Here is a 144179-nt window from a genome sequence, read left to right as displayed (position 1 = left end):
TATTATGTATGCATTGAAACTACACTTTAGACAGGTTTCGATGCAGTTCCTTTTGACCCTTTTTTTTAAAATGACCAGTTTGACCATTAGAGACACATTACAAGCCAAATTGACCTGTTAGGAAGTCAACAAGTCAAAATTGCTAACTCAACGAAAATGCACTAAGGTTGTGGAACTTGAAGAAATAATTTAGTATACTTACACTTCGTAAGAATGAACTAATCTCCTCTTCAGTGAGGCCTTCCTCCTCAGCCGTATCCTCCCAACCCAGTGAACGTAAGAACCTAGCCTCTTCCTCCTCTGAGCAACGAATGACAACAGAACCTGAACCGCTCTTCCCAATATTGGTAGATCCCATGGCTGCATCAGAATCATCACCGTTGCAGGTCAAATCAACCTTAGTGTCACTGGAACTGTTCACCACAAGATCACCAGACTCACCCTGGGTAACAAGAGAAATGGGTTCACCAGACTTGTCACTGGGTAAGACAGAAGAACTGATTTCAGGAGCCACCGAAGAATTACTGGACATGGATTTCTTCCTCATAAGTTTGAAAAAATTGCTTCGGCTCAAAGCTTGTGACGAGGGTCTTTTCTCCAAAGTAGGTACACCAGGTTTGATCAATGGACCAGGTCCACCAACCGAGGGTAAAGCAAGCGGGATATCTGAAAATTTACTGCCAGCTGTAGGGCTCTCCTTTACAGCCGGTGAGATACCATTCCTTTCTCGTGAGGGCTTAAGGACAAGAAGTTTTCCCACAGTAGGTGTCTTAGAAACCTCAAGCTTGTGAGGAAGGCTGGCAAGGTGAGAACTCTGAAGCTGTGATTGCCCAACCTTCAGTTTCGGCTTATCAGAAGAGTTCAAGGCCTAATATCAATGAAAGTTCAAAAAATTAGATGAAAATGTATAACGTCTAAGAAGGAGTGAAACAAAGTAATATTATGTTCTGACTGTATACATAAATCATATAAGAAAGAGTATAAGTGTATAACACTGACTGTATACATAATCGTGTAAGATAGTATATTTCAATGTATTCTTATAAGCTTTTTATTGAAGTACCATACTTGTTATAGATTACTTAACTTCTTTAGAATCATTGGGTAAGATTACTAGCCATATAGGTATAGCTTTGAAACACTAAATTTTAATTTACATTTAGTTGAAATCTTATAGTGGAAAATGAGACAAGCAACTCACCTAGCTGGTGACAGCACCTGAAATCTAGGACTGGTCAAGTTCAGTAGTTAAGAAACTGTCGTGTTTAAGTTTGAAAAAGATATAAAACTTAGTAATCTAACTTTAGCTTGGCAGAAAAAAAATCTAGCTTTTCATCTCTATAAAACCAACAAAAATTTAAAATCATTAAAAATCTTTTTAAGTTTCCAATTTGGAATATCATTGGTTCAAGAAGATTATTTTCAAAATGGAATTGGCAGGAGAAACTTAAAAATGTAGAATGGCAGAAACTCTGATCCCTTATTTTCTAAGTTATAGTTATAAATCCTAAAACAAGAGTTTCTGTTTACTATGGAAAACACAAACCAGCCAAACATGTTTATAAAAAACTGCTTTTTTAAACTTCGCCTATAAAAACCCAGTTTTTCCGCAAGTAAATGCAGCCTGCAGCCTCTTTTGTTATTGTTTTCTATTTTTCCTACACCTACACGACATGTAAACTGAAAGTTATCAATCTAAAAGACTTGTCATTTGTTAAAAAAGATCTAAGTTGAAATTTAAGCAATCTATAACACATCCGTATAAATATAAAAACGTGAGAAATATATTATAGATTCCAGTAAAATAAACCATAACACATCAGTACAAATAAATAAATGTCATGCATATATTATAAATTTCAAGAAAAAAAAAATTAAAACTACAATTAAGTCACAAATTAGAAGCTGGAACTTAAAACACTTTAACAAAGATTTCTAAGCATTGAACTTTCCCTTAAAGAATAAAATTTGTAGGGATACATGTAAAGGTGCTGTCACCTTTTTGGTCAATGTCTTCTTTTCACGTTTTTAATATAAGGCTAGTCATTTTGTACTATATAACAAAGAATCTTAAGTGAAAAGTAAGCCAGTAAAGTAATCTGTAACGCACATGTATAGAATGAAGACAAACAAATATTCAAAACTTCAGGATTAGAACATTAAAAATAAAAACTAGGCACAAACTAGAAACCCAAACTGAACATTTTATAGCTTAAAGGTTTCTAAACATGGAAACTTCTCAATAGTATGGAATATGGAGAAGATACACCAGTTAGGTCTAGATTGTCGGTGTCTGCTTTTCTTGTTTTCTGACGTAAGAATTAAACCACGTGTAAACTTGATGTGATTTAATTTAAAAGCATGGTCATTAATAAGAAAAGATCCTAAACTTAGAAGTACAACACAATTTAAAGACTGAATAGATAACACTTTGTAACTTTGACGTAAATTGTATGGAAACTTCCTAAAAAATGCAAATTGTAGAAGACACATGTAAACATTAAGTGTGACATTCAAGGTCCCTTGTAAGGAAAGGTTTTGAATAACAACCTCCTAATCATTACATCCTCCAAATTATACTAAGTATTAACCTATCCGTGCCACAGAATCTTTCCAATCTCCAATTCTTCGATATTAATAAATGCTAATCTGATTAGCCAACTAGGGTTGAACATAGTAACCAACTTCAAGTCTCAGAAAAAAACGTCTTTTTCTGCCAGATTATTTTTTAATTTGACTTCCTTCTTTCCTTTATATAGCTAAGCCTATAGCTAAGACACATCGTAGACTGAACACATTTCCTTATTGTACCCAAAATGGTATTTCCAGTTTTAAGATTATTAGGATAATGACATATACTAATGGATTTTGATAATGATGAAATCAAGACATGAATTACGAAGGAGATTGACCTAAGAATAATGTCGCTTCGTCAACTGTGATTCTAACGAGTTGTATATGTTGAGGGAAAGATAACCTTCCCCCACCAAAGCATATAACGACACAAACTTATAACTAAAGCTCTTACCAAATCAAAAAGACAAATGTAAGGTAAGTTTCTGAACATTTCCAGATTCCCCTTTGCATCCAAATGCATGTCTATTCTGTTTAGTTGTCTTAGATTAAACCAAGTAATCAACTTCAAGTCTCTGAAAGACATCCCCTCATCTTTCATTTTAACTACATTTTTTTTCCCTTTTTATAGCGAGGTTATAACGTAAATGGATTACTTTTCTTTATTGTATCCAAAACACAACTTCTAGTTCTAACATTGTTATTGCATGAACCAATAGGTTTTGTAACAAATGAAATCACAACAGTGAATATTTAACACAAATTTGTTAAAGATTATGGGCTATGCAAAAATCAACATGGGATAATGAATAAAACTCTTACCAAGGTTTTAGGCAAGGAAGGAGTCATGGGAATCAACTGTCTGGATTGCTTAACAGCAAGCTCTTCAAGTCTTTGAGTTCCAACAGCCACCTACAATGAATTTACAATTAAATATTAGCATATGCAATAACTCAAAATTGCCACATCTATGGAGAACATTAATGTTACCTGTGGAGCACTCTGAGTTCGAGGTGGACCTTGAGCCAAAGTCTCTGCCATGTTGCGACCACTTGTCATGCCTGTAGTTGCACAGACTGAAGTTGGTTGAGAAGGTTGTGCCAAGGATGCGCCATTTCCATTGCTACCAACAATTACAGGCACCTCCGCCAAAGCAGAGGTCCATCCATCCCCACCAATCACAGTCGAACTACCTATTGGCAGGCTTTGAATGGCAGAGCTCAAACCAGGTGATGCCATCCTTCCTATACCCGTATCAGTTTGCTTTTCATCTGCTGCAAGAGACGGAAAATCTCTCTCAAATGATGTCTTTACACTGCTGATCAAACCATTATTGTGACTGCTTTTGTTGGCAATAGCAAAATCACTAGCTGATTTTCTTGGCCATGACTCACCTCGTTTCTCAGATATACTTGAATGTGACCGTCTTAACCCTTCCTTTTCAAATCTACTAGGCAAAATGTTTCCTAAATGATCAGGATACTCCCTACGTCTGTTATCAGACTTTTCTTTATTTCTAAACTCATATATGTCCTTATCTAGGTCCCTCTCACGACGGTTGTTCCGATTAAAACTACTGTAAGATCTAGAAGAAGCTGAACTATTATTAACAGAAGAACGTCGAATGTATGAAGACGTTGTTCTATCTAATACAGAAGGACGTCCTAAATCGCTATTCAATGGTTTATTTCTCACAGATTTCTTCACCCCTTGGTTACCTACATCAACAAATATATCATCAAATATTGTAAAAGCTACCATATATCATAAACATTATAACCAACATTATTGAAAAACAAGCACAAATACAAAAAATTACCAAGGTGCAAAGAAGACGACGTGCTCAACCCTCCATTGCTCCTTAACCATTCCGGTACAAAGGTAGGCTCAGTTTTTTCCATAATTGTTACCGAACATAACAAACGAAAAATTCCCAATTTGCATTAGAGTAATAACTCTTTAAAAACATCCACTTCTTTCCTTTCTCTAACAAACCAAGATTGTTAATTTTCCTACTTAATCCGAACTACGAATTACCCTCTTCCAACTAAATTTCCTAACCCTTCAAAACTTCCTAACAAAAAGACCGAATAGTATCTCAATATCTCCTCAAAACTTAGCTCTTAGTTCCAATTTAGGCTATCATTATTGATGAAAACTAGGCCAAACTCATTACAAACAAACAAAAGAGCCCTAAAACCCAAAAGGGTATTGTAAATTTGTAACAAATTTAGCCACTAATCACCAACAATTAAACTAACCAACCCTTAAAACCGCTGAATTAAAGAAAACCCAAAAAAACCCTAATCCGGTTTAAGCTAATATGGTAATAAAGAATTCGTTCCGTAAGGAAGAAACCCAACAGTTTTAATCTGGGTAAATTTTTTTTTATAAAGATAGAGATATATAGATATAGATATAAAGGGTTTGAATGTATATATATATATATATATATAGATTAATATTGCAATGAGTGAAGAAGGAAAGAAAAAGATGACACCTTTTTTTGATTGTTTGTTGAGAAAGAAATTGTTATCTCACCAAGTCACAAGTGTATGTATGTGTTTTTAGAGGGAGAGATGGGGGAAGAAGGTTGTTTGGTATTCAGGAAGTTTTCTTGTGTGTTTGTGTTGTGGGACAATTTGATGTTGGTTTATGAATGTGGGTGAGTTTTTATGATCATTAATTGTTTATAATTTTCTTGAAATAAATGTCTAAAAGAGAGCTACAAGATTATGACTTAAAAAGAGAAAAGTTTAGTCATTTTTTTTGCATAAAGGTCTAACAAAGAAAAAGGTGTCATGTCATGTTTATTGAAAAGGATAAGTTTTCTCTTGGATAAATCTAATCTAATGAGATATATAATGGTCTTTTTTAAGTTTAAAATTAATAGATTATTATGTTTGGGAAAAAAAATTAATAGATAATAAGATATGTTTGGGAAAAAAAAATAATAATTCAAGCATTAATAGGCCTTTATTAGAACACTAGAGGTCTTTTTGGCAATGGGTATGGGGCTTTTAAAAGTTCTTAATTTTTTTTTTAGGGATTAGTATTTCATAATACAACCAACTTTACACGAATTGTTATAGTGTATATCAAACTTTAATCATGTGTATTGTATGTAATGAACTTTTAAATCATGTGCATTGGATGTATCCGATCAATAAAAAAAAATTTATAAGTGACAGTCTATATGGTTGCCACATATACACGAGTACATATAATGCACATAAATTAAAAATTCATTACATACAATGCATATAATTGAAGTGCGATATATATTACAGTATGACAATTCCTATAAAGTTGTTTACATACCAATGTACTAATCCATTTTTTTAAAATGTAAGTTCTTTTAGAATAATAACCTTGTTTGGGTATGTATTTGAGATCAAAAGCCCTAGTTTTAAAAAACTTTTAAAAGCCCCGAAAGGTCTTTAAAATATAAGATTGTATAAGAAAAGTATAAAACTTTTGTGTCAAACATACCCTAAGTCTCCAAACCATTAAGCCACAATGTTGATGATCCAACAATGTTGATGGTTGTAGGTTTGTAGCTAAAGTTGGTTGTTGATAAGTAAGTAGTTTAAATTTGTAGCTCGAGTTGTTACTAAATAAGTGTTTGTGAAATTAGATATATGGTTGAAGCTTATGCATCTAAAAAACATATCTTATATTAATAAAGTAAAATTGTTATAACATCATATTTTTTTAATAAATTGCTTACATGGTTCTACAATGTTCACTTACATCAATTCTTGATAGATACTAATTTTGTTAATGTGATGTCATTTCCCTGTTAATAAGGTTACACTAAATTCATGTTTTTACAAGTTATTCTTTTAACCCCAGCTTTTAAATACCTAAACAAAGTGTTATCGTTGGAGTTTTTGAAATAAAGGGTTAGTCGATTACAAAGTAATTTTTAGCAAACATATATTTGTATCCTAATCAAACTCTGTCAAAAAATAAGAAATTTAATCAAATGTTAACTTCAAAAGCTTGCTATTATATATTTTGAATCGTTAATTTGTAATTGTAAAAAATGTCGATGTTTATTTATTGTAATCTCATTAATGCCAAAGTTTATGTACAGTGCCACGTAGCCACGTGGCGCTGTTCTATTGGTCTCGCATGTATCTCGCGTTTTTTCCAGATTTTGTCATATCGGATTCTGTTAAGGTTATTTTTTATTCGGTTTTTCTTGGTTTCGTACATAGTTTTTTTTGCTTTTGTGTTTTCTTTCTATTGGTCCACCTATACCTCGCGTTTTTTTGGATTTTACTATATCAGATCCCGTTAAGGTTATTTTTCTTTCGGTTTTTGTTGGTTTATTACATAGTTTTTTTGCTTTTGTGTTTTCTTTCTATTGGTTCATCGTATACCCCCCATCACTATTTAGATTTTGCCATTTTGGATCCCGTTTGGGGTTTTTTCTTGGTGTTCATCATAGTTTTTTGGCTTTTGTGTTCTGAATTAATATATTGGAAACTTTTATACAATATTTAATTTTTCATTTGTTATTTCTATTTTCGTTAAGTTTATTTATCTTTTGGTTTTTCTTGGTTTTTTGATACCTTTTTTTTTTCTTATATGATCTCTTTTATTGGTTCATCATATACTCCGCATGACTATTTAGATTCTGACATTACGGATCCCATTTTGAGTCTTTTCTTTCATTTTTTTTTGGCATGGTTATCAATAGTCACCATGCTTATTAAAACTTGACACGTCGCATCGGTTATAAAGTGACACATCGCACGTTTCCTATAATTTGGATTTTGCCACATTGCATCCTGTTCGGATTTTATCACGTCTTTTTCTTTTTTAGTTTTGTTTTTCCTTTTCGGATTTTTTATTACGGGTTACTTCTTTTGTTTTTTTCACACTTTTTAATTGTCATTCAACCTTATTGTGATACATCCCGTACCACTACTTGCATTTTGCTATATCGCATCCACCTGATATCTGAACTAATATAATAATATTTTTGTCATATCACATCCCGTTCAGGTTTCTACTACGGGTTAAGTTTTGTTTTCTTGCATACTTTTAAACAAACATATTAATGACAAAATTATTTCTATTAAGTTGTCGAATATTCACGACATATATACTAAAATAACGAACCGTTTCAACAAAGGAATTGAGACCCCGCAACGCGGGGTCCAAAATTTTCTAGTTATAACTAGATACGTACATGCACGATGTGACCAACGCCAAAATACATTGTGCGAGGTGTCGTGACGACGTTAATTTTAAACCAGACATTTGTTTAAATGACAATATTTTCACCAAATTAGAAAAATATATATATATAAATTAGTTTTTATAAATTAAAAGTTAACTTCAGATTATCATGTTGAACTTGATTACAACCATAAAAAATCACATTGATTAAGTTGTAGACATTGTATTCATAAACGGTCCGATTTTACCTATTTTAACCTAAACATACAAACAACACAAAACTCCATCTTAAAACATTAAAACCAATAGATGTCATATGAAAAATAAAATACATTTAATTTGTCTGTTTCTAAATCAAACGGGTCAATAACTCAAACCATATTTTAAGGTATTCCAATACTTAGAGTAAAACTTATATAAATTAATACTTAATAAATTAATATTTGTCAAGTCACAACTTAAAACCGGTATAACATTGGAATAATAATGGTTTTGAAATCCTAATGTATACATATACTAGATTATATTCCTGCGTAATACGCGAGATAAATATATTAAACTTTCATAATAACATAATTAGTAATTATATATAAAACATGTTGATATATGATGATATTATTATTTAAAAAGTATTTGACATAAAAAAAAAATTGTTAGTAAAATGTATGCTATATATTTGTATAGTGATGATGTAAGTTAAATATAGACAATCGTGTAGATGATTCATGAGATACGTTTGTTAAATTTTTGTATGGCAATGAAGTAAAGTTAAATAATAAAGCATGTTTATGTAAGGTAGGTTCAAACGATTAACCAACTAACACACCGTTCTAATAATAATAATAATAATAATAATAATAATAATAATAATGAAATCTAATAGATAAAAATAAATATAAAAAAATAATAATAATAATAAATAAATAAATTCTAAAAGAACATATTTTCTACTTATTTATACAAAATTAAATTTTAAACTACTAATTTGAATCCACAATATTTATCTACTTAAAAAAGCAACATTACATTACAATGATCAAGATTATTGATTAAAAATATATAATCATGATAAACATCTTTATCATCTTATAAAATAAATCACCCATTTTTTTTTACTTTTGACCTTTAAAATACCCAAACTATTTTTCTTTTTTATTCACTAACTTAAATACATTCGCATAATATACCTATAACTCTATAACTACTCTTGTTAAGATTATTCACAACAATTATCTCCAAACCTTAAAAATAACTATGAGGTTATAGGTTTAAAGGTATCACGTGTGTTAATATGGTCTCTTTTTTCAATTTTTAGGATAAAAGGAACCAACTAATAGTCTTTATAAATTTTACTAAGTTTTAATATTAAAATGTGGCTTAAAAGTGTACTGTGTTAACATGGTGCAAAATCTAGTAGATTAATAGTTAAATATATTCTAATTTATCTATAATATAATTAAAAGAGGGGGTTGGGGGTACACTTGGCACCCCTAATCCACCTCCTTGAGTTAATCCTATCTCCTTATTAATCCTTTAATTTTTTTAATATTAATCTAAATTAATTTACACTTTTTGGTTTTCCATTACTAATTTACACTTTAACCTCAATCTAAAACAATTAATTTACACTTTTTAGTTTCCCATCACCAATTTACAATTTAACCCGATTTAAAATAATTAACTTACACTTTTTGATTTTTCATCACCAATTTACACTTTAATTTAATTAATATTTAATTATACTTTTATATATATAGTTTACACTTTTAGAATATAAGAAACTGTAATTTTTTTATTTAACTAAAGTTGAAAAAAAGGGGTAAACTAAAATCAATATTCATATGGAGGTAATTTTCGTATGTTTCTTCGTTGGGCGGATAATTTTTGGAGTATTTTGACCGATGGAGTGGCTATTGAGCTAGCAATTTTTCAAGTTGATTTCGGTATATCTATTTAATATATTTGAAATCCAATTTTTTAGCTTTGATTAATATATTTTGAGACTACCCGTCCATTGGACGGGCCTGACCACTAGTATTTATATATAGCGTATGTTTTTTTCTTTCCACATGAATCAAATCTTCCAAAATTAAAAAATGCATTTTTATTATTAGATGTATCTCACGTACAATACATAAATTAAAATATATGTTTTTGTTAATCTTTGACAGTATTAAGAGATACGACCCCTTAAATTTTTCTCTTTAGTGTGTCATTTAATTAAAAGGCTTTAATATATAAAATTAAAAAACTTTTACATAGGACTATTTTTGGGTAATGACATTATCAAGGAAATCAATGGTTAGATCATCATAACATTAAACCATCCAAAGGTTCTTATTTAATCATTTTAGAATTTAATAGGCTCTTTTATAATTATTGGTAGATTAGTCTTATAACAAAACTATAAGTCAAAGTTTATTACAGTATATTTTTTCAAATTCTATTATTGTTTAATAAAAAATACATCTATTCTTTTTTTTTTATAACAAAAAATTGTGAAAGAGTTATTGTCCATCCAAAATTTGTTTCTAAATGACTAGTTTCAATGATATTTGGTTATTCTCAAAGGTATCTAAGTTCTGAAATTCATAGATACATGCCTACATATATTAAAGATAGCTAAAGAAATGTTCAAAAATAATCCCGAAAAATCTCTTGATTAAATTGTAAATTTTTTTTTTTGTTTAAAAATGAACTTTATTCACAACCCGCACAATTAAAGAGTAACCAATATAACTTGCAAAAGTTGTATCGAACTAAAAAGAAACCTGAATTGTTTTAGTAGAGCCGCCGATCAAGTAGCACGTATGTACATGGTACATGTTATTGAACAAAATACATATATATATATACGAGTAGTACGGAACACAAAGTTAGAAACGAAACAAAACATAAAAAATACGTTCGTCAAACCAACTAACCGCGTCGTAGTTTCCTCCTCTGTATAATACAAAAAAATACATACAATCTATACATTCACGCACACCAAAAAAAAAAAAAACAATCACACGCCAAATTCTCATCTTGTTCTTCTTCCTGTCTCACCTCTTTCAAACCCCCCAAAACCTATAGATACACACCTATACATACACAAAAACATATACATACAGAATTACCTATATCTGTATGCTATATGTGAGCAGCTACAAACTCAGAAATGAAACTATACTCACGGCAAAAACACAGGCCGGCAACGGCAGGTCCAAGGCTAGAAAGACGAAACGCGATTAAAAACATCGATTACGACGCATCCACTTCATCTTCATCATCATTTGACAACAATAATCAGTCGACGTCATCAGCTCATAGAACTCGATCGCTGGATATTCCGGCTGCTGATCGAGTAACTAGCTTTCGGATTCAAGGTATTGAAGGTGAATTTGATTTGATTTGTAGACAATTAGGTTTAGGTCCTGATGATTTTTCCATTCCTGCTGCTGATTATGAAGCTCATAGGGCTAGTTATTCACCTAAGGTTTCGTATTCGACTCCGGTTTTACTTAGTAATAATGATTTATTAGATAATGATGATATGGATACACGTAGATCGTTTTCGCATAGGGTTTCGTATTCGACGCCGGTTTCGATTAGGGAATTGCCAGAGGATGATGATTTTACTGTATCTGCGGCTGTTTATGAAGGTGAGTTTACGGAGAATGGAAATGATTTGTTGGATGTGGATTTTGAGAGGAAGTTTGGTTTGTTGACAAATGGAGGTAATAAACATGATGATGACGTCAACAAGGGTAAAGTTAATGAGAACGGGTGTTTGGAAAGAAGTATTGGTGGTGGTGGTGGTGGTGGTAATAATGAAACGGAAAAAGTGCATGGGATTAAGGGGGCACGGCCGCCACAGCTTGCTCCGCCGCCGGCTTTGTTGTCTAGAGGGATGATTGGGGATGATTTGGGATCTAATTGGGACTTGATTAGGAGTTTTGCTCCGACGGATAACGACTGTGTAAATAAGGGGGTTGTGACTTCGAATGAAGTGGAGATAAGTGGGATGATTACATCGAGAATCGATAGAATGGTGTCACCATCTGGTTCAGAGAGGTCGAGTGATGTGGGTGATGAGGATGAAGGGTTAGGTAGGTCGGTTTCCCAGTTGCAGTATTCTGTTTCTCCTAATGGAACGTTTAGGTTAAGTATTAAAAATTGGCAGAAGGGTGAGCTTCTTGGAAGTGGTTCATTTGGGACTGTTTACGAAGGTTTTGATGAGTAAGTGAAGTTTAATTATATAGGATATAATCTTTTTTCTTTATATAGTTGGCAATAAATTATCGTGAACTCACACTAGTAGAATTAGACAAAAATTTGTGGGAGCTAGTGCTAAGCTGAATCAGATAGTAAGAAACCAGAGTTTTGGTTAATTCCATAGCTGAACGAGATGTCCAAATGTGATTTCTTTAAAACTTACCGTGTTATGCTTAGTTTTATTAGAAGTTCAAATACATAAAGAGTCTTTCTCATTTGCGTAAGCTTTAAGCCTTTAATTAGGTGCATATATATGGGTTCTTTCGAAAAGTAGTTTTAGGTGTGTGGTAAATATGCTTTTACTAAAGTAACATTTAGAGTAACAACCTACTTGAAATTCCCTAATTCCATGACTATAATTGTACTTGCTTGACTGTAAGTTGCCTTGCCAGATGTACATGGTACTGCAACTCTTTTCCATCCCAAGTAGGTGATTGGACTTGGTTGTTTGTGATGCCGGAGCTGTTGTGATGCTTTTTCACAATATTGCTCATGCAACATTTTTCCATGAATTTACTCAGAAAACTTTAGGGGAAATGCCCTAAAAGTAGATCCTTTTCTTCATTAGTTTTATCCATTGTCCTCAACAAAAAAGGGATTTATTTAAGTGTTCATCTAAATTACTATATAAATATGAATCATTAAATGTTACAAATGAAATAAATAAGATCTAACCACAATGGTAAAGGGGTAGTATTATCTTTAGCCTAATGAATAGATATGCCTATTTGAGCTGTTTTATGTATTTGATGTGGCTTTTTCACTGGAAACTATTTGTAGCTCTTCATTTTACATTCTCAGATAGTAACGTTTACATTATAAAGTATGTGACGTTCTGTCATAGTACATACACCATAATATCGAATGTACTATTCTGCAGATATAATGAACAGGGCTGCCTTCTCTTATTTGTTCATTTAATTTAATATTTGGGCTGTCTAAACCAGGCGTGAGTGCGTAACCTTTACTTCTGTTGGCAGATTTGGTTTCTTTTTTGCCGTAAAGGAGGTTTCTTTGCTTGATCAAGGTAGCCAGGGAAAGCAGAGTATTAGTCAACTTGAACAGGTGATTATTTTCTTCTAGCTATATATAGGTTCATATCCATCAGATTCTGACTTACTACTTACTAAGCCATATTTTTTCTGTATTCTTGTTCAGGAGATTTCTTTATTAAGCCAATTCCATCATGAGAACATAGTTCGATATCTTGGAACAGATACAGTAAGTATGGGCATATGTTAAATCATTTTATATTTATATTTATGGGCAAATGTTGACCTGAAACAATGTTTAGGATGATGGCAAACTATACATATTTCTTGAGCTTGTAACCAAAGGTTCTCTGGCAAAGCTCTACCAAAAGTATGAACTGCGGGATTCCCAAGTCTCGGCATACACCAGGCAGATTTTGAGTGGTTTGAATTACCTGCATGAACGTAAGGTGGTTCATAGGTAAACCTTCTTTCTAGGTCCTATTTTGATGTTACAGGTCGATGTTAGAATTCTCTAATCCGACACTTTTTATGTTTTTATAGGGATATTAAATGTGCTAATATATTGGTTCATGCAAATGGATCTGTGAAACTTGCAGATTTTGGCTTGGCGAAGGTATATAAAAAACAGACTTTTGTTACCCATTATTGTTTCGTTTTTTGTTTCAGATCTGTTTTTAACACATTTATCTGATTCGCAGGCAACCACATTGAATGACATAAAATCTTGCAAAGGGACTCCCTATTGGATGGCACCAGAGGTTACTTTTTTTGTTTATTTTTTTGATTGTAGTATTGTTTGGGACAGCTATTATCTATTGGATTACTGATCAGAAGGTGGATCCATCTTATGTTGCTAAACATACCACTCCTAGAACCTTATGTCTACCCTAAATCTGGCTCTTTACATTTAGGGATCATTCTACTATTGACTAATTTGTATTCGATGTTTTAAATTAAAACTTGTGTCTTGCGTTTTCAGGTTGTTAATAATCGAGCAAACAAGGGCTATGGTCTCGCGGCTGATATATGGAGTCTTGGTTGCACCGTGTTAGAGATGCTGACTCGAAAAATTCCATACTACCATTTGGAAGGGGTATGCATGTCATATAACTAATTATCTTGTTAATGTTTTCTTAGTAACAATTGCAATCTTGTATGGCTAACTGATCAAATCAGGTTTGTGTCAAGAAGGTTAGGTTTTTTGTATATATTACTTACTATATTAGATATCAGATTAGTAGGTTGTGAGTTGCGACATACTCTTATATTAGTCAGTTAAATATGTTTGCAAAAGCCATAGCATTACAAGGATCACAACTGTGTTAACTAAACGATTTAAGATGTGTAACAAGAGACATCATAACTAGATTGTACAAATCACATTGAGGAGATACGAGTGGTATACACACACAAATACCAAGTATTTACATTTGACATTTCAAGACCATAACATTTAATTTTTGGTGGGGGTGGGGGTGGGGGTATGGGGGGTTCTTCTTTTAAGTTCCATCCTTGTAATTTGCAATATAGATGGCTGACTCATCATCACATGACATGTTGATTGGATTACGGAAAATCCAATCTCACCCAATAAATTACTTAACTGTACAAGTTTAAAGATGGTTTGTCCCATAGCTCGGTATTCAATTCTGCACAGCTGCACTTGAGCAAGAGACTGTAATTTGTTTCTTACTTTTCCAAATGGTTGTAAATTTCGGTTATCTTGGTCAATATATCCCCGATATATCGCTTATCGGTGGTTGACTGAGATGATATATTCCCTATATATCAACGATATATCGCTTATCGGTGGTCAACCGAGACGATACTGAAAAGCGATATTTACAACCTTGCTTTTCCCATGAGACAAGTACCTCTGATGAAGACACAATATAGACCGCCTCTCCATAGTCGGTATTAGTGAACATTTTTATAGCTTAGATGCAATTATTTTGGTGGCACACCCTTTAGATACTTGTGAATATGACTCATAGCATCTTGGTGTGAGATTCTAGGAGATCTGATGAGCACTCTAATAGCTGGGTGTCCTAACTTGAAGTCAATTATCGTCGTTCTCTATCCAAGTATTTAGAACAGAAAACAAAACATATATATGTTATTCTAACCCATTTGATATTAAATGTACCCAAATCGACCCATTCATATGTAAACAGTTAGAAATGGCAACCTTCACTCTAAAATATTATATGCAATGATAGAAAATTGAAATGACAGTAATCATGTCGAACGTGTTCTGAGGTCTGGTGTATGAAAAGTAAAATTCAAGTTTTTCTTCCATAACCACACTTAGTGTGTAAGTTGGTAAATAAAATTCAATTTTATATGTTTATTATAACAAAAACTTCTTTTTCCCTCAGATGCAAGCACTATTCAGAATTGGTAGGGGAGAGCCTCCCGAAATTCCTAACACGTTGTCTACTGAGGCCCAAGATTTCATACTTAAATGCTTGCAAGTAAATCCAAATGACCGGCCTACTGCTGCTCAGCTTCTGGACCACCCATTTGTGAAGAAACCAGCTTCTTTGAACTCAGCGCTTGCTTCTCCACGCTACAGCGGTTCATAGTCATAGCAGCTTTGATAACCTCCTGAAAGACATGGGTTAGCTCACTTTTTTTGTAAATAGTTTATATTAGTTGGATATTTCATTTTAACAAAGTCATTTGATAAGCATTTATGCTTTGTTTAAAACGGTAATTTGATATGATAAGCATTATGTGAAAAAATGGGTGGGTTGGGTAATGGGTTAATACTTATGCAGGTCAAAACTGCTAATTTTTTTGAACATGAATATGGGTCGGATTTGGCACTTACGCATCCAATTATGTGAATGTTTTATATAACTAGTGAATTCAATGAGATTAAAAAAACTATATTTGTTAGAATAATAACCTTTCAAAATTAAATTTATATATTTAATGTTTAAGCTATTTAACAGGTCTTAATGATATAGAACGCTGTGGGCTGCATTCCACCTGTTTGATCCCTTTCTTAAGTTTCTAGAGTTATAATCTGTTGGTGATAAAGCACAACTCAAATCAACTCATTTAACGAGTTATAAGCTATTATTGCCACTTTTATATAAGCATTCTAGTAACTGTACTCAGTTTGATTTTCTTTTATGTTCTGAAATCCACCATTCCACCCATGCAATGTATATAAATTGATATGTAAATAAGTTCCTATAGCTATATCCAGGGGTGAAAGTAAGTAAATAAATACGTATAAAGTTTCAAACACCACGGGCAAATCCCGGTTAAACTGTTCATTGAGCGAAAAATGGCTCGCCATCCCAGGGTAACTCTTAATCGAGGGAAAACCTTTTAAAAAGAAAGTTTCATCCACGGATGAAAGTAAGTAAATGAATTGCCAAAGCTTCATCCAGGAAAATTTGATATATTATAGATTATTCAAGCTCTTTATGCTGCAAAACTTAAGCTGAGCTGTTTATCTGGTTTAAAGGTGGTTCTGTTGGATCTTTCATGTGTAAGTCATAACACAAATCTGTGGTATTAACTGTCACAGGAATATTTGTTCTGGTTGGAGCTTGCAGTTAGAGAGCAAGCAAATCTCGCTGGCTCCACCTGTGAAAGCATGTACGGTCAGTCTAGTTAGAATTATGTTGTTTCCATTTTGATGCATCTTTTTTTTTCATGTCGTGTCTATTCGGTCTCCTGCGTTATGGTAAGTTGTATTTGCAGAGGTGAAAGTCATGTAAAGAGTGGCATGAGTAGGCATATGTTTGTAGATGAATTTTGTAAATAATATTGGACAAAAGGGAAAGAAAAGAGTGCAGAAAAATTGTTTGATTGATGTAGTGGGCTCAGTTCTCCATTCAGTCACTGTCCATTAAAGACGCGCATAATCTTTGGTCCAGTAATTTGGTGCGAACTGCAAATTAAAACAGAAATTATAAACAAGATCAATAATCAGGTTATTGTAAAATTTGTGATGTGAATCAGTGAATGTATATTCTTTTATTTCTGGATGAACAGAGCCGTGCATCACTTAGCTACAAAATCAGTTCATATTTACAATGAAATAGGGATTTTATTTATATAGGCGGTTTTTTTCAAAGGTTTAGTTACCTGCGTCTAGCAGGTCGCTAGATGCTCATTTTTATTAGTGCATATTTAATATTTTAGCTGTTAAAACAAAAGAGAAAAAAAAAAAGAAGAAGAAATAGGCAATTTACAAATGCAAAACACCATTGAAAGTCTCTTTGCCATTGGTCACACCATAATGGTTGACACTATTGGATCTGTCACTTTAAGCAACCAGATCACTTTGACTATGCCTTGTATATATTTCCCACTTTCACTTGCAGCCTTATGTCGATAAGCAAACTACTTAAACCTCATACATCCAAACATCCATTACCTTTACTCACAATTTCTGCATTATCAGACCATAACAAATAGATTGCACGAGGAATTTTTCGTAATGGTCTCTTCCTTCTTTCATTTAAAGATTCTGCTTCCCAAGTTCACTCAAAGGCTACAATTCTGAGCAACTACAACAATGCACAACTTTGGCATGCAAGATTAGGACATCGCTCCTTTCTAATACTAAAGCGAATAAAATCTCTAGCTACTTCTATCAATTGTACTTCTGATACAATGTGTACAAATTTTCCTTTGTCAAAACATCATTTGTTAATAAAATTAAATAAATATAAAACTGAATCTATACTTGATAATCGGTGTGGTTGGGCATGTTCCCTCCTATTGTGACTACAATGGTTGATTAAGATATAAAAAGACAAACCGGATTGACAAACTAAGTCTTATGATCATTGATTTCTTGTGAGTTTATGGCGTAGGCCAAAATGTTCGTTTTCTATTTTAGAGTTTGCTTTTTTAATTAAAAAAAACGTCCATTTAAACCTGCTTGAACTAACAAAGTCAAGTATAGGGTTGCCTAGTATTTCCCAACCTTGTTAATGAGTTTTAAAAACGACTCATGTTAGTTCATTCAATCACAAGGTGGACGTCCTCTATTTGTGATAAAATTAAAACCTTGATAACATGTACACACTGAATGGTTGTATTTCTATCATCATGTTTTTAATACTTAAAAAATTTAGTTTCACTAATGATGATTAAGCTTGACATCCGATTTCAAGCTCTCTTTTCTCGCAATGGTCAAATGCACAATAAATAACCATCTACAAGTTAACTCTACAATCAATGATGAATAACAATTGAAATGAATCTGATGCTCCAATATATAATAAAATATAAAGAAAAAGGACGGACTACATATATATGTAGGCGAATCAGGTTCTTTTGGTGCTTGTAACCTTTTAATCCTCATGGGTCTGCGACATTAACCTTAGAAAGAAAGGTATAGTCAGTTCTGTCTTCGATCTGTGAGTGATGATGAGAGGAAAACTCGTGAGTCAATAAAAAGCAGGGAAACAACGACCGACCAATGAGAAAGCTGAGGCCGATGCTGCGTAGAGCGAATTTGGCCGACCCTTTGAGTGGTGATGAGAAGAAAACTGATCATGATCAGACGATAAAAAACAGGGAAGAAACAACAAAAGGAAATAATCATGACGTGAAAAGCATGCGAAAACTACGGTTTGGGTTTCCAGGTACATAGCTGGTATTCCTAACTTTCCAATATGACTTGCATATCGCCTATATATATTCGTACTGGATTGCCTGTTAGATATCAAAACAAAACTTTTTTTGCTCACAAAACATTAAATGTTAAAGGAAACTGAAACACATATTACATATCGTTAATTTGTTACCAGGGGCGGAACCAGGATTTCACGTTGAGGTGGGCTCAACCGTATTTCTTTCCTGATCGTTGTATACAATATAATGTGAAAGATATAATCATTTAATAAAATGTTAGTAAAATAGAATTTTATTGCGATGGTTTACTTTTATGGACCAAATGTAAAGGTTTTACTTGAACTGTCATGCCTAGAAATCATATATACATTTATAGATTGAAGATGACTTGCTTTAAAAAAACATTTATATTAGTTGGCTATGAACTAGCCTTACAATAAAAAACATGAATGGTTGCGAGGCTAAGCACCTCCAATCTCCCTGCCGTGTCAATTGTTACAAATACAATTTAACAGTCAAACACCAACCTATAAACAAAGAATACTTGATTAGTTCACATACTTTAATCTGTATTCCACACAAGTTAGTCAACCAAACCATCTGTCTAGGTCAAAGTCAATATGGCAAAAATATCCATCTATCTTAGTGAATGACTCTTTTTTCTTTTAACCTCTTAATTAAAAGGTACGACGAACCTATAGTCTATTCAATTAACCAAACATCTATCTGCCAATATAATAAAGCAACTAGGTGTTTTACCTGCGGATACCCCATCATTGTTAAGGGTGGATAACTACTTGCTATAAGTAATAATTTATTATGATGTAATACAGTATATGTACAATTTAGTTCATAGTTTAAAGTATTTTTCAAAATTACAAGTTCTCAAATTATAAGATTATTAATATTAATATTTAAAAACCTATATTGTAGTTCCCTTTATGACCTCAATGGTTGAACATCAGTTTTTCATGCTCGAGGTCTCGAGTTCGAGACATGAGAAAGACATTTTAAGGTTTTTCACAAATAAAGTCCTCTAGTAAAGCAGGTTTAGTTGGGCGGTTCTCCTCCTACTAGGTATTGAGGGTGAAGAGATTATCTAGCGCAGACTCGGTTAAGACAACGTAAGCTAGATCCCCTGTTGCGAGCTAATGATCCACACCTTTAGAAAAAATAAAAAATAAAAATAATTTAAAAACCTATTAAATAAGGGATGTTTATTTAAAAACCAAAATAACTTTTTGTCATGGTTGGTTACATCATAAAGCCCAAAAAACATAAATACATACATCATATAACTATCTGAGTAGGTCACTACATTACATAACATTTTCGTCATAGTTGGTTACATTCGTATACTATAATGTCATTATCCCAATTCCAGATCTATATGATCATCATGACTTCATGAGATTATCCGACATGTACACAGGTAAACCTCCAACTTTATCCGATTTTCATCACGTTATAATTCTTTTGCACTTTATCCTCAGGATGATCTGCCTTACAAAAAGGCCCCAAGTTTCTCGGATTTGATGACACGCACACAATCAGCTGCTTTTTAGATTATATAAAATAGGGATTAAATAAAGCATGGAAGGGTATTATACTTTATTTAGTTATGAGTTGTATGCAACTCTAAAAACCTCTATTATGTGTATTATACCTTATTTATATATGATTAAGGAATCAAACTTGCAACTCTATTTTGTGTATTAAAATCCATTGTTAGTTGTATGCATTCAACTTTGTCTATTTTTGCTATCACTTGTATCCAATTAATTTTCCTCGTTTTTGCTATTGTGTTTTAACCTGCATGGTACATGAATAGTGAAAAAATAAGAGTAGAGTACCTAATGGCATATTTGGTTACAGAAAACATTCATTGTTTTCCAAAAAAACATAGAAGACAGAAAACGCGTTCCAATCAAGGTTTTTTAAAAATACTTTTTAAGAAAACATAAAACAACGTTTTCAACTTTTCTATGAAATATTTCATTTTTCATTCCCAATTCTTTTCACTCTTTAGAAAATTAAAAATGAAAACTAGAAAACATTATCTACAACCAAACATACCCTACATTTTGTATTTTGCTAAATAGATTTTCGAGCACAATTAAAGTTTTGAATATCTCTCCATGGTTCGATTGGACCATCATCATATAAATTGGTTTTTAAGACTAAAAGTACATTGTTGTGGAAAACTTTTTCAAATAAATGAAAATAGATTTTTTCATCCTTACAAGCAAAACCTTTACAAACTCTTAAATCACGTTTAGTTCGAAAACAAAATTTTCTATTTCTATAGAAAATAGGTTTTTCCGTAAAGGAGGTTTCTTTAAAGTGGTTTTACCAAGGGACGTTTGGTTCACAGAATGTTTTTGAGGGATTTGAAATTTGTCAAAAGAATTGGAATTTGAAGGAATTGGAAAGTTTTACCACCAATATATCATTGGTGAATTCAGAGTAAAACGAGAAGTATCATTATATAAAAACATTTAATATAGTTATTTCAATATACTATATCAAGATTATAATCTATTAATTTTCATCAGTAGTTAAATAAAGGGAAAAATCCATAAAAAGGTAAATTATTTACATTAATTTCCTATTAAAGGTTACTTATTTTGTTTCCGTCTATTTAAAGGATCATATTTTCAAAAAATTCCTAATAAAGGGTATCTCGTTAGTTTTTTACAGACAGCAACTCGTTAAGTGCCACGTCATCAGTTTTGCTGACATGGCATTTGACTTTGACGTGACACTTGACTTGACTTTGACTGGTAAATAAACAATTTTGATGTGATTTCTCTTATAAAACATATTAGCTTTTTATTTTAAGAAATTCATCACTTTTTTCAATATCCCAAATTAACTCTAAGTAACCCTATTATTTTTTACATCAATATTTAACTACTTGTAAATAAATAATGAATGAATCTTTGTAAAATAACTTTAACAAAAATAAAATAAAATAAAATAATTGAACATACCTACTTTTGTAAAATAATGAATCTTATTCGTAGATTGGTGTGTGGTGATTTCAATCCGTCTCTTTGATTTGAGAAAAGAATCGGTGCCGATGGATGAAGGCGGCTGTTTTAGGCGAAAGGATGGCGGCGGTTGTGATGATGGTGATGGAAGGCGCTGGGTGGTGTTTGTGTGTTTGTGCGTGTGTTATGGTTTGACAGGAAGGGGAAAAAAGGCTGCCAAAATTACTTAATTTATAAGAGAGTGTAGATGTCCAAGGGTAAATATGATATTTCAAAGATAAAATTATCTAATTTAGAAAAGAGGGTTTTACTTTATAAGGGAGTAGAAAAATCTTAAAAAAGGTAAGTCCAAGGGTAAATAAGTAATTTTAAAGGCAGAAAAATTTTGGGGGGGGGGGGGATTTTTTTTATAAAGAGATAATTGTCTCTGTTGCCTCTCATTACGTACAATCATATCCTATATATACAAGTGAATATGAATTGTGCCCTACAACATATATGGGCTCTGCTATACAATAAAATGGGCCTAGCTAGCTTAGATATACATATACACATAATATATCCCTTAATACTCCCCCGCAGTTTGAGCGGGAGAGGAGCGAACACTCAAACTGGATCTAAAATCAGCAAAGAGATGATATGGAAGTCCCTTTGTGAAGATATCAGCATACTGAAACCTGGAAGGGACATGAAGAACACGCACCTAACCAGCCGCCACTTTATCACGAACAAAATGTATGTCAATCTCGATATGCTTCGTGCGTTGATGTTGAACTGGATTAGCAGACATGTAAACTGCACTCACATTGTCACAATATATCAAAGTTACAGAATGTAATGGGACGTGAAGTTCAAGAAGAAGGTTGCGAATCCATGATGTTTCTGCAACGACATTAGCAACCCCATGATACTCTGCTTCAGCACTGGAACGCGACAAGGTGTTTTGTCGTTTTGAGGACCACGACAAAAGGTTATCACCAAGGAACACACAGTACCCGGAGGTAGATCGTCGGGTAGAGGGACACCCAGCCCAATCGGCATCGGAGTAAGCAGTCAATTGTGTGTTAGTAGACTTGTAAAGCTGAAGACCAAGACCAGTAGTACCCTGAACATACCGAAGAACACGATTAAGAGCGTGAAAGTGAGGATCGCGAGGATCATGCATATATAGACAAAGCTGTTGAGTCGCATAAGAAAGGTTGGGTCGAGTAAATGTGAGATACTGAAGGGCACCTACAAGACGGCGATATAGTGTGGGGTCTGCAACAGGAGGGCCATCTGGGCTAAGCTTCTTCTCAGTGTCAATAGGGGTCCGACATGGGTTGCAGTTGAGCATGTTAGCCCACTCAACTATTTCAGTAGCGTATTTCGACTGAGAGAGAAATAAACCAGATGATGTACGCATTACAGAGATGCCAAGGAAATAGTTAAGCGGGCCAAGGTCAGTCATGGCAAACTCTCCATGTAACAGAGTGAGGATGCGTTGGAGGAGAGCAGAGGAAGAAGCTGTAAGAATAATGTCATCCACACACAAAAGTAAATATGCTATGTGATGCCCTCGTCGATAAATGAATAATGAAGTGTCAGTTTTGCTGTGATTAAACCCAACACGTAGAGCTCGAGGGGCCTGTTTTAGGCCATAAAGAGACTTCTGAAGATGACATACATAATCGGGACGAGTAGAATCCGTGAATCCTGGTGGTTGATGCATATAGACAGTCTCGTTAAGGTGGCCGTGAAGAAAAGCATTTTTCACATCAAGCTGATAAATCGGCCAATCTTGGGAGAGAGCGAGACTAAGAACTGTCCGTATAGTAGCCGGTTTGACCACCAGGCTAAAGGTCTCACCACAATCAATGCCTTGTTGTTGACTCCGACCATTAGCGACAAGGCGAGCTTTGTACCTGCTAAGAGATCCATCTGCATGAAATTTATGTTTAAAAAGCCACATGGAGCTAACTACATTCACATTGGGTGGACGCGGAACAAGTACCCACGTACCATTTTTAACTAAAGCATCAAATTCATCCTGCATAGCATTATACCAATTGGGTGTGTTAACTGCCTGCTTATGAGATTTTGGGATGGGAGAAATGTTGGATACATGGAGTGAGAGACGGTTAATGGGTTTTGTGATGCCAGCCTTCAAACGAGTGATCATGGTGTGCTGAGAGACGGTGTTATTGGGATGAGGAGGGGCCTGATGGGACGCCGAGAGAGGTATTTGGGTTGATGAGGTTGTGACCAGAGGCTGTTGGGTTTGTTGTGATTGAGCAGAGGTTTGGTTAGGGCTTTGTTGGTCAACAATAGTGGAGCCAGAGGAGGGCTGCTGATCAGATTGTTGTAGAGGGGCTGTCGGATGGCGAGAGGGAGAGGTTAGGAGTTTTAAATTGGCTGGTGTTGGTCCATTAATAGTGTCCAGGAAGTCGTAGGATGGAGTGTTAATGGGGATTATATTGGTGAATGGAAAGGATGTCTCATCAAAGTTAACATGACGGGAGATGATTATCTGATTAGTAGAAAGATCAAGACATCAGTACCCGCGGTGGTTTACTGGGTAACCGAGAAAGACACAAGGGGTAGACCGGGGTTGAAGTTTGTGGGTTGTGTGAATATATGGATAGCATAGACAACCAAAAATTCTTAGGTGAGTATAGGATGGCTGTTTGTTAAAAGGTTTGGTAAAAGGTATGTGATTCTTGATAGCAGAAGATGGTAATATATTAAGTAGATGAGTTGCCATGAAAAGAGCCTCAACCCAATATTGTGGTGGAAGATGTGCTTGAAATAAAAGAGTTCTTATTAAGTTATTAGTGGTGCGTAACATTCTTTCGGCTTTCCCATTTTGTTGAGAGGTTTTGGGGCATGAAAACCGAAATTGCATACCATTTTGCTGAAATAGTGTATGCTGTTGGGTGTTGTCAAACTCACCCCCATGATGACATTGAAAGGCTTTGATTTCCATATTAAGTTGTGTTTTCACATAAGCACGAAATTGCAGGAATCTAGCAAAAGCATCAGATTTCTTTTTAAGAGGATAAACCCATAAAAAATGAGAGAAATGATCTAGAAAAATGACATAATATTTGAAACCACTAACACTCGGAATCGGAGATGTCCATAAATCTGAGTGTATAATATCAAAAAATGTTCTCAACAACTGAATCGGAAAGATAAAAAGGATGTCTAGTATACTTGCCAAGCTGACAAGCATGACACAAAGTGGAAGACTTTGTTTTATTACAAGTAATAAATTTATTGGAAACTAAAAAACGAAGCACATCATCGCCGGGATGCCCGAGTCGTTGGTGCCATGTTGAGTGACTAGAGGACAAAAGTGCAGTAGCAGAAGACACAGCTGTAGGTGGGAATAAAGGGTAAAGTTCTCCAGTGCTATTACATCGGAGCAGAAGTTGTTTGGTCCAATAGTCCTTCACAGAAAAACCAAATTCATCAAATTCGATACTACATTTATTATCACGAGCAAACCGGCGAACAGAAATAAGATTCTTAATAATGTGAGGGGTGACAAGAATATTTTGTAAATAGAGGGGGCGATGTAAAGATGGTAGAGTGCTATGCCCACTACTAGTGACGGGGATTTTAGCCCCGTTACCAACGGTAATAGATGAATCAATGCTAGAATTAAAAGTGGAAGTGAGTTTACCTGCATCCGCTGAGAGATGTGAAGTTGCTGCAGAATCCATGTACCATCCCATGTCTTCATTATTGGGTGCATACTGAAGGGTGTCAGTGTGATGAGCTTGTGGAATCGATGTAGCTTGGTTGACATACTGACCAAAATTCTAGTAGCCTGTTGGGCCTGGATTTATAGCCCCATAAGAAGCTGGTGGTGGACCAAGTATTCCCGGGCCCGATGGGCCATAAGCTTGGACTGACGAGGGTGTGGCAGAAGGTAGTCCGTTCCAGTGAGGTCGAGCAGGAGGCCTCATATATGTCTGTGCAATGGGATTGGAGACCGGTTGGGCTCACGTAACCCATGACCACTGTTGGGCCGACTGTTGAGGAGCATGCCCTCGCCATTGACCATTTTGCATAACCTGATTAACCTGTTGTTTATTTGTCTTAGTATGAAGAAACCTGCACTTGTCACCATATTTGCACGTCCCTCTCTGAAAATTCCTACAAACTTCCCTAGACCCGCGACTAGTAGAACCCAGTTGACCATTTGAAGAACGACCAGAGTTGCTACCCGCCAAAAGAACAGTAGAGGATGACGGGTTATCACGACCAGAATTATTATTAGTGTTGGTGAAGGACTTACTCTTACGGTTCAGCCTCGACTTTTCAACCAAAAGCATGGATCTGGTTTCAAGGAGTGTTGGACGTTTGGTGCTATGGCGAATTATGCTTGTCACATGCTCAAACTTGTCATCCAACCCATTAATGGCATACATAACTAAGGTCTTTTCCTTAATAGGGGAATCAATATTAGCCAAGAGATCTGAGATTACCTTGATGCGTTTGAAATACTCAGATATAGACATGGAGCCCAGATCCAAAGAGCGTAACTCATTCTTGAGTTCAAGAGCACGTGCCTCCTTATTGTCATGAAACAGTTCTTTCAGACTCGTCCACACACTTGCAGCAGTGGCATTTTTCTTCAACACGGTCTGAAGAAGCGAGGTAGAAAGAGTGCCATAGATCCAAACCTTAACAAGTGAATCAACCTTTTTCCATTCAGGATCCACTGGGTCGGTGCTAGTTGTCGTCCCTTCAATATGATCCATGAGACCGAAACTGTCGAGATGAGAAACAAACAGTTCGTTCCATGCATCATAATTCAATTGATCCAGATCAAGGACAAGTGGTACATAGGTTTTGATGTTGGTGACACCAAAGGGTTTTTCGGTGTTTGCGGGTGGTGGAACCTGTGAATCAACAGCCATGAAAGCGTTTGAGAGAGATAGGGATTATTGACTGAAAAAAAGAGGAGAGACGATAGAGATTAGATAGAGATTAGAGAGATGAAGAGATATGGCTCTGATACCATATAAAGAGATAATTGTCTCTGTTGCCTCTCATTACGTACAATCATATCCTATATATACAAGTGAATATGAATTGTGCCCTACAACATATATGGGCTCTGCTATACAATAAAATGGGCCTAGCTAGCTTAGATATACATATACACATAATATATCCCTTAATATTTTTATTAGGTAGTAGAGATAATGTGTAATTATGGTTGATTTATCAAAATATATGGTACTATAATCAATTCTCAATAGTATACTCGTAGTATTAACACAAACAGACACAACTGTGAAAGCATTTGTCCATTTGTCAAGTCAAAGTCAATGACAAAGATATCTGTCTAGCTTTTCTTTTGCTTTTTTGAAAGGCAGATAAGCTTCTTTAGTTCTTTTTTTTTCTTCTTTTTTGAAAGACAGATATCTATTTAGGCCTATTCCTAAGACCGGATCGTCGACCCCTCATCCATGTGGACTCCATAGGGAGCAACTCGTCGACCGACTCTTCCTTCTTCTAGTTTCGTTGCATCGATGAGTGTAGACGAAGAAGTGGAGTTTGGGGTGGGGCCAGCCTAACGTAAACAAAAGAGAATAAATTGTGGAAGAGGTGTGGAAGAGGGGTTATAGGGAGTGATTGTGGAAGAGGTGGATGAAGAGAAAGAAAAACCGATGTGGCAATGTGGAAAATGTGTAGCTTAGGGAGAGGCCTTAGCTTTTTTTTTTCTTTCTCCTTTGAAAGGTAGAGATATATTTCAATAACAGTACATACATGCCACGTACTACGACTAACTTATAAAGTTATATACAATCTATTCAAAAAGACAATAACCCGGCCATTCATGGATCATAATAATGTAAATGATGATCATGAAATTTACGGTGTAATTATCTGCAGGACAAGTAAACCTCCAAGTATATTCGAATTTCCATCACGTGTTAATTCTTTTGATGATGATGATGATGAACCTTACAAGTCGGTTGTCTAGTTAGACGTGACCTTTACTTCTGTATGCAGATTTGGTTCTGTTTTTGTGGTAAAGGAGGTTTCTTTGGTTGAACAATGAAAGCAGATTATTAGTCAGCTTGAGCAGGAATTATTATTCATTTTTAACCGGTCAGTTATATATAGGTTCATATCCATCGGATTTGAAATTTCTAATTACTAAGCACTAACCCCTTTTTGCGTTATTCTTTAAATGGTTTCAGGGGATATCTATATTAAGCCGATTGCATCACCCGAACATAGTTCCCTATATAAGGTATGCATTTCCCCTCTTGATTATTTTCATTGAAGACTCGGACCTTATAAACTGGTTGTAGCAGATAATTAGGTAAAGGGTCAGAACAAGTAGTTGGAGTCATCTTTTGGGACAATGTTGAAATGGTTGAGCTGGGTTCCCTATTAGATACAAGTACTTCGGAAATAATTAGGGTGGCTAATTTGATCAACTGCGGGATTCCCATGTCTCGGCGTATACAAGGCAGATTTTGAGTGGTTTAAGTTACCTTCATGCACTTCACAGGCTCATAGGTAGAGCTTATTTTAGGTACTATTTTGAAGTTACGAATATATCCTACAGATTTTTCTAACATGACATATTTTTATGTTTTTATAGGGATAGGGATATCAAATGTGCTAATATATATATTGGTTGATGCAAATGGATATGTGAAACTTGCAGATTTTGGATTGGCTAACTTAGTAAAAGACCAACTTTTCTTAGGCATTATCGTTTCCTTTTCTATTGCAAATTATTTTCTTTAACTGTTATCTAATTCACAGGCAATCACATTGGATGACATAATATTTTGCAAAGGGACTCCCTATTGGATGGCACCCGCGAGAGGTTACGTCACTTTTTTTAATTTTTAATTCTTAACTGTAGTTTTGTTTGGAACAACTATATCTATTGCGGACCTTGCGGTTTCTGATGAGAAGATGGATTTATCTTATGTTTTTAAAAATATGAGAACTTTTTATCTAACAAGAATCTGGCTCTCCACATTTTGGGATTATTCTCTTAAGGTTGTATTCACATGGATTCTTAAGAAATGGTGGAAACCAAGAGACTAATCTAAGCCCTTGGATCAACCAATCATCAAAATCCAATCAAACATGATTGCCAAATCAAGCTTGATTCGTAATCACTAAGACACTAACGCCGTCGAATCTTCTCCGACGACTTCTCCGGCTAATCAATTTCGTTTTCGGGTGGATACGGAACGGGTCAGAGGCCCTTATCCATTCTAAACTGACCGTCAAGGGACGCATATGGGAATGGTATGGATTTGATGGACGGCGATCCAAGAGATGGTGGAATGTGATTTTTTCGGCGACACTGTAATTTTTCCGGCGGGCTTGAAAATAGTGTTTATTGGCTAGGGTTTGTGCGGAATGTGTTTCTGAGTGATTTGGTACAAGTTTCATGCATTAATTCGAAGAAACAACAAAGCTATAGTGTTTTTAATTTTTCCGGTGAGTTTTTCAAGTTTTCCAGCGAGTATAGATCGGATTAATTTCTGGTCAGGGTTTGTTCGCGATGTGATTGTGAGTGTTTTGGTGTAATTGTGATGTTCTAATTCGAAGGAACGAAGTTTTTATCGGCGTTTAAAGTTTTCCGGCGAAGTTGTTGCATTTTATCGCCGGAGAAGGAGAGGGGAGAAGGAGAGTGAGTGTGTGTTGGTGGTGGTGGTTAGAGATAACAGTGGTGGTGGTGGTGGCGGCGGCGGTTAAGTCGCCGGAGAAAGAGAGAAGAGAGAGAAAGTTGCTGGCCGGAGAGAGAGGGTGGAGAGAGAGTCAGATTGTGTGTGTGTTGATCGATGTCGTTGGACCGATCAAATATATAAACTAAATACCTATAAATAGTATGGGTAAGTCGAGTATCGTATCCACAGGGAATCAAGGGAAAGTGTTAAACAATTTTACAAAGTTGATTAAACTAGACATAAACTTAAAACCGATTGATTGTTGATTTGATTCGATTAAAAACTAAAACTGATTATGAAATTAATAAATTAAACAATGATAATAAAGGAGATCATTCTCATGCTTCAAATTATGTTTTCAAAAGTATAAGCTAACTTATGTTCGTTGGAAATCACATAGACATGATTCGTTATAAGCTTGGATTGAATGAATGCTAAGAACTAATCAATTAGGTTGTGATGATTCACGATAATGAAAACCGGGGAATTGACACAACTAAATTATCTATTCATTAACAAGATTACAAGTTCATAAGAGATTCTTCCAATAATAATTGATTAACAATAATTTGAAATCAAAAGATAGATGGAATTCATTCAAAGTTATAAACTAGTAATCATTCAAACAATCCAAACAACATTAGATGTTAAAAAGCTAATGAGAAATTAAACATCTAATCCAACATGAACATAAGAAAAGTTGAATACAATTGTCTTACATAATTGTTCACATGAGAATGATCAAAAGAGAATTAGCCTAAATGAAACGCCCGAGAAATTTTTTTTTTTTTTTATAAGACATTTATTACCTATTAATTCTCATAATAATAAGGTAAACGACCATTTACTTAAGGTGTATAACATTCTGCCATAAACATCACCTTTAAGTAATATATAAAAACGTGTAAAACACAAGACTATGATCATTAACGACTCGATAATTACCACCAGCAGAAGAGTATGTTCTATACGTAAACTCGAGAAGATAGTTTTAATCTGAAACCCATAAAATGACCACTTGATCGACTTTGGTAAGAAAACAATTTTCTTTCAAACCTTCTGGTAGTTTAGACAAGAACAAGCATGAGAAATATATGAAGCTAACTAATAAACGCCACTTTCATATTATGACCAAAAGCTGGAACATAACCTCGACAAAAGGCATCAGGTGGTTTATGATATAGACTACCAAGGGAAACTCTTTTAAAATAAATGCTATTTTGTGATGTACACTAAGAATATAGCTTGACAAAAACCATCAGGTAGCTTTTTAACATAAATCTCCAATTGTAACTATATGAGACCAACGGATAAACTGACTTTTGTTTAAATGACCTGAAGCTATATAAGTTTGGACAAGACCATCAGGTAGTTTAATTTGAACCCGCAATGAAAACGGCCCCAAGCTGCCTAAATGTCTGCTTCTCATTTTATGACCACGACTGAAGTAGAACCTAGACGAAAGCATCAGGTGGTTTTCTTTTGACATGGGTCACCAAGGGAAACTATACAAAACCTATATATACAGCTCGTATTTATGATCAAAGCTAAAAATATGAGTTGGACAAACCATCTGTTCAAATTTCTTTCGCTCACGAAGTGACCCGGGGGACTAACAATGACTAGTTTATCCTGTACAATGAACTTGCTGAAACATTTAATCTTATAACTAGTATACTCGACTTTTATCTTTTTCCCGACATCTATTCAGTACTACATAAGTGGAACTATTTACATACAATCTGACTGTCAAGGTTCAAGACACACATATATGACGGTTTTAAAAACTCGAAAGCTGGACAAGGGCCTGTTTACAACGGGTATACATACCAGCTCTCTACTAGTTTCAAAATGACCAGAACTAGGACTAGGATTAGACTCAGACCAGAACCATTTGTACAAACTGATACAAAACTACATTTCTACTTACTTACAACCGACCTTACATATTTGACGAAATCTGTTCAAAAAGCTTGTTATCAACTGGTTTAAACTTGCAACTTTATAAGTTGCACAAAAAGGGCGTAACTAGTATCAAAGAAAGGCATAAGAGATACTCGTTACCCATCCAACGAGCAACACCGCTAGTGCTAAGCTATACCCTTCCCTGGATCTTTTCGGGCTCCACTTGTCTCACCTAAAAAGAAAAACATATATAACGGTAAGTATAAATACTTAGTGAGTAAACGGGTTCTAGCATATAAAGAATGCATAATCTATAAATCTTTCTGTTGTGATCTGAAACAAATTCAGAGTCACATTCTAGTATGTAAGGAATTCCTTTTCTAGTCATTCTATGCATTCAACATTCATAAAATAAACGGCATACTCATACGAGAGATATCTAGATCAATCCCGTATAAAGTAACCTTCTGATAATGTGATAGGTACATACCCTCATACATATCTAGATGCATTCCGGATATTACCTACCATTCTATTCTATCCGTTACTCACCTTATGATCACCGTTAGCTATTAAGTGAAACTTGATTGATCTCTTGTATAACCTGTACATAAAGCATATATATACATGTCATGGAAGGTTACAATATAATCATCTATCCTCTCTAGTCTACTGCTCACTGCTTTAAAACATTCCCTAGCTAATATGACCCATTTCTGAAAATCAAGCTTTCTTTGAGGCATATCATCAAACACTTTGTCTACATAATTTTATTTACTATAAAATTACTTCTTTTTGTTTATGTAACCATCCATGTATTTTCTAAATCAAATTCCAAGAGTAGCTTGTTACAAATCTTTAGTTGATAATATAAAACAAAACCTGTATAATTGATTTTTACCAAATATAATTTTCTTTCAAAGTGAACTTGATACTACTAAACGGGTCATATCTTAAACTGATAAAACTCAATCTTGACAAGATTGAACTTCGGGTTTTTATATGAGCTTACTTTAATCTTAACTACTGATAAAAGCATGCCTTACTTATATTGAGGACTAGATGACTTGAACACAACTTTGAATTTAACAAAAATCTAACTCCTTTGCATTCCTGAGCTATAAAACCAGGCCCTTCTAGCACTCTCTTGCACCCTCTATTTCACACATCAAGTATACGTATTGTGTGTGGAAAGAACTATCAGAAAGGTTTTCTTAACTTTCTTTTTGATTTATATATCTACTTATGTTTTATTACTTAATAATAACTAGTAGAACTTTTCACCTATGTGACACAATTAGTCCCTAAAGTAATTTATTATGTACACTAAGGGCACTAACTAGTTGAGTGGTACTTCAGGCATATACTAGATATAACTTTATACCATAATGTCTATATTTTAGTTTACATAATTTAAGAATACTTATGTAAATTACCTTAAATTATGGGGTGTTACACTAAAATCTTCATCATTGATATCATCATTGATTCTTCAATTAAGACTTTAATCTCCATGGAATTGTGATTTGATGATGAATTTGGGGTCTTGGGAATGTTAGGAACTCCTCCAGGGATGAGAAAATATGTGTGGTAACTTCCCCAAGTCGTGTTGTAATTGAATATAAACTAAAAATAATTAAAACCCAAAAAATTTGAATTTTCGCACAGCAACTGGCGTAACCTACTACCCCCCTGGGCGTAAGTTACGCCCCTTGTATTTTCAACTGGCGTAACCTACTGCCAGGTCTGGCGTAAGTTACGCCCTTTGTTTCTTCAAAATTCCAGATTTTTGCTTCTTGGTTCCTTGACTCGTTTCTTGATTCAATTAGCTCCATTTCATCACCTAGTGCCTGAAACTTTCACTTAACAAACATAAAGGTACCCCTAATCGTCTATTAAGCTTCACAAAACAATTTGATTTTACATCTTAAAATCATGCATTCTAGGCGTTTATCATGTGTGTGTGTGTGTTTGGTGGGGGGAAGGAGACGAGGGGAAGGGGGAGGGGAGATAAAGGGTTGGGATTTAATTTTGAGGGGATAATCCAATGGCTAGGATTTGTCCCTTGGTTTCTATGGAAAAATCTAGCCTCAAATGAACAAAACTCTATTCTATTATACTCCGGACTACTTTGTATTCGATGTTTTGAATCAAAAATTGTGTCTTGCATTCACGGGTTGTTAATCAAGCATACAGTATTGGACTCGCAATTGATATATGGAGCCTTGGTTACACTGTTTTAGAGATGCTGACTCGAAAAGTTCCATACTACCATTTGGAAGGGATGCATGTCATATAAACTTCTTATCTTGTTAATCTTTTCTTAATGGCAATTGCAAATTTGTACAGGTAACTGTAAAACCAGGTTCACCCAAACTACTTTTTCTTCAAAAATAATAAATTACAATTTTGTATTTAACATAACGAGAGTAAATATCCGCTCGTTGCGGCGGTGAGATGGTGGGGTGATAGGTCATAAAGTGTGATAGGTCATAAAGTGTGATAGCCAAATGTCTTAACCGTACGGGCTCCACCCTCGGATTTAAAAATTCGTCAAAAGTATATCGAATGACATCTCTAATGAAAGAGCATGAAATTTTAAGAACACCCATATAGTTTTATAATTTATCGATGTACGGTTTTTGAAATAAAAGATTTTGAATGAATTAGAGGAATAAATGATTTATGGATGAGAGAGAAAAAAATGATTGGTTGAGATTTAAGGAGAGGAAAAATGTATTATAGTTATTTTAGGTAAATATAGAATAGATAGGGGGCATTTTGTAAAAAAAAAAAAGTTGAAACTTAAAATTTAGACAGAGAGAATTTACTTTTTAATATAATATAGATTAAGTAATACGGAGTATGTCAAACATGATTGAACCAAATGATTTATAAGAATTTATGCATTTAGAGGTAAATCACTCCTCATAATTAAGTTGACTCTTTTGTGCCTCTTTCTACTCGTCTTTGACTAATATATTTTTGTAACAACTAAATGTCGTTTGACTCCATAGGTGAAAGCATTATTTAGTATTAGCCAGGGGTAAACTTCCTGAGATTCCTGTAACAACTAAGGATGAGTTTCTTAAACCACCTCGACATCGTAATACAGTTGTGTACCAACCATCATTTGTGTATCTAAATAAATAAATAAAAAAAAGCGTAACCATATATATATTTTTTCTCGGTTAATATATATATATATTCGGTTTTTTAAACAAAAAGATAAATATATATATATATATATATATATTCGATTTTAACAAAAGAAGATATATATATGTATATATATATATATATATTTTGTTTATATAACAAAAATAAACACGAAATTTACCAAACATATGTCGCCGGATGTTTGGCCCAAACCCGACGGAGATTCAAAACTGAAAGCATATTGTCGAATCCACGACGTCCTTGGTCCCGACGGAGTAACGGGTGATACGACGACCATGCCACCAAGCATTTGATTAAAATCCGGGTTACTATGAAGATTGGGATCACTTAAATCGGGTTGGATGATTGGTCGTTGGTTGTTTCGCAAGTTCGGGTTGGTGTTCGTGCTAAAACCCCACTGCTTGGGAAACATTTTCAAAGTAAATGGAGATGTGTGAAGTATTTGAAAGAAAGAAGGGATAAGTATCTTGAAATGTAACAAACTTTGAACGAATGTCTATAGTAGGAAATAACTAAAGTTGTGTGTATTGTATGTAAATAACTCGAAAATAATGTTTATTGTATGTAAGAAAATGTATTCAACCAATTAAAATCAGACAAGTGACACCTCTATATGGTTGCCACGTATGTTTTCTTACATACAATAAACATTTTTTAAAGTTGTTTACATACAATACACACAACTTTAGTTATTTCCTACAATAGACATTCGTCCAAAGTTTGTTACATTACAGGATACTTATCCCAAGAAAGAATGTATGGAGATAGTTAGATAGATGTAGGAGAAGATATAGATATAGATATAGATATAAGTTGGGAAGATATATATATATATATATAAAGTATATATTAGGGGAAGATACATAAAAAGTTAACCTAATTATCTAAAATTCCTGATAAGGGTAACCTATTTAGTTTTCGTCTATTTAAATGATCCAGTTTTCATAAATTTCCTAATAAAGGGAACATCGTTAGTTTTTTACGTCAGGCCTTCGTTAAGTGTCACGTCATCAACTTCGCTTACGTGGCATTGACTATGACATAAAATTCATTAAAAGGGAAAAAATGAAAATACATAAATCAAAAATTCATATATACGGATTAAAGTGAGTATGAGGTTGTTATGCACCAACTTGGGTGAAAAACCCATCACATACCAATATTTTAATATTTTGAATAAATGTTTGCCCCCCCCATGATTTTTAAGGTTAAAAAAGGTATGTGAGGGTTTTTTACCCAACTTAGGTGCCTAACAGCCTCATATTCCCTTCCCCTACATATATATATATATACACAAGTTATTTTAGGACCACTTATTTTAGGACATGTGTTTTTTGTAACTTACACACCACCATGATCATCTCCGACCACCACCATGATTTTTCGGCCACAGCGTCGCTGGAAAATCATGTGTAAGTTACACATGATTTCCCGGTGGGCCCGTTGCCGGAAAGTCTTAGTGTTTTTACAAAAAAAGTCTTGTATATCGTTGTAGATGATGATGATGATGATGTGTAATTAAGTTACAAAAAAATACATGTCCTAATTGGTACTAAAATAAGAGGTGGTACTAAAATAACCCACCATATATATATATATATATATATATATATATATATATATATACGAGATGGGTACCCGCGCAATGCGGCGACGGTGGCGGAAACGGATGGTGTTAGTGGCGGTGGTGGTAACGATGTGATTATTAATCTAAAAGTAATAGATGTAAATGATAGTATAGTTATTTTATGGTTAAGAGATGCATATTTTATAAATAACTTTATTAAAATATTATAGAGATATTAGATGAAAATATTTTAAATTAATTAATAAAGGAGATAGATAGTTTGAAAAAATATGGGTGTAAAATATTTTAAAAATATAATGGGTAGATTTAGTGTGTGAGTTAATTAAGGGTAGTTTGTTTATTAATATAATATAGATATAGATTTAGGAATAAAATGTTTGGTGGTAGTGTAAATTAAAAGGGTAAAATAGGGATTTTAAAGGTAGAGTGTTTAATTTGGAAGGAAGTCGTTTGTTTATATAGGGAGTATAGATATAACACCTTATCTTCCCTTTTTTTTTAGTATAACAAAGCTTTCATTTGAGTATATCACTTCATGGTTTTGGAGGGAAAATAAAAAAAAAAGGGGGAAAGAAGAATCAGGGAAAGAGAAAGTGAAAAAAAAAAGTGGAAATAAGGTGTTATATATATATATGTATAATATATCCGTATATACGTATTTTCAATTTATGTATTTTTGTTTTTTTCCTTTTTAATGTATTTTCTGTTTTAATCAATGCCACATAAGCAAAGTTGATGACGTGGCATGGGTGACGTGATATGGGTGACGTTGCACTTAACGGAGGCCAGACATAAAAAACTAACGATGTGAACCATATGAACCATTTAGGGCCATTAGATTTAATTAATCAAACCGTTATAATGATGAATGGCAATTGTGTAATTTGTCATAAACTAATAAACGGGAGAATTGGTGTAAAACAGCTGGAAGGATGTGAATGTCAATTCACAAATAGTTTTTAGAAAATTAAAAATACTACGAGTAGTAATTTGTTTCTAGTCATTAATTACGTAAAGTTAGCTTCAATTGTTTTCAAATACAATATATCCATCTGCATTAGAACTCGTGAAACACTCCCTTGGAATAACAAGATAATAAAAAAATACAACCCATCATCAATCGACTAGCATTTGCGAAAAAGCATTCAGGTTTGATTTTATCAATTCTAAGTAATTGATTTTGTAGTTTACTAATTATTTAAAGATACACTTTGTCTAGGTTTTAGGGTTTGATCACATATCAGAGATGATGTCTTTGTGTTTATGCATCACCCATAACCATTCAAGGGCGAGAAGGAGTGGACGTAACAAAGGGTTTGACACCCGTCGGTCGCTTTATCAATGACGCGGACGCGGGAACAACGATCGATTTAAATCGTGATTAGTTTGTTCATACTTGATAGACATATGTATGAGTTTTTGTTCATATTTGTGCAGGCATGCCTAGTTCGCTTAAATTATGAATTACTCGTATTACAAATCTTGTATTGTAAAACTGAATTAAGAATTATTGTCTTCCTTCCAATTCCTTTTGTTGCACACCATGTTTATATGTGATGACATGTATTTACAAGTGAACGTTTTTATATTCTTGTGCGAATATATGAATGTTTCCGTAACGTATCCATGTTCATATATGAGCACATCCTTTTTACTGAAGAATGACTCGTGTTCATTCATGAACACCCATTGTTGTGTACTTGTGTGAGTATGGAAACATCATTTTTGGGTTTGTATTAGGATGTGCATTAATAAGGGAATATATTTAGGTTTGTTGACATATGAAACAGTGTTTATTTGGTTTTGTTCACATATATCTTGGTGTTCATTTGTGACAATGAATTGTTTCGATGATCATGTATGAATGTATCCATGTTCACATATGAGCACATAGTTTTCACACCAAGAATTACATGTATTCATAGATAATCATATATCACGATGTTCATTTATGAATGTATCCATATGTTCTATGATCATATATTCGTAATATCACCGTATTCATATGTGACAATGAATTAATATAATGTAATCATGCAGTATTTTTCACACGTATTTCAACTGAGGATGATGTACGTATTATAGTGCAATTATAAAAATATAGGAATAATTTGAATACGTGTTGTGTGTATTCCAGTTTTAAAAATAAAGGGTTTTTTTTTTGATACAATAAGAAAATGGGCGTCAAGTTGTATGAGATGGGATGATTATGATGATGATTACGATGCAGATGCTTCAAAATGTGATAATGATATGGAGCAAAATTAGGAAGAATACAACCGATGCATTTTTGTAGGGCTTTTCTATTTAATATATGTTAATATAATGAATGATTATTGAAGTACTATACTACCCTTATGTAGAAAAAGTTTTTAGAGTTGATAATGATATGGAGCAAAATTAGGAAGAATATAACCGATGCATTTTTGTAGGGCTTTTTTATTTAATATATGTTAATATAATGAATGATTATTGAAGTACTATACTACCCTTATGTAGAAAAAGTTTTTAGAGCCCCTATATATATATATATTATATATATATATAGGGGTGAGATATTTTAAGATCACCTCTTATTTTAGGACCAACTAGGACCATTGATTTTTGTACACCATCATCATCAACTAAGATATACAAGACTTTTTTGTAAAAACACTAAAACTTTCCGGCGACAGAAAAATCATGTACATGATTTTTCTGTGGGCTCGTCGCCGGAAAGTCTTAGTGTTTTTACAAAAAAAGTCTTGTATATCGTAGTAATTGATGATAGTGTGTAAGTTACGAAAATCAATGGTCTTTTTTAGACTTTTTTAAGTTGGTCTCAAATTATCTTTCCGATATAAAGTAATTATAGGAATAGAATTTTTTTTTTTTTGAAATTTACTCTTGAAAAGGATCACCGAACGGTAAAAATTTCAAAAGAATTCAAAACGCAAGATGCGTAAGAAATTGAACTGGGCACGCAAAATAAGGGAGCGGAACTCCCCAAGGCCGAAGTGAGGCGTTTCGGGGTATTCGGATGAAAAAAAGTTGAAGTAACAGGCTTGAGGCTACTGTGTGTAGTCTTAATTGTTTTTGGCCCCTAGTTTAAAAAGTCACGTTCCGCCCGATGTTTATGCTGTCACGATATATGTATTCTCTTTTTAAAATGACGAATTGGTTGTTAATGACCGCAATAAAATATAACAATAATATGGAGCCAAACAACCGACGCCACATAAATGTTGCACTGGGTCTCAATGGAAATGGTTCCCGGACGGCATGAAAGTCGGCGGAAAAACACTAATCCATTCACAACTTGATTCTTGAAACACACACCTTCCAGCACCAAGGTTTGTGCTTTTTTTTTTGTTTGTTTTTCACTTGTATCATATTATAACTATAATTATGATTTGATTAGCAATTTTAGTGAACTCTTTTAAGGTAGAGCATAGAAACTATAAAATAGTGATAGTTGCCCAGGGTGATTAAGAATATTTGCCTCTGATGTACACGGCCTACCCCTTATTTTATACAGTATCTATTTGCTGTTTCTGGAATTTTCCTTGGCCATCAATCCCGAGGTTTCTGATGGAGGTTTGGAAGCCGGGTTTTTTCCGAGCCCTTTAGGAACGCCTTACGACTACGTCACTTTGGAGACGGTCTAGAGGTTGCTAGTAGCTTATGAATTGTTGTAAGGAAAACGTGTGTGTGTGTTTATTATGGTTTTATGAGAACTACGATTAAGTAAGCAAAGTGATACTTGTACTTGCCTCTTAAGTTGGTTTTGGAGATCGGGGCATTTGGAAGTACACATAGGTTCGATCCTCATTTGAAGTTGAATGAGTTAATTGGACCCACCATTTTAGTGGACCCTAGGTGAGCTTAATTTTTATACTCGTGTGACGGGCTTTGGGCGTTTTGGTATGAGCTAGGTGGTGTTTGCCTGGAAACCAACCTTTTTTGGACTACATGTTCTTTAAAGTATAGTTAATTTGATTACGGCTGTATATGTTTATTACCCTTTTGATAGTTTGTCTATGTCGAATTTAGAAGTGAAGTGTTAATGAATGTTGCATGAATAGAATGATTGGTAGTTAATTGATCAAGTTTTGTAACGAAATAGGATCTAGAACTTAGAGTTTTAACTTAATAAAGAAGGGCAGTTGTGAGTCGAGGAGCAATCCTCTCGATTAACTATGAATTTAATGTGTCAGGTTTCTATTTAAGGGAAATTGTAGTACTGTTTATTTGTGTGATTGGCAAAATGTGAGTAGCGCCATAGCGGTCACGCTTGTTTTTGTGTGTTTAATATATGTAGTAGTTGGCCGACTAGTGTGATATGAATTAATTTGTATGTAGACTATCTATAAGATTACGGAGGTAGTAATGTCTTGTAGTAGTTGGATGAATTCTTTGACTAAGGGTAATCTACTCGATGTAGAAAGTAAGTTGAATAGTTTCAATTTGGAACATCACTCACCATATTGGCCAAATTTGATATACTTTTTTAGTGATTATGGAAAAAAAAATAAACATTAGGATTGACTGGTGTGAGTTGGCAGATACCATGTACCCAAAGAAGTTCATTTTAGTACAGTGACATTGTGGCACTTTCATCAGCTAGATTATGATTACGAATTATTAGATTTAAGAAAAGTGAGAACATGGTAATTTAGAACGAATCAAAGCAATGTCTTCAAAGGTTTGCTAAGGGTTTAAGATGGGGAATTAGAAGGCGGCCCAAAAAGTCACTGACCCGGTCTGTCCGTGCTAATAACCGGCCCATCATTATGTCACAAGTTAATTTTTAGCCATCTTTTGTATAACAAATTCCTAGGGTTTTCTCAAAGAGACAATTTTAGTCTTTACCCATTCAATTCTTGATTTTGGAGAAAAAGGTGCTACGAATTCGAGCAATATTTTTTTAACCTATAGAATCATGACGATCAAAGATGAGAACATATATCTGAGAAAGGAAGAGGATGAAACACTGGAGAATACGGATGAAACTGATGAAGATGTGGTAATCATAGAGGAGACGAGGGGCGTCGTGGTTGAGAGGCTGGTTAATGATGAATACAAAGATTGGAAGAGTACAACACCGTTTTTGTATGATTTGGTCGTTTCTCATGCATTTGAGTGGCCGTCACTTACCGTCGAGTGGCTCCCTGACCGGATAGATTCGTCTGAATATCCCTACTCTGTCCAGGAGATTGTCTTAGGAACATACACTACAGATAATGAGCCTAATTACCTTATTATTGCGCAAGTAAAGCTTCCTCTATTGGATGACTGTTTATGCGATGTAGATTATGGTAATTGTGAGGATAATACCTCCCAATTAAATAGTGTTGGGGGCTGCAAGGTTTGAGATTTCTCACTATAAGTAACTCTGTTTTAAATATGCATTTATGTTATCTTTGTGTATTCCATCTACTTTTGCCATTTGAATTATTGTATAGATTGATGTCCTTAAGAGTTAAGATGATGATAGATTATCTTTAATAATTCTACAAAAAAGCTAAATATACCGACAGTTTAGATTCAGTGTTATGAATTATGGATCTCTTTGAGAGAGTTGCTAGTTCTTGCTAATAGATGTGAGATAATGAGTAATGACCATTATTGAAGTAGGAAACTAGATCTTCTGAACTATGAATATAACAGTGCATCTTCTTATGGCAAAACTATATTGATATTCATGAGAAGATACTAATTACATTATATATAGCCATTGTATCTCTTTAGTGTCCTTTTTGAGCCCTTTTGCCTACTTTGAATATGCATATATCTTTTTCATTGTAATAAATCAAGTAGCCAAGACTTTAATCTCTAACCTACATTGGTTCAGCGTATTCAATTTTGAAAAGTTAACTAAGTGACTGGGAAGTTGGCTTTTTTTCAAGAGAAGCATTACACTTTTTTATGTGTATGATTTAGGTGAGCAAACGTTTTATAAGCATTTCTTCTATAGCTACAATCGGAATATTAGCTACAATCGGAATATGTTTTTCTTTCATCTTGTCCTTGCTATGCTGTATGTATTTTTTATTGCTTGCTTTTTCCTGCAGATACAAACACAACAGCAGATCCCTCATGATGGAGAGGTGCACAGGGCTCGCTATATGCCTCAAGATGCTTCCATCATTGCTACCAAGACTAACGACTCTGAAGTCTGTATATTTGATTGTAAGAATCATTCCGCTAAGCCTCCTCGTGGAGGAAAAATTAAAAGCAGTCCGGATTTAAGACTGATGGGCCACAGCCATGAAGGATTTGGCTTATCGTGGAGTAAGTTTAAGAAGGGTCTTTTATTAAGTGGCTCTTATGATTCCAAGGTATGCTTGTGGGACATTAATCAGATCCCGCAGAATAAAGCTATTGATGCATTGCAAACATTTGAGGTACGTATATTGGTTGGTAATATATTATGTTAAGGAAACTCAGCGTAGCATGAGGAAAGCAGCCAAAACAAGTCCTACTGATTGATACTTGATTCTAAACAACCCACCAACTCACCAACACATGCATACCAAGTATCTATATAGCATAATGTTGAGTATGGCTTTACATATAGTTGGAATTTAACAATTATCATCACAAGGTTTGGTTGATTTGTTGAAAACTTTAATTGGCTGTCCATTAGTTACCAATAATCGTAATGTGGTTGAGGATTTTTTTTTTTGGTATACCTTTTGGTTTAAGATACTCCATTTTGTAAATTTATGAACAGACAAGACACTATTTCTCCTACTAATCATCTTGATATATGAGCTGCTTTGTTGACAGTTTACACTTTTTTCAATCAAGTAATTGTATTAAAATCAAGTAGGCAATTCATAAACAGCTATAAATACAAACTCAAACAGCTCCATCTTTAGTTGCTCGCTCTACTGTAAATTTGGAAAGGAATCACTAAAATGAAATGGAAATTTTAGAGAAAAGTGGACCCACTACTTCTGTGAGTAAATTAGTCACAACACCAGTCTCATTAATAGTTGATGCTCCTGCATCATCCTTCCCCTGTAAATTGGAACTCGCCAGGATCTTAAAGGTACGATTAATTCAGTGATGTGATTAGAGATCCCATCTTTTGCCCTTCATCCCTGATTATAAGCTTCTTTTTTTCTCTCAGGGTTATCTTTATTTCTGCAAATGCTCTCAAAACCAGATCTGGTTTGAGCGCACCTTTCGCTATATGCTTCTTGTCATAACTTTGGGATTTCACAATCTTTTCAATTCACAGCTTGACCTCTTTATGCTCTCCTCAACTTGTTTTTTGAATTTAGTGTTCACCTTGACCACAATAGGTAGCGGCAGATAATGCCATAGTTTTTACCTCCAATGGATATAGCTGGTAAGAGGAAACATAGTTTTATGACCAACCTTAGATTAAAGGAGTATCTTGGTACCCCCTTGGCTAAACTAAATGAGATGATCTTAATCGACACTGGATTACTCATCCCTTAAGCCCCTCCAAAGTTGATTGATTGAGAGATCTATAAGATTTCTACTTATCTTCTTCTATATCATCTTGTCTGACTCCGAAACATTGGAAGAGGTGTCGTGTTGTCCAGGATATGGGCATCATTTGCATTAAGCAGATGACCGCCCATCTAGGCTTAGGCAGTTTTAGATGGTGTTAATTTTAACAAATACTGGATCATCTTGATGGCATGCTATTTGTTTACTGTGGTTACGGGTCCCTAAAGACTTTGTCTTGCATATCTGCTGATTTTTATTTGAAAAGGATGAAATCAGTGTTGCAGGATATAATGCTATTTATCATGTTTGTCATCAAGACTGAATATTTAGCCCAACAACTTTGTTTCAGCAAATTACTTTTCTGACTTTGGGTTTGGGCTAATGTTTAAATGGATTAACCACGGGTTGACACAAGACCATCTTTCTGGATGGGTATAACCTTATTCTTAGCATGCTCAGACATTCCTACCAAACAAACATAGTCAACCCATAGAGTCATGACAACTCAGTTTTGCCAGTGTCTGCTTTCATGGATTTCCATTATCTATGATGCGTAACCACACCACCTTTACCAGTCCTTTGAATGGAGTTGTTTCACTTCTGTGAAACCTACGTATTTCCATTGATGTCATTGATGAAGTGCTGATTTCCAGCAATTTAACTCCATAGGAAATTAGTTTAAACTTTAACAAGCACATTACTTTATACAAATATATTATTATTAATAATCTGTGACACAACAACTTCATCTCTGCTTGCCTTTATCTTTGATTTATGATCCCTTCTTTCTTTTCCTTAAATTGGAAAATTTGTTGCTTATCTGTTAAAATCTGACCTACACTAAAAAAGAAAGCTCCATACAAGCTTTTCCATACAGAAATGTTGAAGTATTAAATTAGTTCAACAGTCAACTAGCTTAATAAAAGATAACATATTACATATGTAGATTATAATGTGAGATATGCTGTTATTACATGTAAGTAAAGCTATTTGTTAATTTCTGAAATAATTTTCCATGTCAACAGTTTCATAAAGGTCCAGTGGAAGATGTAGCATGGCATTTGAAGCATTACTATTTATTTGCTTCATGTAGCGCTGACCGATACTTGCACATATATGATTTGCGGTCTGAATGCACCTGCAGACCTGACCAAAAGTTAATGGCTCACCAAAGTGAGGTAGGTACTATGTATCACAATTATGAATGATTTCATTTCTGTATCAATTTAGAGGTCTAACTTGGAAGAAGCTAGCCAATGAATGTAGATTGATATATAGCTTACCTGGGAATAAACTAAATTATTTCATCTTTCATAAAATTTTTGTGAACAACGTACTTGATGGTCCACCACAACTGAGAACTCCCTCTATCCATAGAGTTTTGCAATTGTGCTAGTACTCAGTTTTCTGAACGTGTAGTGACTATTGCTTAGGTGTTCAGATTATACATCAATGAACAGCAAATAGAAGCAGCTTGTAGGCAAAAAAGTGTTTTCTGTTTATATGTTATAAAGAAGGTTGTAAATATCGCTTTTCGGTATCGTCTCGGTCGACCACCGATAAGCGATATATCGGGGATATATCGGAGACATATCGGATTTATCGGGAATATATCATCTCGGTCGACCACCGATAAGCGATATATCGGGGATATATCGGCCGAGATAACTGAGATTTACAACCATGGTTATAAACATACTTTTCGGAGTTAAGATACAGCTGCATCTACATGACTTCAAAATGTAAGCCCCGAGAAAGGAGTGGGACTTAATTGGAGTGAGACTTACCACACCAATTTGCAAAACAATGTTGTAAATCTCTTATGAGAGTATGATATATATTGATGTATGTATAGGTGTGTGCTTAGGCACATGTTTCAACTTGCGTAGTTATTGTCCTAACAGGTAGTCCCATGTATTTGGAAAAATTAAAATACTGTAATGATTTTGTGGCTGATGTGAATTGTGCAAAATTACAGGTCAAGAATCGAATCGAATCGTTACCAGTATTTGTGTTCTAAGATTTAGAAACGGTGCTCAAGGAGCAACATATTTGTCGAGTGGTGACTCAGAATTTCTGGACTTGTCACTGGGCTTGTAACAGTGAATCAATTAAACTGTGTGCGTGAAAACTCAACGATACAGGAAAAAAAGGAAAAATAAATAACTAATAACCTAGTATGCAAGTCCTCGTTAACAGATGTCTATTTGTAATAGTAACTCTTTCACATCTGCCGAAGACAATGATGAAAGTTACGGTTAAAGTTGATGGATTTGTGTGCCTATGGCTCAACCTAAGTCAAACTGCTTTCTTCATTTGAATTTATGGGGTCACATGGATAGATCACTAGTTAAATGTGGATTTAATCATATCTAACCAAATATGTATTGTACATGTTATAATGCACTCCATCTATCAAAGTCGCTTGAATCTTGATTACTCGATTCTGGAGTAGCATCCGGCTGATGATTGATGCAGTGCTTGTATACACGCAGTAGAGAAGTTCTGTTTTGGTCCTTAGATCTGCTTTGGACCAGCTAGGCTCGAAAACTTTGAATATTGTTTTTCTAAAATCAAACTTATTTTAAATATATGTATAATGTTAATTTAGTAACAAAAATGTTATTAAGAATATATAGAGATTAGAACACAGCTTGATGATTAGTCAAAAACCTTTTATAAAATTCTGACAATAATTAAAATCCAACAATGACAACATTTTCAATTTCCAAAATTACATATTGATTATTCGATTTAGCTCTCTTGTTTTTCTTTTGTGTGTGTGTGCGCTATATATTGAGCTCATCACATCTTGGGAATGCCTAGTACAGGCTTGGGGAATTAAAACCAACCTACTCTAGTCTTTTGTCTCATTATCTTTTACATTCTTTTGTTGTAGGTTACCTGCTTGTCATTCAATCCTTTCAATGAATGGCTCGTGGCAACGGGGTCTACAGACTCCACTGTGAAGCTATTTGATTTGCGGAAATTCGTTGCTCCTCTACATACCTTCAAGCGCCATGAGTAAAATTTCATGGACATTTTCCTTTTTATATTGATCTGTTACCAGAAGCGTAGACCTTTTCCATCTTTCATCACCAATTGATTTCTTCTGTTTTTCTTTCACAGGGATGAGGTAATTCAAATTGGGTGGAGTCCACATGATGAGACAATTTTAGCTTCTAGTTGTACTGGTAGGAGACTCATGGTGTGGGATGCTAGTAGGTAGGTTTGTTCATAACTCTTCGTAGATCAATCTTAATTTTTATTACTTCCATAATACTTTGAACATACCTGTGTTTGATTTTGTCTCAAAATCATTTTGCAAATCCACTGACGGACGTTTTATCTTTTGCTTTACTTCATTCTCAAAAAGAGTTGCACAACATTGGTAGAAACTAGCTTTGTTTGGAAAATGGTTTAAGTTGGAATCATTTGGTGTTGCTTAGTATTTAAAATACCCTGCAAGGCTGCAATAAAGACAGATAAGGATTTTTGTGAACCAAAATCAACGTCATCATTATGCTTTAAGGGTGACTAATGGAAAAATGGGTTACTTTAACTTGGATTCTTTTCGAAACAGGAAATGTTGTGACATAAGCAGGACTTCCCAAGACATGATTTTAAATGTAGATGTCTTTAATAACTCATACCTGCATTCGTGTGGCCAGTTCTTTTTAGGAACTTGCAGCATACAACTCCTAACCTGACGATAGACCTTTAAACTGATAGTAATATAATTGAATCTGTTAACTCGTGATCAGAGGCACATATAATACTTAGAGGTGGCAAAACAGACTGGTCAGGCTGGTTGAGTAAAGGCTCAAACGTGGTTTGGTTTAAATCAAGTATTTTTTTTTTTTGTAGGGGTTGGGTTGGGATGTTGAGAATTAACTTTTATTCCGAAAAATAAGTTCTTTAAAAAATTCATAAAAAGTAAATAGCGTTTTAAATATGATTAGCAAAAATTATATATTTTGTTCTAAGGCTCAACCATAATCTAGGTTTTGAATGAAATCATTTGTGCATTGAAAATAAAGTTTGCACTATTTTGACCCATGAGAGATAATATAACCGAATCAAACCATTTGTCCCACTAGAGAAAACATAATGTGAATTGGCCTATTCATAAGTGGATTGGAAATGTCACCTCTACTTAATAGTTAACACCATCATATTCAAAAGGTGAACAACGATCAATTTTGTAAAACACAGGATTGGTGAGAAACAAACGTCCAAGGATGGAGAAGATGGTCCCCCAGAGTTGCTTTTTATCCATGGTGGGCATACAGATAAAGTTCCAGATTTTTCATGGAACCCAACTGAAGACTGGCTCATTGCTAGTGTTGCCAACGATAACATGCTCCAAGTCTGGCAGATGGCTGACCACATATACAGTGACTAATGCAATCAGCGTGCAGAGAATGCGAAAGGTGCAATGGTGCATCAAACACATTCACACATAATTTAAAACAAGGTGGTTTTAAGTCTTTCTTTTTAGGACATATTACCATTAAAACCTCCTCAATTTTATGCTGTTTTTACATTCAACTGAATTGCAGTAGGGCTTCTGGTATGAAACTAAGGTACAAATCTGAGATTGAAATCTTTAAAGAATGGATATTTAGGATGGAATTTTTGTTTTTTCCGTTTGCCTTTATCTTTGGTTCGTTTATGGGTGAATGTGGTAGAGTTGGTTACGGATATATTGGACTGCATCGCTCGTGCACTGCCACAAATGGCTGATGCACGTCCTAGACCATCTGTACTTTCTTTTTGGGTGGTTTTGAAGGAATGCATTGACTTGCTTTTCTACAACTTTTTATATCCCTCGAGGTTGATATGCGACTACCCACATGTTTGAAGAAAAATATTGATTGCAATTGTATCATATATCTCTAGGTAAGATGGGAATTTCAAGTTATGTTGGTACCATGTGAAAATGAGTACGAATTGGTTAATGATGATTCACAGTTTTACAAACAGGAACTTTTGCATACACAAGTTATTTGGCATCAAATCAATGACTTGTTTTAATGCCTCAACATTTTTCTACCGACTTTTTTTTATTTTTATATTATCTCCAAATTTGTTCGTATCATTTTTCATTAGAGAAATGCTACACTTACAAACAAATTACAAATTAATATTCCAAGTGGCTAATTGTAAAGCTTCCTTTTAAAAGATTTAAGACACAAATAGAGATTCATCTTATAAATCTAACATTCCTTGATTTATTTTTCCATTACTTACACGACCACAACAATCCTAACATGTCACTTCGATCCATTCTTTCCAAGCCCACAATCCAAAGTGGATACAAATTGGTCGATGATTTGGCCTTTTTAATTTGTTAAAGTAAATTCATTTTAAGTTACGTTTTTAACACCACAACTAATATCATTTCACCCCGGACACCGTCTTAACTCTTTCGAACCTGAGATTATGATCTTGACAAAGGCATTTACAGGATCCATGTCTTTTGCAGATGTGGATACCGATTGATATATGATAAATTGGTATCTATCACAGATACTTAATCTCATACTCAATGTATTCATACTTAATTACTTATTGGCCTTTTTTAGTTTATTCTTATATATTACTGTATCATTAGTGTTATTACTAACCTTTGTATACGATAACTAATATTCTTTGTAACAGGATGTGCGGTTATTAGAAAGTTCATCTATCCTCATTAAGAAAGTGTTAGAGACTTCTATAAAGAAGTTAAGTGAATTCTCTACGACATTCATTCAAATATTCAATACTAAAGAGAGTTACGCTAGCTCACGTCTTTAACTTTGGACTACCAATCAGATGAATGAATATATATCATCTTCATTTGAATTTCTTCAAAAGTCACGATCGAGGGGCACGCAAGTCAAGAGGGGCTACCTTTTGTAAATTAGTGCCGGAACAATACCTGAATTAGGATGATATATGATATTCATAGAGCGATTATTTCTGAAAAATGATTAATTTTTTAAAATAAGCATTTAAAATTCGTTTTAACAATATAATTATACCATTTGACAAAATCAATTGATAAGATTAGGGGTAGTGGAATACACTTGTTATGTAGTTTTGTTTAAAAAAATTATTAGGAGGATATATCATTTCCCTAATTTTATATAAGGAAAAGGTTAGGTAAAAGATGCAGCACTTATCTTAAGTAAAACATGAGAATTATGTAAAATTTAGGGGGGGGGGGGGGGGTTATGTAAATTCAGGGGGTTATGTATGTTTATCAAATTCAAAAGTTTAATCAGTAACCTTTTTTTAATGTGGCAGTACGATAGTTGTGAAACTCGTACGAGTCGAGTCAAAACAAAGGGAAAACGAGGCGACTCGATGGTATGACTCGCTTTACTCCAGACTCGTAACATGACTCGTGTTTTGTGGTGCAAGTCAGTCCGAGTCATGTTCCGAGTCACGAGTCACAAAATAATTTTTTTATTTTTTAAATTTTTTTATAATATAACTCTATTCTATGTTTTTAAACTTGATTTGATATTAACAGTATCTTCAATTTTTAGCTTAATACATTAATACATTACAATATGTTTACAATAAATACTTGAACATAATTGTAAAAATACCATATTTTCAAATATCCTGACTCTGACGATTCGAGTCACGTTTCGAGTCACGAGTCGAAAAATCAGATTTCGAGTCGAGATTTACGAGTCGACAACTATGGCAGTACCTAACTAAGCTTAGGTAAAGTCTGCAGTACGGATCATTTTCCCTTTTATATATAATGAATTGATATTCGTGCTACTAGTTTTGATTAATTTTTCACACATACAGTATAAGTAAATGGTGTATGAGTGTGGTATACAGAACTATAAAGCACCTAATTTCGGTGAAAAATCAATCACATATTAATTTTAATACATAATTATTATTAAAATTATTTTTAAAAAATCTTGGTGCTGTTTACTCAAATTAAGTGTCTAACAACCCGATATTTATTTTTCGCTTTATGTACACGAACACACGTAGATGTAGTAATAGATGATTAGATGATGATTTCAAATTGCCTTCTATGTTACTTTTTTTTTTTACTAAAATGTACACAATTTATCAAGGTATTTTATCATCGTTTTTAAATGTTTCTTAATATTTCTAACGCTAATCTAAAAATATAATAATTAATGAAATTCAAAAGTGATACAATTATACCTGCAAAATTTAACAAATTTACAAATAAGTATAAACTATGGAAAATGATTAATCAACCTAATTCATATGCCTAAAAAGCATCCTAAAAATCTTAAAATTTAACATGCGGATTCCACTAATTCTCTTTCCTAATCTTGCCCCTGATTTTTCCACATGTCATCATCTTAGTATTAGACATATCTTTATGTACACCAATTAAGTTGATTTATCATTATCCGTAAACTATATACATTTTTAACATGGGTTTTGCTAGATGGATGTTGTCATAATGATCCATCTCACGTTCATTTTTTCTTGATCTCATTCGTTTTAGCAGTAGTATATAAAGTCGTGTGATCCCACGTCCCAAATAGGCGCGTGAATCTCTCTCTCTCTTTCTCTCTTACGTACGCTTTCTCTCTCTCTTAAAATCGTAGAGGACGCACAGCACAGAAAAGGAATCGAATCCTTAAAGGGTTTTTTTTTTTTTTTGAAAGAATAAATATTTTATAAAACATTTCTTTTTTAATTTTTTTATATCAAAAAAATGCCCGCGCACCCCATCGATCTCACCGCTCATTTTCTCATGAATTTATATCTATAAAATAAAAAACTGTAATAATAATCTTATACTCTCTAATATATTTATTCCATCCCCTTATTCTACCATCAATTTTCAGGTATTTTTCTATGTAATTTAATTATCATTTTTATTGTTTTTATTTAACCAATTATTTGATTTTCTGAGATATGATTCATTTCTAATTTATTTTATTTTCGAATCTGAGATTAGGAGGTTGTTTACACTTCATATGCATGTGCTTTTTTTATTTTTTATTGATAAAAATATAAAGTCTGATGTTTTTTTATTTATTATTTTTTTATTTTTTATTTCGAATGAAAGAAAGAAGATGTTTGTATATATGTGTCATTATTAAATATTTATTTATATTAATTAAATAATAATTGATCTGCTGCTTAACTGCCTCTCGCGTGATTCTTTTGATCTAAAAATAAAAGTATATCTATATCTATATATCTATAGCCATGTTGTGTGTTGTGTAGCTAATAAGCTATCTATTCCCATAAAATATTTGTATATTATTTCAACCTATAGATACATATATATCTTTGTATATATCTTATCTCAATTGGGTTTGGTTTCAAGATCCAGATTTGCTTTCAATTTCAACTTGGTATGTTTCATTTTTCTGCAATTTTCCATTTTTTATACATTAATTTTATCTAAATTTTGAAAGTTATAGTGATTCTTGATAATGTAGTTATGGGGATGTTTATTTTCATTAAACATTACCAAGTTTGTTAATTGTATCCAGATTTTGAGAATTTTTGCTTTTAGACGGGTAAAGATGCGATCTTTTTCGTATTCGGTTGGATTGAATTTAGTCTTTTGATTCATTTTGTGGAAGCAATTTTGCAACTTTACAACTTTTTAGTGTTAATTGCATCTAAATTATTGGGAATTCTTGATATTATATGTGTAAAGATGCAATCTTTTGGATCATGATGTAACAACTAGCCTATCTTATCATTAGTCACAAAATTGAGTATTTTGATTCATTATGTTGAAAGAATTTTGCAACTTTACGATATTGAGTTCTGAATGCATCTGAATTATGATAATTTTTTGCTATGATATATGGTCAAGGTCAAGTTACTACTTATAAGTGTGTTTGGGTGATGTTCTCATAATAAGTGAAATCAACGTTGATGACATCGTGTGTTCTATTCATCTGGATTTTGATTACTAATTACTTTTGGCACCAATTTGGGTAAGTTGATCAGCAAAAGCAGATTGTCTAACGTAACATAAATTTTGAATTGGCAAAATTTAGATCAAATTCTGTTCTTCTGTTTGTTTTAACCTCTATGAGATTGTGATCATGTTCTAGCTACGATCTGTCCAATGACAAAGCTGATCTTGGGTTTTACTTGGTGCTAAAATTAGTCCTACAGATGTTCTTTCACATTAAAATACTTAGAGTTTGTTACTTGGATCTAATTTGTCGCCTTTCTTTTTACCAGCATTTTTTTTTAGGATATTGTCATCATAGGCCTATTTTAACATAAAGTCACAGTGTGGGTCTGGATTTTTGGCTCTGCTAATACAATTTTGGTAAGTACATTAATGCTTGGTTATAGAGTCTGCTTGTTCTTAATCAAGGTTGATTCTCGTATTTAGTTAGGGTTCATTATTTTTTGTTGGTTTGAACTCCTCTATCAGGATGCAATCACATTAGAGGTGATCTGTTTATTTTAGCTGTTTCAAACCTTCATCAGTGTTGATTCTGATTTTAATAGTTTCTACATTGACGGGAATATTAATGTCTGTAAATTTCTTAGATTGGTGAAATCAAGTCATTAGGTTGCAGGGAACATATTATTTAGAAAATTGGACCTTTTATGTAAGATGGAGGGTTGAATCTTAAACCACATCATTGTTTTTGTTTAACATCTAACTTCTATCCTTGAGTCTGAGCCCTTAAATTAGCATGACAATTATAACATATTATAAGCCTTTCCACCCGTTAGTGAAATAATATGGAGTTACTTAGGAATTACAGGGATCACATGTTGCCTTAATTTTTCAAAAGTGGATTTGCCTCCTGTCTCATTATCATATTTGCATACCTCTATATGTACTTGCTATCTGATTATCAAAATAGCTGCTTTATTTATCCTCACATTTGCTATTTTAAATAAAGTATTTATAATAGATGTAACTCATTGATCTGAAAAATTGCAAAAATGTGAAAAAAATATGTTTTGGTTGCCTATTCGGCCCGACTGGACCCTCACAAACTTTACTATATTTGACCTCTTAAACAACCTGCTCATACCAGCCATTTTGCTACCTCTAGGTCCCACAACCTTTTCCTTAACAACTTTAATCATTTAGTTCTCATATTATGTGGTAAGAACAGGTTCATCTCGACAATGGCAAAAGGTACCAGAGGAAGACGCAGAATGGCTTCAAAACGCTCCAGGTCAACCCCATATCCGATGCTCGCTTGCAGGCATTTGTCCAACTTGAAGGAGAAGAAATCGGCAATTGTCATGTCCAAAAAGGATTTGGAAGATATCACTTGCTCGGTATGCATGGAATATCCTCATAATGCTGTTCTTCTCTTGTGTTCTTCTCACGATAAGGGTTGTCGCCCATACATGTGTGGTACTAGCTCCCGCTACTCCAACTGTTTGGACCAGTACAAAAAGGCCTACACAAAAGTTACGTTTTCATCCCCACATAATTCACTACCTCTGACAACAGACAACAATTCTGTTATGGAGCCATTGTCAGGTTGGCCAGTTGAGAACTATGGAGAAGTGGCCGAGCTAGCTTGCCCGCTTTGCCGAGGCCAAGTCAAAGGGTGGACTGTGGTAGAATCGGCCAGGGAATATCTCAATTGTAAGAAAAGAACCTGCATGCACGATAACTGCTCGTTTATTGGAGCCTACAAAGAGTTGAAGAAGCATGTTAAGTCAGAACACCCATCTGCTAAGCCACGAGAAGTGGACCCTGATCAGGAACAGAAATGGAGGCGGCTCGAGCGGGAGCGAGAGCGGGAAGACGTGATTAGCACCGTGACATCATCCATGCCAGGTGCAGTGGTTTATGGTGATTATGTCATTGAAAGGAATTCATATGGGTCAGATTCGGATGATGACGAGGGTTTTGATGTCACTGGTTTAGGTCGGGGAAATCATGGCGGGTTGGATATGGCGTCTGATAACAACAGTCTTGTTAACGTATTTCTGCTCTTTCATGCATTTGGTGCCGGCGGAAATGAGGGCCCGTTTGGAAGAAATGACATCAATGATAATGATGACAGTGATGATGACGGTGGTGGTGGTGGGGGCACAATGTCATTGGTGAACCGCCTCCGTGGTAGGGTTTTATTGGGAAGGTCGGGGAGGAGAAGTAGAAGTAGTCAAACGTAGATATGTACATAAAATGGGATGTAAAGAAGGGAATCAGGAACATGTTTTACAGTTAGTTTTTAGGAACCATAAGAAGGGAAAATGGTGATTGGGAGTTCATCTGCCAATATTCAGTGACATGCCATTGCCATTAGCTCCACTTCAGACGGGAAAGAAAGTAAGCTGTTTTTTTTAATTCTTATTTTTAAGATTTCAGTCCTGACCCAGATTGTTGTAATTTGTGTTTGTAATTTACTGATTCCCTGCCCAGAACCTGTTTATTTCGCTTACTCAAAAGTTATTGAATTTGAACATTCTTTGAATTTGAAGTATACACCCTTGTAAAGATTTGATCCCCTCAACTAATCTTTTGGCTTTTTACATATTTGGATATGTTTGTTTGTAACTTTGTACTATCTTCTTGCTATTTTGTAGCAGTCTTGACAAAGTTTTTGAAAATTTTTATTGATTTGGTTATGTTACTGCAATGTTGAACCTAAATGCTACCAAAGTGGTCAAGTGCCCTATATCCACACAAGAGGTATCGGGTTTGAAACCTCTCTAGTTGGACATATTGGAGGTGGTCAGAGAAATGCTCGGAAACGGTAGTGGTTATACCTTGATTAGGTCGAATAAAAAGACTCGTCGTCCCTGTGCAACCCGTACTTGCATAATCTTATCTGTTAACTTTGAAGGTAGAACCTCATTTTATTGGGTTGATGTCATTCAAAATGTCTGCAGTTGGGGCCGACAATTTGTGTTTTTAAAAATGTGCTCCATTTAGTTAATCATGTTAAAAAATGTAAACATGAAACTAACCCATTTATTAAATGGGATAGTCGTGCTAAGGCCTAAATTATATTCATAAGAGACATGATAATTTAACTTTCAACTGCATTGGTTTTTAATATGTGTCGAATTCAATTTAAAATGTACGAGTGTATATAAATCCTTGAACAAAATGATATTCTACTCGGCACATGAATCAAAATACAACACCAAAAAAATGCAAACATGTGCTTAGGATAAGGTTCTCACTATTTAAAAGCATTATTAGCACAACTTCATAAAAGATTTTCGACTTCGCAAGAAAGATTTTGGCTTCCCGAGACAACCCAAAACCGATTTGCAAAATGAGTCTCGTGGCTAAATCACAACTACAAAACCCAAAAATTTTGTGAGACATAATGGGAAATTCTAAAAAAGATTTTTGTTTAAAAAATTTACCCAGAGGGGCAAAGCTTGTTTAATATGTAGTGGCATCATTTTGTAAGCTTTTACGAAAGAAACATTTTGACAATACAACATTTTTTCTATAGCAATAGCATATTTCAAAACAGTAAATATTCAATGAAGTTTTTTTAAAACGCCAACCTTCGAATCTTATCCCTCATCATTCAAACATGAGGATCTTCTCAGACGGTTTTCTTAATCGAGCCTTGTATATCCAACATTGTACAGACATCCATCCAACGAAACCCTGCACACCTTAAAATGATTATGGTTCTTAAATATTGGGATTTGATCTACCATTTCCAGTGTGGATCCTAATGACTAAACCAGCTTAACTGATAATTACTGTCAAGAAGTCGATAAAAACATTTAAACATATTAGCAAATTAGTTTGAATGAATTGGTGATGAACTGATGATGCTACTTCAATGTCGATTTGGAAGTTTTTTTTTTTTTTTTTATATTTGTAGTTGGCTGGGTTGAATCAGTGGTTGTAGCCTTGCCTCTGGAGACAGAGGTTAAGGGTTCGATCCTCATGCCCAGTAAGGCTGGAGGGCCTTTTCTACCTATGGTAGAACATGGAAGCAGCCTCTCTACCTTTGGTAGGGGTAAAGTTGTCTACATCTCAACCTCCCCCATACACCGTCTAAAACGGTATTGGGACCCAAAACCCGTAGAAGACGGCATTGGGAGTTATTTTTTTTAAGGAAAATGTCATTTCCCTTTCTAGATCCTTGTACATACACCCATTACTTATCAATATTATTGTTAATAAATAGTACCTTGCTGTGAGTATATCGTAAGTATATTGGATGGATAACATTTCGTATTATAAGAGAATTTGCAGGAACATATAGCAATGGTCATATATTTTTTTATCATACACGAAGTGAATGTTAAATTTTATTTTTTTTTTGAACATTTAAACATGGTTTATTTTCATTAATCATAAAGCAAAAAGCTAGTGAGTGACTAGCATTACAGAGTATATGAGCTATTTTACTCGGAATAAAAACAGAAAAACATGTCAACAATGAACATCAAACTGGTTCCAATTCGGCCATTGAATGCGGAGTTTGTGAGCTCTGTTGGACAACCACAAGTAACTTATTCCTTATACTTTCTTTCAGAGCAAATCGTAGGGACGGCTCCTTGCTGGCAAAGATGCAATCGTTTCTTACCTTCCAATAACCCAACAGTACGCTAACATAATGAGGTTAATGAGTTTGCCTTTCGCAGGAAGAAGGTTTAGGCTCTTGTGTATTTCAAATAGGCCTCGAATGCTAGAGGGATTGGTGATCGGAAGTTTGCACCATGAGGCCACGATAGTCCACAAGCAATCTGTAAAAGTACAATGTAGGAGTAGATGGTCCGTTGTTTCATCATGTTAAATTACACTACAACCAAAAAAATAAAAACACTTAGGTCACATTCTCATTTCAAATATCATCCACCGTCACATCTCAAAACCCAAGCAGACCTTACAATCATCATAATTTGAATACTTATATCAATCTTAACATGTGTTAAGTGGTTGTCTAACTTGATTTTGTTGTCTTGGTTTATATTTGCAGAATTGATAAGTAGATAAAAGTTATTCAAAAGGACTACTAAGCAGATTTTCTAATAGACCAAGGACCAATGATGTATTAGTTGTAAATATGGAGGGTCTGATATGAAGTCGGTGAAATTTGACTTATATCTAACGAATTATATCTAACGAATTATGGTTCATTCAACCATCATTCTTTCATTCACATATTGATCATTTTTCACCTACTCTATATCTTCTAGGGTTATATTTTCTAACTTGATAATAGATCATCTTGATATTTTCTTGATTGTAATAATAAACACTTTAAGTAAGTCTAGCTAATCAGATGAACTAATTTGTTGGTTCTTATAAATAATAATTATTATTTTCTGGTTAAAAAAAACTATCTTTAACTTCAGTCATCGTATCCGACAAAATATTTTTGTTGCTTAATTGCTTATGCTGGTTACAATTATTTAGGGGATATTTTGTTTGAAACGTTACTTTTTCCTCAAGCAACCTGACAATGTTATGTAGAAAAATATAATGGGTGTTCTTTGGATTTACCTCTCGAGAAGGTAAGTCAACGATAGATTTCAACTCTTAAAGGTTAGTACTAAACAAACAACGACTCAAGTAACCTGACAAAAAAAGGGAAAAAGAGTAATAGAAGTTTTACAATGTTATGTAGAAAAATAAAGAAGATGAAAACTTTAGTCCTTCTACTTTATATATATAAACAAAATATAACCTTATGTATTAAATTATATAAATCTTTATACTAAATAAAAGACAATTGTCTTTCAAAAGTATTTTTAGAAAAAATATGATTTGGCAAGTCTACATTTTTTCTTAAAACCTTTTTATTTTAATTATGATGTCATAAATAATTTACAATATTTTTAATTAAAAATAGGTCACTAAATACTTATTTTAAGTTACTAATCTTTTATTACAAACAAGAAAATCTTTTTATAATTATTATGTTTTCAATTCATTATCTTTATATCGATTTATAATTAATAACAAAATTTACATACATATTTTATAGTTTTATAATTTTAACTAAAACGCCCGGATTAAACCCGGGTAAATTCACTAATATATAATAATAATAAAATAAAAGTATCAATATGTTTTGGTTTTCGTCGTACAATCTAACATAATATTTTTAATCTAATGTTATTATCAAATATGTTAATAGTATATACTATGTATATATGATATGAAGCCTAATAAATATATCCATATATTTTTTATTTTTCTCATACAATCTAATATAAACTTATATTTCCTTAAATAATAAAATAATATTTTATCAATCTAAATCTCATGTTATTAAATAACTTAATATTCTACACTACATATGAAGCTTTTTCCATAATTTTTTGTTTTTTATTAATTTATTGACAAAACTAATTGGACTTATGAAAATAATAATTAAAATTTCCTTTATTAATTTATTAATAAAGTTGACTTATGACTTATGAAAATACCAAATTATAAAAATCATATAAAAATAACAAACTAATAAAATTAACCCTTTTGATTAGTTAATAAGTGATTAATTATAACCATTAGATAAAAAATGATGTTATTATTGACCAATTAAAACCTTACACGTGGCAGCTCATATGAATTGTCACATGTACGATGTGACATGATTTAGACAATTTACTAAACTATTAACATAGATAAGTGATATTCGTACCATAAATTTTAAAATATTTACTAAACTTTATAAACATTATAACATATTGTACAAGTATCTAATGTACAGTATTGGTAAATTAATCTACTTTTTTGGTACTAATATCATCTCCCGTTAAAAAACTTTGGCCAATTTATACTATAAACTTTTCGTTATAATTAGTTACATTATGAGATACTTAACCCTTAAGGCAAACTATACATTAGTTATATATATAACAAAGTCTTAAATTGTTTCATGCATTTAAAATAATTCAAACTTTTAGTCACAACCCTTATATCAAATAATGTTATTATTACTGAATTTATTATGAAGTAAAACACAACATTAATTCTTCTACTTTATATATTTAGACAAAATATAACCTCATGTATTTAAATTATACACAATTGTCTTATTTTGTCTGAACACGTTGCAATTTGATAACAATCTTATACTTTATTTTATAGAAGCATCTCAATAAATATGGATGATAATAATGTTTTATTGTTAAACCATAAAATAATTCTTTTCGCCTAATACGCGGTATAAGCATAAGTTTTCACTATAACAAAATTAATAGTTATTTAGCAGGTGTATGAGGTTGCCTTGTAAAATACATTTTGTGAAAAAAACAGCGTTTTGAAAAAACATGTCCAACCTGCTTTTCCAAAACTACATTTGTCTCTATGAAAAATCAAATAATTTAAAATGAAATCTTTGATAATGATTAGATATGTTCAAATAATACTACATCACGATTGTTTGTACCATTTAAAATTTCAAAACTTCTAAAAAAATTAACTATAAATAAATAAGCTAGAAATCTCAATATATTTGTAAATTTACTTTTAAAAAGGTAACTATAAATACAAAACATAGACCTTTTGAGATTAAAAACGTGAAAAAGAAAATCTATAGTTAAAAAGAAAGATGGTTTTAATCTGTTAAAAAAAATGGTATTTATAAGTTTTCTTGAGAGTAATCAAATGATTATTAGATGTAAGTGTAATCCTTAGATATTGCTATGATGCTTTGATATTTTATATAAGGTTATTTTTGTTTTATTAGTTTTTCTTTATGCTTGTATTTATGTAAAGCATTAAACTACGTGAAAGATCATAAAAAAAAGACTAATTTATTTACACGACTTAAAGAGAAGGCAAATCTATACTTATTTCTTAATTATATTCCGCTAAACAAATTTGGTTATCTTGAATTTTAAAATTATCACTTGATACAATAATTTTAAGTTTCAGTAATTGTTTATGAAAAACATGAAATCATGAAATTTTATGTTTTTTTTCTTTTTATAAAGACATATCTTAACTTTGATTGTAAAATGCAATAGTTTTCAATGAAACTATGTTTATTGTAATTAACTCATTTTAGCAAGATATTAATTTACATCTTTAGCATCATGATACTATTTAATTCATTTTCAACATCTTTTATTTATAATTTCAATTTACGATATTATAAACTGATAACATGTCATTAATTAATTATAATATCTCGCGTATTACGCGAGACAATAATCCAGTTTTATCAATTAAACTAAAGTTATTTAATGATAATCCATTTGTCTAATTAATCAAATAAACGTTAATCTTTGTGATTTACTTATGTAGTTCAACTTTTTTTTTTTTAATTAAAATAACAAATAGCTTATATAACCAATTTATTTAAATTAAATAATCATATTATTTTGTATGTTCATGGTTGATTAGATGTTTTATATGTTTTGACCATAAGAGATCAAAGATCTGAAGACATATAATTAGTCGGATTTATAAAATTTCACATAATATTAAAAATATTAACAAAGATAAAAGATAAAATTCCTCTTTGAATGGGAAGAACCAAATATCGAATGGAATGTCACTTAATTTAACTAGTTTTAAAAAAAAACCAAAAAATTAGGGTTAACGAAAGATTAGGGTTTCAAACGAATACCCCGGAAGTGGCCAAGAAACCAACTTATTGTTTGATTGAGAGACACCGATTAAAATTTTTTTCCTTAGTGAACTTATGGAGTTATGGGTTAATAAACCATGGATATAGTAGGCCCATTGAAGAAGTCCAAGAAAGTTTAGGAATTGGGCTCCAAACTTAAAAGAAATCAGCCCAACTTAACACATAAAAAAGGGGCTTATAAACCCTAGAGAAACAAAATATTTCTTGTCATAATTTTCAGGGTTTTATAAACTTCCTCCTCCATCTGAATAAAAACTCTCATACTCTGTCTTTACACACGGCAGAGTAGACATGCCGAAATCCAAAAGAGATCGCGCTGGTAATATATATATTTCATTATCATGATTTGAATTACTTAACTTTAATGTAATTTTAATTATAATTGTTATGTTTTTGATGGATTTTGTACGTGTTTGAATAAATAAACAGTGACACTATCAAAGACAAAGAAGAAAGGGAAAGAGCATAAAGAAACAATTGTCAACACGATTAGAGAAGCCATTGAACAATATAATTCTGTTTATGTTTTTACCTTTGAAAATATGAGGAATCTTAAGTTTAAGCAGTTCAGAGAACAGCTTAAATCCAACACCAGGTACTACTACTTTTCATTCTTCACATTATATATATATACTAGTCCTAATACCCGTACGATGTACGGTAGCTATATAGATTGTATCATAAAGAAATTCGAATATGCCTCATACATGATTCGTGAGTATAATATAACTTGTGGTTAAAGTAAATCGATGATCGAAGATAAATTATAATGAACAGTTTTGATAAATATAATATATGTTTAGTTAGAATTTTGGATTTACCTTAAATTTTTAGAGCCACATCAAAATCGGAACTTGTAAGCATAATTGATGATGACAAATAGCCTTGTGATTTCGGATCGTAAACTCAAATTTTTGATGTCTGTATGTTAATAACTTATTATAATTAATATAAATAATAGTATTTGAAGAATTGAGAAAGAAAAATAGACAATCTATTCATGAGAAAATGATCAATCAAATAATGTTATAATATCTTTTGTATTAATAAGCAAGAGTTGGAGTTTAAGTCTAAGTCTAATAAGGAAATTGAATTTTTATACAACTAAAAAAGCTAATTTAACAAAATAAATTAATTAAAAAGACACATGTTGATCAAGTATTACGCCATGTGTTGTTTCAAGAATGTCAATCCTGTTTTAGTTTATTGGTAGATATAATATATGTGTGTGTGTGTGTATGTATTCATGTGTATCCATGTATAGAAAGTTGCAACCTTTTTAATTTACACACACCAACACATGTAATGTAAGGATATAACTATACAAATTGGGATATTTTATATGAAATATTATAAGCAGTTTTGATTGAATAGTACTAAAGTTTTGAGCTTTATAATCACAATAGAGTTAGATCATATATATAGTAATATAGAGACTTCATAGGAGCCATTTTATAATTATATTAACATACCCACATCGATACGTGCTATGTGTATAAATTGGTCATTTGTCTGCGTATATCGTTCAGATGTGTGTAAATTTCTTTTTATTGACTTGAGTATATGTCGTTATATCATGAATAATATGTTGTAGTCCATCATTTTACTAATGAGTGATAGTGTTTGATGTGTTTTGTGATTTAGATTCTTTCTCGGGTCAAACAAAGTTATGCAGGTTGCTCTAGGCCGATCTGATTCCGATGAGATAAGACCCGGGCTTCACAAGGTGTCAAAGGTACATCCTTTTCAATATTTTGCACAGTGATTTTATTGCACTTAATGTACTTTGTTTAATAAGCCTTTCTTTTTAACTATACGCACACAGCTTCTTCGCGGGGATTCAGGGCTTTGTGTGACCAATATGTCTAAAGAAGAGGCCCAAAGGTTACCTCTAAACACATGTCCTAGACATTTTTCTATATGCTGATACATCGTTAATGTAAATCAGCAAGCACCAACAATTGTTTCATGAACATGAATCACTTTCGGCTTCTTTGTATGCTCTATCTTATGTTATCCATACATTTGTACTGACTCTCACATTCATATCTTTGGCAGAATATTCAATGAGTATGAAGATTATGATTTTGCCAGGACGGGAAGTATTGCCACAGAAACGGTTGGTATTTATAAATGCTCTTTTCTCAACTCGTTTAACAGATCTGATAGGTTTTGTTCTGTTGATTCTTTATGCTAGATATACTGTGGTCATCTTATTTTCTTTTTGATAAACCTTTTTCTTGTTGTGTATGCCTTACTAGCTCATTAACTCAGCCATATCCTCCACTATCGACATTATTCGCAATACTTGGCTGCACAAATACTAAGAGCGTTTACTTTCAGCTAAAGATATAAGACATTCTCTTATCTATATCTATCTATACTTCTATACTATATTATAAAGCGGATTTCCTCTATATTTTCAACATTGGACTTAAATTTTCAATATTGAATTTAAGTATTTCCCCAAAATGCCCCTCCCATTTATTCTATATCTACCTAAAATAACTATAATACCCTTTCTCTCTCCTCAAATCTCAACCAATCAATTTTTTCCTCTCTCCTCCATAAATCATTTTATTCTTCTAATTCATTTAAAATCTTTTATCTCAAAAACCGTACATCGATAAATTATAAAAATTATATCGGTGTTCTAAAAATCATGCTCTTTAATTAGAGTGGTCATTCGATATACTTTCGACGAATTTTTAAATCCGAGGACGGAGCCCGTCAGGTAGATCACCCCATCACCACCACCGCCGCCGCCATTACATCACCCCGTCATCGATCACCTCCACTGCTGCAACACGCGGGTACCGTTCTCGTTTACCTAAAAAGTATTAACTAAAAGGATTAACTCCTGATTTCCAAATCATGGAAATTGTTTTGGCCAAAGTCAACATCGTTTTTGTGATTAATGATTGAATGCACATTGACAAATTCAACGTAACCAGAAATGTGAACTAATACGGGACTTCACAAAGTAAAAGCGTTGAAATGTAAATGTAACAGGAGTATATTAGTATTACAGAATCTTGTTTGCTTTGCCCTTATCATGTATGTGAATCCATCTGTCTTAGTACTCATTTTGTATGTTTGATGTTTTCCATTGCAGGTAGAACTCAAAGAAGGTCCTCTGGAGCAGTTCACCCATGAAATGGAACCCTTCTTGCGTAAGCAAGGAATGACTGTGCGGTTAAACAAAGGTGTGCCTTTCATTATAAACTCTCTTATGTAGCACATCACACGCAACAAAGTTAGGAAGACAGCCAAGCCTTCTATATGCAGAAATAAGAAACGTTTCTACTATTATCCTTTTCCCTTTCTAACATTTGGTTTTTTTGATGTTTGAGCAGGAGTGGTGGAACTTGTTGGTGACTGCGTTGTATGCACAGAGGGGAACCCCATATCACCTGAATCTTCCCGTATTCTGGTTTGTTCTTTCTTGCTGTATATTGTTTGTCGTATATGGTTTCTGTGTTCTGTCTCAAATGTCATTTCGTTTCAATCTTACATCCCTATACATCAATCTTTGCTTTCATCACTATACTTGATCAAGGCATCATGCAGATTGCGTTAAACAATCACTTATCTCTTTTGCAATTAAACATTGAACTAGTCAGCTTTGCCAGTCCAATAAAACAATTTGAGGTTTTATGCATTAATAAGCACTTAGGGCCACATCAACCTGTTTGACCTGTGGGAGATCAAGCATAATCCAAATAGGCCCACTAGTAAGTAAAAGGGCCATTTTACCATTTCTAGCTGATTTTTCTATCTTAATTTAAGGTCGGAATTCGTAGGGTTCATTGCACATATATATCACACATTTATCATACAGTAGTCTTATACCTACTCAATACAGTAGATTAACCGACGGCCTTGGAATTTTTTAAAATGCAGCGCTTAATGGGAATCAAGATGGCTACTTTTAAGCTACACTTGATATGCAGATGGAGCCCTGAAGATTTCGAAGTCTATCAAGAAGGCCTGGAAGGTTCAGATATTGAATCCGCTTAATAATACTTCAAATTTATGTACCAAGGTTTTGTTAGATCAGGTTTGTATTGACGTGTTAAATGATTAAACTTAACACAGTTTTGTGAGACTTCATATTATTATGACTGCTGGATTGTGTAAAAGTTCCAACATAGATATGTCAGTGTTCTTAATTGCATTGCTTTCTTTTTCAACTGTTGGAATCAAAATTTAATTTTATGTGCATTATTTCCCTTCATGTGAGAGTTGTCCGTGCATCAGGGTTTGGGTTAACACAGCGGGTCAGTGGTAATAGATTAGGTCGAGTTGGGTTAATTCACTATTCCGTTTTCACATGTGATCATAACATAAGCAAATAGTTAAATCACATGTGATCACTACATAAGCACTGCTTGTCATCCAAGAAAGATTGAAATATACCTCATTCTCAAGAAGCTGATGTCGACTTGTTCGTCTGCAAATCAACCACTAGATGATTCAAACTTCAAAGAATGAAATATACTCATTCTGAAAAAGTCATGGGTGAAAATGGAAATTTAAATGAACTTGAGGTTCTATATAAAAGATTAGAATAAAGAAACTAAGTTATGGCCGTATGGGGACATCTTCCCCTAGGCTGTGCACCGAAGTTATCACCATTAAAACAAAGGTTTTAACTTAATGTTTCGGTACAACTATTGCTACTTTAAAGTTTAAACATGTATTCACTATCAGAAAACACTACTTATTTGTACTAAAACTTATGTAAGTGAGTCTAATACTTCAGGAGCTTTAGAATTTGGCGCCCTGCACTTACGTACATAATCATAATCTTTTATCTATATATATATAGTCTACTGCTGTAACCAAATAAACGACTTGAACCAGAAAAGTAACTGTAAGTCATGAAATAATTCTTCCTTTTATAATTGGTTTATTATAATTTTGTAATGTTTTTGATGAATTTATAGTATTGTTCCTTTATTTTATTTTTCCCCTGAAAAAAAACAACAATAATTGCTTATCAAACTAGTTATTGCAATTTATTTATTTATGTGCACGTAGTAGTCAAATCATGTTTGTCTGTCTGAGCACACCTAAGTAATATAACTTAGTCTAGACAATCATGTCTTTGACAGACTTGGTTAAGAAAACATAATCTAGTTTGGTCGTATCTAGAAAAAGAAAAATAGTATAATCATGATTTTAATCATGATTTTGAACATATATGATTTCCCTGTTGTTTTATTATTTTCTTAAACGGCACTGTCAATAGTTAGTTTTTTGCTTAGTTTTCCATAATTTAGTATTTAAACGTAATGTCTGGATTTGAACTCGAGACTTCAGACAAAGCCATTAATTAGTATATCTTTTGAAAACTCAATAACTCATCCAATATTTATACGAGTATTATTTTTAGATCGTCAAACTATCATATTCTTAGTCCTAAACTTACCAACAGGCCACTAACGCATTGGTATGCACTTAGCTTAATTCATATGACCATAATCGTGTAAAGTACAATAATTTTCATGCTTCTAATTTTGTTTTGTGAACAGAGCTATCATATATCGTTGAAGATGTCTAGTTGGAAATATGATGTGTTTTTAAGTTTTAGAGGTGAAGATATTCGTAAAAGCTTCATTGATCATCTATTAAAAGATTTTAAGCAAAACAGAATTCATGCTTTTAGAGATCATATTGATATGCCTAGAGGAAAAGAAATATCTCCTCAACTTTGCAGAGCCATTGAAAATTCGAGGTTCTTGATAGTTATTTTCTCCAAAAATTATGCTTCTTCATCATGGTGTCTCAGAGAACTTGTGAAGATTCTCAATACCAAGCAAAATAAAAAGCCAATGCATGAAGTTCGGATCTTATTTTATGATGTTAAGCCCGAAGTGGTGAGGAAACAAACGGAGAACTATGCTGAAGCATTAGCCAAACATCAAGTATCAAATCAAACGGAGGTAGATGAATGGAAGGAAGCTCTGACCATGGCATGTAGCTTATCTGGATGGGATCTTAACAACATGACAAATGGGTAAAAATTATCCAACTCAACTAGTGTAAACCACTTAATTTGTAAGGCTATTAAAACTCTTCTTATGTATTTCTTGTGAGCAGGTATGAGTCAAAGTTCATTGATTGCATATCCAAGGACATCTGCAAAACCTTATGTGATGTGCCTTTGCATATTGGTGAGAACCTAGTAGGTGTAGATGCTCGTGTAAGTAAACTGAACTTGGTGCGCTTTATTGGCTCAAGTAAGGTAAACATGATTGGTATTTGTGGTATTAGTGGAATAGGAAAGACCACCATCGCAAAAGCTATTTATAACTCGATGTATGCTTACTTTGAGGGAAGTTGCTTCTGTGAGGATGTCCAAGGAGTCACCAAACTACAAGGGCTACCTCAAGTCCAGAAGCAATTTATTAATAAAATCATGAAAACTGAAAATGTGAAGATATCTCATATTAGTGAAGGAATTATGGTAATAAAGAAAAGGGTAGCATGTGAGCCAATCTTACTTGTTTTAGATGATGTGGATCATCGCGAGCAACTAGAAGCACTAGCAGGTTCGCATCACTGGTTTTGCCCCGGCAGTTTAATTATTTTAACTAGCAAAGACAAACAGTTGCTAAGATCTCATAGAGTAGATGAAATTTATGAAGCGGAGTTTTTAAATGATCGTGAAGATATTATGCTTTTTTGTTTGTATGCTTTTGGCCAAACATACCCTACACATGATTTCAACAACCTCGCGCTTGAAGCTGTGAAATGTTTACAAGGGCACCCTTTGGCTCTCAAAGTTGTTGGGAATGCTTTGTTTCGAAAGCCTATACGAATTTGGAGAAGTGAATTGGATAAACTCCAAATCTATCCAAATACAGAGATACAACAAAAATTGCGACCAAGTTTTGATTGTCTAGACTTTGATCAGAAAAGGATATTTCTTGATATTGCATGTTCCTTGATAGGGGAAAGTATAGATCTTTCTGTACGTGTACTTGACAGCATTAGTTGTTTTCCGGATGCTAATATTGATGTTCTAGTGGATAAATCTCTAATTAAAGTATCTCATGATTTCTCACTTCAAATGCATGAACTAATTCGAAGCATGGCAAGAGAAGTTCTACGTGAAGAAACCGACAGTCCTATCCGGTTGTGGGGTCCGTCAGAGGTTTATGCTGTACTTAGTGAAAACAATGTAAGTATAAGAATTGTAGATGGTGCTCTTTTTGCTATAAGCAACATACGTTACTACTCAAACAATCTAATGATGTTATTACTTATATTTAGGTAACAGAAACAGCTGAAGCAGTTGAAGTTCTTGTCCTTTTGTTAGAGAAATCTACTAAAGAAGTTCACATAGGGTGTAAAGCTTTTTCCAAGATGAAAAAATTACGGATCCTTAAAATAATTCATCCTGAACCAAAGGACTTTGGACAGTCATTTCAGTTGTGCATGTCGACGGACTTCAACGTGAACTTCTTTGGGAGTTTGGTTTTTTTATCCAATGAGCTAAAATTGATTTATTGGCATGGATATCCTTTCAAGTTCTTGCCATCAAATTTTTATCCGGAGAACCTTGTTGCAATTGACTTGTCTTACAGCAACATCAAAAGCTTTTGGACAACACCTAAGGTATTTACATTTTCATATATACATGAGTTTTCTTCTTAACAGCCAATGGTCTAAAATCTTTCCCTCTTGCCCTTGATTATAGTGTTTTAAAACGTTGAAAGTGATGAAGCTGAGGCACTGTCGTAACCTAACAACTACCCCTGACTTCACAGAGATGGCCAATCTCGAAAACTTGATACTTGAAGGCTGTGTGAATTTGTTTAAGCTTCACCCATCTATTGGAATGCTTAAGAAACTTGTCATGTTAAATATGAGAGACTGCATACAAATTAGAAGTTTTCCCTGCAAACTTGAAATGGATTCTCTTCAAGTTTTGATTCTCTCTGGGTGCTTAAAAATGAACAATCTGACTCAGGTTTTGGGCACCCTCAAAAGTTTGGTGAAGCTTTACGCCGATGGAACAGCCATAACAGAATTTCCTTCTTTCATATCATCTCTATCCTACCTTGAAGAACTAGAGATTGGTAGATATGAACAGACCAAGTCTCCTACTTGGTGGGCATCAATCTTCCAAAAGCAACCACAAAGTTTGGTGTTGCCTTCTTTGGCAAGTTTACGATTCCTAACGGTGCTAAAAGTTAGAAACTGCAATATATCCGAAGTGTGCTATGACATTGGAGCCATATCATGTCTAAGACGTTTAGATTTGTGTGGTAACAACTTTACTAAGTTACCTGGAAGTTTGAGTCAACTTTCTCGTCTTAATGTTCTACTTCTTGTTGGCTGCAAGAAGCTAAAAGTGTTACCAGAACTTCCACCTAGATTAACTGCTTTGGCAATTGAATGTACCTCCTTGCAAGAACCACCAAGGCTAATTCACAGACAAAGTATTCTTCAATGTGGTTTCCTTGATTGTCCCAAAATGTTTGAGAATGTTACCATTGATTGCCAGGTGTCTATGGCGCAGACTCGACAATCATCTACAACTTCACGTGTGTCTACAGGCCAACTTTCTTTATTTGTCAATTTTTTGGGAATCCAGAGAGGGATTCGTGAATTCTTAGGTGGAAGTGGTTCTTTGCGTGAACATAAACGTTTGGGAAAGAAATTTAATTATAATGGTTGGAACAAATATATACAATTAGAGATAATATCTAATGGATATACGATTCCAAGGTGGTTTAAAAGTAAGAGTAACGGAAGTCATGTAAAGGTGGAATTACCTCCAAATTGGTGCTTCTCTAAGTTCAAGGGATATGCATTTTGTGTTGTATTCACGCTTAAGGAGCCTTGTATCGGTCCACCAGGTTTCTGTGTGAACAACTTTGATGGAGCCTCTCTTGCTGGAATTCCTGCAGGATTGTTAGAGACCATACCAATTTACAATACAGATAAGAAACTGATATGGTTGTGTATAAAGACATGTGATTGGGGATGGCAGGAAGCAAAGAATTTTGTCACGTTTTCATTCGGGGATAACAAAGATGTTGAGGTGAAGAATTGTGGTGTAAGACTTGTTTGTGATGATGATGAAGATTTACAAGAAGAAGAAACGGTTTTAAGTATGATGACACAACACCTTCAATCTAACAATCCGCATACTGCAATTTTAGCACATGTAACGGGGGATGGAAAGAAGCGAAGAATTTGGTCACATTGTCATTCAGAGATATTAATGGAGATAAGTTTGATGAGATTTCAGGGTTTGGTGTAAGACTACTTTGTGATGATGATGATGAAGAACAAGAAGAAATGGTTCTAAGTGTGATACAAGCATACAACACCTCCCATTTCTGATGATAGTTCACCTTAATCAATCGGGCTCGAAGTGATTTCTCAAAACCAGTGCAAGCAAACAAGTTGCAAATCAAATAAACAATCAATGTTGTAACTTAACAATATAGATTCTCATCTCATCTGAAATGAGAGTTAACAACATACACTGACAAAGGTTAATGAACTTGTTAATTAGATTTGTGCGACAGAAACTGGACTCACTCTCTTACAATATTGATTTTTATTTTAGTGCACCTGACCACAAGCCTAACGGTCATCCTTATATCTTCCCTACAGCACCAAACAAACAAAACTTCAAGGAGATGGTATAGACGTGCAGAACAGGTCACATCAGACCAAAACAAGATATCATTCAAACTTTTGGCTTCCAAGCCAGTGGCCGAGTTGTATACAACTCCCTACATCACATGAATGCAAGTATGCAACAGTTTAACGTTTCACTTTTGAAAAACAAAGTTTGAGATAGTTCAAATTCTATAAGGCAACTGCAAGCTATCAAAAACATACATGAATTCCACTAACTAATCAAGTGATTTTTTATAACATGTAGAACAACACAAAACGATTAACACAGAAGGTAATAATGTCGTGGTTTAAACGGAAAACAATTGATACACGTTCATTTAGTTATGTTGATGGTTTACAGATTCTTCACATTTAAGCACCTCGGGATTCCTCGGCAGGCATATCATCTTCATCATGGTATATATTTTCAGCCATCTGCCATATTTGAAGTATGTTATCTTCTGCAACACTAGCAACAATCCAGTCTTCACATGGGTTCCATGAGAAATCTGAAACTTTACTTGTGTGTCCACCATGGATAAAGAGCAGTTCTGGTGGGCCATCTTCAGCATCCTCTGGTGTTTGTTCCTGGTTAATCCTGTGTAGTAAAACAAAGGGTTATAAGTAGAGTATTGATGGTGGCATGTAGTGTTAAAAAACAGGGTAAACAATAATTGGCCGGTTGTAAAAAGATCTATGGAATGCTTATCATGAGGCATGAGATGCTGTGTCACACAACTAAAGCAAATTGTATAAATGTGAATCCTAGCATAACATGCATTACAATTTTACCACATTTATTAACGAATGGGCTAAAGTTTCATCTTTTACTAGAATAATATAAAAAAATAAACAAATCTAGAAGAGCCAGTATTGACACTGAAGATGCATTTGAAAGTATCTTTTGGTTTAAGTATATAATTTTCACTTTTTTCTGTACAAAAAACAAGGACGACAAAATATGTTGCAGGCCAACCCTGCACATTACCCAACTGACCTACTTTATCTCCACTACTTGTAATATTACATATAATATGAAAACTCAAGATATAAAACTATGACGTTGTCAATGTGAAAACACAAAAGACTAATGCAGCTGTAGGACTTAAGAGACCATGGTTTGTTTGCAGCTTAATGAATATAGAAATACATGTATAGACAAAGACAAGACTATCCCAGATAGATATAAAAGGTTTGCTCAAGATTATCAAAAATGCATGTTCTTGTTTCCTTCTACAGAAGCCTACCGCCATACAAACTCTAATGTACAGCTTGACTAGCTTACTGCAGGTTGCACCGTACAGCTTGACACACGTTAAGGTTTTTGTTTTTAACTTGCATGAAATGCATATTTGCCAGTTCAAATGTTTGGCAAGCCTTATTGGTAGAGCTACAGAGGTGTGGTGACTGCAACCCATATACTTATGAAATGATCGATTCGAACAATGTTTTCTCTAAATAATTAAATTAGAAAGAAAGGAAAAGCAGAAGAATTTTACATAAATGTAACACACCTAAAGAAAACATAACCCCTTTAAACAAATATAGTTCCTAACAGCAAAAACCTAATAGATTTGATGACACTTCCTCTCAGATAGGCAGCATCTAACAATGATGTAAAAAAATAAACAAGTAAGAGCATCCATGAACCATTATGTAAATAGAAAACAGCAAGCATACAAACATACATATTACAGAAAGTATTTTCTCATATGACATATCAATGTTCAAGTGTTGACCTTTGATATAAATATATCAAATAAAGGACCCAGCCACCCATTACAGTACAGAAACCCTGCTTTAGTGATAAACTTATAACACAAGCATTTAAAATTTGAATTTGAATGCCATTTTTAGATATCAATGTAAAGTAAATCTTTAACATGCAATTTTTCATTGTATAAAATTTAATATAGAGTTCAACAGCAACGTTATAGGATAAATAAAGTGCTTACCTACTAAGATCCCACACCATGAGTCTCCTACCAAGACAGCATGAAGCTAAAATTGTCTCGCATTGTGGATTCCATCCAACTTGGAACACCTCCTCCCTGTGGTAATATAATACAACATTTAACAGGTGCTGGAGAGTATTAATTAAAACAAAGACAACGTATATGAAAGTTATGGAAGAACGAACTTGTGAGAATCAAAGGTGTGGAGAGCAGAGTTGATTTTTCTTAAATCAAACAGCTTCACGGTCTTGTCTGTTGATCCGGTTGCAAAAACCCACTCGTTAAAAGGATTGAATGATAAGCAATTAACCTACGTCAAAAAATATGCAAGACATAAATCATTGTATACTTGTGTGGTTAATCAAGCGGAATGGGTAATATTAAAATTTATGGGTTGCATGGTTTGCCAATTGTAGTGTCTATCTACTTATATTAGAAGTAAGCTGGTTGGTAACTGCTTAAATGAACACTTGAATATGCAATCCCAAATATCCCCCAATTATCCTATTCCAAGAACTTGAGTTTCAATTTACATTTTGAAAATGATCACCTGATTATCGAGACTTGAGATTGAAATATTCATATTTGAATAAACAGACTCGGGCATATTACCTTATTAGTTAGGAGTCAGATATCTATTTCACACCAGCTACAGATCGCTGTAACAATATCAATTGTCTAGAGATAGCTAGAACTCACATGTTTACCTGGTATAACCCTGATATAAAAAATATGTGCCCTTGAATCAATTTTTAGTTATTTTATCAACTATTTCCTTGTATGATAAGAATTTGCCAAACACTCAAACATTTAATGATCTAACTATTACAGCTTCAGAGAACTAAAGCACATCCAAAACTATTTTCGACCTCCCATTTCTCCAGAGTTAAACTGATTTTAATTCAGATTGATCAATACCAGATTATCACTCTCAATAAGCACACAATAACCACCTGCCGAATATCATTCCCAGAAAATGTCCTTCACTTTTACACTAGCCGTGAGGGCTTAAGCATGCACCCCCAAAATCCCAAACAGCTATACATGCTACTTGTTACATGTTCAAGAGACATGAAAATTTTGGCTAAAACCTGTATAAGGATACACCAGTGCACAATCTTTGGTGCCATCATACCTCACTTTGATGAGCCATGACGCTTTGGGAAGGCTTGGTAACTGATGGAGATCGGAGATCCCATATGTGCACGTATTGGTCATCCCCACATGAACCAAATAAATATTCATGCCTCAAATGCCAAGCTACATCTTCTACAACACCATCATGAACCTATTGAAAATGAACAAACCTGTCAAATTTAGTTATATTCTTGTGTGTATTTATGTGTAACAAGTTAGAAGATCAAATCTAACTAGATTGGCCAGCACTACAAAAAGAGGGCTTTATAATGCTTAAATGGCCTATAAAAGTCTACATGATGGTAAAAAGATAAAGACCATCGAATTATGCATTTGAATATGTAAACGAATACGTAATTCTAGAGATCTAGAGAAAATAACTAAATTAGTGAGATTACAATAAATACGTGTAGCAAGGTAACCATTCTATGACAAGTGAGAGTACCTTGAATATTTGCATCGCATCAAGCGATTTATTTTTGGGGGTTCCTTGAATGTCCCATAAGCAAATCTGAGCATCATCAGAACCGCTCAGCAAATGACCCTGCTTAAACTTACTCCATGATAGGCCATACCCCTCAGTGTTGTGGCCCCGTAATCTTAAATCAGGACTGCACGCTCCATCTAGAGGAGGCTTAGATGGGTGTTTGCTATAATCAAATACATAGACTTCTGCACTGACTGTTTTTGTGGCAATAATGAAAGGGTTTTGAGGCATATAACGAGCCCTGTTCACCTCTCCTTCATGATTTATTTGCTGTATAATTTGTACCTGCAAGAGAAAGAACATATACACTAATAAGTACCAAAAGAATTCAGATTTCAGAAAAAGCAGAAAAATTTAGTATCAAGAGATGATTTGCATGTAAAGCACTGAAACTTAACAAAAGCGTTAAATAGAATTTCAACAGGTGGGGTCCACAAAGATGAAAAAATTACAGCTAAACTAAACTGTGATTACATCATTATAGCTTAAAAACCCGCCCATGTCAGACTTTTAACTTGACTATTAGGCTAAAGCTAATTTAAACAGAGATTGTGGCCATACTAACTTTCAGAGTTGCTCCATTATTTACATGTAATCACGACATAGTATCAAATTTACTCCCATAAATATAATGATGTGAACCCTACTCAAGTTTTTTCTACTCCTAACAACTGCTTTCTACTTTTGTCTTCACATCTAAAATAAAATCAGATAATCATCTACGGAGTTCGCAAGCAAATCCAGATGCATTTCACATTAAAACTAATCGTATTTACCAATACAACACCTCAAAGAACGCTAAGAATGCTAGGAACCTAATTATAAATTTACCCTTTAGGCATATAAAAGACCTGACCCAGAATACTTAATAATTAGCTAGACACACACAAACCATAACATAAACTCCATTCGTTAGCCCTAAAGTGAACAACAGAATTTCATCACTATAGTGAGCACTAAAGTGACTATCAAGCACTCACGAGGAGATTTCACGTCTGAATTGTTACTATATATTTGAACTACACTACCATAAAACCTTTTATGATCCAACTTCACCTGAAACAATTCTTCTCCCTGCCATGGTACTAAACCGAATCCTAGCTTCACATAAAAAACAATAACTACAACACAAAATACAATTACTTCTCTATTCAATGTTAGAACTTGCTCAGCATGACAGCATACAATGCTGTTTGAACAATAAAACAAACCCCAGATCAGATTCTGATTCAGTATTAATCAGCATTCAATTGTGACCACACACAGTAAATCAGATAGACTGACATAGTTGTAAACCATGAAACTCTTGTCACAAAATAGTAACTGAACACATTGAAATTACCATTACCAGTTTACCACTCAAAACAACTTGGCAATATTTGAAGCTAAACAACCTATACAACATCAAACATAAGAACCTAAACCCCAGCCCAAATTTTGCTAAATAAACACAACCCACCACCCGGAAAACAAAATTAACCAACAGAAGCCGACACACACACACATACATATGTATATAATGTGAAAAAAAGTGCTAAGGACTGTGTAAAATCTTCTTAGATGTTAAGAGGTAAGTAAGATTGATTGTATACTGTGCAAAATAAGCTAACATTTTTGGTAAAACATACATAAAAATATGATGTGAAATCTTCTAAGTTACAATAAATAGCGAGTATCTTATATAAACACATATCCTATCATTAAACATCACAAAATCTTATGACCATGTATACAGAAAACGTATCAGTCAAGTGCATCTCACAGGAATTTACTTCATTTAACACATAATCACCAGTCAAAACAAAAACTAAAATGTTCCTGAAGTTGAACAACTAGATAACCAAATCATTAAAAACATCAACCTTTTTCAGACTCTTATCACTATGGCTATGTTTGACACAAGTTTTTCAAGAGCTTTTCAGGAGCTTTAGCTTTTTGTTTTAAACTAAAAGCTCCTAAAATTCTAAAAGTTTTGGTTGGTAAGAAAAGCTTCAAGCTTTTAAGCTTGGTGAAAAGCTCTGTTAGGAAACGTTACTAATACTAGCACAAAAGCTCCAAGCTTTTCATATAAAAATTACTTAAATGACCTTACTTTGATATGATAGCAGCTACATACATGGCAGAATGACAGATGGTAATATGCTCTCACTCAACTAGTATATAATATACCAAAAGTTTGTGTAGATTGTACGTAAAAGTAGATGTGGTTATGCAATGTAGTTGCCATTCATATATATGTCAAAGTTAAGGTATGAAGAATTTTTTACTCTTATATATGTAAGTTAAGTTGAGTATGAGTATTTTATTTACTTATATATACATAAAATAGTTTTTTTATATTCATTATATATTTTTTCGTTACAGCTACAGCTACCATATCAAACACCACTAAAAATAAAAGATCCTACTAACAGCTTTGATGAAAAGCTACAACTTACAGCTCTAATTAAAAGCTACAAATAACAGCCACAACTACCATCTACAGTTACTTTTGTCAAACATAACCGATATATATGTATACGTATTAAACATATAAGCACCACTCAAAAGTCAAAACAACGATTACCGACTTTTGAAGCTAAACAGCCTAAACAACATGAAACATAAAGGAAAAACCTGACCCTAATTTCACTTATTAAACACAACACCATACTTGAAAAAACAAAATTAACCAACATGACCTCAATTAGACACACATCTAAATACAAACAACAGACATATATACACATATAAATCAATATATTCCAAACAAACAATGCAAAGTATACAGAACACCAAAAATGCAACATAAACACAAACATGACTAGAACATCAAAACATAAGCTAAACGGTAGCCCTAATTTCACAAACTAAACATAACTCACCACAAAAAAATAAATAAATAAAGTAACCTACTTTCATCTATAAACCACAACATAACCTCAAAATACATACATATACAGTTATGAAGCTACAGAACAATAGAGAATCAGAAACACCGACTCCTTATTTCACAAGCGCCTGCAAACCTAAACCCTAACTTACTTTAAATATATACAAAAAGTCTAGAATGTAACCAATAGAACACCCACATACATACAATCACATATTCCAAACAATAACAAAAACACCAGAAATCACAACTAAAAACACTATTTAACCTGTTTTTATACCTAAACCAAAATGTAACCCCAAATACATACATTACATATATACAAACACACATACACATATCCATATAATCCAAACATTAATAAAAACACCAAAAATCACCACAAAGTACATAAATTAACCTGCTTTATTACCTAAAGTCCTAAACCACAACATACCCTCTAATAAATCCATATATAAACATCCACATTATAGATACAGATACAGATATATAATATGATAAAAAAGCAAACCTTGCCATTAGAGCAACCAAATCCACCAAAATCAGACCTGTCATCATCATAATGTCGAGCATCATATTCAGCATCTTCAAGAGGCAGCTGAACCTGAGCCAACATTAAATAATTAGGCTCATTCTCAGAAGTGTGGGTCCCAAGAATCATCTTCTGAACAGAATAATCTTTGCCAGCTGGCTCGTCGCGGTCGGGAAGCCACTCGACAGTCAACGAAGGCCACTCGAGCGCGTGGGTGATAACCAAATCGTATAAAAAAGGGGTGTTTTTCTTCCATACTTTGTATTCTTCGTTTATTAGACGCTCTTCCATTTCACCCCTCATATCTTCTTCATCTTTCCCCATTGATGAATTTAGGGCTTGATTTGAATTGGGTTTTTTGTGTAAAGATTTGATTTTTATTTGTTTTTTTCTTTGAAAAAGGTTGAGAGAAACGGAGGGAAGATTCGGGAGAGGCGGGTCGGTGTGTGTTTGTGTTTGTGTGTGTGTTTTGGGTTTTTATTTTTTTTTTTACTTTTTTTTTTTGGTGTGTGTGTGTGTTAAGGGTTTTTTCTTATGATTTTTGGGCTGAAATGTGTATGTATTTCTGGGCTATATGTTATTAGTCTGTTACCAATTTCTTGCAATTTTGTGAATGAAAAAAAAAAAAAAAAAAACCTCCTTTTAGATTTCGGTTCGAGTATAAGTTGACTAACACAATATTTCGATAATGCAGCGGTAGTTGTGGTGGAGACGGTGTGGTGGTGGGGGCAACTGTGCTGACAGAGACGGCATCGAGTGATGTAAATAATTGATGTAAAAGTAATTGATTTAAAGAACTAATGATAATATATTAAAACATTATAGATTGGTAGTATAATTTCATCATTAAGGGTATTTTAAATAATTTTTTCATCTGACTTTTAAAGAGGGGGCTGTTTGTAACCAACAAGTTAGATTAAGAAATAAGGGAGCGTTTGGTTCACGGAATGTTTTTTAAGGAATTAGAATCTATCAAGGGAATTGGAATTTAAAGAAATTAGAATTCAAAAGTTTTAAAATATATGATGTGTTTAGTTGATAGAACTTAATGGAATGATAAAAATAAAATAAAAGACATATCATATGTAAATGACAAAATAACCCTTGGTAGATTACCATTTACAATACCCATGTCAATATAAAAGCATTTACATCTGTCTTTTTCACTCTGACTTCTTTTTCTTCTTTCTTTTGCATCGCCTAACTTCTTTTACTTCTTTCTTTGAACCACTCTCACACACCCATGACTCCATGGGCAAACTAGAATCATTTTTTAATTAAATTTCAAAATCATCTCATGTTTAAGAAACAAGACGTGTCCATTCAATCAGCTTAAAAGGAGAAAAAAAACACACGACGATACGGGTTGGGTGGTTGGTGGCGGTGGCGGTGGCTGTGGTTGGTCAGGGCCGGTTTTATTAGCGGTTGTGGTTGGTGATGGGTCTAGTCCAACAGAGATGATGGCCAGGGCCGGTTTTAATTAGCGACGGTGGGTTGGTTGCGGTGGCTGCCATGGCTGTGGTTGGTGGCGGTGGATACCATAGCGGTGGTTAGCGGCGGCAAGGGAGCTGATGTCGTCAGAATCATGATGTTGGAGAACAAATAGGTTTGTATACTTTGTGGGGGTTTTTTTGTCAAATTGATTGAATTCCATTGGATTTGGAAACTTTCCATGGGTTTAGTGAAGGAATTGGAAATTCTTTGTTTTAAAGAATTTGTAGGAAAGTTTTGAATTCGAATTCTAATATTTTCCCAACCAAACAAGCTCATGAATGAAATTCAACATTTCAATTCCAATGAATTCCTTAACATTCCATGAACCAAACACCCCCTAAGGGTATTTTGGATATAAAAAATAGTGGGTTTTCTAAAATGTGAGATGTCATTTTGCTTTATAAAGGGTTGTAGAGTTTGCTTTATAAGTGGCTATAATTTTTTGTGTTAGTTGGAATTATATCAATAGAATATTGTTTGATTGTATTTTATTTTATACGTATAAAGACAGTTTTAGTGATATATTATGAGTTTTATGTGTAATACATTAGAAACACTATAGATGGTTAATGAAGTTGGAGTTTATCTACACCCCTCCAGCCCCCAGTTATATAAAGTGGTCCTTAAATATTTTGTCACCCTATCATTTTGATTATACTTTGTCTCTCTCCTCTCTCTTCATCTAGCTCTTTTTTTCCCCCATATTTTAACCTCATCGTAGCATATTTCTTCACACAATTTAATTTCCAAAACATCCCTTTCTCCCAAACCTTCCTAATTACTACCGGTGAACTTTATATATTTTGATTTGTTGACTTTTAGTGATGGTTTATGTTTTCCGGCTATGCTAAGTTTTTCTGACGAACTGTAATTCGAATTTCTTTTGGCTTGGTTCTGAGTTGATTGCAACAAGTTTTTTGTTCTGATTTGAGATAACGAAAAGGTAATAGCATTTTTATTTTTTCCCGCGAGTTGCCATATTTTCCGGTGAAAGTTGTAATAAGTATATCCGTTTATAAAAAAGATGGGAAAGAGGAGGCAGCTAAGGAGAACCCATTTGTATAATCACATACAACAAATTAACAACAATTCACAAAATGATGACTTCAATTACTCACAATATGAATTCCCATAGAAGTTGAAAAAAAGAAGCTCAACAAAAGTATGAAAAGGAAAAGCTTGTTGTTTCCTTGTATTTATAGTAAAAAAAAGAAAAAAAGAAACCCAAATCAATAAAAACGAAAATAAAAAAGTTGTTTATTGTTGTAGTAATGTTGTAAGGATGAAAATGACGTGAAAGAATCTTGTGGTCCAACACCTATATTTTGTTTATTGGAGGGGTACAAATAATAGGGTCCATAAATAGGCTAAATCATCTATATAAACTAATTGAGGAAGGTATTTTACAATTTAGAGTATTTTTTAAAAACTTTTCAACTTGGACAAAATATATGTGGCTTACAGTGGAAAAGCTCACGAATGGTCCTAACCCAATTAGTTAACGACTTCTGGCTGGCTAGTGGGGGCTTAATGTGACAGACAAATTGGGAAAAGGGAATAAATATTATATTCTATTATCTTTTTTACATATATATATAATAATACTAAATTGTCAAGTCCTTCTTCTTCTCATTTCTTTTCTTTCTTACCTTTCAAAAAAAAAAACTTTCTTCTCTTTCTTCCTCATTCATGATTTGGCCATAAAACTCATTCTCAAACAACAAAAGGTCTTTTTTTTTCCTAATATGTACATGTTATGATCATTCGTCATATTTAAAGAAACGATTATAGAGTAGATAAAACACGATTTTAACATCAAAAAATGAAAAGAGACCACATGTGGTAACAATAATAATATATTTATTGATGCATTACGAGAAAACAATATTTGAAAGAAATTTGAATTAAAATATAGGAAAGACACGATCATGAGAAAATAGTTTGATATTTATGTATAAATAACCAATAATCATTGATAAATTCAACAAAGCAAAAATGAAAAACATGTTGAAGGTATACAAACTCCACTCCATATTTAAAAGTTATTATGATGAAAAATGATCTAGCAGTCTCAATCTTATACGCACTTTGTCAATGGGATATGATGGAAGACAGTATAAAGTAAGACATTCATAAATGTAGGGTATGGTTAAACTCCACGTAAGACTCATAACTTTTATCACACATAATGCATTATTACTTTAAAACAAAATAGAGAACGGGACCACATAATGTTTAGATATTTTGCTATAGAATGATGTATATGTATCTATGTAAAAGATACACAATTATAATACATATTCTCTTTTCTCAATCTAACTATAATGTACATTGAGCCCCACTAGCCAGATGTCATCACCTAATTGGATTAGGTCCATCAGTGAGTTTTTCCACTGTTGGCCACATATCTTTTGTCCAAGTTAGAAGGCTTTCAAAAAGCAGTTTAGTTTGTAAAATAGCATTTTCAATTAATTTATCCAGGTAATTTACTTTGATAAATATTATGAATTTCAACATATGATGAGTTTTTACATATAATTAAGTAAGAAGTACTTAGCTTCCAACATTTTCATTATGCATTTAATGTGTCTTTAAATATATAATCTATAATATATTCATATCATTTAGTAATTCATTTTTCGTCAAAACAAACTTCTTCGTCTTGTTAGTATCAATTCAATTACTGTAGTTGACTTCATTATTTAATAAAAATTGAGTAGTTAAAGTTTTAGATCTTTTTCATTTACTTGCAAATCTATAAGACTAGAAGAGTATATCAATTGGTATCAGAATTATCCCTAGTTTACGAGGTTTCAACACTTAGAGTGGTATATTATGGATTGGTGGCTTAGATAGGGGGAAAAAAGGTTTCAACCGTGATCGACATAGGCGTGAACAACGAGCTTAGAGTGGTAGCTTATGGAGTGCTAACTTGTTCCCAAAAAAAAAGAGTGTTAGTTGTAATCAATGAGGACATTGGCTCTTCCAAAAGGTGGGACATTATAACAGGCTTATATCGTCGAAGTATGAAATTAATCGATAATTTATTATTTTAGGTGTCTTTTCAATATATCTTTTTAGAGTGAGTTCTATACCTAGTTTATAGCTTAAAGTATACATAATATTGGTTGATAATTTATAAGTCTAGGTGTTTCATCCCCCCAAAACCTTAATTGATAATGAATATTCGAGAATCGTCACATGTCTGAGTTACTAATTGTTATAATTCCTCAAATATTATATCTAGAATGTTAGTTTTTGAACCCATTTGTATTATTATTATTATTATTCAAAGTTCAGTTTTTCAACTCATTTTTATTATCATTTATCTACATAAGTGCATTCTAATGTTGAAACCTTCTTGTAAAATCTTGTATAAACTTCTTGTTAATTATTTGGAATAGTTTAATGTGTTGGCATATGAATAGAATTCATGTAAGTGATTTAAAGGATGTCTTTTGGTATAGTCATATCGTATTAATTTTGGATGGTACATATAGCAAGTAAGGCGCATTAAAAATGCAACTTAACGGAGTTTTGTGTGATGAAATTTGGTTATAGATAAAGGTAAACAATGAATGTTACATATGATCACAAAAGAGCCCCTAATGTAACGGAACTCTAATCAAGGGTGTCACATTTTTTTTGCAATAAGTGATAAATTTATGAGATGTGTTGCATTACTAAGTCGTTCTGGAAAATTAATTTATTAATTGGTTCAAGTGTCATTTAATGTTGTGTCGGGTTATATATGTATTATAATAATGTGAAACTATTTTAGTAGCAACAATACATTGCAAAAAAAAAAAAAAAACACCCAAAACTAAAGGTAAATTTTATGCATGAAAAAAATAGTGTTTTATATATCCATAACATGAAAAAATTTAACCTGCTACATTTTTTAAAAATATCCTTATTATTCTCTTAGTTCAACTATACACATATTTATATACATAATAAAACAATAGTTATCCTGATTTTTTAAAGCTATCCATCTCAAATTAAAATTATCTCTAAACATGCCACATAGGATTTATCCTACGTGGCACATCCATATTTTTTCACACTAATAGATTTTCATTAAATAATATAATATAATTATACATATATTTTAAATATGGCATATAGAAAAAACATATATATATATATAATTTATATTTATATAAATCAAATATATATAAAAAATCACGACTAACCACATTTTTTAACTTTTTTATTTTAATTATAAACACTTCATAATTCATGACTCATAATCCATGATATTTTATTACCTTTTATTTCTTTTTCTTTTTTATTTTCTATTTACTATATACACTTCATAATCAAACTATATATATTACGTTCAACACGTACACCTCAAATTACATAGCCCTTTATAATAATCTATCTATACATATATTATGTTTCACAGTTTTCTTCGTTGTTAATTTATCATAATCATGAAGTATTTTTCAATTGGTTTTTAATTTATAAAGTTATTCTTAATAATCTATCTATACGTATATTATGTTTCATAGTTTTCTTCGTTGTTAATTTATCATAATCATGAAGTATTTTTCAATTGATTTTTAATTTATAAAGTTATTCTTCTGCCGTATACCAATCTATATATATATATATATTAAAACGGTAAAAATTTTAGCCTTTTAAACCCTTCTTTCAACCTAAAGCTAGTTTTAAACATTACCACATAGAATTGTATCCTATGTGGCATCTCCATACTTTTTTTACAATATTTATCTTATAACCTCTATTTTTTCTCAAACCAATGTAATTTATTTTATTAAATATAACATAAAATATTAAATCAAAACTATATACACAAAATTTTAAAAAAAACTCAAAACCCATATTAAGATATAAGAAGACGTCCAATACATCTATTAATTTGGCAATGATATTTGACATAAATAATATTATTTATTAAAATATATACAACTTTGAAGACTATATCAAATTTTAAAATTTATTTACAAATATTATTAGGCTATACATGACCAAACAATTTTGTTGTTTCTCCTTCGTTCTCTTGGCCGAAACCTTAACCAAAATTGGTTATTCTAGCCACAAAAAATGTCTATTTTATAATGATAATAGTAGTTATTTTAAGTTTTATGAATGAATTTCTTAATTGTTGGAGATAAAATACTTTATTTCCTAATTGTGTTTAGGATTATTTTTTTCCCGTCACTACATAAGGTTTTTTCTCCATCTTTTCAGCATAACTGAAAGCAAAAATTATAATGATTTTCTCTTATCATTTTATTAGTTTTTTACTTATTCGTATTGTATTTATGTGTATTTTATATGACTAAATTTTTGTCATATTTAGTTTTTTTTACTTTGTATATATTATTTCATTTGATGAATATATAGATATCATGTTACATTATCGATTTACGTTTGATTTGTTGATGATATCAAAATATCTTAGGTTAAATGTTGGTGTGTAATCACTATAGTAGGTTTAGTGACTGTGATATCGATATGTCAGAAAAGACAAAAGATGACCAGAGTAATACAGAAATTAACCATTAACTATAACATAATCAATTTCAACATAATAAGCCTATAGAATAGCTATTTATTAATGCATAAAATAACCTTTTTAACTAGCCGCGCATCGCGCGGGGTAAAATATCTAGTAAGTTAACATAAAAATACTCATTGCAATTTATGTCGTTCAAAAAAGAAATACTAATTGCAAAGAAAAATCACATAAACCCATAACATGGCATGGTTTTTTAGAATAAAAACATAACGAAAATCTAGTATATGTCAAGTTGATGATGAGTCTCCTTTATCACTTCCATTTGCTGCTATGACAAATGCGATTGTTTCTTTTGCGTTGGAGGACGACACGGACTCTCTTGGTTCAAGATTTTTGGGTGATGATTGTAGGAGCTTTGCACCAAGAAGAGTCTCGGGTGGAGTAGACATCATAATGTTAGCATGATCAATCAATACATTTTCATTCACAGGCTCCATAGAAATTACTCCTGGGATATGAGCGATGTCATAAAGCTGCTTGTGGAGCCGTTCCACTTGGGATAAAACGATTTGATCAAGATTCGATCTTTTGCGTTTAGGGATGTTTTTAAACTTTGGCTCTTTATGTTCTGCAAATATGAGAAATTAGGTAATGCTTATAGATCTTCGAAGTTACAACGATTATATAATATGGATCTATTTCAAATGATACATGCCATATGAATCAAATTAATTACACTTTATGAAATTTATGCATATATTTAAAAACATTTATAAATGTAATAAATTTAGTGATTTTTTTTACATATACTAAATACCAATACCTCATTATTCATGCATTTATTTTTGTATGGCTAAGCTAGTTTATTAACCCATTCGATCTGGTGAATGAACACTATGAGAATTAGTAACAATTTTTTTTACATATACTAAATACCAATACCTCATTATTCATGCATTTATTTTTGTATGGCTAAACTAGTTTATTAACCCATTCGATGTGGTGAATGAAAACTATGAGAATTAGTAACAATTTTTGGGTAATGTAAGTACATATATAAAAGCGATTGTTTTTCTATAATCTTCATTTTTAGTTGAAGCTCTAAAAGATAAGTTCGAGAAAGTTTTACTAAAACTTTAAAAGCTAAATATCGTTTAGCTACAATGAAGATACCCTAAAATTTAATTAAGTCTATCGTTCAATTATGATGAGGAAATCTCCGTTGTGAAGATTTTTTCGGTAGGTAAATCTTCAATTTGCCGTTTCAAAAGTAAAAGTTAAATCTTCAATTAAAATTTTTGTTTCTAATACAGTTTTGTTTGAGAAATATTCAGTAGAAGATTCATCCAATCTTTTTTTGAAAATTTATTCACTAAAAATAAAAGTTTATTATCATTAAATCTAAATAAAGAAATCTTATAAATGTAGACGATTTCTTTATTGAAACCGAACGAGTAGTCGTTAAATTTAGAAATGACAAAAATTGACTTATTTATAATATTATCATCACGTTTCTTTTTCATTGAAAATGTCATAAAGTTGATCCAATCACAACAAGCTACATAAATTGCCTCAATTAAACATATCACAATCTATGATCTATCAGTCTATCACAACTTATGACCTATTACCTTACCATCTTACCACCGAAACGTGCGAGTAATTACTCTCCTTTTTATAATATTATATTATATTATATTATATTATATTATATTATATTATATTATACTCTTTATTAAGAAAAATGTATGTGAATAGTAAATGAAAAAATTTAAAGCACAATGTATAATTATTGAACCACTAATGTAATGGGCTTTGTGAAGACTCATGTAGGCCAACATTTTTAACCTTTAAGCCTTTTCTTAATTTTAACTAACAAATTTTTAAATACGAATTATTTTGGATTTAACTTTCTAAATCAACCATCGAATATATGTATTTGATATGACAAATTTGATTTAGTTTTTATTCTATCTACTATGCTTTGAACATTTCATTAAATATATGTATTTTATATGACAAAAATTTCATTTAAAATATCAAGATGGCTATGAGTAGTTTTTTTTTTTTCTTGTTTTTAAAACAAATTTAATTATTTATTGTTGAAAGGCAAACAAATTTAAGTTAACAAAAAAATTTTATTTTAAATTTTTTTAGAGACAAACGAATTTGAATTAACTAAAATCAAATTTTAATGCATTATTATAATTTAAAAAATCAACATAAACAATAAACATAAAGAAATTAAGAGAAACTAAAATACATTTTAATGTTGTATCTAAAAAGAATATTTAAAACATCAGATTAGACATAAAGGTAGCTTCAAAATGTTCTCAAACTACTACAGTAAAATTCAGCTCAAAATAATACTTCAATAAGCTCAATCAGCAAAAAAGCTCATTTGCACAAGAATTCGCAGAATTTATACATTACAAAGGTAACCCATCATTTCATTTCAATCAGCTAATTTTTTATTCTATTACATGGTTTTAATTTTATTTCCATATATAATAATGTTTGTGTTTATATAGAATTCCTTTATTATAGCTACCAACAGTTGTTAAATAAAACTGTTAGGGTTTAGAATTTATTACCAGAAATGTTTTCGGTATCATCGGAATTGTTTTCGACGTAGAAGCTGTTGTTTGGTGAAGAATCTGAACCCGAGTAGTTAAATGAATCAGTTTGGTATTCTTTCATTGCATGTTTAGGAATATAGTCATCTAACGTTCCCCTAATCCGCCATCGGGATCCACACGCATTGCATAACACTGGCTTTTCCGGTGGCCCGTTTCGCCATAGCGGAGTGCCTGCTCGACATGCTTTAATCCGTTAGTGTGACATACACTTTACATTTAATATGTATGTGTGTATATATTTATATATATATACACATTATGTGTAGTTAGATACTTATGTGAGGACTAAATTGATTTTCGATAACCCCAACTGGACGACTCTTGACCTCCTAGGGCCATAATGTTAGAGGTAAATCAAGCCCACCTCGCGGTCCTCTCAGACGGTGGTCTAACTAACTAATTTTTCTAGTAAATTAGGTTGTTACTAATATCCGGAAAGGATTGGACTTGGAACACTTTCCAAATGTCCGTAACCAACTAGGACACACACCGTTAAAAAATGAAAGTCTTGCTCAAGATAGTTGAATTTCTATAATTTATACTATGTGGGTTCAAAATCGATTATGTGTATAGACAGATTTAGAATATGGGTAACGGTGTGTTACTCTCATTATAATAAGGGAGTTGTTTCTCTTAAAAGACTATTCCTTATATAGTAACAACTCGTTCTGCATACCAATTTTGGGAGTATGTGTATATCTTATTGCCTATAAGAAATCCCATTAGCAAAACTAGAAGAAAAAGAGTTATGTTCAAGTTTGCTGAAAGGCGATCATGTTTTCGCTACTAGTTTTACTACAAAGGGGCTTTTGCTTCCCATTTAATCTGAACTGCATGATTATTTTTATCAAAAACTAAGATTGTAGCTTAAAAATCAATACTTTTCATGGCATGAATGTATTGATGAGATATGCATAGCTTGCTACTTTGCTAGCACATATATAGTTTCACACTAGGTCACTTTGGAGGGCAACAGGGGTCCAATGTGTCAGCATACAGAGTGTGTAATTGGGAATACCTCTCGGCATAAGAGCTGTTTGGGATCGTAGGCGTTTACAAATAGAGTCAACGTAGTTAACTACATAATTAGTTATATGAACAAATCAGTTTATCCCCCTCATTCCAGATCACATCTAGCTCACTTGCATACAGTAATGTGTAATTCTGATGGCAATGACTACGCAAATAGAGATTCCGCAACACTTCTGAACATTTAAACTTGTATATCAGGCGTTTCATTGACAATATTCTTAGTAGACTTATCTATAAAGTTTTGTAACTTAGTACACCTTTCCTTGCTCATAAAATATCCAAACATGATCCACCCCTGATTCCCCTTATTGATAAAGTATTTAAGTATTATGCAGAGCAAATAAATTTAAGGGAGTTAACTTATAACATTTATGAACTAAATAAGGGAGTTCTTATGTGTCATAATATGAACAAAAGTTCTGACTTTTTTTTGAAAATAAAATAGCATCAACGAATTTCTTACCGAAACATCAAAGTGTTTATTTTCATGTTAGTATTACATATGGAAAATAATCTGTATATAATACTATATGAGATATAAAGCATGGTTAAAAGTAGGTTCAGATTGTACGTAAGAACAGTGTAATAGATTTATTTGTGTTCAGTATATATATTCATTTCTTTTTAGAATTGTATATATTACATTAGTTATTAAAGCCTTTGTGATTTTCACAGGCACGTGTGTCCTCGATTTGTGATTGGTCTGTTTCACCAAATGAGACATTCTTTAATTGTGTTAATCTACTAAGGATTCATAAATCATATTGCATGTCGTCATCTTAACACGTAAAACTTAAACCGGGATTTACATGTGCCACATTTTAGAGCCTAATGTTAAAAGGTTTTATGGGAGGTATGTTTAATAGGTTTAACCGTACAAGTACCTGCCATCTGCATGACTCTGAAGATTTGATATCCATTTCTGTATTGTAGTGGGGATTTGAAAGAAAATTTGAGTTACATACTGGTAGTTTAGATTTTCAGGATTCTGCGATGATTATATTTCATTAAGAGAGTATGTTTTTTTATGAAAACATGACTGCTCAAGGTAATCACTTTAGAATTCTGTAGCTAATGCACAGATATATTTTTCTCGATAGTTTTTTAAAATTTCTTCCTAGCACATATGTCCAAATTTTAGTTTTCTTTAAGTATTCACGCGCCAAAAGTTTACATGTTCAGAGATAGGTTTAGTGTTTGTTGACAAACGTTCTTGTGTTATTGAAGTTACACCTTCACGCCATATGCATAAAAAATATTTGGCTATAGATATACTGCAAGGATAGTAAGAAGCTTGAGATAGGCATTGATTGTTCGACTCTAGCAAATTTGATTTGTAAGTGTAAAGTAGTGCACCAGCTTTACACTGACGTTCTCATGCTTCTTATATGATTCTTTTGTATTATATATGTATGTGTCGTGTGTGCTGTGTGTTGTATATGTATAGGTGTATTCAAGGACAAACCGGCATTAGTTTCCAGAGATGGAAAGTATTTCCAGAGCGAGCAAGCCATATATGTACATTATTATAAAATCAATTTTAAACAGTATTCGGCCTATATGACAACACATTAACTAACAAGAGATATACTACAAGTACTAGAAAGGTAATAAGAAGATAAACATCATAAATGTAAAATTCGAAGATCATACAAAAGTTAGTAGAGAAACCCTTACTGTCAATTCCACAATGAAAACAAGGTCCTTCTTTCACCATGATATCTGGACCGTTTGGGAAACTTTGATACTACTACCTAAGAACCAAAATTGAGGAAACCATAAGAAACTAAGATACATATAAATGGAACTCGGGGTTAAAACATATATATAAATTGTGATAGAATTAGGATTACCTTTGGGCTCCTGCTCTCCTGCTCTGTAATGGTGCTCTTTTGCTCTAGAGGTGGTCAAGTATAAGTGTATAACAATTGAAATTATAGGCATGTCTCTTAATGAAAAAGAGCACTAAATTCCATAAAAAGTAGCCATTAATGATCTTTTTGGAAGAAAAAGAGAATTAATCTGGCCTTCAATTTTTTATTTTGACTCCTGCCTTTTGTCATTTACTGGCACTTTTCAAGGATTAGAAGTGAGGCCATTTCTGCATTTAAGTTTATATTTGTACAAAATTTATTTATTTTCCTTACAAGGAGTTCAAAAATAAAGTATAATGTAATTAAACTCTCTATGCTAAAATTAATATTTCTTCCAATTGTGAGCAATTAAAATTTATTTATTTTTAGGTGAACTTTTATATATAAGCAGAAAGCATTTTAGTATGAAGCAAGGCTAGTTCGACATGTTTTAACATTTACTTTTGCTGCTTTTTAATGTGGTTTCTTTTATATATTTTTTGCGTTCCGGCTTAATCTATTTTTATAATACTATAACTAGCACTATAGATTAGACACAAAAGTATAATTAGCTTAAATTGCCATTTTTTTGCTTACATGAAATAGTGTGAGGCGAAGCCTGGATTGATCTTTATATAGTGCTGATGCACTTTCGTCACAATTGTTATAGCTGTTCGACTGATCTTTACAAGTTTTAGTTTCCGTATTCTTTATAAGCTATGCCACGAGTGTATATAGAAATATTTTCATGCATGTTTATAGAATATGGAGCTACATGGGTTATCCCCCTTATTATGACTAAGTAACGAAGATTTGATTCTGAAAGTAGGAAATGCTAGCTACAGTAATAGATATTATCATAAAATTCTGGTGTCATCATCCCAATATTGTAATTTGTGTTTTGCAAATAGTACCTTTCACGGTATTAAAGGGATGGTTATACTCGAGTCATCCAAGCATGTTTAATGAAACTAATTTACTGTAAGACTGCAACAAACTATCTTTAAGGAACATACTGAACATTACACTAAATTCATGGTAATGAATATAACTTTCCAAATTACACCATAAAAGTGTGCATGCATCATACAAATAATAAATTAAAAAAAAAGATAAATGTTTCACCTGATAATTGTTATGCTATTATTGTTATATATATATTTTTATTAATTTATATGTATTTATAGTATATATGATTACCGATATATCATTGATAATAAATATTTATATTTATTCAGTTATGACTATTATAAATGATTCTAGCAAATAACATATCATTATCTAGTTTTGTAAATACAAATAATTTGATTGAAATAAGATCATTATGTAATTATAAGTAATAAATGCGAAAATGTTAGTGTTCACATTGGAGTTCAAATGGCTTTGTTGTAAAGCATAAGGCCAGATTAAATCCTTCCTAAACTAATACGAGTATATAGAGAAATCTTAGGGGGTGTTTGGTTTGAAGATAGGAATAACTATGGGTGGGTTTTTTTATAGGCATGCGAATGGGAATAAGTTCTCAGATCCACCAACCTTGATGGGTTTGAGTGTCTCTAAGTTGGTGGGTTTAATTCCAATTTTCAAATCCCTACCTCATTAACCAAAAACTTATATTGGAAATGACGAATGTGAGTAATTTTCTCATTCGTAGACGCATAGACCAATGTATACCTTGGAGATGCATAACACAATGTTTAAAACAGAGCGTTAAATCCATTATTTCAAATGAAAGAAATCCATCATGTTCCAAAAGGCCGGACAATACTAATTACAAGGGTTCTTTACTTGCTATTGCCAAATGAAAGACTGAAACTTAACTAATAGGTTATCCGGCCCGATGACTTCTAGTTTTAGTGTTTTAGCTTTTGTTATGAGATTAGTAATAACCTTTGTGGTCTAGTATTGTTAGACAATATGGGAAATGATGGATTATAGTCATCTGAATTATGAGCTGTTAGATCATATTCCCTTTTGTCAGAAAAAAGTCCACTAGCCTTCTTGCTACTGAATTTAGGAGCTATATGTTGGTCTCAAGCTGTAATTGCAATTGCAGACTATTTGAGCTGAATCGTGCAAGTTTACAATCTAGTAAACCTTGCCAATAGAACCAGCAAAATCTTAAGTTTCATCACAGTTTTCCAAGATTCTTTGTCTTTATTCATTCTAACTGATATAGGTTGGATAGAAATCATCTAATAAAATTATTTTTCATGAAGTTCACCTTACGCATAATTTAGCTTATAAATTGCTTCTGACATGTTGGATTGTTGCTATGTCTCAGCTTCATCAACAGGAAGGAGCGAAGGTCACAATAATGGCTACGATGAGAAGGCAGCCTAAAGCTGTTTTTATGGCCTTTGGGACAAAAGGCGACGTGTACCCAATAGCTGTAACTCTCCCTGTATTTTGATCTTTTTATATTAAAAACTTTTCTAAGTCTAGATATACCTCCATTGTTCCAATATCAAGACCATATAGTTTCTGCTTTGATTTCTTATATCCAATTTAAAATGTTGAAAAACTGCCGTATTATATCCCCATCATTCAAAAAATTGAGGGGCTTTATGTTTCTTTATGTGTTTTGAAAATAATAAAAATAAGAATGATGTCCTGTCTTCTTTTCTTTTTTGTTTCCTTTTTCCTTATTTATATTCTGTTTGATAACTTACATCTACTGTATCAACATTTTGATCTTATCTATTTGATGTCTTGACAATGATTTGCAGGCAATCGCCACAGCTTTTGCATCTGACCAGGTGCAGTACCATGTGGTTTTTATAACACATTCTGCACATGAGGTTTGTTCAATACTTGGTTTTCAGTTATCTTTTCATTTATAACTGATCTTATGTCACTTCGTTCTGTGCTTGGTTCTTGAAGTAGTATAAGTTTTAGTACGGTAATCCTTTCAAATTTAGAAATTGAGACATTTACGGAAAAGTTTTTGGTTGTCATACAGGGACAGGGACATGCTTGGTAATCTGTATACATTTTTGCTATTTTGGTTCTAGAGGAGTTTTAATGAGATATATTTGAAAATCCAAAAAATGAGAATTTGTTGATAAACAAACATGTTCTTTATTCTGTTCTCAGACGATGTATGCTACTGTTACTTTGAAAAATAACCATTAACGTTGACAGTTCGACACATAGGAAATATGACCAACTATGTGCATGGAAATTTGTTGCAAGTAAGAACTTTACCTGCAATGAAAATTGCTGCAAGAACTGTACCTGCAATAAAAATTTGCTGCAAGTAGGAACAATCTGTCTGAGGCTACAGTTTCATCTGTTAACCATTATTCATTTACCTTTGTTCTTGGCAGGACTTAAGAGAGCATCTAAGCAGTGAAAATATATCATGTTTTACTGTTTCATCTCCTCCTGCTCTTTCTCCCTGCGAAGATAACAATACTTCAGGTTTTGGTAGCAAATATTTTCATTGTCACTACAATAGGACTATTTTCACTGGAGAGAATAAGCAAGAAGTTTGCAATTCTATGCTTTGACCAAGTTTTTGTGTGTGTTGGTGTTTCTAGGTTCTGTGCAGTTTTCCTTCAATGAAAAGAAACAGAAATTTAAAGCAGAACATAGACAAGAATGTATCGTCATATTCGAAAATATATTTGGTGATATCCCGTCCATGGAGGGCGATCTAGTTATAATAAACTTTTTTGCATTGGTAATGTCTACTTGTACCTAAGAGGCAAATTGGCCCGTAGAAACAAAAGTATGCCACAATGTTACATGATTTTAACACATTGAGCAAGGGAAGGGGGTATTCTGACTTTGTCATACAAGTAAAGGGTTTTCAGTTTGCTTAAATGGTCTATACATTTAAAGTATCTTTGTAATAGTATCATGCACAGAAATCTACAGCTCACTTTTTTGCTACAAGTCTGATGATGCTATAACTGAGGAACACTTCTGTTTTCCTTTGCAGGAAGGTTGGAGCCTTGCCGAGCTTTTTAAAGTTTGCTGCGTAGTAGCAGCTCCTTATGTTGTTCCTTATAGGTACCTGATAGAACCCAGAAATTACATAAGAACAATTGATTTATTTAGTTGCTGGAAACTGAAATATTACAAGATAGAGCACCCAATTCGAGATGGGTTAATCTCCAGGAACAAAGATTTATCACCCTAATTTTGTATCAATATATAATTTAGAATTTCCTGGATTTCTAGAAAAGATCTATGTGAAATATATATATTTCTAGAAAAGATCTAAAAAAGAAATATATAATGTAAATTCTGAGGCAGTTTCAAAGGCAGTTTCTCTTCCTATCTTTCAGCACCCATAACCGACTAAAACTCCCTGTTAATTCCAGCCTCTTCTATTGGGTTAAATGGGTATTAGGTAAGGTTCATATCAGTACCGCTTACATTTTTTACTGGTTATCATATTATCGTGCAAATTTGTTACCATCTATGTGGACTGCCATCATACGATGGTTCTCCATGGTGCCTGGTATACTTTCTATGATCAAATTGCACAATAATGGTCCACAAAGGAGATAGTCATTTTGGCAGTCAATGACTCAATGTACAGATATGTATACTGTATATATTGGTTCCTTAGTCTTTTATATATTTGTTTATTTTCTTATCTGAACTCTTTTATATATGATAAAGGAACTTATCACAGTGTTATTCTTTGGCTTGCATGTGTGTATTTATTGTATATCTCTGGTGCAGTGCTCCTTCATCGTTTGAACAGAAATTTAGTGAAGAGCTTCCCCTTTTATATGAATATCTTCAAACTGCTCCAAGTGAGAAGGTAAATCTTATATAATATATTAAGCACATCCTTCTTACTTAAAAATTTAAAATGGGTTTCTTCTCTCCGTTTCCAGTTTTACATATATCGGATTTCGATGTGAAATACCCACAAAGTGTATATTTCTGACAGATGTATGGTTTTATAAATTTGTGTCAAACAAGATTGGCTGGAAAGATGTTGCCCACTGGATGTGGCCTCTTTTTACTGAAGATTGGGGAACATGGAGAGCTACGAAGGTAAAGCTAAGTCCCTTGCCTTTCACTGTAAGTCCCCTTTCCATCGATTTACTTCCTCACAGAACTTCTTCATACTAAAAATGATACTATCTGATAGAACCTGAGTTATATAATATTAACAGAAACACCAATTATGAATGATTTACAAAAGAGCCTGCTTAACCTATCCTTTGATCAATAATAATCTGCATTTATTGATTTGCTTCCTTACAGAATTCACAATCCTTGCTAACAACTTTACATCATTTTAGTGTTGGAAATGGTTTTGGATGGGGGCCTTTGCATATATGATGCTTTATTTATTTATGTATTTTGCGTCGAGCACAGTCATCTCATCGTATCTTCGTGCACCCAGGATCCAGTTACAAGTCATCCAGTGTGGTACAGCAGGCCACCTTCTCCTTTGCTACTGTAAGATCAATACCGGTGTGTGAATTATTTTACATGTTCAATTTCATATACGTGTGTAAAATGTTAGAGTGGGTTTCAGGAAATGTGTAAAATGCTGCTATCACATGAGTCATGACGTCTCTTTATGCTCACTTTCCTAGAAAATTACAACAGATTTGGATACTTTCTAATTTTTGTCACTTCATAACAGGTATGGTTTCAGCAAAGAAGTTGTAGAATGCCCTGGTATGATAATTTCTCCTGATCAAACACATTGGTTTTAGTACTGAGTGGAAGATTACAATGTGTAGTTGGGTTTTCCTTCCTTCATGACTCACATCATTGAAGAGTTCCAATATTAGTTATAGAGCTTTAAAGAGTCACATATTTATCCCGTAAAAGGAATATTAGAAGTGGAAATTAGGTCAAGTTACTTATAAAGCATTTTTTGGATTTTTTTTACCTTGAGCTGGTAAATAGAACACATAAATAGAGAAGCGGGTTCAATCCTTAGGGATGACCAAACCATGGATGGGTAATGCGTACCAGTTTATCAACAGATGGAGTGGTGCTCATTACCAATTTAGCTTGGACACGCATGACATAGGTGAAGTTAAGAGACGCGGGTTCAATCCTTAGGGATGCCTAAATCATGTAGGTATTAAGTGAAGGTAATTCAGCGGCTCCAAAAACCTTACGGGGAGGTCATGATGGATTGATGGGGATCCAATGTGGTTCCATGGACAGGGTGCCCTCCTTTACCCTTTTTTTCCTTTTAGAACACATAGATAGTGATCTTGTAATAATTCTTATGCATTAATCATTTTGAAAATGGATATAAAGAAAGTGTTTCTGGGTTAACACAACCTGGCCATTCTGCTTTAAGACATTACTTAACCAGTCCGATCCACCTGTCTTGCTGCTTAGTTATTGTAATTTCTGTATTTTTTAAACGAAGACTTTTTGTGCATGATTTATAATTATGATAATTTACACAATACTGATCATTAAATTTTGCTAGGCTTTTCTTGTAATTACAGAATACAAGCATATTACTTAAAATAACAAGTTTGCTCTTTTTCATCATTTCTGCACTCTTGGGCTGTGCCAGGTTATTGGCCTTCAAATGTTCATGCTTGTGGCTTCTGGAGTCTTCCTATGGAGTGGCAGTTCTCTTGCAAAGAATGTGCAAAAATTCCAGTCTTAACCTCTTCAGAGAATTTGAACATGAAAGCTGAGCTGTGCCCAGCTCACACTGAACTGCAACACTTTTTAAATGCTCCAGAATCACTACCACCGATTTTCATTGGCTTGAGTTCTATTGGAAGGCAAGGTGCTTAAGGTTTACAGAATAACGATTGATACTTTAGGGTTTAGACACCAGACTATTGACACCAGTTTCACCACACGATAGCATACTTTGCCACATAGAGTTGATAAAATGGGAAGTCTGTGTGGGTTGATAAAATGGTGACTTCCGAATTGTTTGGCCCATCTTAACAGTTTTCCTTTTAGCTAATCTTTCCACTTAACCCATTAAATATTAATCATAACTTATTGACTCGTTCAAAGGTAAATGGACCGCAATTGCTATGGTAGATGTGCGCAGTTTGCAATAGGTCATCATTCAATAGCATGTATTTAGCCTAGATAAGTTCATTGTTAGGGTTCGTATACACCTTGGGAAAGACAATGGTTTGGTTACCACTTCTAGAATGCAACTATAATCATTGTTCTGAATAATTAAACTTTTGTAACCATGGTTTCTCTCTTGCATCTTCTATTCCATTCATGGTTTTCATAACTTAAAATGAAAAATATATTTCATTTGGATCGCTTTTGCTGGAGGGGCATATTGAGTGGCTTGGGTAATAGGTAAGAATGGGTTCAGGACTCAGGTAGATACGGGTAATATTCATGTGTGGGTCAAGCAGACCGGGTGATCGCTTTTAGTGGTCTGTTTTTTCCATTTTTGAAAATAATTAATCTATTAAGTAATGATTTAAAAGACTATATTATCAAAAAAAATAGAAAGAGATAGTATACTTGTTTTCTTCAAATACTTATTAGAATACATCTTAGACATCCTTTTCTAAGTTTAACTTGTTTAAATTATTTGACCTGTTTCATTATTTGCCATACCTCTATATTTTATCTCATTGTCAAACATATACAACCTGAATTGACCAATCATCATATAAACAGGTTGAAGTTCTCATATGTACTTATCACCTCATATAATCTTATTCCGAATTCTGAAACATGATACCCTTCTGTTTATAGCATGGGCTTTATGAGAAAACCTCAGTTGCTTATTCAAGTTCTTCAAAGTGTGATAGAGGTAACCAGTTATCGGTTTATTCTTTTCTCATCTGGACATGGACCACTGGATGCTGCAACAAGTGTGCTTGCTGCAGCAACATCATCACTTTCAGAAAAAGGAGAATTTACGAAGGACGGAATTTTGCTGTTTAGTGGCCGCCTTTTTTGTTTCTCAGGGTAAGCAGTTTGTTTGAATTTGTTTTGTTTCCGTTGAAAACAAAAAAAAAAGGGGGGGGGGGGTTTGTTTCTATCGAAAGTGTCTAGAACATTTTGTTTATTTTGAAGAGTAAAATATCTGGTTACTAGTTGTATTTTATGGTTTATATATAACAAATTTTCATTCATGTTCTAGAACCTGGAAATTTAGTGTAGAACTTAGATACCTAATACCTTTTTCTACATGTACTTAGTTCTGTACCTTACAAGTGGTTGTTTCCGAAATGTGCTGCTGCTATACATCACGGGGGCAGGTAAACTCACTGCTACTTCCTCTTCCAGTTTTTGCTTTTTAACAAGTTTTAAGATTTTAGGTCTTCCCAGGAACTATTTTTTTTCCATTCATCCTTTTCCTTCTCTATTATTCATTTGTGTCATTTTACCTTTGTACTTATGTACTATTTGGCACATAATTTGGCTCGACCAGTGGATCAACCGCAGCAGCTTTACATGCAGGAATTCCACAGGTGAGTTTAAGTAATCTTTCTACATTTCCAGTTGAGTTAAGTTGATGCTTGTTTGACTGCTTAGTTCTAGTAGGGTTTTTTTCTTTAACCTTTGAATAAAGTTTCCAAGTCATAGAATGCAGATGACTTCATGTTTAAGTTGAGATATAAGAGATACAGCTTTCAGTTATACACTCCCCATCTGTAAAAGGATTCTGCTTACAATTTACAGGGATTTGAATATTTTACCTATGATCATTTTATTAATAAAAAGACTTGTTGTCTAATACATGGAAATTTGGAATAAGACGCAACTAATGAGTATAATACTTTTAATCACATATGCAGATAGTGTGCCCGTTTATGCTTGATCAATTTTATTGGGCAGAGAGGATGTTTTGGGTGGGAGTTTCGCCAGAACCTCTAAAGAGGAATCAGTTGCTTCCGAATGAAGATGATGAAATTAGCATAAAGGAAGCTGCAAATTCTCTTGCCAGATCAATTGATTATGCTTTATCTGCTAAAGTGAAATCAAAAGCCTTAGAAATAGCTCGAAGATTGTCTTCTGAGGTAATGCTCGCTCTTTGAATCTATTTGATTAGGCACCACGTCTGTCTTTTTGAATGAATTGCATCTTTACCGATCATTATCACTGGTTATTACAAAATGCTATTAGTATTCGTTGTCACTTTCAAGCCGTAAATGAAAGTGACAATGAATGCTAATAGTATTATGTAATAACCAGTGATAATGATCGGTAAAGATGCAATTTATTCGAAAAGAGACGTGGTGTCTATAGTCACTGTTTGAAAGTGTCAATCTTACTCACCAGTGATAAAGATTTACAGAGACACTTTCATTTACGGCTTTAAAGTGTCTATAGTCACTGCTTTCTTTTGAAAACTTTGGAAAGTTACTCAAATAGTAATCTTAGAAGAAACTCTCTCCTCCTATTCTACAAGCTGTCTTTCCACTTCGAGCTACTATACTCTTTTACTTGCTTTCACTTGAGGATTAGAGGATGATATGGTAATTTTACACAATGCATTGCTCATACTAATGATAATATAAATTTACTACTTATTTGATCATGTGCCGTTACATTCTTACACGTATAGTTTTGTTGGATGTGACAAAATGGGCGTGATGGGTAATGGATGACTGGTACAGTCAGTCTAGACAACACCTCTTTTTTGCATTTTTATGTATTATAATACTACGAGAGAAAGTGCCCGCACATTGCGGCGGTGAGATGGTGGGGTGATAGGTCATAGGAGGTGATAAGTCATAGAGTATGATAGTAAATGCTTTACCCGTACGGGCTTTACCCTCGAATTTAAAAATTTGTCGAAAGTATATCGAATGACATCTCTAATGAAAGAGCATGAAATTTTAAAAACACCCACACAATTTTTATAATTTATCGATATACGGTTTTTGAGATAAAAGATTTTGAATGAATTAGAGGAATAAAATGATTTATGGAGGAGAGAGAAAAAAATGAGTGATTGAGATTTGAGGAGAGAGAGAAAAATGAGTGGTTGAGATTTAAGGGTATTATAGGTATATTAGGTAGAGATGTTTAAATTAGTGAATAAAAAAGAGGGGTAATTTAGGTAGTTCAAATCATCTTTTGAGATTTTAAAAAAAGGCAAAATGCTTTATAAGGTAGTATAGATATAGATATAGATATAGATATAGATATAGATATAGATGTAGTTTTACTATGTAGTTTATTAATTAATGAGAGCTGAGTGACTGTGGTCACGATGTGGAGCCATGGAGGATTGTTCGATTTTATATGGAGTATTATACTATTATGTGGTCTAATTTTCAGTGTGATGGTTGGAGTGAAAGCGTGTTCAATGTGATGACTGATGCTGATGTGAAAGCTTTTTGTGTGATGGGTGGGTGTGACCATTTGGGGACGTTCATGCATATATGCACTTCGACAAAATTTGACCTGTACTTTACCTTGCTGACACATTACCAGTAAATTGCAGTATGAAGTGACTAATCTCTATAAATTTGGGTCAAAATTGCTACATAAAAAAAATTGCATTTAGTAAGGAACTATAAATGCCAGGGAGTTAAAGATTGACAGTTTAACGTCGGCTATTTCAGGATGGCGTGGTGGAAGCAGTGCAGATATTAAAAGCAAGTATTTCGAGCCAATCTTTTACCAGAAGACCATAAACTTGAAGCTTGAGAAGGTTATTCAACAATACACTCTAAACTTATGATGTTAAAGATTTAAATGTGGCTTGGAACTGAGCTTAAGTCTTCAAACAATGTTGTATGTTAATACTGTTAATATTTGTGATGCATAAAACTCGGTGTATACTGTTAATGAATTGCATTAGAAGATGAAAAGAAATTACTATAGCTAGCTTCAAGAGGATTACAACACAACTCACAAAAAAAATAAAACTGATTTGATCAGCGTACTAATAACAGAGTTACATCTCAAATTACACGTATAATTTAGTATTAGAGGTTGTGAGTTCTTACTGGACGTTGTTTGAGTATTAAAAAAAATTGTATATGGCTAATTATATCAAGAAACAACCAACCAGTACTAAAAAAGATATATGCAAAGGTTCGGAACGTAATGTTAAAATGCGGTTTAGACTTCTTTTAACCTAGTGGTTGGGTTTTTTTTTCATAATGTGGTTTCCTCTGGCCGATGAGCACAGGCTCGCCGGAGTGCAAATGATGGTATAGCAATGAACATCAGGATGGGGTGACTTAGGTTTGAATCTTGCCACCTGCAAATGTGGTGAGGGGGACTTAGCAATGACCTATTTAACACATGGAGAGCAAACCTTTTAGGGCATTGCCAGTAGTTGAACCGACGTGGGCGCATTCGCGTGGAGGATATTAGTCATCTATCCGACGTGGGCGTATTCGCGTGGAGGATATTAGTCATCTATCCGTTAGCTGTCTTTCAAAATAAAAACATGTAAATAAGTGCATGCTTTATTTATTGAGATACGATGTGTTTATTGATATAATTAAGCTTATGATCATCACAGCAAAGCCAAAGCTAACACAAAATGTCACTCAATCATGAAACTAATAAGAATTTCTTATATGATCAGATTGACTGATAAAATGTTATTTCTTCAGACGAATTAGAAGTTTAACAGGGAAAAATCATATCGGTAATATTTACTATCTGCTGCAATCACAATATTACCCCGGGTGTACTGCAGATTGTTATTTGCAGCAACCAACCTGTTTAAAGACCAACACAAAACTGCCGTGACCAAGTCACAAAGCCAAAATTAAATTAAATAAAGTACCTCTAAGAAGAAACATCATAGATTTTGATTCTCGAATTAATTAATTTTCGTGTTTTTTTTGGGAAATGTATTTAGGGACAACTTTGTCGTCCCAAAAGTCGTCCCTAAAAGTATGGCGGGAAATTTTTGTTTAGGTGGGAAAACGAAAAAATAAAAAAATAAAAGAAAATACATTTGGGGGCGACTTTTGTGACGACAAAGTCGTCCCCAAATCTTTTTTTGACTTTTTTAGTCAAAGTCTTCAATCTTTTTCGGTTTCAACAAAAATTTAATTCAGAAAGAAATTCCGAAAATATTTAGGGACGACTTTTGTGACGACAGTGTCGTCCCCAAATCTTTTTTTTTTTGAGTTTTTAGTCATAGTCTTGAACTTTTTGTCGTTTAGTGGCTTTTTGGTGACGACATTTGTGTCTTCCCTAAAAGAGTCGTCCCCAAAAACCAACTTTCTTGTAGTGACCAAGACGGACACAGACAGAATTAGATTCTCAAGTAAGTAGAAACACGTCATAGAAGATTTGATTTTGTTTCTCAAATTAATTAATTAATGCATAACTAATTACTTTAGTATCAGCTTCTTGATGAGATGCGTCAACCAATCTCGAATGCCATGAATTTCTTCTTCGCTTGATATTTTAGTATAGTTGGCGTCTATAACTGTTTTACTTGTTTTGTTACCTGTGGACATCACCTTGGCTGAGACATTGAGGATACCGTTGGCATCTATGTTAAAGCAAACCTTGACAGTTTGTTTATATGCAGGGGCGGCTGGGATTCCATCTAGAGTGAATGAGTCGAGGAAGATGTTCTCTTTCACTTTTCTGCTCTCACCCTGATATATTTTGATTTCCGCGGATACTTGGTTGTCGTAATTTGTATCATAGACACACTCCTTGATGGTAGGAATGGGTGTGTTTCTTGGGATCGCAACACTCATGTCAATTAGACCACTCATATCACCCCCTTTTGTAGCCAAAATGCCAAGAGAAAGAGGAGTTACATCTAATAGTTGAAAAACTTTCTTGCAATATTTACCATCCAAATTTGCAGCCAACACTGCTGCACCATAAGCCACAGCTTCATCCGCATTAATGCTCTTGCAGAGGGTTTTCCCATCAAAGAATTCTATCAACATTTGTTGTATCTTGGGAATCCGTGTTGATCCACCAACAATAACTATATCGTCAACATCCTTCTTGTGCATATTAGCGTCTCTCAAGCAATTCACCACGTGTTCAATACACTTTCTGAAGAAGCCGGCGTTCAAATTCTCAAATCGCGCTCTGGTGATTTTCATTGAAAAGTCAATTCCCTCGTACAAGGAATCGACTTCAATTGATGTTTGAGTTGTCGACGACAAATCCCTCTTTGCTTTCTCACATGCAACTTTCAACCTCATCATTGCTTTTGCATTCTGGCTCACATCCTTGTTTTCTTTATTCTTGAATTCTTGGACACAATGTTTCACCATCGCCATGTCGAAATCCTCGCCACCTAGATGAGTGTCACCCCCAACGGCTTTGACAGTAATGTTACCAGCCGCCTTGTTGTTGATAAGGAGAAGAGAAACATCAAATGTTCCCCCTCCCATATCAAAGACAAGAACATTTTTTTCTACTTTCACAGTACTCTTATCTAGCCCATACGCAATTGCAGCAGCTGTTGGCTCGCTAATCAAACGCATGACGTTAAGGCCAGCAAGCATACCGGCATCCTTGGTTGCTTGTCGTTGCTTGTCACTAAAATATGCTGGAACAGTTATCACTGCATCTTTAACTGTTGTTCCAAGGAATGCTTCAGCAGCTTCTTTCAGTTTTTTTAGAATCATGGAAGATATTTCTTCAGGTGAAAATAACTGTATCTGATCTTCCGATTCATGATCATGGCCGTCAAATACAACCATTGGCTTTTCCCCATGCCCTTCAACTACCTTAAAATTAAAGGCCATGATTTCATGTCCTCATGCACTCTGTTGTCACTGAATTTGTTTCCCATTAGACGCTTAACATCTGCAAATTAAGAAAAGGGATAAGTTTGCTGGAATGTAACAAACTTTGTACGAATGTCTATAGTAGGAAATAACTAAAGTTTTGTGTATTGTATGTAAACAACTTAAAAAAATGTTTATTGTATGTAAGAAAACATACGTGGCAACCATATAGAGGTGCCATTTGGCTGATTTTAATTGGTTGAATACATTTTCTTACATACAATAAACATTATTTCGAGTTGTTTACATACAATACACACAACTTTAGTTATTTCCTACTATAGACATTCATTCAAAGTTTGTTACATTACAAAACCAATTAAGTTCATCAATTAAATGAGGAAATAAAATATATATGTATGAGATTCTAGCTAGCTCAAACGAATGTACTTACCAAAAACCGTGTTTTTTGGGTTTCTGGTGATTTGATTTTTTGCGGCCTCGCCAACAAAGACCTCAGTGCCGTTCCAAGCAACGCACGATGGGGTAACCTTGTTACCTTGTTCATTAGGAATGATCTCAACACGATTGTGCTCATGAAACCAGGCTGCTACACACGAGTATGTCGTACCAAGATCAATGCCAATTGTTCTAGTTGACATGTTGCTGAAATTAATACCTACTTACCTGTAAAAGTACAAAGAATATATAAGTGATTAAAAAACACTCGACGATCACTTTAAAGCTAAAGATTACGGGGAAAGTAATTAAAAAACACTCGACGATCACTTTATAGCTAAAGATTAATAGTTTAATTAGGCTTTAATTATTGATATATCTTCGTTGGTTTAATTATAATTAACCCTAACATATCTAGATACATACATGATTTCTCCCCGATATGATATCTTCAAATAGATTGAAACCGATTTGCATGCTTAACAATTTAACATCACAAACCATTTTTTATTAATAGATCAAATCAATAACTTATATGAAAAAATTTCTCGTTAGTTTTTAAGATTACAGACCTTGATTTATGAGCTTGATCGGACTTGTAAACACGAATTTTTTTTTTTTTTCTCTTCGTTATGACAAAAATAACTCCGGATTAAACTGGAGACGAGAATGTAATTATAATTAAATTTTTGCTATAATACCAGTCCTAACTCTACTTTTTAGCCATTATTCATTTATGGTCCAACAAAACCTTTTATTTATTTATTTAGCTACAACAAGCATATCTACTCAGAAGAAGAAAAAAAAACTATCCTGACAAAAGTTAAAAAACATTAAGCCGAATTATAGATAAAAGTAAAGAAAATGATATTTTAATAACAAATTTAAAAACAGAAAAAAAAAATCAAAACTTAAGGAACTTAAATGTGAAAATAAACTTTGTTTGGCGAAAGTTTAACAAAAGTTATGTGGTAAAAGATAAAAGGGAAAATGTAAAATGTAAAAAAAAAAAAAGTTTTCGTGGAGAAAAAATAAGAAAGAAATAAACTTTTGAAAGGAAAAACATAGAAACCAAAAGTTATGTGATAAAAGTTAAAAAATTTAAACTTGAAAACAAACTTCTTTAAATTCTCTTTTGTGACTACCGTTAGTTATCCAAGCAACACTTAACGGTCATTAAGGTCGTTTTGTGCAGTAGCAACTTGCACCTCATGCATAGTTTAAAAAGTAAAAGCCATGTGGTAAAAAATAAGAAAGAAAAAACCTTTTGATAGGAAAAACTTAAAAACTAAAGATTATGTGGCAAAAAATAACTAAAGCAAAACTTTAGTGGCAAATATTAAAGGGATAAGTATCTTGTAATGTAAGAAACTTTAAACGAATTGAATGTCTGTAGTAGGAAATAACTAAAGTTGTGTGTATTGTATGTAAACAACTCGAAAATAATGTTTATTGTATGTAAGAAAATGTATTCAACCAATTAAAATCAGCCAAGTGGCACCTCTATATGGTTGCCACGTATATTTTCTTACATACAATAAACATTTTCTTAAGTTGTTTACATACAATAAACAAAACTTTAGTTATTTCCTACTATAGACATTCGTACAAAGTTTGTTACATTCCAGCAAACTTATCCCAATATTAAAATACTTAAGCTTGATAACAAACTTCATTAAACACCCTTTTGTAACAACCGTTGTTTATCCAAGCAACACTTAACAATCGTTAATTCTGTTAGTTTAGTTGGTTGTGCAATTGCAAGTTGTGCCTCATGCATGAGGGGGTGTACTTTTAGCTAGAGTAACACCCCCTAAGAAGCCGACCTTACAAAGTAGTTATATATAATAGAGCCCCTATGGGTGCGTTTGGCACAAAAGTTTCGAGCTGAATTGTGGCTAGGGGCTTGGAGCTATAACTTGGAAATTGAGATAGGGGCTAGGGCTTCTATTTCAATCATTCTTACACAGACTTTTATTTTAGAAAAACTTTTGAAGTTTTTAGGAGCTTTTAGAAGCTGAGCTTTTGATTTCAAATGAATATACAAACAAGGTTTATATTTAAAAAGTGGCTTATATTTAAAAGTTTGAGACTTTTAAGCAGGGAGCTTAAAAGTCTCTTGCCAAACAGACGACTAATGTAGTCTTTGATCGACATGCGTCTTTTTTATCTCCTTTTAATTAAATATGTATGTGATAATCTATACTTAATATAATCATAAAATAGTACTAATATTTAAAATATACTCATATTTTGATAACACTTTTTTAAAGATATTTATTTGAAATAAAATGAATGTATTAACATATATAGATTTATTAATTAACTAGAGTAAACATGTTCGATATATAGTGTTGATATAATATACTCATGATATCTTTATAACGCTATAATTATATTTTTTTTCTAAAAATATTGATTTTCATAAGATATTGTAATAATATATAACTTGTAGTTTCTAACCAATCTTACAATACAACATGTTCAAAAATACTCGTAACAAAGAAAATAAAAATATCTTGATGTACAATTGAAACTAAAATTGAAATTACAAAGATATAAGTTATAACAATACATACATGTTTTTTGTTGCATAATACAAATCTAAATTTTTTTACACATATGGTTGTTTGAAATCTAAATAACAGAGAGCTTTCCAAGCATTTTGGGAAATAACACAACTGGTTATGACTGTAAACATCAATTAACTATGAACCAATAAAATATCATTCATTACACACAAAAAGAAATAATAATAAAAAAAAATTGGTATAAGAAATAACTTGAAGAATAGAACATGATAAAGAAAGAAAGTATCTATTAGTAGAGAGGATACCACAGTAAACTAAATTGATAAATAGAGAATACATAAATAATAATACGACTAGAAGACATAAGAAAAAGAAAACAATATAAAAACATAACAAAATGAAAAGATATGATTAAATGGTATAATAATCAAGGTTTTATCAAACCATTAGCAGAAAAGGATGTTGTAGACAATACATAAATAATAATATGTTATTTATCTTTACTCCGTTATAAAATAAATAATCTCTTTTTATTTTAGGTAATTCTACCTTTGAATAATTGGAATTACCTTTGACTTTTTATGTTTTGTCCTAATGAATTATAATTTACACTTTAAACCTTTATTTTAATAATTAACACTTTAAGTCCTTATTTTTAAAAATTTCCACCATCACAATTACATTAACCTACACCACTTGACACCGCCGCCACCACCAATAGTACCATCACCGACACCACTAGACCGTCTTTCCCACCACCGTCGCCGCATTGCGCGAGTACCATGCTCGTGTGTAATTAATTAAAGCAAGTGTTTATGTGGCAGCTCACTGGGTGATGATTTCTCAAGTTCTGATAGATGATTAACGTATGAACGTCACGTAAGAAAAAAATAATGTGGAGACATAAGAGACATGTCACTTCATCGTTTAGAGATAAAGAATTATATATAGAGAGACTCTTATATATATATACATATATATATATATATATATATATATATATTTGTAACACCCCAACAAGGCGGAATTATGGGGGGTTACACCAATAGCACAGCACGACATGGAAATTATGTAGAGCAAAACTAAATGCATAAATGGGATTCAATAATCCTTACAAAACATTCCATAATACAAGTATCAGCTTAAACATAAACATAACCCTTGATCGGGAATAATGAATTAGGGATCCATGAAAAAGTCCAAGTCCAAAGCTAGCATGCAATGAAACCTCCAATACATCTTTAATCCATATGCTTACCTGAAAAGTGTACTAAATCGTGTCAACATAAGGTTGGTGAGTTCGTAGGGACAAGTAATAGGAAACAGGTGTCGGGATAACAACCGTTTAACCTATTAACATCATAACGATCACATAACCTTGATACAAACATATAACCTTGATTAGATCACAAATGATCATCTAACGAGCTTGTAATCCTTGATTTAATACCAAACGATCATATATCGTACTTGTAACCTTGGTTAAACAACCAAACGATCATATACAATGAGCATACCGAACATAACGATCATAACAAACATATAACAACATAACGATCACAACGAACATATAACCTTGAAACCTTGAAAACTTGATTTGGATCATTTAAATGATCACATAAATTGGATCAATAAACGATCACAAGCCTTGAAACCATGATTGGGTCATTAAAGGGACCTCATAACCTTGATACGAACACATAACAATCATACATCCTTGATTGAATTGATAAACAATCCCATATCCATGATTTGATCAATAATTGATCATTTAATCTCGATACGAACATATAACGATCAAACAACCGAAGAAACACCATGTACCTACACTTCGTACGACCCTGCATTCAAAGAACCTTCTATGCTTATATATAGGGTCACCCGCAGCCTTCCCACCACATCTCCAATTCTTTGAATGCATCATCGTCTTCCAAGTATGTACAACTATCCTAATCTCAACAAACATTCATAACCACAAGCATAATCAATCGAGCAACAAGTCTATACTTCAATCTAACAATCAATCAATCAATCAAATCAACAAACAAACAAGGATGTACACTTTTCAGCCCGTATCTCAATTGAGTAGGGAAGGCTACGAAACTCACCTTGACTGGCGAAAGAAGTTAAGATCACGTTAAGATGAGATTATAAGTGATTAATGTGCTCCACGCGTCCACAACCTAATATAATACAGAACAAGTTAAGGGTCTCACTTTGTTCTGGCCATGACTCTTAACCATGAACGACTCAAGAGACTTGAACAAGAAATCAATGGACCCGAAAGAATGTGTACAAGAGGGTGAGGCTCGACCCAAGGACCATGGACGATCAACAAGCTCAAACGATTCTTTTGTAGACTACTCGACTCATTTGTAGACTACTTTCATATGCGTAGACTATTTTTAGTTTTGTGTAGACTACTCTCAGTTTGTAGACTACTTTCAGTTTTTCCTTGCCTACTTCCAGTTTTGCAGACCACTTTTGGCACACAAGATGACCAATTGAGACAAAACTTAATTCTTAACAAATGCAGAGGGCTCAATGACCTTTTCAGAAATGTAAGGTTTGACACTTGAAGACCTCTAACGAACGAGTTACGGTGCTCTCAAAACAGGCCTGCACACATTTCGACTAGTTGTAACCTTGAAACCAAACACACCTAGTTTTGACCCAAACCCCTTTTGGACCTCAAATTTGATTCGGTGATCTTCTTGACTCAAATTGAATATGAATAAATGTAATTTAGCATAAATGAAGGTAACCCATTACACAAATCGACCCATAGTAACAATTTCTGCCCAAGAAACCATTTTGACCCATTTCACACATGTCAAACCCTAATTCGAACTAGAGTATGCTTTAAAGGATTCCAAGACATAACTTAAGTAATGTTTGACATATCTATTGTGAATAACCATAACCCACTCCAAATACTTGAATCAAACCTCACAATTTAGCTCTAAAAATTGTTTTTACCCATTTTGTAACTCTAAGGAACCCTAATGACTTCAAATTCGACCCAAGGAACTTCAAGACCTGTTTTCAAGTGTAAGTAACTAGTTTTGGACATAATTAAACATAAACCATCTCATAAATTTGTTTCATTTCATCCCAACAAGTCTCAATTTCACTCTTCACCTAATTACATAACCAAAACCCTAGTTTTTGACCCATTTGAGTTTTGACCTAAAAATTGACCCAAGAACACTTGCATAAGACCAAGAACATAATTACAAACATAAAATGATGATTTTAGGATAGATTTGGCTTACCAAAAATTCCAACAAAATCCAAATCCGAGTTTGACCCGAAAAGGAAGAATTCTTGCACTTTGATGAACCCAACTTTTGATATGATACTAAAATGATGATGAAGATGAAAAGCCCTAACAAATTCTTGCTTGAAACATTAAATTTGGTGAATTGAATTTAGAGAGAGAGCAAGAGATGCAAGATTTCTTGCATTTAAGAGTGTGAGAGAGAAAGAGATGGAGAATGAATGATTGGTTGGGAGGGTGGGAAGAGATATGAGGAGAGGGTTGGGTATGTTAAATGGGTATGGGTAAATGGGTTGACCCATAGGTGTCCAACAAAATCACTAGTTAAAAAACATTGAATTAAAACGACCACTCAATACACGCCAAGTACCATGAACACAAATTCAACCACCCTTAAGCTCGATCATTTAATATCAACTAAATTAGTTAATAGAATTGTACATATAATCACATAGTCAAACAAGTCAAATTTAGCAAATGTTACATCATTCTCCCGTTAAAGGAATTTCGTCCCGAAATTCGACGAAAGTCTAGTCCTTAAACAAATGGGAAACCTACTGAAAAGATTCCACCTGAAAATAAGTCTTTTTGTCATATATATATATATATTGCAGTCAGATGTAGAAAAATCACAACCAAGATGAAGTGAAATCATTACCAAGATGAAGTAACATTAGAACCAAGATGAACTAACATCGAAACCAAGATGAACTAACTTCAGAACCTAGGAAGAAATATGTGGTATCCATCTAGTAAGTGTTTTAATTAAATAACGGTACCTACTGGCGGTATTACCGAATACCGGGTTTGATCGGTAGTCTGGTACAACTAGCCCAATATTTTGTCCGATATTTAACTATTTGTTACTTCCGGTATTTTCCGGTTTCCTGTATTGTAAAAACTTGATTTTTTCATTTTTTATTTTTTTGAAATTTTAAAAGATTAATTTTGTGATAACTTCATTTTTTTTTTGCTGTTTGTAAACTTTAAAACTTATATTTTTTTATGAAATACTTATTTGATATAATTTTTTTAAATTGTAACTATATTTTGACTAATTTGAACTGAAGTTTTGTACCATATTTATAAAAAAATATATTGAAATTGATCTTACTGATTATACCGGCCAGTAATACCAGTCTTAGATCCTATACTGATACAATTAAAATATCGATATTTAAAACATTGAATCTAGTTTTCAAACAAGGAGCCCTCTTTCGAAAGTTTGGACTGGCATTAAACAAATTAAACATGACTAGACTTGGAAATATAACAGGCACGAGAAATGTTGAAACTTGGGGTGGAATAGAAAATTTTAATGTCGTATTAAAAAATAACCATAAGAATTTCACAATACAGGATGATCGCATAGATAAACTTTTTTTAAAAAGTTAAAATAAATAGCTTATTCATTCTCAATCCTTTAAGTAAAAAATTATAATTTACTTATTATGTAAGGACGTGTGTTAAGGTAAAAGAACCATCCTACCACGTGCCTCCTTAAACGGCCACAAAGTCACATCGTGTGAGGAGAGAACTACAATTGTAGTTTTTATGTCAACTTCAAGTTAAATAAAAATTTATATTATACTGGAAATATAACTATTTAACTTAATAGTTATTATTATTATTATTATTATTATTATAATTTTGACAAGTGAATTTTACCTCAGACGCGTATGATGCATGCTAATCGCATAACGAAAGGGTCCCGCATTAAACGGATCTTAAATAGCCTTTCTCACCATACTACCTCCTTAATTAAAAATACCGTCGAGGAGAACCTACCAAGGCTCGAACTCGAGACCTTGGAGTAAACTCCCCTGGGACCCTGCATAACAGGTTTTGTAAAACATCTCTCGTCACTGGGGTTTAACCCAGTGGTTAATAATAGTTATTATTAATTAATAAACTATTTTGTATTGATTATATTTCATAAACATACAAAAAGTGTTGCCTAGACTCAATGTACCAATCACCTATTACCCATCACATCCGTCTTGCCACCTCCAACGAACTTAAAAGTGGGGGTGTTGAAAAAAACAAAACCCAAATAACCCGACCCGATCCAAATGGGTTTGGGTTATACGGGTTGGGTTATTTGGTTTCAGGTTAGTTATTCGGTTAACTATACCCATATAACTTTAATTGGTTTGGGTTATGGGTGATTAAATTTAATTTTGGGTTAACCCGAATAACCCGTATAAGATTTTTTTTTTCTTACATTTATGGTTATATAGTACCGTATTGTTACTAGCGGTTGGCAAGTAGTAGTGAGTAGTGACTACTAAATTAGTTATAGTTTAATACTTTCTCATCTAAATCCAATGAATCGATAACATCTTGACTCCATCACATATGATACTGGTGTATGCTACTCCTATACTTCCTAAAATCCTATATAAATAATAATAGAGTATGTATGCTTTTCTTTTTTGTATTTTATCATTTTGATGAAGCATAATCTTTTTGTATTCCAATTATATATTTAGAACTCATATATTGAATGTTATATAGTTAAAATACTGTAATGTAAATATAAATGGTCAACCAATCCACCTTTGTAAATCGGAAGTTTTTGTAGTTGTTTCAAAACCTATAAAATTAGTTAATTCGGGTTTAACCCAAAACCCAACCCGAACCAACCCAAACCATTTAACCCGAAACTCGAAACCCAAATCTTTATTTGGTTCGGTTTATGGGTCACATTTTGTATGACTCAAACCCAAATAACCCGACCCATATAACTCGACAGATCAACACCTCTACTTAAAAGTGTATTAATGTAACTATGTAAGTATGTACACCGGTTTATGATAAAATGAACTGTAGTATGTCAACAAATAGTTCTATTAAAAAATAATCAATTGTAACTTAATATTATATAATTTTATTATTTTAAAACATTACATGGTTTTCCATCTTGAATGGTCTCATATGTAATACCAAGTTGGGCATCTTCCTCTTTCCCTTTCTTGAGAAAATTATTCAGTATTATGTATTGTTTTACTTAATTTGACACATTTTATGTAAAAATTTATCTGAAACTTTTGTATATAGCATTCCTCTTTTGCATCATTCAAAGCTTTGTTGCCTTTGACTATTTATGTTTATTAAAACCTTTGGTGTATAGGGGGCCAATTTTCGATATCGCGTAGGGCCTTAAGATCCACAAGTTGTCAAGATGGACCTGCTATCTAATCAAGGGCCTACGTGGTTTTGAATCCTAAATTCGTCACTAGTTGACAGTAAGTAATATGATTGTATTCGAAACTCATCTTTAAATAAAAACTAGATAAATTGTAATTAAATAAATCTCAAGCGATATACCAAACTAATTGTAGTTCAAATTTTCCTAAATTTTTCTCATAAATTTCATGTTAGGTACCAAATTACCGAAAATACTATTTTAACACAAAGTTTCGAATTTAACATAAATTTTAAGTGTATATTATCTACATAAAAAGTAATCAATTTTAAAGGTTGTGTATAGAAAATTGAATATATACCCTTTAGTGATACAAGATGGGTACCCACGTAATGCAGTTGTTGTAGCGGTAACGGTGTGGTTATTAAAATGTAAAAGTAATTGATGTAAAGGATAATGTAGTTACTTTATAAGTTAAGTTGTATATGTTGTAAATAATTTCATTATTAGTATGATTAATATATTAGGTGAAAAGTATTTAAATCAGTGAAAATAAGATAGTTAGTTTGGAATTTTGGATAGAGTTAGTTGAAAAATGTTTTAAGGATATTTTGGATAGATGTAGGGTGTAGGTTGAAAATGTATGTATTAAAAATTAAGAGTATTTTAGTTTTTTAAAGATGAATGTTAAAAAAAGGAGAGATAATTTGTTTTAAAAAAAATAAAGTAAATCTACAGGATATAATGCAGATGCAATGGGACTCAAGCTGTAACACTAAGACTAGTAGGAGCAAGGGGTTCTTGAGAACCCCATCCCTTACACTTTTTATGCCATGTAGGATTGTACCAAAAAGGTGGGGTTCCCTTGGAGCAAAGGGTTCCCAAGGTAAGGGTTCTTGATATTTCTTTTTTTTTTGTTTTGTTTTTCTACTTTGACTTTTACTTTTTTACCAACTTTTTTATTTTATCTTTTGTTTTCTAGTTGACTTGCATACAATAACTTTATAAAAAAAAAATAATACATAAATAAAGTTCTTAATTAATACAAACATAATAACTTAAGTTCTTAAAAATCACATATTACAACATTATTTAAAAAAAAAGACAAACAAGCTACTTATCGTCCGAACTAACACACTCATTGAGATCCGGGAGGTCCTCGTTATCAGGATCAAAGTCATGTGGTTGGGTCGACCAAAGATGATCAACTAAGTCCGCCGTAAGCATATTGTGTGTTTCTCGGCTTTTAATAGCATGTCGGTTTTGAATTCGTTGTTCGAGTGGAGTCATTTGTTCCCAATAGCCCGGTACTAAAGAAGGTTCATCCGGATTGTAGTCTTGACATATGGCCTTGTCCTCGTTCTCCAATATCATGTTATGTAAGATGATACAAGCATAAATCACGTCTTGCATGAGTGTCTTGTCCCAATACTGGGCCGGGTGATTAAGGACCTTCCATCTTTTTTTCAACACACCAAAAGCCCTTTCTATACCCTTACGTGCCGCCTCTTGCTTTTTCTTAAAAACTTTCTCTTTTTGTCAATTGGATCGGTAAAAGTCTTGACGAATGTAGCATACTCGTGGTATATCCCGTCGCCTAGGTAGTACCCTCTCTCGTAGAAGTTACCATTTGCATAAAAGGAAGCTACAAATTAGAGTTATTAGTAAATAACTATATAAATTAAACTTATTAGTAAATAAACATATTACTAAATAAACATATACCTGAGGGAGCCAAACCGGATATAAGATCTTCAAGCACAGGAGATGACTCGAATACGTTGATGTCATTATAAGACCCTTGTGGCCCAAAGAAAGCATTCCAAATTCATAGATTATACGATGCAACCGCTTGAAGAATCAACGAATGTCTACCTATGTCACCTCGTGTGTGGGTGCCTCTCCACGCCGTGGGACACATCTCCCATGGTCAATGCATACAGTCGATACTACCAATCATACCGGAAAAACCATGAACTCTTTCATGCACATCATATATACGCTGAAGATCAGTCCATGTTGATCTACGTAGGTATGTACGACCATACAATCGAACTACACCTAATAATATATAACATATATATAAAATGTTAACTAATAATATATTACATATATATAATGTTAACTAACAATATATTACATATATATAAAACGGAAACTAAGAATATATAACATATATATAAAACGTAAACTAATAATATATTACATATATATAAAACGTAAACTAATAATATATAACATATATATAAAATGTAAACTAATAATATATTACATATATATAAAATGTTAACTAATAATATCTATATAAATATTAAAACAATAGTAATCCTAATGATTTTAAAGCATTAATATATTTATATGATCAGTATCATGACATTAAAACTTATAGTCGCACAGCATTACGACTTTTAGTAAGGATATCCAATGTTTTGATATCGACTTGAAATTTAAAACCTTCATGTTCGTACAATATAATTACTTTGTAGCAAAAACAATATTAAATTTTGACTAACACTTTTTAAATATATCTTCTAACAAATTAATGGCCTTACAATTAAAAAAATCAAAGTTTAATTACATTAAACACATACTAACCATGTCGTGTACTCCTATATATATCTATCTATCTATATATATATAACTCTTATAAAACAATAGTTAACCAAACATTTTAAACCTTCTTGCAATCTAAAACTAATTTGAAAAATTACCACATAAGATTTTATCCTATGTGTCAACTCCATATTTTTCTTTAAATAACCTATATATTTAGAAAACAAATGAACCTATATATGTTAAAATAAATAAATATATATATTGTAAGAATCTAAGATCTTTTCATTAGATAAAATGATAACTTCTCTTTAGTTTAAAAAATCACGTCTATACCTAATGATATTTCATTATCTTTTTTATTCAACATTTATATGAGGTTCCTTTCGTTTTTTTTATGGTGATTATATAAAAGTTTGCTCAGGCCGTTGGTTAGTTGGAACTCTCATCGCATTAATCATTAGTGGCAGTATTTAAAGTTTATAAGCTTTTTTATCACCACTAAATTATATGCATCTTATATGAGTTAAGAGATTTGTATAATATCATAACTTTCTGAAAGAGTTATGTTAATTCTTTCGTTCATATCACCATGGAAATTATGTACAGTTTTTGGTTTAATTCTTTTATCTTTTTTTGAATTTTGTGATAATGGTTAATATAATATCTTTTTTCTTTTGTTTTTTAACAATACAATTTTTCATTGTGATGATGAGAAAAATATTATGATGGTAGACGAAGAGTTAGTTCAAAACAAGTGTATATAACAATTAGTTTAATGATTGGATAATGAATACGTTATTGCTAATCTAATTAAGTGAAACTAAATAGATTGTTCGTCCATATGTTTTTTTTACGATCATTATTGATTCATTCCATTAACTCATTTGTTCACATATTAAGTGTTTCAATAAATGTTTTTTTAAGTAAGTTTAACTCAAATCTCACTTTATTGAGCATCTTTTTAAAGTATCCGCACATCGTGCGGGTAAAAAAATCCTAGTATTACATATATATAAAACGTAAACTAATAATATATGACATATATATAAAATTAAACTAATAATATATTACATATATATAAAACGTAAACTGATAATATATAACATATATATAAAATGTGAACTAATAATATATTACATATATATAAAACGTAAACTAATAATATATAACATATATATAAAATGTAAACTAATAATATATAACATATTTATAAAATGTTAACTAATAATATATAACACGAGAGAGCTCGGTAGCTCCATTTGAACGCACAAAGAAGCGCAAGGGCAAAGGTATGCGATAAACGCGATTTAAAAACCCGCCCTTTTAGAAGGCTAGCGCACTCCGGCTTATACCTCTCTTAGAGTTTGTTCAAATGGGTGAGCCGGTCTATCTCAAGGTTGTAGGACTCCAATTTTATTAAAAAATCTCTTATTTCGATATTGCTTAGTCATGTTTATCTTTTCTCAAAACAATTTTACATCACAATTTATCTCAATAATTATGCAAAATTATAAACTATAACTATTTAAGCATGCAACGAATTATGGTAGGCCACCTAAACATGTCACTATGGTTTATTAATGTCTAATCCGGCCCCCCCTTCATAGAAGAGGACCACATACATCAAGTTGCCTTGATTGCGTAAGCCTTAAACATGTACAACACAAACAATTATCATATAATCACATAGTTAGCTTTTTGGAATTTCCAGTAGCTTCACGACCTTTTTAGACCTGTTTCTGGTCCGATTCAGATTTCGACCAGAACTACAAAGTTTTAGCCCTATGTGTTGAGAATCTACAGTTCAAAGCACAGCTTCTAACTCGTTATGGATTAAAAGATATGAATTTTTTAGTAAACTATCGCAAAACAGAAAATTTATACGAAAAATTCACATTGTCACACAATTAGTTTTACAATTATCTAGCATAATTAACCCTAATGATCAAGATTTCATATCAATATATATAAGTAAGAATCATGAATAATTTGCATGAAAAATTCATGATTTTTACTTCTTTTTAACAATTAAAAGTAAAGGTACAACATATAATTACATACGATTTATCACATAAATATGTAATTAAATCAAAACTTAGATTAGGAACCCTAAAAAAAACTTTTTTTTTTTTTATTTTCTGGAAAAATTTTCGAACCATATATATATTAAATAAAACCTTTTACATATTAAATAATGTAATTAAATTACAAAACCAATTTAACTATATATATATATATATAAATTCGAAATTTTGAGATCAAGAACCCTAACCCCCCTTCAAGTTTTGATCTTTTGGTAATCAAAAAACCTACATAGTAGGCTCGTGATACCACTGTTGGGTTTTATAACTAATTATCACAACAATTCACAAAGCACACAACGGAAGACAAGATCTATGTAGTTTAAATAATTAACCAAGGAATAGAATTTGTACCTTAATATGGAGAGATTGAAGACAAAATAAGGTTTAACTTAACCTCTCTACGATTGCACACTCAACGGTGGAACGTTTGTATGCTAGTACTTGATCACGAACAACCCTTTGCTTAAACCCGAAAACCTAGCTAACCCGAAAACCCTTTTTCTAGCTATGAAAACCAAAAACCAAAAACCCCTGGGGTTCTTGGTTTCGGTCGAGAGAGAGGGAGAGAAAAGAGAGGAGAAAACCCTATGGATTTAATTGTGTGAAAAACCAAAAGCATAGGTTTGTATTTATAGGTTTAGGAAACTTAATGACCAAGTCTTGGAGGGTTTTTGACACCCTAGTCGACCGACCCCCTCAAGAACAATCTAGAGGAGTTTCCTAATTGTTTCCTAATTCCAACTCTTCTCCGTTAAGTCCGTTAATTAAGTACCGTTAACTTTTAACTCTTTTAACGAACCCCCGTTAGATTTTCGTGATCAAATTAATCAATAAATTACATTAAATATATTAATTAATTTATATTAACATTCACGTTGAGGTGTGACCCCGTAGGCTTAAATACTTTTCGGACATACGTTCATTTTACGTGATCATATTCCAACAGTTTTCTTGTGCCTCTGCGCAACGACATACAAGAACCACCCTTCTAGTAAAACGCGACCTCTCTTCTTCTTCCTCTTCCTCTTCATCCTCCTCTTGCGCGACCCTCATGGCCAAAGTAATGGCGCCAACAACGGCACTTTCAACGACATCATCGTAATCCTCGGAACCGAACGAATCAAAAGAGGTCGACGATGATGAAGACGACATTATAGTGGTGGAGATGATAATATGGTTATGTGAATTTTAGTATATATGTTGTATGTTGTATGTGTGTTTTATAAATATAGAGAAGATATAGTGTGTATATATATAGAGAAAGTAGAGGTAGAAAAGAAAAAAAAATTCGGGTCAAAAGGAGCCGTTGGAGTGTGGTAAAAAGAGTCATTGGCTCTGTTCCATAGGCACGTAGCTCGCGTTCTTCTGCGGACGGGGTATCCAAATTTTTGGCCAGGAACGCCTGGTGGAGCGGTGTACACGGCGTCCTCGAGACGTTTCTCGGCGTTCTCGAGCACTTTTAGGGGGACGCACGCCTTGCTCCTACTAGTCTAAGTCTTCTATGCGCGATAGATTGGTCACAAAGTCAAGATGAATATAGCTTCTTAGGGATTCGCATAAAGGTTAAGAAAAAAGAATGAGAAAGTTAGATATATTTTTAGTCGCCCTTGCCCCTTACATAAGACACCAAATAAGTAGTATTAAATTGTTATTTTAAATAAATATAAGATACAATCATAGCAAAAGAAAATGTTACACTCCGTAACTTTCTACATGTTGAAACCTGTATGAAATGGGGATATTTCTTAATATTTTTAGAAAGAAACATTTGGCAGAAATAATAATGATAGTAAGATAAAAGTCAAATGATGCAGAAGAATTAAAGAGGCTTCTTAATAAATCATAATGGGTTGGTGTTGGTGGTTGATCGATGTTCCTTTTAAAAAACTTTTTCCATATCCAAATTTAGTGATGCCGAACTGCCAAAGTTTTGTTATCAATATTTTAGGCGGTAAATGGGTCGAATGAATTGATTTGGTGATCTTTTAGCAGAGTACTCCGTATATTGTTTGACTCAGAAAAAAGTATATTTCAACGTCTTCAAATCTTTTCACACACGTTCATATATCGATGCTAACAGACTAATTAGGGAGAGTCGAATATGTCTCTGTATACACGATCTGACTCGTAAACGTTTCCGTTATCCCAAGATATGTAGTTAAATAATAGAAAAAAATAAGTAAGTCATCCAAAATAAACATGCTAATTATGTACTTGATTCAACATTATCTATACTATATTATATAAAAAGTAACTTTTTATTTTGGTAATATTGAAATTTGTTTCATATTTTCACCTTTGAAAAATATTTCCTTACATTATTCTCTTAACATTAATGATTAAATTACATTATCAATTTTTTATCTTCTAAATATCTTTATTAACTCTTTACATCAATTATATTTACATCAATAATTTACACCATTAGACACCGCCTCCACCACCAACAATCGCCCCTACCACCACACCGTCGCCACCACCATTACACGAGTCCGATGCTAGTGTATACTAGAGAATGTAACACAAAAAAGCATGTAAAAAAGATGGGTGTCATTAGGGTAAATAAAAAAAATGTATTTTTCATATTAAAAGCTTACATCTAAGTTTTATGATAAAAATAAATCATTTATCAAAATCTTTGTTTAAAGTAATTAGTATAATGTCTTAATTCATTCTCGGAAAATAATTGTGGATACCTTTTCAATTTAGGTTCGGGCATATATTCACTTATTGATTAAATATCCAATATATCAAACTAGTGAGCATAAACCCAATTATTGGCATCAAAAGTTGAAAGAACTATGGCCAATATTGCAAACTTTAAGGCTATTTACAATTAGTTTTTAGGGTGACACAAATTGGAATTATATTATAGGCTTTGTACGAGTTGGGCTGGAAACTATTTTGGCGTATGGTATCATTGGTTCATTGTACGTATCAAAGCAACGGTTTTAGCCAAATGTTAGTGTACGTGGATGAAATCCTTGGCAACTCTTGGCTCCGGTGATCAATGTTGCGACTGATCACGTGGTCGCGTTGTGTTTTAAAGAATGAAATGACTTGATCTTGTGTGGTCCTTAACATCATTGAAATGGAGGCCTAATATATGCAGATTTTAGGGGTTTAATTTCAAGTTGGTTAAAATAAAAATTGAACATGTTCTTAGGCCGGTGCTTATAGGGCCGTCCCCCGGCGTCGGACGCGTGGCGGCCGACGGACGCTATAAGCACCGGCGCGTCCGTCCCTGCGTCCCAGACGTTTTTCCCATATGTAGACATGCGGCTTGGTGTTCTTGTGGGTCCCGATTCCTTGGAGCCGTTGCCAAATAAAAAAAAACATTTATATATTCAAAAATTTGAATGTAACGACTAGTGTGATGTTTATTTAATTTTTTTTTTCAACCTCCTATTTATATCCTATTTACACTACCATTTCAAAACACAACAATTTAAACATACACATTCTTACACACTTTCAAAGCATTTCAATCACACAATACTACTAAAAATGTCTGGTTCATCATCATCATCATCATCATCCTCTAGTGACGATTGCGGATCAAGCGATTACGAAGTAATCAATAATGCTGTTACGCAAATGAATGTTGTTTTCGATCCCCAAGCCATAGGTGCGTGTCTTAACGTTATCTTTGACGAAAAAGAAAACCAAAGCCAAGAAGCAGAAAGTTCTTCAAGACCCAAGTTGACTAAAAGGGTGATCAGGCGAGATCACGTGACTGCCGCCAAGCTTTTATACGATCATTACTTTGCGCCAGAACCAACCTACCCACCTGACATGTTTCGTAGACGGTTCCGAATGCGAAAGGATATGTTTCTGCGCATAGTGCGAGACATAAACTCCTTTGATAGCATTGAACCGCTACCGAAACACTTTCAATTCTTCCACAAAACCCCGACAGATGCAAGTGGTCGTCCCGGTTTCAACATTTTCCAGAAATGTACTTCTGCCATACGCCAGTTAGCGTATAGCTTTAAGGCTGATGCTTTAGATGAGTATTTGCAAATGACTCAAGATACGGGCTACAAGTGTTTAAACGCTTTCTGCAAGTGTGTTATACAACTCTATCGTGATGAGTATTTGAGAAAGCCAACAGAAGCAGATATCGAGCGATTGACGGCTAAACATGCTGAGGTTCATGGGTTTCCAGGTATGCTTGGTAGCATATATTGCACGCATTGGGGTTGGAGGAACTGTTCAGTGGCGTGGCAAGGGCAGTACACCCAAGGTGACAAGGGACATCCAACAATCATGCTTGAAGCGGTTGCTTCATATGATTTGTGGATCTGGCATGCCTATTTTGGCCATGCTGGTTCAAACAACGACATCAACGTCCTCAACGAGTCGGATTTGTTCGACAATTTGCTTGAAGACAGGGCTCCTAAAGTAGAGTTTTCGGTTAATGGGGAGCAGTTTCAAAAGGGGTACTACCTAGCGGATGGTATTTATCAAGAATGAGCTACTCTTGTTAAGTCATTCAAGTGCCCTCTAGAGCCAAAAACCACCAAGTTCAAAAGATACCAAGAAGCTGCAAGAAAGGATGTCGAGCGAGGATTTGGGGTTCTTCAAGGTCGTTGGCAGATTATTGAACAATATGCGCGGCCATACAGTACGAACAAGATAAAAAGGATCATGTTATGTTGTGTGATTCTCCACAACATGATCGTTGAAGATAATGGGCGCGCAATAACAGAGTTTGAAGAGGAGTTGATAGCTAATACTAGGTTGATAGCTAATACTAGACTCCCAACCCGTACGTGGACTGAAAGGTGTTCGACGCAGCTTCGTATGTACAGGGAGCTGCGTGATAGAAGGGCTCACCATAAACTCCGCAATGCTCTGATTGAAGATGTTTGGAACCTCCCGGAACACGGTCGTCAACGTTGATGTCTAGTTTTTAATTTCCTAATAATGTCGTATTTCATAATTTATTTACTTTCGTATGTTGTTTTTTAATTTTAATGTTTATTTTTATATTAAATGTATTGTGTTTGTTTTATTAATAAAATGTGGTTTATTAATTTTGTGAAAAATGAAAAAGGAGTAATAAAATAATAAATGAATAGTGGAAGAAGTGGGGAAGAAGTGAGTATTATAAGGAGGGGGTGTTCTTGGAGAGAGAAAACTGATGAATAATGAAAGAAGTGGGTAAGAAGTAGAGAAGAAGTAATGGCCATAAAGAGAGGCCTTATGTAACAGGCTATCCTTCTATCACTAATAGGCTTTATAGCGACCGTTAGATTGATACTAGTTAGGCTTTGTACTAGTCAGCCTGAAATCATTCTTGACACGAACAATGGGATCAATCTAGTTCCATAATATAACTCCTTAGCGTGCGATTATTATTATTATTATTATTATTATTATTATTATTTTCCTTATTATTAGAGTTTTGTTAATGACAATCCTTATGTTATGTTCTTGAGTTCCTTATTAAAAGAAAAGAAAAGAAGTGATGAGATTAAATTAGAAGATATTGAATCCTTTCAAATCCTTTCAAATCACTCCACTTCCTATCTTTTCATTTATCTTCCATCCTTAAAAAAAACTCAAGAACACAAATTATTTTAAGATCATTTGGATTCCTTTCTTTTCATCTCCTACCAAAACTCAAGAACATAGCATTAAAGTTGTCAATATTAGTTATTTCGGTGCATTAAATTAAATTTGTACTTTATAATGTGAAAATTTAGGAGGTGATTTTTATGTATAAAGTACTCATTTTTATGCATGTAATAAGGTATTAATGACAACCTTCATGTAATAAGGTATTATTATTATCTTTTCCTTTGCCACCGTTCTCTTATATGTTGTTTTCAAGTCATGAACAATATTATGTTTTTAAGCATGCTACAAATGCGGCTTTTTGATTGTATAACTGAGTTGTGCTTTATAGACTTATAGTCCTTTTCTATTTTTACAAACTTGTGTATCTAATTTCTAATGAGGTGGTGTGCCAAACCCATTTACTCCGGTTACAAAAAGATTAAACCACTTGAGGCCACATTCCTTGACCAAGTCCACTATTATTACCATTACTATTTCACTTATGATTGTTTACTCTGTTTGGTCAATTATGTAACTTGAAAATTTAGATAAATAGTATTATTATTTAACCACCGCCAATTTGGTGTAGTGTTATGGGGTAGTGATGAAAAATGATTTTCTGAAGAATTCCATTAAAATAAAAAAGGTCTTCGGCAGAAAAAAACATTTTACATGATATGCAAAGAACTAACAAGCCATAAAGGCCAAAAAAAAACCAAAATTTATTAAACAATCTAGATGTAACAAAAAAAAAAAAAAAAAAAAAAGCGAAATCGAGATCGAGATGGATTGTTAACTCCCGTTGCACCACAACCATCAAACCGCGCGCAAAATCCCATATAATACCTTAAGGCGTAATAGTCTCATTTCATACATACATATATACCATTAGGCATTAGAGAACCCTATCACACAATTTAATAAATTTACCATAATAGATCATTTTTATAACACACAATATAAGTTTATATCGCATAATTGCAATATTTCTATCATAATTTGTGATAGTTATATCAATTCCATGCCATTGTATGTATAACTATATAATTTATCTTAACGGATGTTACAAATGTAAAGAATAACATTAATTATGGTATCCTCTGACATTGGCATAGACTTCAAACATCAAGATCTAGCTATGCTACCTACCAAAAGTCATATGATTTTTGTTGACGGAACCTAATTCATCATGCATTTTGAACATTTTATGTCACATGATTCGGTTGAAAGAATAAAGTCGTAAAATAAAAATATTTTTTGTTTGTATTTAACACAAACATAACTTTTTTAAGCAAATTTAACTATTACATTGTTAGAATTAATGTAAATATTTGTGGCACTCTAGACTTGGGGTGTTTGGTACAATGAAATGGAGATGGTGGAAAAGGAATGAGAAAGACATCTCATGTTTGGTTGCAATGGAGAATCGAGAAAGAGAATCAAGAAGTGGAAATCGATTCCATTCCCTCAATTCTCTATAAAATGTAGAGAATTGATGGGAATGGAAAAAAAATTTTATTTTTTTTGTTTAGTGATGTTATATATATTAAATTTAATTATTATTCAAAATTTTGTATTTTTTGTATATTCATTCTCTGTTTGTACCAAACGACGGAATCCATTCTCTTTCTAAACACTCATTCTCTTTCCCACTATATTCATTTTCTATTACATTTCCATTCTCTTTGATTCACTCCTACCAAACGCCCCCTAGTCATGATTATGGTAAGTGTTAGCTATGATATATTCATAAATTGCAAGAGATTTTTGTATTGGTTAGGGAAATGACCCATAAACGGTCATAATGATATTCTAATAAAGTGTTAGGCTACGGAACTATAAACATTCACCATCGTGATAGGGATAAGACTGTCTACCTCTACATATACCGGCAAAGTATTATGACTCAATACTCGTAAAAAAAACGGCATTAAGTGCTTACTTACTTGTTCTTCCAAATTTATTAACATGAAATGAAAACATCCATTTTAAACTTTGAATTACATATCAATTTTTCTAAACTGGTTTGTCTAGGATTTTTCCTTTTACCAGTTTAATGAAGGCAATTTCTAGGCTTGGAGTGAACTTGGATGAACCGTGAACGTACCTGACCGGGTCTAAATCAGGTTGGGCTAACTTTTTTCTGAATTTTTTTTTTGTTGTTGTTTTGATTAAACTCTTAAATTTAGGTTGTCCTTAAGCTAAATTTCTTTAGGTAACACTATGCTAAATGTATACTTCTTTATGTTTCCAATTTAGTCGGACCGATAATATATAGTGTGGCAGATTCAATGTCCATTCTAGTTTTAAAATTGATCCCAAAAAAAAAAAATTGACTAAAAAGGTGTATTTCAAAAATGGTCAAAGACAAAAAAAAAAAAATGGTATTGTAAGAACTTCTAAAAATAGTAAATGCTGTCTTTTTCTCAAATATTCAAAATAATTTGAATCTTTGAAAAATGAAAATAGTTAAAAGTTAAAACATTCTTTTGCTATAAATAGGTTGTATATCCACACATAACTTTCACAAACAAGAGTAGTCATACAAAAAATATATATCTACCAAACTAACTCACTCTTGTATCGATCACTCTATATTCTTTCACTGTACCAAATGGCTAATCGGGGAAGAGGCAGTGCAGTAACGGCAGCGGTCGTGTTGTGCCTGCTAGCGGTAGCCTTTCAGTTCGAGGTAGCTCAGGCGGCTACTTATGTAGTCGGTGGCAAAAGTGGCTGGACCTTCGGTCTCACTGGCTGGCCAAAAGGCAAGAAGTTTAAGGCTGGCGATGTTCTTGGTAAATATATATATATTTTAATCTCTTCAAGTTTGTGGTCATAAATCATAGTGGTTTAATTCCAACTTTTTACTTTTGGTCGTGGTAACTTTTTTTTCCTCCCCGTGATTTCATCCTCTAAGTTTGTGCCATCGTACAGTATATTTTTACTAGATCATCGTGCAAAACGTACCATTTTAACTAAATGGTTTACGAATTATCTAACGACTTCAATTTCTTTTCTTTTTTTTAACGATAATTTTGAGCCTAAATTGTATACTCATTTCTAGGAAAACCTCTACTTTTATTATTAAGAGTATTTTCCTACTCAAAACTAGTTTCAAGTTGTTAAAATATTAATCTATTTATTGATGTTTCATAACTGAAACCTTCAAAGGTAAAAAATTTGGCCACACATGAGGATTATTTAAATGCTTTTTTAAATCGTATCAGAGTACTATAAAATTATTAGTTTTGTTATTCTAAATGGTATGAAGCATATTTTATCATTCATGTTTTATTATATAACTTGATAAGAAGCAATTATGGATAAACTTGACCCAACCCGACTCATTTTGACTGATATTATAATCAAGCGATCAACGTACCAAAGGTCCTATAGCCTAGTGGTACTTTAGGTGTCCGTAGTAATTATGAGGCGGTTGCGAGTTCAAATTTCTTGATAAACACATGTTTGAAACCTCTTTTTGTTACTTTTAAATCTAACGTTTTTTTTTTTTTTTATCTTATTTTATTTTATGGGTACATGTTACAAAATGTAATTAAACGACAATATGATTATATGGATCTAAAGTAGGCATGATAAAAGTAAATAGACACTATTTTTTTTGTGTAGCTACTAATTTTTGTTTCTTTTATTATCATGTGATCAGTGTTTAACTACATGAAAGGATTACACAATGTGGTGGCGGTGAACAAGGCAGGTTATGATGGGTGTAGCACTAGCCCAAGAAATGCAAAAGTGTTCACAAGTGGAAAAGACAGAATTACCCTTGTCAAGGGTCTCAATAACTTCATTTGCACTATCCCTGGTCACTGTGGTTCTGGCATGAAGATTCAAGTCTTGGCTTCTTAAAAAACAAATTAACAAAAAGATTATGATAATGCCAATAAACTTGAATCACTGATTCACTATCTGTTGTATGTTTGGTTGTATCTGTATTATCTTGACTTTCTCTTGGTTGTGATAATGTTATTATGTATAAGTAAAGATTCACTAGGAATATATATGACTATATTTGGCTTAAAGTTATAATGCTTTTTCATGTGTTTTTATGTTTTTTGGTATGTTTGCTTATATTAGTTATATCTATTTTATCAAGCTTTTGTTCAATTTGTTACATTATTGCTGTTAGAGTATGGGCTTTAACTTGTTATAATAAGTGTATCTACTTACATGTATCTTCATGACTTTCCGTATCGATATCAAAGTTTGTATCGGGTTTGTCTGTTTAAATACATGAAAGATAAAACTAGATGGTCAAAAACACAATTTGATATTTTAAAATAAATTTTTAACAAATTGACCAACTAAATTGCAACGTTAGTGTTGTAATTTGGACATAAATACATAATAATCACAGTAATCGCAGTAAATATCAAAATGAACTTTTGGCAATCTAAGTTTTTAGGGGTTGGCAACGGACAGTGGCGGCTTAAGGCTTTTAGAGACTTCAAACGAGATTAATTTTGGGGACCTAGTTCATTACCATATAAACTAAAGTAAAAAAAAAAATAGCTTGTCTTTTGTTATTGAACTACAATAAAAAAAAATGCACATATTGATGCAAAAATCAAAAAGGCGTTACTGCAATGCAAATTATATAATAATACTTAATCCAAAATTCAAACACTAAGTCTAATATACAAGATTTTGAGGCCTTGGAAATTTGGGGGCCTAAAGCGATCGCCTAGTCCCATATTACACCCGTCGTTTAAAAATAAGGATTTCCAGAAACTTTTGTCTAACGGCGTTAAAAGAAGCGGAATTAACTTTAAAAGTCCAAACCAGAAAAATCTGTTTGGTTTATTCATTAAATGATGTTATTAGCCATATCATCAAAATAAGTCTAAATGGAAATCCATCGGTTGCCCAACATTAAACAACCGAGTACATTGTCAATACAAGTCATTAATATTTAAACATAAAGCAAATGTCTAAAGCGAGCAGCCACTATGGGTAACTATAGCTAGCTTCAAGATCATCTACCCATGCCTCACATCTTCTCACATCTACCTGCTCACTATTGTTGGACCTGAGGGCACAACACATTTAATAGAGCAAGTGTTAGCTAAAAAATTAGCTAAGTAAGATAACACATAAGTTATAAAACGTTTGTCCATTTAAAACATTATATAAAAGTCATATTAAGTCGTTAAGGCACATATCCTCAAACATATCATCACACTTACATATCATATCATCAACATCATTCATATTAGGATGGGTCATCCTAAATGTGCCTAGTCATCTTTTGCATCATCACATATCACATTTGAACATCTTTATAATTGTGACAAAAGTCACGCATCTTATATAACATATGCATCTCGTTAAGTGTGACATAAGTCGCACCCGACTAGATGAACCACCATTCAGTAGTACATCAATGTCGTTAAGGATTGGCAAGCCAATCCAGGAGTAATCCGTATGTTCAATGACAATGGGGCTGGTAAGACCTCTCGTATTACTCTTCACGTTGTACCATGTTGCAAGGAGCCACCCAAGCAACCACATCAACGCACTTAACCGGGCTAGGGCAAGTACGGGTTAAGCTTAACACTTTCACGTTAAATTTACGAGCTCGATTTCACATCACATATAGTTTAGGTGTTTACACAACCTAAACAATCATCACATATACATCATTACGTTTGGTCCCTTAAACGTGCACGTATCATGACAACTTAATAAGTCTAGTGAACTAGATGAACAAGCCATGTAATCATGCACATTTCACATATCATCATCATACATCACATTTCATAGCATTTCATTTCATATCATCACATCGCATACATTATTACATCACGTACATCGTCATATATCATTGCATATCGTATGTCATTACAACATTGCATAACATTTATCATCTTAGATGGTACATCATTTCATATCATATCATCTATTAAGCATACATAACATCTCATAGCAATACGTATCATTGGGTAGCGTTTCAGGCTTTTATATGCATCTACATAGCCCATATCACCTCCCGTATAATCCCGAATACCCATAAGCAAACAAGATACCATTTGGGATGTTATTATATGAAAACTATGTTTTTGTTAAATCCTCAGCGTGTCAAAGTAGTGTATCTTACCTCGTAGAAGCACACAACAAATGATAACGTAAGTTACCGAGCTTTGCAAGTAATCCCGACTACCTATAATCATTAAACGACATAATGAGCTATCAATTACCCACTATTTATGGTCATGACTCAAGCCTAGATACCTATAAATATCACACATGACAAGACTTGATGCATCTGAGGTTCGTTTAATACTTTAGAGCTTATATAACTCGACGGAACATGGAAATCACTCACTAAATTAACCTTTCTGTAAACTTGAAATCATCCTCAACTTTAAAAAGCATTACCTTTAGAAAGTAGACTCTCTCACGATTCCGTGGATAGCTTATTTGTCAAAAATAGAGTTACGGTTCAAAAGTTATGGTCGTTTAAAAATGTTAACAAAATCAGTCCCTAACGGGAGTTACAGTGCAGGTGTATCACAAGTTACCCAGCTAACGGGAGTTACACAATCGTAACGGGAGTTACGACGACCAGACGTGAAAAACAACTCCAAAACCTAACCAAACACATCCCAAATGATCCCAAACCTTATGAACGACTCTTGTACCTCAAAATTCATCATTTTAAGATCATAATGATGCAATGAAATCATTGATTAACCCTTAATTGATTTGCATCACAATAACAAACGTTTTAGGTTACCGAATCGATCAAAACACTTGTTTAAGACATTTATTGATCCTCTAATGACCTAGATCAGTTATGGATCTGATTATATGATATAAATGATATACAATTAGTTTTGTTATACCTTTAATACTTGTAGATTACAAGAAGGATGCAAAAGGCTTGATCAAACACACCCGAAATCACACGTTTTGAAGGCTTTTGCAAAGGAATCGAATGGAGAGGAGGGGGAACAGTTTGGAGAGGCCAACAACTGATATTTTTGTTTATGATTAGGGCTAAAGGAACCCTAATCATCTGGACCAACCTTTCTAAAGCTTACACTTAAGCCCCTCAACTTTACATCTTCACATCTAAGGCTTAAACGACTTAACGGGAATACTTACTAACACTTTAATCATCTTAAACACATTAACACATGAATCATTAAGGCTTTAAAACCTTACACATAATGCACATTAATCACACATAAACATTAAATCTCTTAGAAACTTAATGGACACGTTGTGTTGACTTAACGACTTAAGTCAACCGTTAATTAAAAGTTCGGGATGTTACAATTACCTCCCCCTTAATAGGATTCCGTCCTCAGAATCATTTCGCCACTCGTATATAAATAACTTGTCCGTATCCTTAACTTTATCATATCATTTCAGGATTCCCTAGGGTCGTTCTTTAATTTAGCATGGCCAAACTCATTTAGCTCCTTACATAGTCTTTTCTACTTTCACTTTTCATTTTAACCGTTTCGTCATTTCTTTGGTTCAATCTTTAAGTCAACTAGGTAGTCAAACAATTATCCAACCTTCATAAGTAGTAAACACATTACATTCAGAGAAGACTATCCATTTGGCGAAGGAGCCCTTTTGACACCTATCCTCATTAACTTGCTAATATAACTCATACGATTCATTGAACAAAGGTTTGACTCACCATGACTTTCGATGCATAACATATCCCTCCATAGGGTCTTATGGTTGAACCATTATACTCACTTGTTCAACATAAGCTTTCTTTGCTCACCACAAAACCTTCGGTCGATTTTAAGCTAATTAAACACTCGTTCAACAATATTAACTTTAGGAGCGGCTATTTCATGTCATATGACTCTACAACTTTCCTTTCAATAATAGGTCATATTATGAACAGACATCCACACCTAAATCGTAGTTGCCATTATATGTGAACTCAACAATGGTATATGAAATTCTTAACGCACTAACACATGATCATATGGTTTTCCCAAGTTTCTAGATCATCCTTTCTCGTTCCCATCAATCTAAGGGTTACAGACACCATTTGAATTCAACATTCCTTACATACTTTTCCAAAACATATCTAAAAATTTTGTTTACATAACAGTCGTCTCAATTCGAAGCATTCAACAATTAGCTTTCACACTTTAAGAGAACTTCTTAACAAACTTCCTTTTCTTTCATGTCCAATGAATTGGTACAATAGTTCATCGGGGAATAAACATTCTTGGTTAACCAATTTAATAATGGCTCATATCATTACCTTCAACCTTCCCGCGAAATTTCGTCTCTTAGTCCATAAATGACGCGCCTATTCACTTTCGTTAAGGGATCATTAAATAATTACTTTTGTAGCGGAACTTTCAGCGTCCTGTCTAGGCTTCTAGCCCCACCACACGTTCACATAAAAGATTTACAACACGTCGTATCACAATAGGTCGTATCACGTTTTAGATGGCATCCAAGTAAGCACGTCACCATGGTTCATAAACCTCCTTAAGTACAACTTTTGGGTCATAAGATGACCAAACGAGACAAAACTCAGTTCTTAACAAATGAATAAAACTCAAAGACCTTTTCAAAAATGCAAGGGTTGACTCTCGAGGAGCTCTAATGCATAAGTTGTGACATTTGCAAGGCAAGTCTGCAGAATTCGTCAGAAACCTGACCACTTCTGGAAATCGACGTTTTTCGCATATCTCTGGGCAAAATTACAAGAAACTTTGTTCATATCAAATTTAGGGGACACATAGGGGTTTCCAGAAAGGTAAGATTCAACTTCTAAATCGTTCATATAAGGAAGATATCATTCTTGAAATATGACTGAATTTTCAGACCAATAAACTCTTTGTTTTGCAAACCATTTCCGCCATCAACCTTTCAAGTCATGCCACAACGACCTTTACAGCTCACACACATCAAATTATGACCTGGTTATCATTATGAAATCATCAATTGAGCCACAGATTCATTATACTCCTTCTACATCCGATTTGACGCTCGATTGACCTAAATCGACTCACAAACGTAATCGAATCCATACAAGCCTTAAGACCAGATGTGAACCATATATTGGTTCCATTTGAACATTTAAAATGACTTTGGAAGCAACTTCATACCTGTAGGGATCTCAAGATACATATTGATTGCAATAACAATCACCGAATGACCCGAAATCGTCAAATCTAGCAACAAAACGTCCTCTATCAATTAAAACTCAACAAGTTCGGGTATGGACGGAATACATGGATGGATATGACTAATATTCAGCAAGGATTTTAATCTAAAGAAAACTCTAAATTTTATCCCTTAAGTTCATGACATGGCAAAGATCAGTCGTTAACATGGAGGTACTTCGAGAAACTCAATAGGGTCATGATGAGGTTAGACATAGAATTAGTAGGACTTTCACCTTTATCAGTTGATAGCAAAACTATAAATCCATTTTATAGAAAGAAATACATCTCACAATCAAAAACTTTAACTTCTTCCCATAAGGGAGGGCAAAAACAGAAGGTGCACTTGCATGGAAGTAGTACTAGTCACACATCGATTGAAGGTTCGACCTCACGATCAAAACGAAACTGAGAACTTTATTAGAACGTCTCAAAACTACATGTAACCTCGACTTTAGAAGTATAATGTTCGCCTTAAATGGTTAATCACACAGGTGAGAGACATGATCACTTCGGAACCAAATACTCTTGAGTACTTCTACTTCGTATACTTTAACAAATAACTATTATAGGATCTCAACATTGCCCTTACATCCGTGCAATATACGGAAGAATCTCCACCTGTAGATACTCGTCCCAATCGGCATATATCGTCCCGTAGAGAAATCCAGTTTAACGAGTCACGAATCCAAAACAGGCCAAAACATGTGTCGCATACTATCGATAATCCGGAAAGCTAGTTCCAAACGAAGGCTAAACGTTTTTCCTTACACTCTAGCACGACTTCAACCCTTCACAGCTCGAAGGTGGCTTCACATCATATTATAGTGTTCATAGAATTGAAGAGCTTCATGGTTAAAAGTCCAATCAACCGTAGTGTTAACTTCATCATTCTTCATTCCATTCATACATGTCTACACCTCCCGCGGTTAAACATGATGCCTTTCTGTGATTCCAACATTCTCATCTTTACCACATTCGGATCAACATAGACACAGTCTCACAAACACACACATTTCGGGATACATTTACAATTACGTTCGCGACCGGAATTGTAACTATATCCTTTCATACGTGTGCCCGGTAACACTTCTATGCACCACCTACTTATAATCCTTCAAGTAACCAGCATTCAACTTTATTTTCAAACTTCAAATCCATGTCCTTTAACTAGTAGACTCGACTACATTGACTACCAATCACTTCGTTCAACTTCATGTACATCATTATTCATCATAAACATTTCATTCGGTTATCACTTTCTATCTACCTTCACACATTTCCATACACTTGAAACATCAACATCACCAAAGTTGTAACACGATGTTTACTCTTGACAAATAGGACAATCCATAAAATACTCTCCCACTTCATTACTTTGTACACCGGTCAACACAAGCATAGTCATACAAACACGCTCGCGTCGTGATACGATTGCAACTATGTTCCGGACCATAATTGTAATGGTATCCTTTCACGCGCGCGTTCGTTCCCACATTTGTGTATCACTCTTTTCCATCAACTCCTTTCACGTGATTTTCAGCACCCATACTACATCTCATTTCCATTGCGGTCCTTGTCACTATGCTCGTGGGTAAGACAACGTTGTTGGAATACCATTTCACCTAACTTCCCTCTTCTGTTCACTTCAGCTACTTCGCACATAGGTTGCATCATACGTTTATTAATTTCAGTTAGGGAAATGGCACATCATGTTTGGGACCGTCTATCGTAGCAACAGATAGTTTAGCGACGGAGAAGCGAGAAACGGAAGAATAAAGGCTAAAAACATAATCACATAACAATAAACATTCATCACATAGCCTTAATCCTGCGCTCCCACTCATCCCAACCCGTCCTAAAGCATTTCATCTCAATGACTAAGCATACCTACTTAAGCCTACATTGTTCCTTATCGGCTTAAGTCCAATTCCTATGGCATACCTATAATCCTTGGTTTACTTAAACCATTTCTCTAATACCAACTTGTAACACCCGTCGTTTAAAAATTAGGATTTCCAGAAACTTTTGTCTAACGGCGTTAAAAGAAGCGGAATTAACTTTAAAAGTCCAAACCAGAAAAATCTGTTTGGTTTATTCATTAAATGATGTTACTAGCCATATCATCAAATTAAGTCTAAATGGAAATCCATCGGTTGCCCAACATTAAACAACCGAGTACATTGTCAATACAAGTCATTAATATTTAAACATAAAGCAAATGTCTAAAGCGAGCAGCCACTATGGGTAACTATAGCTAGCTTCAAGATCATCTACCCATGCCTCACATCTTCTCACATCTACCTGCTCACTATTGTTGGACCTGAGGGCACAACACATTTAATAGAGCAAGTGTTAGCTAAAGAATTAGATAAGTAAGATAACACATAAGTTATAAAACGTTTGTCCATTTAAAACATTATATAAAAGTCATATTAAGTCGTTAAGGCACATACCCTCAAACATATCATCACACTTACATATCATATCATCAACATCATTCATATTAGGATGGGTCATCCTAAATGTGCCTAGTCATCTTTTGCATCATCACATATCACATTTGAACATCTTTATAATTGTGACAAAAGTCACGCATCTTATATAACATATGCATCTCGTTAAGTGTGACATAAGTCGCACCCGACTAGATGAACCACCATTCAGTAGTACATCAATGTCGTTAAGGATTGGCAAGCCAATCCAGGAGTAATCCGTATGTTCAATGACAATGGGGCTGGTAAGACCTCTCGTATTACTCTTCACGTTGTACCATGTTGCAAGGAGCCACCCAAGCAACCACATCAACGCACTTAACCGGGCTAGGGCAAGTACGGGTTAAGCTTAACACTTTCACGTTAAATTTACGAGCTCGATTTCACATCACATATAGTTTAGGTGTTTACACAACCTAAACAATCATCACATATACATCATTACGTTTGGGCCCTTAAACGTGCACGTGTCATGGCAACTTAATAAGTCTAGTGAACTAGATGAACAAGCCATGTTATCATGCACATTTCACATATCATCATCATACATCACATTTCATAGCATTTCATTTCATATCATCACATCGCATACATTATTACATCACGTACATCGTCATATATCATTGCATATCGTATATCATTACAACATTGCATAACATTTATCATCTTAGATGGTACATCATTTCATATCATATCATCTATTAAGCATACATAATATCTCATAGCAATACGTATCATTAGGGTAGCATTTCAGGCTTTTATATGCATCTACATAGCCCATATCACCTCCCATATAATCCCGAATACCCATAAGCAAACAAGATACCATTTGGGATGTTATTATATTAAAACTATGTTTTTATTGAACCCTCAGCGTGTCAAAGTAGTGTATCTTACCTCGTAGAAGCACACAACAAATGATAACGTAAGTTACCGAGCTTTGCAAGTATTCCCGACTACCTATAATCATTAAACGACATAATGAGCTATCAATTACCCACTATTTATGGTCATGACTCAAGCCTAGATACCTATAAATATCACACATGACAAGACTTGATGCATCGGAGGTTCGTTTAATACTTTAGAGCTTACATAACTCGACGGAACATGGAAATCACTCACTAAATTAACCTTTCTGTAAACTTGAAATCATCCTCAACTTTAAAAAACATTACCTTTAGAAAGTAGACTCTCTCACGATTCCGTGGATAGCTTATTTGTCAAAAATAGAGTTACGGTTCAAAAGTTATGGTCGTTTAAAAGTGTTAACAAAATCAGCCCCTAACGGGAGTTACGAAAATATGTAACGGGAGTTACGAAAATTGTAATTGGAGTTACAGTGCAGGTGTATCACAAGTTACCCAGCTAACGGGAGTTACGACGACCAGACGTGAAAAACAACTCCAAAACCTAACCAAACACATCCCAAACCTTATGAACGACTCTTGTACCTCAAAATTCGTCATTTTAAGATCATAATGATGCAATGAAATCATTGATTAACCCTTAACTGATTTGCATCACAATAACAAACGTTTTAGGTTACCGAATCGATGAAAACACTTGTTTAAGACATTTATTGATCCTCTAATGACCTAAATCAGTTATGGATCTGATTATATGATATAAATGATATACAATTAGTTTTGTTATACCTTTAATACTTGTAGATTACAAGAAGGATGCAAAAGGCTTGATCAAACACACCCGAAATCACACGTTTTGAAGGCTTTTGCAAAGGAATCGAATGGAGAGGAGGGGGAACAGTTTGGAGAGGCCAACAACTGATATTTTTGTTTATGATTAGGGCTAAAGGAACCCTAATCATCTGGACCAACCTTTCTAAAGCTTACACTTAAGCCCCTCAACTTTACATCTTCACATCTAAGGCTTAAACGACTTAACGGAAATACTTACTAACACTTTAATCACATTTAATCATCTTAAACAAATTAACACATGAATCATTAAGGCTTTAAAACCTTACACATATTGCACATTAATCACACATAAACATTAAATCTCTTAGAAACTTAACGGACACGTTGTGTTGACTTAACGACTCAAGTCAACCGTTAATTAAAAGTTCGGGATGTTACATATATATATGTAGTGTTTTGTTTTAATAAAATTTTAGATTTTAAATAAAATAAAAATTGTAGTGAGTGGTAAAGTGAGTGGTCGGATGCCAACAAAATTTGGATGAGTGTTGAGTGAGTGGTAAGTGAGTGGTGGAGTTGAGGTGACATAAGATGATTGGTTAGAAGTGAGTGGTGAAAAAAGAAGTGCGAGGTGGGTTGCCAACCCTCTTAACTCTTTAACTAATGCACTTATTCACTTTTTTTCTTCATTAATTTATATATATTTATATAATATCAATCACCTAAGCTTATAAACATGGTACTAAAGTACAAAATACGATAAACACATGATATTAACGTCTATAGTGCATCTTAAAAAAATGAATATCATATAAGAAAGAGACATTTATTTTTCACGTGTAGGTGTTGTGAGATTGTTTGACTTTGCTCATTACACTGGCCGCAACTTTTATATTCATACAAAATGAGACATTTTTGTTTTAAAGATATCAACAACCATCCATTGTCGTCCAGCGGTTAGGATATCTGGCTTTCACCCAGGAGACCCGGGTTCGATTCCCGGCAATGGAATTTTTTGTTATTTTTTTAGATTCCTTATATTATTACAGTAGTATATACACTTTGTTATCTAAATAAACAATCACAATCATTTTCATATACATTCATTTAATTCACACCTTCATACCAATCATACTAAAATCATCACCAAAAGATACCTACTACAATTTAAAGGAGGGCATGAAAGTGTACTAAGTTTTGTTGTATCCAACTTGCAATCTTTATTGCATTTATTAAACTCCGTTGTTTGTTTAATTTTTTGATTTTATGCATTAAGCTTTGATTATATTGTTATTGTATGTATCAAACAATAAATGACGAAACCATTTGGAGCAGACCAGGAGGAAGGAAAGGGAAAGTAAGTTGAAAATGAGGATAAGCAAGGAACATATTAGAATTAAGAAATGAGGGAGTTTTTTAAATTCTCATATAGATCAAAAAACATATGTTTCACTTTCAAAGCCTCACTTTAGCAAGGGCCCAAATGACATATTAGCCTCTCAATTTTCTTGCCAACTATTGCACTTTTTCCTTTTCTTCTTCCATCATTTTAGTAAATCATATATCAAGAAAACACAAAAATAAAGCTGAAACTATATTTTATTTTGTACACACAGATATTGAACTAAAATACCAAATGATAATACATACAAAAGGAACGATGAAAAACATCTTACTAAAATACAAAACGCATAATAACTGAAAAGTTCATTTCGTTTCAAGCCATTTTCATTTAAATTATATCCCAATGTAGAATCAGGCTTGCAACCGATGTCATAGTGGTTTCCCAGAGCAAGCAGCACAAGATGAACTACTTGCAAAATGTTGGTTCGGCGGACAATCTTAACCGAAGTTCCACATTTGGAACAATGTGACCCTTCCCAAAACCACACCAAGGCAATGAGTAACTACTGACCTTGTTGACTAGCGAAATCCGTGACCTATTTTGCAAAATCCTCTACCCCTGGCTTCACAAGGCATTTGCGTTGGGGGAATAATAACACCAAGATTAATTACTGAGATCAATTAATTTTAGACCAATTTAAAATTTTAATAATTAGTACAACTAATTAACCGAGATTTTATTTTATCATTAACATGTCAAAGGGTAATGATACACTCTTGCATCACCATAGGAAAAATGCAAGCGTAATTTACTAATTTATACCATTTACTAAGACGACGAATTGGTTAATGGTCAAGTCCCAAGTGCACAGGAAAGAAGATTAGTTAGCATCAGGTGACCACATAAGAAGAAAGAGTGTTTGGAGATATGAGAAATCATCTAATTGGCTAAATGAGAAAAATTGTTGAATGCGATAGTTATGTAATTAATAATGATCTTAATAATAACTCTTTAGTCTTTACCTGTTCTTTCCAATGTGATTCTTCTTTATTCTATATAATCAGAATCAGAGGTGATTTAGATAAGACAGATAAGTAAGATCCAGAGAATGAGCTAGGTTGACATTATGGAGATTAGCTCTTTGCCATCTCTTCTTGCTCATCTACAAACTCGAGAGAATCACCATAATATCTATGAGCTTCTTGCCTCATACTTTCTGAAAGGACGATTTCTCCTTTTGATTCTAAATTATGGACTAATAAATTAAATGTTGACCTATCAGGATCACAACCTACCTCTTTCATCAACTCATAGCAATCCATGGCAAGTCTAATCTTGTTGTAACCGATCAAAGTTTCCAACAACACATTAAACTACTCCGTCTTAGCTCCTACTTGACCCTTCTCATTTTTCAAGTCAAGAAAAATAATATCGACATCATTATGTAAGCCATTCCTTGCCAAGGCCATGATTACTTCAGCATATAGAGATACCTGAGGTTTATACCAATTTTCCTTTTGTATCTCCTCAAACACCTACAAGAAGAATAGTTAACTTAGATACGGGTACCATGAGTTTTAACTATAGTTAAACATAAATCCTTGCAATGATATGCTTTAAAGAGATAGTTTCTAATCTAACAGGTAAACCAAATAAACTGCGGTTTGGCATGATTGTTTTTCTCTCAAGGGAAAATTACAATCAATGGCAACATACGTCCATGTAATATGTAATTCCGACAGTTAATTATATTACGTTGATATGGGTTATGCATTATCTCTACGCCGGTCAAATGGGCCAAGGCAAACAGATTAAAAATCATCCCAAGTCTATTCAAATGCATAAATCCTTTGTAATCACTTAAATTACATATAAAAAATAAATGTAGATTACTAATTTACTATTGTAACAAACATATAGTTGTTTGGTCTGTTGTGATCATATTTAACACATTAACTATCTGGATAAAAAATAAATGTTTGTGGCTTAGCCCAACCCTGCGTGTGCCTTTTTACCGGCATTAAAAGCTACCCATCTTGTCCAAACTTGTACTGAACAAATGATGACGTACCTTGCTTAAACACTATTAATGCTAGTAAATAAGCCAAAGTTTACTAATGCTAGTTAACCTAATGCAGGTCGCAGCCTTCTTGGGTGCTTGGGAATAGCTATGGCCAACTACCTATGCCGTAGCCCTTCTCCTCCTTGCCGCAGCCTGCTCGCTACTTGAATGTGACCACTACTAAAGCTCTAGGTTGGAACTTCATGACGTCGGTTATAACGACATCTAACAAACCCTGCAACAGCTTTGTCTCTTCCTCGCAAGGGACAAATGCTTACGTATAAAACGACACACCGAATAACGTCTCTCTGCAAGGCGAACGTCATGGTTGGGGACCAACGTGCTGACCTATCCTCAACCCCTATAAATACCCCTTCATTGGCCTACTTCTAGGACCAATGAACAACACACAAAAACACACACATTCTACACTTGGTGGCGTGAGATCAACACCTTGATTTCATACCAGCTGGGAATCACCAACAAGTCTAAAACATCTTTCAAACCCCCTTTTTTCCATACAAGATTAACCCCAAGACCTTAAGTGAGAATCCTCGCTTAAAAAACAACCATTACCAATCCACAGTTTGCAAACTTACCATAAGAGCTAGCAGGGAATGGTCTTGGCGTAGTAGTTCACGGAGGATGGCCATCATATCAAACTTCAATAATCTGCTAAACTTGGAATGAATTACTTCTTGTTGTTTGTCTGAAGATTTGGATGCACGTTTGAGTGCTTCAGCTGTTTGAATGGCTTCGATGCTTAGATTTCTGTAAGGGTTTCCTGTTCTTGCTTTTGTCCCTCATTGTTACTCTCATCCGAGCCCCAACACATGAGCTTCCTTGGCTCTTCTTCTCAAATTCAAGCAATGAGTGGTTTAAAAGTTCCAAATTTTGTGTGAAAGTAGAAGACATTCTTGTTTGTGTGGAAACAGTGGAATACCCACCAAAATTCATACTCCTGATTGCCATGGGTTGTCTTCAAATTTCGACTGAAATTCACATTACTTCTTTTCAGACGCAGTGCACACTAAGAAATGAGTATATTTATGTCCAAATTTAGTGGTGGAAAACGGATGGATCGGTTGGACTACATGTCAAAATGGGGTATTGGCTTAAGGCTTAACCGGATAAGGCTCACCTGCTAATACCCTTTTAGTCCAATCTGGAATCCTTTTAATTAATACCTATAAATGCTGTTAAGAGTACTACTATTTACTATAATTTAGTTACATATAAAAAGAGAGCCCAAAACAACATATTAGTTTACACAAACACGTTGTATATCATGAAAATTCAGAATCAACTGAACAAATTATGCGTAAAGAGGGGGGTTAAAGAAAAGAGTTAATATCATTAGTCTAACTTGAAAGTAATGTTGAATAATGAAGTCGACAAAAAACACATATGCATGTTATAAAACTAACATTTGTCGTTCAAAATAGTCAATGAATTCTTGGTCAAGTTGTACAAGGTTGGAGGCTTTGCCTCTCTGAAGATTTTGGGTTTACATCCGGGCATTGGAGTTCAATTACTATAACTCGAGTAAAACAAGAAGTGTTTTGTGTTTTCCATTTTCCCCTCACTCAACCCATTGAAGGAAGTTCAACTCGATCTTAGGAAGGTCCTACATAATACAAAAACGAGATGTATCTGGTGCTATATATGTTTGGGCACTTTGGCTATTATTGTTAAACTGATTTAATACATAATTAGAAACTACAATAAACGACATCAATTGTGGGGCCTATTTTATTAACAGAAAAAAGAAAAAAAAAGTGTACCTGTTGATGTTGCTGCTGGTGGTCGCCTGATGTTGGGCTACTGCGGGCTTGCTTCTGTTTTAACCTGCTGTTTAAAGAAACAATATTCAGGGCCGATAAAAAGTTAGAATGTAATCGCCTTCTTTACCCTGTTTTATTTACTCGTTTTGACAATCAGACTCGGCTCAATAATTACAACATTTAGCAAGTCTAACAATCTAATTAACATTATTAAGCGTATCACTACCAGTTTTAAAACCCCTTAACATTAGTGAACTAGTTATATCACATAATCCTAATTTTTGCTGGTCAAACTATTATGATGATAACAAAAGACCCAAATTTATAAAACCTTAGTTGTGTATATGTCTCATCATCACCAGAATTAAAATAAGATTAATAAAAACCCTTTCCTTTCAAGGAGCTGAACAACATGCAACATTCCTAAAATAAGATTAATACACTACCTTATGAAAAATGTGTGTTATATACCCTCTCTTTTGGAACCAAATCGAATGAAAGTGAAACTGATGCAACATAAGATTGTGTTAAAATTATCTTGATTAGAATAACGAAAGGGTTCTGAGAGGGATTGGAAGATTACTAGGGAGAAGGGGAGGAAGCAATAAGTGAGAGACAGCTATTTTTTTTTTACTTTGATTTATAAACTAAAGTTTAAAGTCTAGGAAAATTACTCCTGAATTTTTTGTCTTTTAACATTGTACACTATTACGATTATTTACTATTTTACTTAACGAGCAATGGTACCCGCGCAATGTGTTGCTGAGATGGTGGGGGTGATAGGTCACAAGAGGTGATAAGTCATAGAGTGTGATAGCCAAATGCCTTAGCCGTACGGGCTCCGTACTCGGATTTAAAAATTCGTCGAAAGTATATCGAATGACATCTCCAATAAAAGAGCATGAAATTTTAAGATTACCCGTACAATTTTTATAACTTATTGATATACAGTTTTTGAGATAAAAGATTTTGAATAAATTAGAGGAATAAAATGATTTATGGAGGAGGGTATTAATAATGAATGGTTGACATTTGAGGGGAGAGAAAAAAAATGAGTAGTTGGGAGTTAAGGGTAGTATAATTATATTAGGTAGAGATAGGGATGAGCCGAAAATCCCAAGTCTCGAGTCCCGTCCCGGTACCAGGAAGTGGTACCGAGTCCCAAGTAGGATCGGGACCGCTATTGGAATTTGATGGTTTTCGGGATTGGGACCGGGAAAATCCCGCGAACTACGGGATTTCCCGGTACCGTCCCGATCCCGCCTTATTTGGGACCGGGACCGGTACCACATTTTTAGGATTTTCGGGACCGGTATTGTCGGTACCGCGACCGGTACGGGATGGGACCGGTCCCACGCCCATCCCTAGGTAGAGATGTTTAAATTAGTGAATAAAGAAGAAGAGTAATTTAGGTAGTTCAAATCATATTTTGAGATTTTAAAAATGGGCAAAATACTTTATAAGATAGTATATACTTAATATATGATGTTATTCAGTTTTAATTGGAAAATGGGACATGTTAGACTATGATAAAACGGCTAAATTTTACAGCTAAAAAGATTGTGTTATTCCCTCCGTCCCATATTAAATGTCCAATTTTAACTTGTCAAGTCTTCTGTTTGCAACTTTGACAATAAATATCTTTTTTTGTGTTATATAATAGTTGACGAAAGTTATATAAATGAAAAGTACATTGAAAACTCAATACGTCTATATATTTTATATAAAGTGTTATATGATATAGACAAGTATTTTCGCGGTCAAAGCTTAAAGAAGAAGACTTGACAAGTCAAAATTGGACATTTGATATGGGACGGAGGGAGTATTTGTTTCTCAAAGTTTATGAAAAACAAAATGATAAAACCTGTTAACCAATCTTCCTAAAAATCCTCTTAATTATGTGATCATGACTATTGGTGGAATCAAAGGAAGAAATTAGGAGAGAAAATGAGTGATTACACTTGTCTTGATTTAAGATTTTTATGAGAATTATTAGGCTATTTATTAATAGGATTTATCATTTTCCTAAAAATATCATACATCTCTATTAGCTTTTATAAAAGGAATCTAATAAGACAAGTAAATAGACATGAGGCTCCATTCCAAAATACTCCGAATTATGTTTCACATGAATTAAACTTGTACGATCAAAGCAACTTTACAAATTAGCTTTACTCAAAAATCGATTGATTTAAACCTCAAAGATACATCGACCCGGATGAATAAATCAAATCCGAAAACTTGAATACTTAATGGGTCAACA

At 33.4% G+C, this 144179-nt stretch overlaps 10 protein-coding genes, 1 long non-coding RNA gene, 1 other non-coding gene and 2 pseudogenes across 15 annotated transcripts in view; 10 read left to right on the top strand and 4 right to left on the bottom strand.

The window, feature by feature from the left end:
- LOC122592690 overlaps nucleotides 1-4995 on the bottom strand; it is a 5903-nt gene extending 908 nt beyond the window's left edge. The window contains exons 1-5 of one of the 2 annotated variants that reach the window (XM_043764978.1): nucleotides 4394-4995; nucleotides 3565-4292; nucleotides 3397-3486; nucleotides 442-868; nucleotides 203-360 (exon numbers count right to left, since the gene is read on the bottom strand). In XM_043764978.1, the coding sequence (XP_043620913.1) occupies nucleotides 203-360; nucleotides 442-868; nucleotides 3397-3486; nucleotides 3565-4292; nucleotides 4394-4475 (1485 nt within the window). In that variant the 5' untranslated portion in view covers nucleotides 4476-4995. Of the gene's footprint in view, nucleotides 1-202; nucleotides 869-3396; nucleotides 3487-3564; nucleotides 4293-4393 lie in introns of both variants that reach the window. The other variant, XM_043764977.1, reaches the window with a different exon arrangement.
- Nucleotides 4996-10763: 5768 nt separating this feature from the next.
- Nucleotides 10764-16851, top strand: LOC122593446 (mitogen-activated protein kinase kinase kinase 1-like). The gene is made up of 9 exons (XM_043765857.1): nucleotides 10764-11988; nucleotides 13005-13089; nucleotides 13183-13245; nucleotides 13319-13476; nucleotides 13560-13632; nucleotides 13718-13777; nucleotides 13999-14112; nucleotides 15398-15639; nucleotides 16564-16851. The coding sequence occupies exons 1-8, from the start codon at nucleotides 10928-10930 to the stop codon at nucleotides 15602-15604; spliced, it is 1821 nt and encodes a 606-aa protein (XP_043621792.1). The 5' UTR covers nucleotides 10764-10927; the 3' UTR covers nucleotides 15605-15639; nucleotides 16564-16851.
- Nucleotides 16852-18316: 1465 nt separating this feature from the next.
- On the top strand, nucleotides 18317-20347 carry LOC122594075. Its single transcript, XR_006322923.1, has 2 exons — nucleotides 18317-18637; nucleotides 20120-20347. It is a non-coding gene; the product is annotated as an uncharacterized LOC122594075 (long non-coding RNA).
- Nucleotides 20348-39118: 18771 nt separating this feature from the next.
- LOC122594634 (WD-40 repeat-containing protein MSI1-like) lies at nucleotides 39119-48110 on the top strand. Its single transcript, XM_043767065.1, has 6 exons — nucleotides 39119-39327; nucleotides 42049-42381; nucleotides 44488-44640; nucleotides 46362-46486; nucleotides 46592-46687; nucleotides 47678-48110. The coding sequence occupies exons 2-6, from the start codon at nucleotides 42103-42105 to the stop codon at nucleotides 47865-47867; spliced, it is 843 nt and encodes a 280-aa protein (XP_043623000.1). The 5' UTR covers nucleotides 39119-39327; nucleotides 42049-42102; the 3' UTR covers nucleotides 47868-48110.
- A 3075-nt stretch (nucleotides 48111-51185) lies between these two features.
- On the top strand, nucleotides 51186-54956 carry LOC122594178. 3 transcript variants are annotated; one of them, XM_043766646.1, is made up of 2 exons: nucleotides 51186-51309; nucleotides 53575-54956. In XM_043766646.1, exon 2 carries the CDS (start codon nucleotides 53588-53590, stop codon nucleotides 54590-54592), a length of 1005 nt encoding a protein of 334 aa, XP_043622581.1. In that variant the 5' UTR covers nucleotides 51186-51309; nucleotides 53575-53587; the 3' UTR covers nucleotides 54593-54956. The 3 variants fall into 3 exon arrangements, with proteins under 3 accessions (XP_043622581.1, XP_043622583.1, XP_043622582.1); XM_043766648.1 differs by lacking the exon at nucleotides 51186-51309 and adding an exon at nucleotides 51731-51825; XM_043766647.1 differs by lacking the exon at nucleotides 51186-51309 and adding an exon at nucleotides 52414-52766.
- Nucleotides 54957-61213: 6257 nt separating this feature from the next.
- LOC122592944 (mRNA turnover protein 4 homolog) lies at nucleotides 61214-65198 on the top strand. Its single transcript, XM_043765278.1, has 8 exons — nucleotides 61214-61324; nucleotides 61435-61600; nucleotides 62650-62740; nucleotides 62831-62889; nucleotides 63064-63124; nucleotides 64121-64211; nucleotides 64362-64438; nucleotides 64909-65198. The coding sequence occupies exons 1-8, from the start codon at nucleotides 61297-61299 to the stop codon at nucleotides 65023-65025; spliced, it is 690 nt and encodes a 229-aa protein (XP_043621213.1). The 5' UTR covers nucleotides 61214-61296; the 3' UTR covers nucleotides 65026-65198.
- A 1365-nt stretch (nucleotides 65199-66563) lies between these two features.
- LOC122591804 (disease resistance protein RPV1-like) lies at nucleotides 66564-70285 on the top strand. The gene is made up of 4 exons (XM_043764038.1): nucleotides 66564-67027; nucleotides 67111-68194; nucleotides 68287-68631; nucleotides 68714-70285. The coding sequence occupies exons 1-4, from the start codon at nucleotides 66564-66566 to the stop codon at nucleotides 70283-70285; spliced, it is 3465 nt and encodes a 1154-aa protein (XP_043619973.1).
- Nucleotides 70286-70861: 576 nt separating this feature from the next.
- LOC122593514 (WD-40 repeat-containing protein MSI1) lies at nucleotides 70862-78113 on the bottom strand. The gene is made up of 6 exons (XM_043765933.1): nucleotides 77616-78113; nucleotides 74191-74517; nucleotides 73744-73896; nucleotides 72794-72918; nucleotides 72609-72704; nucleotides 70862-71251 (listed from the first exon to the last, which is right to left on the bottom strand). Exons 1-6 carry the CDS (start codon nucleotides 77958-77960, stop codon nucleotides 71026-71028), a joined length of 1272 nt encoding a protein of 423 aa, XP_043621868.1. The 5' UTR covers nucleotides 77961-78113; the 3' UTR covers nucleotides 70862-71025.
- Nucleotides 78114-86965: 8852 nt separating this feature from the next.
- LOC122594529 (sterol 3-beta-glucosyltransferase UGT80B1) lies at nucleotides 86966-100923 on the top strand. The gene is made up of 16 exons (XM_043766974.1): nucleotides 86966-87058; nucleotides 92430-92537; nucleotides 92875-92946; nucleotides 93475-93568; nucleotides 93688-93830; nucleotides 94092-94162; nucleotides 94844-94925; nucleotides 95090-95191; nucleotides 95520-95575; nucleotides 95766-95800; nucleotides 96666-96882; nucleotides 97838-98053; nucleotides 98287-98346; nucleotides 98520-98559; nucleotides 98887-99108; nucleotides 100663-100923. The coding sequence occupies exons 2-16, from the start codon at nucleotides 92463-92465 to the stop codon at nucleotides 100732-100734; spliced, it is 1557 nt and encodes a 518-aa protein (XP_043622909.1). The 5' UTR covers nucleotides 86966-87058; nucleotides 92430-92462; the 3' UTR covers nucleotides 100735-100923.
- A 1476-nt stretch (nucleotides 100924-102399) lies between these two features.
- On the bottom strand, nucleotides 102400-104432 carry LOC122591803 (annotated as a pseudogene).
- A 16903-nt stretch (nucleotides 104433-121335) lies between these two features.
- LOC122591802 (protein ALP1-like) lies at nucleotides 121336-122733 on the top strand. The gene is made up of 2 exons (XM_043764037.1): nucleotides 121336-122287; nucleotides 122339-122733. The coding sequence occupies exons 1-2, from the start codon at nucleotides 121336-121338 to the stop codon at nucleotides 122731-122733; spliced, it is 1347 nt and encodes a 448-aa protein (XP_043619972.1).
- Nucleotides 122734-125937: 3204 nt separating this feature from the next.
- LOC122594176 (basic blue protein-like) lies at nucleotides 125938-127436 on the top strand. Its single transcript, XM_043766643.1, has 2 exons — nucleotides 125938-126188; nucleotides 127061-127436. Exons 1-2 carry the CDS (start codon nucleotides 126008-126010, stop codon nucleotides 127261-127263), a joined length of 384 nt encoding a protein of 127 aa, XP_043622578.1. The 5' UTR covers nucleotides 125938-126007; the 3' UTR covers nucleotides 127264-127436.
- Nucleotides 127437-137664: 10228 nt separating this feature from the next.
- Nucleotides 137665-137736, top strand: TRNAE-UUC. The gene has a single exon. It is a non-coding gene; the product is annotated as a tRNA-Glu (tRNA).
- A 1467-nt stretch (nucleotides 137737-139203) lies between these two features.
- On the bottom strand, nucleotides 139204-141104 carry LOC122591800 (annotated as a pseudogene).
- Nucleotides 141105-144179: the final 3075 nt, after the last annotated feature.

This window comes from Erigeron canadensis, chromosome 3 (assembly GCF_010389155.1).
Source record: "Erigeron canadensis isolate Cc75 chromosome 3, C_canadensis_v1, whole genome shotgun sequence".
In the NCBI taxonomy this organism is placed as follows: domain Eukaryota; kingdom Viridiplantae; phylum Streptophyta; class Magnoliopsida; order Asterales; family Asteraceae; genus Erigeron; species Erigeron canadensis.
This window is presented reverse-complemented; position numbering and strand designations above follow the sequence as displayed.

Excerpts from the sequence above, each read along its gene's own strand:
- LOC122592944 (XM_043765278.1), top strand. The coding sequence starts at position 61,297 with ATGCCGAAATCCAAAAGAGATCGCGCTG. Across the intron at positions 62,741-62,830 it reads GGCTTCACAAGGTGTCAAAG|CTTCTTCGCGGGGATTCAGG; the intron begins GTACATCCTTTT and ends ATACGCACACAG. Across the intron at positions 64,439-64,908 it reads CTGAATCTTCCCGTATTCTG|CGCTTAATGGGAATCAAGAT; the intron begins GTTTGTTCTTTC and ends TTTAAAATGCAG.
- LOC122593446 (XM_043765857.1), top strand. The coding sequence starts at position 10,928 with ATGAAACTATACTCACGGCAAAAACACAGGCCGGCAACGGCAGGTCCA. Across the intron at positions 13,090-13,182 it reads GTATTAGTCAACTTGAACAG|GAGATTTCTTTATTAAGCCA; the intron begins GTGATTATTTTC and ends ATTCTTGTTCAG. Across the intron at positions 14,113-15,397 it reads CATACTACCATTTGGAAGGG|ATGCAAGCACTATTCAGAAT; the intron begins GTATGCATGTCA and ends TTTTTCCCTCAG.
- LOC122594529 (XM_043766974.1), top strand. The coding sequence starts at position 92,463 with ATGGCTACGATGAGAAGGCAGCCTAAAGCTGTTTTTATGGCCTTTGGG. Across the intron at positions 98,054-98,286 it reads CGCCTTTTTTGTTTCTCAGG|TTCTGTACCTTACAAGTGGT; the intron begins GTAAGCAGTTTG and ends ACATGTACTTAG. Across the intron at positions 98,347-98,519 it reads GCTATACATCACGGGGGCAG|TGGATCAACCGCAGCAGCTT; the intron begins GTAAACTCACTG and ends TGGCTCGACCAG.
- LOC122594634 (XM_043767065.1), top strand. The coding sequence starts at position 42,103 with ATGCCTCAAGATGCTTCCATCATTGCTACCAAGACTAACGACTCTGAA. Across the intron at positions 46,487-46,591 it reads CATACCTTCAAGCGCCATGA|GGATGAGGTAATTCAAATTG; the intron begins GTAAAATTTCAT and ends TTTCTTTCACAG. Across the intron at positions 46,688-47,677 it reads ATGGTGTGGGATGCTAGTAG|GATTGGTGAGAAACAAACGT; the intron begins GTAGGTTTGTTC and ends TGTAAAACACAG.
- LOC122591802 (XM_043764037.1), top strand. The coding sequence starts at position 121,336 with ATGTCTGGTTCATCATCATCATCATCATCATCCTCTAGTGACGATTGC. Across the intron at positions 122,288-122,338 it reads GGGGTACTACCTAGCGGATG|AGCCAAAAACCACCAAGTTC; the intron begins GTATTTATCAAG and ends AGTGCCCTCTAG.
- LOC122594178 (XM_043766646.1), top strand. The coding sequence starts at position 53,588 with ATGGCAAAAGGTACCAGAGGAAGACGCAGAATGGCTTCAAAACGCTCC.
- LOC122593514 (XM_043765933.1), bottom strand. The coding sequence starts at position 77,960 with ATGGGGAAAGATGAAGAAGATATGAGGGGTGAAATGGAAGAGCGTCTA. Across the intron at positions 72,919-73,743 it reads TCATGGCTCATCAAAGTGAG|GTTAATTGCTTATCATTCAA; the intron begins GTATGATGGCAC and ends TTTTTGACGTAG. Across the intron at positions 72,705-72,793 it reads CACACCTTTGATTCTCACAA|GGAGGAGGTGTTCCAAGTTG; the intron begins GTTCGTTCTTCC and ends ATATTACCACAG.
- LOC122594176 (XM_043766643.1), top strand. The coding sequence starts at position 126,008 with ATGGCTAATCGGGGAAGAGGCAGTGCAGTAACGGCAGCGGTCGTGTTG. Across the intron at positions 126,189-127,060 it reads TAAGGCTGGCGATGTTCTTG|TGTTTAACTACATGAAAGGA; the intron begins GTAAATATATAT and ends TCATGTGATCAG.
- LOC122591804 (XM_043764038.1), top strand. The coding sequence starts at position 66,564 with ATGTCTAGTTGGAAATATGATGTGTTTTTAAGTTTTAGAGGTGAAGAT. Across the intron at positions 67,028-67,110 it reads CTTAACAACATGACAAATGG|GTATGAGTCAAAGTTCATTG; the intron begins GTAAAAATTATC and ends TCTTGTGAGCAG. Across the intron at positions 68,632-68,713 it reads GCTTTTGGACAACACCTAAG|TGTTTTAAAACGTTGAAAGT; the intron begins GTATTTACATTT and ends CCTTGATTATAG.